We start from the raw sequence: 144,179 nt of genomic DNA, 5'->3' as shown, positions 1-144,179 counted from the left end.
ACATGACAAACAACAAGCGACTCTGGCTTTAGAGTGTCGTCAACGTGAAATCGCCTTGGAAACTTCACACTTCACTCAACGCCAGCAAGCTACTGCCAATCTTCCCGTCAGTTTTAATATATCACATGCAAGTAAGTTAATGCCATCCTTTGTAGAAGCAGAAGTTGATGTGTTTTTTACCACCTTTGAAACCCTTGCTAATCAACTCAGTTGGCCTGTCGACCAATGGGCCACACTTCTCAGAGTCCATCTTACAGGTAGAGCTGCAGTCACACTCAGTACTTTGGCGTCTGAGAATGACTACTACACTCTGAAACAAGCAGTGTTGGACGCCTACCTCCTCTCTACTGAAAGTTATAGAAGGAAATTCCGTGACCACCTGAAGGCAAGTACCACTACCTTCCTCGAGTTTGCTAACACGAAACGGAGGTATTTCATGAAATGGCTGGAAGCAGCACATGTCTCTACTTTTACAGAACTCGTCAACCTGATGCTTGTTGAAGAATTCTTGAGACGTGTGCCGCCTCCTGTCCGCCTCTACTTAGCAGATAAAGAAGAAACCGACTACCTGAAGTGTGCTAAGTCGGCTGACACTTACAGCCTCATCCACCGGCTGACACCTGAACCATCCTCCAGTAAGAAGTCGTGGTACAGTTACGAGAAGGTGAGCCCCGATCAAGCTGGTTCACAACTGTACTGCAAGTATTGTAGACTCTATGGACATACCATAGACAAGTGTGGTAAGTCTCAATACAAGGGAACCACTGACCAACAACGACCCAAACCAACTCCTCCTAAGTCCGGTAAGCCTGTGATGAATGTTGGTGTTGATGTTAATGATCTTTCTCTTTTCAGTAACCACCTGTATACTGGAACTGTCTCTGCCAACGGTTCAAATCCGGAGGGACGTTTCAAATTGAAGATCTTGAGGGACACAGCGGCTCTACAATCGATCATCTTGAAGTCGGCTGTGCCCAACATAGTCTACACCGGGGAAACAGTCTTCATCACTGACCTCACTGCTACTACTCCATACCCTCTCGCCAGAGTCCACCTGGATTGTCCCTACGTGAACGGGGAAGTCCAAGTCGCCGTCAGGGAAAAGCCTTTTCCCATGCCTGGAGTGCAACTTCTCCTAGGCAACGACTTGGCAGAAGACCTGCAACCGACCAACCTGATCGTCATGGACAAACCCCAGGTGTGTAACTCTGTGCCAAGTAACCCTATTCTTGAGTATGTTCCAGCAGAGGTTCAAGAGAGTGAAGTTTCTCCTCCGGTTCTCGTGACCACCCGTGCACAAGCCGCACGTCCACAGCCAGCTGACTCTACTGCTACCGCTGTCCCTCAAGACCCTCAGAAACTACCCCCGCATCTGACCAAGTTGGAGTTCCGTAAGTTGCAGAGGGAAGATCTTACTTTAACACCATTGTTTTTCCAGGCTGAGACTCAACCCGACAGTATTCCTGGGTTCTTCCTAGAGAACGACTTGCTCTACCGCAGATATAGACCCAGTAAACTGAAGGAGGAGGACGATTGGGCCAACACCGAACAACTTGTGATTCCCACCAGCCTGCGGCCCACTATTCTACACCTGGCCCACGGAGCATTCTCCCACTACGGCTTCAACAAGACTTACCATGGGATTCGTCAAGACTACTACTGGCCAGGTATGGTAAACAACGTCAAACAGTACGTAAAACAGTGTCATACATGTCAGATGGCAGGCAAACCGAACGTCTCCATTCCCAGAGCACCACTGATTCCCATACAGGTGCCTGCGGAACCTTTCCACAGACTCATAATAGACTGTGTTGGTCCTTTACCTCGGACCAGTTCAGGTAACGCCTACATCCTAACCATCCTGTGTCCTACCACCAGATTTCCCATAGCAGTTCCAGTGAAGAACATCACGGCTGCTACGGTTATCAAACATCTACTGAAGATCTTCACTCAATACGGATTTCCCAGGGAGATTCAAAGTGACTGTGGCACCAACTTCACCAGTGATCTCTTCAAAAGGACACTGGAGGAGTTCAACATCAAACAGGTATTGTCCAGCCCCTATCATCCTGCTTCACAGGGTTCTCTTGAACGTAGTCATCAGACCATCAAAGCACTCTTGAAAAAGTTTTGTAGTGAAACCTCAAAGGATTGGGATAAGCAGATTGACCTAATAATGTGTATTTTCAGAAGTCTCCCCAATGAGTCCCTAGGAGTATCTCCTTATGAGATGCTCTACGGCCGTAAGTGCCGTACTCCCCTTAAGGCTTTCAAAGACTCTCTCAGAGATGCCACCTTCAGTGAGCATCAGAATGTGCCCCAGTTTCTTCAAAACCTTCAACACATTCTAGAGAGAGTCCACCGCTTTGCTCATGATAATCTATTGAAAGCCCAGGTGAGAATGAAGACTCATTACGACCAGACCAGCAAAGTAAGAAAATTCAAGCCGGGAGACTTCGTCCTTGCTTATTTCCCTATCCCAGGTTCACCTTTACAAAACAGATTTTCAGGACCCTACTGCGTCAAAGAGTGCAGGAATAATAATAATTATGTGATAGAGACTCCAGATAGGCGGCGGAAGACCCAGCTGTGCCACGTCAACCTCCTGAAGCAATATAATGGTACTCCTCCCACTGTCTTGATTAATTGTTCTACCTTCACAGAACCCTACATCCACAGTGAGACCATCCCGGCTTCTTCTCCCGAAAGCACTGACAAGGAGTCAGCGCTTTCTAATTCCGAAATCCTTAATGATCTTCCCAAATGCTTTCAGGATAATAATCGTGCTCCTTTGCCCTCTTCTAATTCCACTCTCACCTCGTCAGATAAGCCCTTCATCCTCCATGTCGACGCCAATGGTACCGACGATGGTGGTGTCGTGATGCAGCAACGAGGCGAGAAGAATACACCTGTCAGCGACTACTGCTACAAGGAACGACGGAATAATTGGCAAGGAGCTACTCTTCCTCATCCTGAAGCTTCAGCACTTCACTCCACCCCTGAAAAGTGCTCGGTCCACCATCAACACGGACCACACCACCCTACACCTCCTGCAGCACGCCCACTTCTCATCTCAACGTCTTCTACTATGGGCTTGCTACCTGCAGAAATTCAACCTGGAGATCCGCTATACCAAGAGTCTGACAACATCTTAGCCCATGATCTCTCCAGAGTTTATGAAGTAGAAGCGACTCCATCCATTACTCCACCACATAACGACGTACTTCTTCCAGAACCGCAGGCTTCGGGGGAGAGTTGTGACGATAATCTCCTTCAAGAGATTGAGCCTGCTCTTCCCTCCACAATTACGTCTTCACAATTATATAAAAAGACTATGGAAGAAATGTCCAACAACGACGACAACACCAGCAAGGCTTGCCAGAGTGAGCAGAAACGTATGCAGCCAGCCACCTGTTCGAACTCCAACCACCAAACTACCCGTTGATCGCTACGGCTCCGCTGATTGGTCGCCGGTCTGGCTGCACCTGCCTCGCCCCCCCCCAATACTACCTGATGTCTGGGGTCGCCCCAACATCAGTCCTCAGAATGTTCAGTGCTTTCGTAGCCAGCACTCCTCCCAGCTAGACGTTAGCGTGTACTGAGAGAGGTGGTGGCTTTAAGCCAATATTCCAGCACCTCCCACTTACCTTTTGTATTGCACTTCTTGTTATTTTGCCTTAACGTAACTTTTCATTGTGTCATTTAAGTATTCTTATTATTTTGATTGATTGATTTTATTATAAGAATTTGTTTGTGCATTATTTTCATGTTTTGATTTATTTAACGTAATTAAAATTTCATTGTTAAAGTTTTACTTGTGTTTTGTGTGTCTTCTCCTTACCTTACCACAGACGAAGTTCCAGTTTTTCTATTTTTTTTTATAACTATGTGACGAGGCCATACCCCTAGCCTTAAACAGCCGAACACCAACGCGTTACCGTCACAATATATATATTATTTATATATATATATTATTTATATATATATATATTATTTATATATATATTATTTATATATATATATATATTATTTATATATATATATATTATTTATATATAAATATATTATTTATATATAAATATATTATTTATATATAAATATATTATTTATATATAAATATATTATTTATATATAAATATATTATTTATATATAAATATATATATATATAATATATATACTATTACACTACATTCTTATGTATTACACTAATATATATATATATATATATATATATATATATATATATATATATATATATTATATAAATTATTTATATATATATTATATATATAATTATATAGGTCATATGTTTTTGTATTTTTGCTGATTTGTTAGTAAATAATAAAAGAAATATAAATTATTTGATTTTTTTACCCTTAAATTGGTTTTAATATTTAAATTGAAAACACTAATATAATATAAAAAATTTATTATTTAAAATATTTAAAATATTTAAATATATTTAAAAATAAATATTTTTTATTTTCAAGAAATTTAACTTTAAACACAAAGATGTGAAAATGGTTCAGATAAGGCTCAAACCTTTCACAAGAGATTCATATTGGTGTATGAATGGATTATGAATGACTCATGTTAGGAGTGTAAGTTGCCACAACATCTCAAATTAGTGTTAGATACATATGTCTTGGTTATAAGTTTTGGAAACCTATTTAAGTCCACACACAATATCGTATCTGATACGATAAAACAAACGTTTCCAATACTTTCAAATTCTTTCCAGATATGTTGTGGCAACCTAAAATTGTTTGCTGGGTAGCCTCTACATACCTCTCTTGAGCCTCTCAAGAGAGGTATGAGGTATTCATTTTCAATCAACTATTTGTTTCTCGTTTAAATACTGTGTAAGATATTGAAAAGGGGAGGAGTTCTGTTTTTATTGCATATATCGACGTTCCAGCCGGAATAGAGATGTTTTCGTGTACATCTTCCATCGGTAATATAAAGGGAAAATCAAGAACATTTTAGTTAATTCTAATGAAAACACACTGTTTTTTATCATTTGTATTGGAAACAACATTGTCATATGTCATTTCTTGGATCTAAATAATACGAAACCTCGCTCTATGATTTGAAGGTAAAATCCTCAAATATGATTAAATAGTTAATTTTTTCACGTTTTTCATGTAGTTTGATATTACGTAAATATATTCATTTTTACCAATATTTCGATACTATTTCATCTAGTATCACGATATGTGATTTGGCCTTCATATCTCCGAATGTCGCATAATATTGCATTTTAAGCAAGTTTTCTTGCATTTTGTTTCGTACGAAAAATCATCGAATTTAGCAATATTTTGACGTTGATCATCTCCTTTTCCTTTATGTGATTTAAACAAAATATCACCGAATTAGGCAATATTTTGCAGTTTTTCCACGTTTTTGTGAATTTTCAGTTTATAGGTATTAATTCATTATATATACGATAAAAATGATATAAACACATAATTGATTAGATAATAACCTTAAATACTTCATTTTCAATCATCTATTTGTTTCTCGTTAAAATAGTGAGTAAGATATTGAAAAGGGGAGAAGTTCGGTTTTTATTGCATATATCGACGTTTCAGCCGGATTAGAGCGGTTTTACGTGTACATCTTCCATCGGTAATATAAACAGAAAATCAAGAACATTTTAGTTAATTCTATTGAAAACACATTGTTTTTGATCATTTGTATTGGAAACAACATTGTCATATGTCTTTTCTTGGATTTAAAAAATACGAAACATCGCTCTATGATTTGAAGGTAATATCCTCAAATATGGTAAAATAGTTACTTTTTTCACGTTAATCATGTAGTTTGATATTACGTAAATATATTAATTTTTACCAATAATTCGATACTATTTCATGTAGTATCACGATATGTGATTTGACCTTCAAATCTCAGAATTTCGCATAATATTGCATTTTAAGCAAGTTTTCTTGCATTTTGTTTCGTACGAAAAATCATCGAATTTAGCAATATTTTGACGTTTATCATCCCCTTTTCCTTTATGTGATTTAAACAAAACATCATCGAATAAGGCAATATTTTGCCGTTTTTCCACGTTTTTGTGAATTTTCAGTTTATAGGTATTAATTCATTATATATACGGTAAAAATGATGCAAACACATAATTGATTATATAATAACCTTAAATACATCATTTTCAATCACCTATTTGTTTCTCGTTAAAATACTGAGTAAGATATTGAAAAGGGGAGAAGTTCGGTTTTTATTGCATATATCGACGTTTCAGCAGGATTAGAGCGGTTTTACGTGTACATCTTTCATCGGTAATATAAACGGAAAATCAAGAACATTTTAGTTAATTCTAATGAAAACACATTGTTTTTTATCATTCGTATTGGAAACACATTTTTTTTTATCATTCGTATTGGAAACAACATTGTCATATGTCTTTTTTTGGATCTAAATAATACGAAACCTCGCTCAATGATTTGAAGTTAAAATCCTCAAATATGGTAAAATAGTGAATTTTCATGTTAATCATGTAGTTTGATATTACGTAAATATATTAATTTTTACCAATATTTCGATACTAATTCATGTAGTTTCACGGTATGTGATTTGGCCTTCAAATCTCAGAATATCGCATAATATTGCATTTTAAGCAAGTTTTCTTGCATTTTCTTTCGTACGAAAAATCATCGAATTTAGCAATATTTTGATGTTTATCGTCAACTTTTCCTTTATGTGATTTAAACAAAATATCATCGAATTAGGCAATATTTTTCCGTTTTCCAAGTTTTTGTGAATTTTCAGTTTATAGGTATTAATTCATTATATATACGATAAAAAAGATGCAAACACATAATTGATTAGATAATAACCTTAAATACTTCATTTTCCACCATCTATTTGTTTCTCGTTAAAATTCTGAATAAGATATTGAAAAGGGAAGAAGTTCGGTTTTTATTGCATATATCGACGTTTCACCCGGATTAGAGCGGTTTTTCGTGTACATCTTCCATCGGTAATATACAGGGAAAATCAAGAACGTTTTAGTTAATTGTAATGAAAACACATTGTTTTTTATCATTTGTATTGGAAACACATTTTTTTTTATCATTCGTATTGGAAACAATATTGTCATATGTCTTTTCTTGGATCTAAATAATACGAAACCTCGCTCTATGATTTGAAGTTAAAATCCTCAAATATGGTAAAATAGTCACTTTTTCACGTTAATCATGTCGTTTGATATTACCTAAATATATTCATTTTTACCAATACTTCGATACTATTTCATGTAGTATCACGATATGTGATTTGGCGTTCAAATCTCAGAATTTCGCATAATATTGCATTTTAAGAAAGTTTTCTTGCATTTTGTTTCGTACGAAAAATCATCGAATTTAGCAATATTTTGACGTTTATCATCCCCTTTTCCTCTATGTGATTTAAACAAAATATCATCGAATTAGGCAATATTTTGCCGTTTTTCCACGTTTTTGTGAATTTTCAGTTTATAGGTATTAATTCATTATATATACGATAAAAATGATGCAAACACATAATTGATTATATAATAACCTTAAATACTTCATTTTCAATCAACTATTTGTTTCTCGTTTAAATACTGAGTAAGATATTGAAAAGGGGAGAAGTTCGGTTTTTATTGTATATATCGACGTTTCAGCCGGATTAGAGCGGTTTTACGTGTACATCTTCTATCGGTAATTTAAACGGAAAATCAAGAACATTTTAGTTAATTTTAATGAAAACACATTGTTTTTTATCATTTGTATTGGAAACAACATTGTCATGTCTTTTCTTGGATCCAAATAATACGAAACCTCGCTCTATGATTTGAGGTTAAAATCCTCAAATATGGTAAAATAGTGACTTTTTCACGTTAATCATGTAGTTTGATATTACGTAAATATATTCATTTTTACCAATATTTCGATCCTATTTCATGTAGTATCACGATATGTGATTTGGCCTTCATATCTCAGAATGTCGCATTTTATCATCTCCTTTTCCTTTATGTGATTTAAACAAAATATCATAGAATTAGGCAATATTTTGCCGTTTTTCCACGTTTTTGTAAATTTTCAGTCTATGGGTATTAATTCAGTATATATACGATAAAAATGATACAAACACATAATTGATTAGATAATAACCTTAAATACTTCATTTTCAATCATCTATTTGCTTCTTGTTAAAATACTGAGTAAGATATTGAAAAGGGGAGAAGTTCGGTTTTATTGCATATATCGACGTTTCAGCCGGATTAGAGCGGTTTTACGTGTACATCTTCCATCGCTAATATAAACGGAAAATCAAGAACATTTTAGTTAATTCTAATGAAAACACATTGTTTTTTATCATTCGTATTGGAAACAACATTGTCATATGTCTTTTCTTGGATCTAAATAATACGAAACCTCGCTCTATGATTTGAAGTTAAAATCCTCAAATATGGTAAAATAGTGACTTTTTCACGTTAATCATGTAGTTTGATATTACGTAAATATATTCATTTTTACCAATATTTCGATCCTATTTCATGTAGTATCACGATATGTGATTTGGCCTTCATATCTCAGAATGTCGTATAATATTGCATTTTAAGCAAGTTTTCTTGCATTTTGTTTCGTACGAAAAATCATCGAATTTAGCAATATTTTGACGTTTATCATCCTTTTTTTTCCTTTATGTGATTTAAACAAAACATCCTCGAATTAGGCAATATTTAGCGGTTTTTCACGTTTTTGTGAATTTTCAGTTTTTTGTTATTAATTCATTAAATATTCGATAAAAATGATGCAAACACATAATTGATTAGATAATAACCTTAAATACTTCATTTTCAATCATGTATTTGTTTCTAGTTAAAATACTGAGTAAGATATTGAAAAAGGGAGAAGTTCTGTTTTTATTGCATATATCGACGTTTCAGCCGGAATAGAGCGGTTTTACGTGTACATTTCCATCGGTAATATAAACGGAAAATCAATAACATTTTAGGTAATTCATGTGGAAACACATTGTTTTTTATCATCCGTATTGGAAACACATTGTTTTTTATCATTCGTATTGGAAACAACATTGTCATATGTCTTTTCTTGGATCTAAATAATACGAAACCTCGCTCTATGATTTGAAGTTAAAATCCTCAAATATGGTAAAATAGTGACTTTTTCACGTTAATCATGTAGTTTGATATTACTTAAATATATTCATTTTTACCAATACTTCGATACTATTTTATGTAGTATCACGATATGTGATTTGGCGTTCAAATCTCTGAATTTCGAATAATATTGCATTTTAAGCAAGTTTTCTTGCATTTTGTTTCGTACGAAAAATCATCGAATTTAGCAATATTTTGACGTTTATCATCCCCTTTTCCTCTATGTGATTTAAACAAAATATCATCGAATTAGGCAATATTTTGCCGTTTTTCCACGTTTTTGTGAATTTTCGGTTTATTGGTATTAATTCATTATATATACGATAAAAATGATGCAAACACATAATTGATTAGATAATAACCTTAAATACTTCATTTTCAATCATCTATTTGTTTCTCGTTAAAATACTGAGTAAGATATTGAAAAGGGGAGAAGTTCGGTTTTTATTGCATATATCGACGTTTCAGCCGGATTAGAGCGGTTTTACGTGTACATCTTTCATCGGTAATATAAACAGAAAATCAAGAACATTTTAGTTAATTCTATTGAAAACACATTGTTTTTTATCATTTGTATTGGAAACAACATTGTCATATGTCTTTTCTTGGATTTAAAAAATACGAAACATCGCTCTATGATTTGAAGGTAATATCCTCGAATATGGTAAAATAGTTACTTTTTTCACGTTAATCATGTAGTTTGATATTACGTAAATATATTCATTTTTACCAATATTTCGATACTATTTCATGTAGTATCACGATATGTGATTTGACCTTCAAATCTCAGAATTTCGCATAATATTGCATTTTAAGCAAGTTTTCTTGCATTTTGTTTCGTACGAAAAATCAACGAATTTTGCAATATTTTAACGTTTATCATCCCCTTTTCCTTTATGTGATTTAAACAAAACATCATCGAATAAGGCAATATTTTGCCGTTTTTCCACGTTTTTGTGAATTTTCAGTTTATAGGTATTAATTCATTATATATACGGTAAAAATGATGCAAACACATAATTGATTAGATAATAACCTTAAATACATCATTTTCAATCATCTATTTGTTTCTCGTTAAAATACTGAGTAAGATATTGAAAAGGGGAGAAGTTCGGTTTTTATTGCATATATCGACGTTTCAGCCGGATTAGAGCGGTTTTACGTGTACATCTTTCATCGGTAATATAAACAGAAAATCAAGAACATTTTAGTTAATTCTATTGAAAACACATTGTTTTTTATCATTTGTATTGGAAACAACATTGTCATATGCCTTTTCTTGGATCTAAATAATACGAAACCTCGCTCAATGATTTGAAGTTAAAATCCTCATATATGGAAAAATAGTGAATTTTCACGTTAATCATGTAGTTTTATATTACGTAAATATATTCATTTTTACCAATATTTCGATACTATTTCATGTAGTATCACGATATGTGATTTGACCTTCAAATCTCAGAATTTCGCATAATATTGCATTTTAAGCAAGTTTTCTTGCATTTTGTTTCGTACGAAAAATCATCGAATTTAGCAATATTTTGACGTTTATCGTCCCCTTTTCCTTCATTAGATTTAAACAAAACATCATCGAATAAGGCAATATTTTGCCGTTTTTCCACGTTTTTGTGAATTTTCAGTTTATAGGTATTAATTCATTATATATACGATAAAAAAGATGCAAACACATAATTGATTAGATAATAACCTTAAATACTTCATTTTCAATCATCTATTTGTTTCTTGTTAAAATTCTGAATAAGATATTGAAAAGGGGAGAAGTTCGGTTTTTATACTTCGATACTATTTCATGTAGTATCACGATATGTGATTTGGCGTTCAAATCTCAGAATTTCGCATAATATTGCATTTTAAGCAAGTTTTCTTGCATTTTGTTTCGTACGAAAAATCATCGAATTTAGCAATATTTTGACGTTTATCATCCCCTTTTCCTTTATGTGATTTAAACAAAACATCATCGAATAAGGCAATATTTTTACGTGAACATCTTCCATCGGTAATATAAACGGAAAATCAAGAACATTTTAGTTAATTCTAATGAAAACACATTGTTTTTTATCATTCGTATTGGAAACAACATTGTCATATGTCTTTTCTTGGACCCAAATAATACGAAACCTCGCTCTATGATTTGAGGTTAAAATCCTCAAATATGGTAAAATAGTGACTTTTTCACGTTAATCATGTAGTTTGATATTACGTAAATATATTCATTTTTACCAATATTTCGATCCTATTTCATGTAGTATCACGATATGTGATTTGGCCTTCATATCTCAGAATGTCGCATTTTATCATCTCCTTTTCCTTTATGTGATTTAAACAAAATATCATCGAATTAGGCAATATTTTGCCGTTTTTCCACGTTTTTGTGAATTTTTAGTCTATGGGTATTAATTCATTATATATACGATAAAAATGATACAAACACATAATTGATTAGATAATAACCTTAAATACTTCATTTTCAATCATCTATTTGCTTCTTGTTAAAATACTGAGTAAGATATTGAAAAGGGGAGAAGTTCGGTTTTTATTGCATATATCGACGTTTCAGCCGGATTAGAGCGGTTTTACGTGTACATCTTCCATCGGTAATTTAAACGGAAAATCAAGAACATTTTAGTTAATTCTAATGAAAACACATTGTTTTTTATCATTTGTATTGGAAACAACATTGTCATATGTCTTTTCTTGGATCTAAATAATACGAAACCTCGCTCTATGATTTGAAGTTAAAATCCTCAAATATGGTTATATAGTGACTTTTTTAACGTTTATCATGTAGTTTGATATTACGTAAATATATTCATTTTTACCAATGTTTCGATACTATTTCATATAGTATCACGATATGTGATTTAGCCTTCAAATCTCAGAATTTCGCATAATATTGCATTTTAAGCAAGTTTTCTTGCATTTTGTTTCGTACGAAAAATCATCGAATTTAGCAATAGTTTGACGTTTATCGCCTCCTTTTCCTTTATGTGATTTAAACAAAATATCATCGAATTAGGCAATATTTTGCCGTTTTTCCACGTTTTTGTGAATTTTCAGTTTATAGGTATTAATTCATTATATATACGATAAAAATGATGCAAAATAATAATTGATTAGATAATAACCTTAAATACTTCATTTTCAATCATCTATTTGTTTCTCGTTAAAATTCTGAATAAGATATTGAAAAGGGAAGAAGTTCGGTTTTTATTGCATATATCGACGTTTCAGCCGTATTAGAGCGGTTTTACGTGTACATCTTCCATCGCTAATATAAACGGAAAATCAAGAACATTTTAGGTAATTCTAATGAAAACACATTGTTTTTTATCATTCGTATTGGAAACAACATTGTCATATGTCTTTTCTTGGATCTAAATAATACGAAACCTCGCTCTATGATTTGAAGTTAAAATCCTCAAATATGGTAAAATAGTGACTTTTTCACGTTAATCATGTAGTTTGATATTACGTAAATATATTCATTTTTACCAATATTTCGATCCTATTTCATGTAGTATCACGATATGATTTGGCCTTCATATCTCAGAATGTCGCATAATATTGCATTTTAAGCAAGTTTTCTTGCATTTTGTTTCGTACGAAAAATCATCGAATTTAGCAATATTTTGACGTTCATCATCCCCTTTTCCTTTATGTGATTTAAACAAAACATCCTGGAATTAGGCAATATTTAGCGGTTTTTCACGTTTTTGTGAATTTTCAGTTTTTTGTTATTAATTCATTAAATATTAGATAAAAATGATGCAAACCCATAATTGATTAGATAATAACCTTAAATACTTCATTTTCAATCATGTATTTGTTTCTCGTTAAAATACTGAGTAAGATATTGAAAAAGGGAGAAGTTCTGTTTTTATTGCATATATCGACGTTTCAGCCGGAATAGAGCGGTTTTACGTGTACATTTCCATCGGTAATTTAAACGGAAAATCAAGAACATTTTAGTTAATTCTAATGAAAACACATTGTTTTTTATCATTCGTATTGGAAACAACATTGTCATATGTCTTTTCTTGGATCTAAATAATACGAAACCTCGCTCTATGATTTGAAGTTAAAATCCTCAAATATGGTAAAATAGTGACTTTTTCACGTTAATCATGTAGTTTGATATTACGTAAATATATTCATTTTTACCAATATTTCGATCCTATTTCATGTAGTATCACGATATGATTAGGCCTTCATATCTCAGAATGTCGCATAATATTGCATTTTAAGCAAGTTTTCTTGCATTTTGTTTCGTACAAAAAATCATCGAATTTAGCAATATTTTGACGTTCATCATCCCCTTTTCCTTTATGTGATTTAAACAAAACATCCTTCGAATTAGGCAATATTTAGCGGTTTTTCACGTTTTTGTGAATTTTCAGTTATTTGTTATTAATTCATTAAATATTAGATAAAAATGATGCAAACACATAATTGATTAGATAATAACCTTAAATACTTCATTTTCAATCATGTATTTGTTTCTCGTTAAAATACTGAGTAAGATATTGAAAAGGGGAGAAGTTCTGTTTATTGCATATATCGACGTTTCAGCCGGAATAGAGCGGTTTTACGTGTACATTTCCATCGGTAATATAAACGGAAAATCAATAACATTTTAGTTAATTCATGTGGAAACACATTGTTTTTATCATCCGTATTGGAAATCACATTGTTTTTTATCATTCGTATTGGAAACAACATTGTCATATGTCTTTTCTTGGATCTAAATAATACGAAACCTCGCTCTATGATTTGAAGTTAAAATCCTCAAATATGGTAAAATAGTGACTTTTTCACGTTAATCATGTAGTTTGATATTACGTTAATATATTCATTTTTACCAATACTTCGATACTATTTCATGTAGTATCACGATATGTGTTTTGGCGTTCAAATCTCAGAATTTCGCATAATATATCATTTTAAGCAAGTTTTCTTGCATTTTGTTTCGTACGAAAAATCATCGAATTTAGCAATATTTTGACGTTTATCATCCCCTTTTCCTCTATGTGATTTAAACAAAATATCATCGAATTAGGCAATATTTTGCCGTTTTTCCACGTTTTTGTGAATTTTCAGTTTATAGGTATTAATTCATTATATATACGATAAAAATGATGCAAACATATAATTGATTATATAATAACCTTAAATACTTCATTTTCAATCAACAATTTGTTTCTCGTTTAAATATTGAGTAAGATATTGAAAAGGGGAGGAGTTCTGTTTTTATTGCATATATCGACGTTCTAGCAGGAATAGAGATGTTTTCGTGTACATCTTCCATCGGTAATATAAACGGAAAATCAAGGAACATTTTAGTTAATTCTAATGAAAACACATTGTTTTTATCATTTGTATTGGAAACAACATTGTCATATGTCATTTCTTGGATCTAAATAATACGAAACCTTGCTCTATGATTTGAAGTTAAAATCCTCAAATATGATTAAATAGTTAATTTTTTTCACGTTATTCATGTAGTTTGATATTACGTAATATATATTCATTTTTACTAATATTTCGATACTATTTCATCTAGTATCACGATATGTGATTTGGCCTTCATATCTCAGAATTTCGCATAATATTGCATTTTAAGCAAGTTTTCTTGCATTTTGTTTCGTATGAAAAATCATCGAATTAGCAATATTTTGACGTGTATCATCTCCTTTTCCTCTATGTGATTTAAACAAAATATCATCGAATTAGGCAATATTTTGCCGTTTTTCCACGTTTTTGTGAATTTTCAGTTATAGGTATTAATTCATTATATATACGATAAAAATGATGCAAACACATAATTGATTAGATAATAACCTTAAATACTTCATTTTCAATCATCTATTTGTTTCTCGTTAAATTACTGAAGTAAGATATTGAAAAGAGGGAGAAGTTCGGTTTTTATTGCATATATCGACGTTTCTAGCCGGAATTAGAGCTGTTTTACGTGTACATCTTCCATCGGTAATATAAACGGAAAATCAAGAACATTTTAGTTAATTCTAATGAAAACACATTGTTTTTTATCATTCGTTTTGGAAACAACATTGTCATATGTCTTTTCTTGGATCTAAATAATACGAAACCTCGCTCTATGATTTGAAGTTAAAATCCTCAAATATGGTAAAATAGTGACTTTTTTCACGTTAATCATGTAGTTTGATATTACGTAAATATATTCATTTTTACCAATATCTCGATCCTATTTCATGTAGTATCACGATATGATTTGGCCTTCATATCTCAGAATGTCGCATAATATTGCATTTTAAGCAAGTTTTCTTGCATTTTGTTTCGTACGAAAAATCATCGAATTTAGCAATATTTTGACGTTTATCATCCCCTTTTCCTTTATGTGATTTAAACAAAACATCCTTGAATTAGGCAATATTTAGCGGTTTTTCACGTTTTTGTGAATTTTCAGTTATTTGTTATTAATTCATTAAATATTCGATAAAATGATGCAAACACATAATTGATTAGATAATAACCTTAAATACTTCATTTTCAATCATCTATTTGTTTCTCGTTAAAATACTGAGTAAGATATTGAAAAGGGGAGAAGTTCTGTTTTTATTGCATATATCGACGTTTCAGCAGAATTAGAGCGGTTTTACGTGTACATCTTCCATCGGTAATATAAACGGAAAATCAATAACATTTTAGTTAATTCATATGGAAAACACATTGTTTTTTATCATCCGTATTGGAAACACATTGTTTTTTATCATTCGTATTGGAAACAACATTGTCATATGTCTTTTCTTGGATCTAAATAATACGAAACCTCGCTCTATGATTTGAAGTTAAAATCCTCAAATATGGTAAAATAGTTACTTTTTCACGTTAATCATGTAGTTTGATATTACGTAAATATATTCATTTTTACCAATACTTCGATACTATTTCATGTAGTATCACGATATGTGATTTGGCGTTCAATTCTCAGAATTATCGCATAATATATGCATTATAAGCAAGTTTTCTTGCATTTTGTTTCGTACGAAAAATCATCGAATTTAGCAATATTTTGACGTTTATCATCCCCTTTTCCTCTATGTGATTTAAACAAAATATCATCGAATTAGGCAATATTTTGCTGTTTTTCCACGTTTTAGTGTATTTTCAGTTTATAGGTATTAATTCAATATATATACGAAAAAAATGATACAAACACATAATTGATTATATAATAACCTTAAATACTTCATTTTCAATCAACTATTTCTTTCTCGTTTAAATACTGAGTAAGATATTGAAAAGGGGAGGAGTTCTGTTTTTATTGCATATATCGACGTTCCAGCCGGAATAGAGATGTTTTCGTGTACATCTTCCATCGGTAATATAAACGGAAAATCAGGAATATTTTAGTTAATTCTAATGAAAACACATTGTTTTTATCATATGTATTGGAAACAACATTGTCATATGTCTTTTCTTGGATCTAAATAATACGAAACATCGCTCTATTTTTTGAAGTTAAAATCCTCAAATATGGTAAAATAGTTTCTTTTTTCACGTTAATCATGTAGTTTGATATTACGTATATATATTAATTTTTATCAATATTTCGATACTATTTCATGTAGTATCACGATATGTGATTTGGCCTTCAAATCTCAGAATTTCGCATAATATTGCCTTTTAAGCAAGTTTTCTTGCATTTTGTTTCGTACGAAAAATCCTCGAATCAATATTTTGACGTGTATCATCCCCTTTTCCTCTATGTGATTTAAACAAAATATCATCGAATTAGGCAATATTTTGCCGTTTTTCCACGTTTTTGTGAATTTTCAGTTTATAGGTATTAATTCATTATATATACGATAAAAATGATGCAAACACATAATTGATTATATAATAACCTTAAATACTTCATTTTCAATCAACTATTTGTTTCTCGTTTAAATACTGAGTAAGATATTGAAAAGGGGAGGAGTTCTGTTTTTATTGCAAATATCGACGTTCTAGCCGGAATAGAGATGTTTTCGTGTACATCTTCCATCGGTAATATAAACGAAAAATCAAGAACTTTTTAGTTAATTCTAATGAAAACACATTGTTTTTTATCATTTGTATTGGAAACAACATTGTCATATGTCATTTCTTGGATCTAAATAATACGAAACCTTGCTCTATGATTTGAAGTTAAAATCCTCAAATATGATTAAATAGTTAATTTTTTCACGTTTTTCATGTAGTTTGATATTACGTAAATATATTCATTTTTACCAATATTTCGATACTATTTCATCTAGTATCACGATATGTGATTTGGCCTTCATATCTCCGAATTTCGCATAATATTGCATTTTAAGCAAGTTTTCTTGCATTTTGTTTCGTATGAAAAATCATCGAATTTTGCAATATTTTGACGTTTATCATCTCCTTTTCCTTTATGTGATTTAAACAAAATATCATCGAATTAGGCAATATTTTGCCGTTTTTCCACGTTTTTGTGAATTTTCAGTTATAGGTATTAATTCATTATATATACGATAAAAATGATGCAAACACATAATTGATTAGATAATAACCTTAAATACTTCATTTTCAATCATCTATTTGTTTCTCGTTAAAATACTGAGTAAGATATTGAAAAGGGGAGAAGTTCGGTTTTTATTGCATAAATCGACGTTTCAGCCGGATTAGAGCGGTTTTACGTGTACATCTTCCATCGGTAATATAAACGGAAAATCAAGAACATTTTAGTTAATTCTAATTAAAACACATTGTTTTTTATCATTCGTATTGGAAACACATTGTTTTTTATCATTCGTATTGGAAACAACATTGTCATATGTCTTTTCTTGGATCTAAATAATACGAAACCTCGCTCAATGATTTGAAGTTAAAATCCTCAAATATGGTAAAATAGTGAATTTTCAAGTTAATCATGTAGTTTGATATTACGTAAATATATTTATTTTTACCAATATTTCGATACTAATTCATGTAGTTTCACGGTATGTGATTTGGCCTTCAATTCTCAGAATATCGCATAATATTGCATTTTAAGCAAGTTTTCTTGCATTTTGTTTCGTACGAAAAATCATCGAATTTAGCAATATTTTGACGTTTATCGTCTACTTTTCCTTTATGTGATTTAAACAAAATATCATCGAATTAGGCAATATTTTGCCGTTTTTCCACGTTTTTGTGAATTTTCAGTTTATAGGTATTAATTCATTATATATACGATAAAAAAGATGCAAACACATAATTGATTAGATAATAACCTTAAATACTTTTCAAAATATCCCAAACATCCCAAATTCGACCCTTCAGCCATATTTTGGAGCCAAATTCTGCCTCTCTGCACGTATTCGCAGTTTGAAATTACGATTTATATATATATATATATATTTTTTTTTTGAGATATATACAAGAGTTGTTACATTCTATTACAGCCACTAGTACGCGTAGCGTTTCGTGCAGGTTCCTGGAATACGATCCCCCGCCGCGAAGAATCGTTTTTTCATCCAAGTACACATTTTACTGTTGCGTTAAACAAAGGCTACAGTTAAGGAATTGCGCCCAGTAAATCCTCCCCGGCCAGGATACGAACCAATGACATAGCGCTAGCGGAACGCCAGGCGAGTGTCTTACCACTACACCACGGAGACTGTAAATCCAAAATCCATATACAAAAAATATGCTAATTACTGAGAGCGGCGATGGATCACATTTTGCCCAAACCCTCCCTGCAGTTTTCAAAATATCCCAAACATCTCAAATTCGACCCTTAGGAGTTATTTTTGAGCCAAATTCTGGCTCTCTGCACGTATTCGCAGTTTGAAATTACGACTTTTTATACTGAAAATATGCAAATTACTGAAAGCAGCGAAGGGTCATATTTTGCCCAGACCCTCCTTGAAGTTTTCAAAATATCCCCAACATCCCAAATTCGACCCTTGAGCCATATTTTTGAGCCAAATTCTGGCTCTCTGCACATATTCGCAGGTTGAAATTACGACATTTTATATCGAAAATATGCAAATTACTGAGAGCAGCGATGGGTTATATTTTGCCCCCCCCCCCCCCTGCAGTTTTCAAAATATTCCAAACATCCCCAATTCGACGCTTGAGACATATTTTGGAGCCAAAATCGGGTTCTCTGCACGTATTTGCAGTTTGAAATATTTTCATTTTATACCGACAATATCCAATTACTGAGAGCGGCGATGGGTCACATTTTGCCAAAACCCCCCTGCAGTTTCAAAATATCCCAAACTTCCCAAATTCGACCCTCAAGCTATATTTTGGAGCCAAATTCTGGCTGTCTGCACGTATTCGCAGTTTGAAATTACGACTTTTTATTCCGAAAAAATGCCATTTACTGAGAGCGACGATGGATCACATTTTACCCAAACCCTCCCTGCACTTTTCAAAATATCCAAATTACTGAGAGCGGCTGATTACTGAGGCTTATGAGAGTGATGCAGAGGCTGAAGAGTGTGTTGCAGAGGCTTAAGAGAGGGATGCAGAGGCTCAAGAGAGTGATGCAGAGAAACGTTGCATCAGCATCAGCATCAGTGATGCTGATGGAACGTTGACTTTCGACGAGTTACATTCGATAATCAATTACTTATGTCGTAGTGGTTACGATTGTAGTGATGATTGTAGTGGTTACGATTGTAGTGATGGAGAAGATGAAGTTTGCTTGAGTGGAGACGAAACTGATGAAACGTTGACTTTCGACGAGTTACATTGGATATTCAATTACTTAAGCCGTAGTAGTTACGATACCGATTGTAGTGATGGAGAAGATGAAGTTTGATTGGGTTGGGACGAAACTGATGAAACGTTGACTTTCAAGGACTTATAACTCTCTGATAGGACACTTTCCATCAATCCTGCACACATACGCAACTCACAGTTATAACATGAAACAGTGCAAAACACTTAGCACTGTTACAATCTCTTCCCCTCCAAACTCTCCCATTTAACCTCATGATCGCTGTCACCTTCTCCAACACTGCCACCAAAGCTACCTTCTCCAACCCCCGGGGTCAAATCCTATCACCAATTCCAAGTTTACTATATTACCAGATGTTAGATATTGCATTATAATAATGGCCGGCGGAACTGCATATATATATATATATATATATATATATATATATATATATATATATATATATATATATATATATATATATATATATATATATATATATATATATATATATATATATATATATATATATGTATATATATATATATATATATATATATATATATATATATATATATATATATATATATATATATATATATATATATATATATATATATATATATATATATATATATATATATATATATATATATATATATATCTTATATATGTTTTACAAGAGTTACTAGCAAAACACCAACTTTAGTATCCACAAAATAAACGTATCCGTAATGATGAAAATGTTCTTGATGTTTCTCGTGTTCACTTCTGGAATTTTTTTAATTTCTTCATTTGATAATTATGTTTATGACGAGGGAAAAAGATTTGGACCTGTCATTTTATCATTCATATTGGAAACAACATTGTCATATGTCTTTTCTTGGATCTAAATAATACGAAACCTCGCTCAATGATTTGAAGTTAAAATCCTTAAATATGGTAAAATAGTGAATTTTCACTTTAATCATGTAGTTTGATATTACGTAAATATATTCATTTTTACCAATATTTCGATACTAATTCATGTAGTTTCACGGTATGTGATTTGGCCTTCAAATCTCAGAATATCGCATAATATTGCATTATAAGCAAGTTTTCTTGCATTTTGTTTCGTACGAAAAATCATCGAATTTAGCAATATTTTGACGTTTATCGTCTACTTTTCCTTTATGTGATTTAAACAAAATATCATCGAATTAGGCAATATTTTGCCATTTTTCCACGTTTTTGTGAATTTTCAGTTTATAGGTATTAATTCATTATATATACGATAAAAATGATGCAAAATAATAATTGATTAGATAATAACCTTAAATACTTCATTTTCAATCATCTATTTGTTTCTCGTTAAAATTCTGAATAATATATTGAAAAGGGGAGATGTTCGGTTTTTATTGCATATATCGACGTTTCAGCCGGATTAGAGCGGTTTTACGTGTACATCTTCCATCGGTAATATAAACGGAAAATCAAGAACATTTTAGTTAATTCTAATGAAAACACATTGTTTTTTATCATTCGAATTGGAAACAACATTGTCATATGTCTTTTCTTGGATCCAAATAATACGAAACCTCGCTCTATGATTTGAAGTTAAAATCCTCAAATATGGTAAAATAGTGACTTTTTCACGTTAATCATGTAGTTTGATATTACGTAAATATATTCATTTTTACCAATATTTCGATCCTATTTCATGTAGTATCACGATATGTGATTTGGCCTTCATATCTCAGAATGTCGCATAATATTGCATTTTAAGCAAGTTTTCTTGCATTTTGTTTCGTACGAAACATCATCGAATATAGCAATATTTTGACGTTTATCATCCCCTTTTCCTTTATGTGATTTAAACAAAACATCCTAGAATTAGGCAATATTTAGCGGTTTTTCACGTTTTTGTGAATTTTCAGTTATTTGTTATTAATTCATTAAATATTCGATAAAAATGATGCAAACACATAATTGATTAGATAATAACCTTAAATACTTCGTTTTCAATCATCTATTTGTTTCTCGTTAAAATACTGAGTAAGATATTGAAAAGGGGAGAAGTTCTGTTTTTATTGCATATATCGACGTTTCAGCCGGAATAGAGCGGATTTACGTGTACATTTCCATCGGTAATATAAACGGAAAATCAATAACATTTTAGTTAATTCATATGGAAACACATTGTTTTTTATCATCCGTATTGGAAACACATTGTTTTTTATCATTCGTATTGGAAACAACATTGTCATATGTCTTTTCTTGGATCTAAATAATACGAAACCTCGCTCTATGATTTGAAGTTAAAATCCTCAAATATGGTTAAATAGTGACTTTTTCACGTTAATCATGTAGTTTGATATTACGTTAATATATTCATTTTTACCAATACTTCGATACTATTTCATGTAGTATCACGATATGTGATTTGGCGTTCAATTCTCAGAATTTCGCATAATAAATCATTTTAAGCAAGTTTTCTTGCATTTTGTTTCGTACGAAAAATCATCGAACTTAGCAATATTTTGACGTTTATCATCCCCTTTTCCTCTATGTAATTTAAACAAAATATCATCGAATTAGGCAATATTTTGCCGTTTTTCCACGTTTTTGTGAATTTTCAGTTTATAGGTATTAATTCATTATATATACGATAAAAATTATACAAACACATAATTGATTATATAATAACCTTAAATACATCATTTTCAATCAACTATTTCTTTCTCGTTTAAATACTGAGTAAGATATTGAAAAGGGGAGGAGTTCTGTTTTTATTGCATATATCGACGTTCCAGCCGGAATATAGATGTTTTCGTGTACATCTTCCATCGGTAATATAAACGGAAAATCAGGAATATTTTAGTTAATTCCAATGAAAACACGTTGTTTTTATCATTTGTATTGGAAACAACATTGTCATATGTCTTTTCTTGGATCTAAATAATACGAAACATCGCTCTATTTTTTGAAGTTAAAATCCTCAAATATGGTAAAATAGTTTCTTTTTTCACGTTAATCATGCAGTTTGATATTACGTATATATATTAATTTTATCAATATTTCGATACTATTTCATGTGGTATCACGATATGTGATTTGGCCTTCAAATCTCAGAATTTCGCATAATATTGCATTTTAAGCAAGTTTTCTTGCATTTTGTTTCGTACGAAAATTCCTGGAATCAATATTTTGACGTGTATTATCCCCTTTTCCTCTATGTGATTTAAACAAAATATCATCGAATTAGGCAATATTTTGCCGTTTTTCCACGTTTTTGTGAATTTTCAGTTTATAGGTATTAATTCATTATATATACGATAAAAATGATGCAAACACATAATTGATTATATAATAACCTTAAATACTTCATTTTCAATCAACTATTTGTTTGTCGTTTAAATACTGAGTAATATATTGAAAAGGGGAGGAGTTCTGTTTTTATTGCATATATCGACGTTTCAGCCGGAAGAGAGCGGTTTTACGTGTACATTTCCATCGGTAATATAAACGGAAAATCAATAACATTTTAGTTAATTTATATGGAAACATATTGTTTTTTATCATCCGTATTGGAAACACATTGTTTTTTATGATTCGTATTGGAAACAACATTGTCATATGTCTTTTCTTGGATCTAAATAATACGAAACCTCGCTCTATGATTTGAAGTTAAAATCCTCAAATATGATTAAATAGTTAATTTTTTCACGTTTTTCATGTAGTTTGATATTACGTAAATATATTCATTTTTACCAATATTTCGATCCTATTTCATGTAGTATCACGATATGTGATTTGGCATTCATATCTCAGAATGTCGCATAATATTGCATTTTAAGCAAGTTTTCTTGCATTTTGTTTCGTACGAAAAATCATCGAATTTAGCAATATTTTGACGTTTATCATCCCCTTTTCCTTTATGTGATTTAAACAAAACATCCTTGAATTAGGCAATATTTAGCGGTTTTTTACATTTTTGTGAATTTTCAGTTATTTGTTATTAATTCATTAAATATTCGATAAAAATGATGCAAACACATAATTGATTAGATAATAATCTTAAATACTTCATTTTCAATCATCTATTTGTTTCTCGTTAAAATACTGAGTAAGATATTGAAAAGGGGAGAAGTTCTGTTTTTATTGCATATATCGACGTTTCAGCCGGAAGAGAGCGGTTTTACGTGTACATTTCCATCGGTAATATAAACGGAAAATCAATAACATTTTAGTTAATTTATATGGAAACATATTGTTTTTTATCATCCGTATTGGAAACACATTGTTTTTTATGATTCGTATTGGAAACAACATTGTCATATGTCTTTTCTTGGATCTAAATAATACGAAACCTCGCTCTATGATTTGAAGTTAAAATCCTCAAATATGGTAAAATAGTGACTTTTTCACGTTAATCATGTAGTTTGATATTACGTTAATATATTCATTTTTACCAATATTTCGATACTATTTCATGTAGTATCACGATATATGATTTGGCCTTCATATCTCCAAATTTCGCATAATATTGCATTTTAGGCAAGTTTTCTTGCATTTTGTTTCGTATGAAAATCATCGAATTTAGCAATATTTTGACGTTTATCATCTCCTTTTCCTTTATGTGATTTAAACAAAATATCATCGAATTAGGCAATATTTTGCCGTTTTTCCACGTTTTTGTGAATTTTCAGTTATAGGTATTAATTCTTTATATATACGATAAAAATGATGCAAACACATAATTGATTAGAAAATAACCTTAAATACTTCATTTTCAATCATCTATTTGTTTCTCGTTAAAATACTGAGTAAGATATTGAAAAGGGGAGAAGTTTGGTTTTTATTGCATATATCAACGTTTCAGCCGGATTAGAGCGGTTTTACGTGTACTTCTTCCATCGGTAATATAAACAGAAAATCAAGAACATTTTAGTTAATTCTATTGAAAACACATTGTTTTTTATCATTTGTATTGGAAACAACATTGTCATATGTCTTTTCTTGGATTTAAAAAATACGAAACATCGCTCTATGATTTGAAGGTAATATCCTCAAATATGGTAAAATAGTTACTTTTTTCACGTTAATCATGTAGTTCGATATTACGTAAATATATTAATTTTTACCAATATTTCGATACTATTTCATGTAGTATCACGATATGTGATTTGACCTTCAAATCTCAGAATTTCGAATAATATTGCATTTTAAGCAAGTTTTCTTGCATTTTGTTTCGTACGAAAAATCATCGAATTTAGCAATATTTTGACGTTTATCATCCCCTTTTCCTTTATGTGATTTAAACAAAACATCATCGAATAAGACAATATTTTGCCGTTTTTCCACGTTTTTGTGAATTTTCAGTTTATAGGTATTAATTCATTATATATACGGTAAAAATTATGCAAACACTTAATTGATTAGATAATAACCTTAAATACATCATTTTCAATCATCTATTTGTTTCTCGTTAAAATACTGAGTAAGATATTGAAAAGGGGAGAAGTTCGATTTTTATTGCATAAATCGACGTTTCAGCCGGATTAGAGCGGTTTTACGTGTACATCTTCCATCGGTAATATAAACGGAAAATCAAGAACATTTTAGTTAATTCTAATGAAAACACATTGTTTTTATCATTTGTATTGGAAACAACATATTCATATGTCTTTTCTTGGATCTAAATAATACGAAACATCGCTCTATTTTTTGAAGTTAAAATCGTCAAATATGGTAAAATAGTTTCTTTTTTCACGTTAATCATGTAGTTTGATATTACGTATATATATTAATTTTTATCAATATTTCGATACTATTTCATGTAGTATCACGATATGTGATTTGGCCTTCAAATCTCAGAATTTCGCATAATATTGCATTTTAAGCAAGTTTTCTTGCATTTTGTTTCGTACGAAAAATCCTCGAATCAATATTTTGACGTGTATCATCCCCTTTTCCTCTATGTGATTTAAACAAAATATCATCGAATTAGGCAATATTTTGCCGTTTTTCCACGTTTTTGTGAATTTTCAGTTTATAGGTATTAATTCATTATATATACGATAAAAATGATGCAAAATAATAATTGATTAGATAATAACCTTAAATACTTCATTTTCAATCATCTATTTGTTTCTCGTTAAAATTCTGAATAAGATATTGAAAAGGGGAGAAGTTCGGTTTTTATTGCATATATCGACGTTTCAGCCGGATTAGAGCGGTTTTACGTGTACATCTTCCATCGGTAATTTAAACGGAAAATCAAGAACATTTTAGTTAATTCTAATGAAAACACATTGTTTTTTATCATTTGTATTGGAAACAACATTGTCATATGTCTTTTCTTGGATCTAAATAATACGAAACCTCGCTCTATGATTTGAAGTTAAAATCCTCACATATGGTAAAATAGTGACTTTTTCACATTAATCATGTAGTTTGATATTACATAAATATATTCATTTTTACCAATATTTCGATCCTATTTCATGTAGTATCACGATATGTGATTTGGCCTTCATATCTCAGAATGTCGCATAATATTGCATTTTAAGCAAGTTTTCTTGCATTTTGTTTCGTACGAAAAATCATCGAATTTAGCAATATTTTGACGTTTATCATCCCCTTTTCCTTTATGTGATTTAAACAAAACATCCTCGAATTAGGCAATATTTACCGGTTTTTCACGTTTTTGTGAATTTTCAGTTATTTGTTATTAATTCATTAAATATTCGATAAGAATGATGCAAATACATAATTGATTAGATAATAACTTTAAATACTTCATTTTCAATCATCTATTTGTTTCTCGTTAAAATACTGAGTAAGATATTGAAAAGGGGAGAAGTTCTGTTTTTATTGCATATATCGACGTTTCAGCCGGAATAGAGCGGTTTTACGTGTACATTTCCATCGGTAATATAAACGGAAAATCAATAACATTTTAGTTAATTCATATGGAAACATATTGTTTTTTATCATCCGTATTGGAAACACATTGTTTTTTATCATTCGTATTGGAAACAACATTGTCACATGTCTTTTCTTGGATCTAAATAATACGAAACCTCGCTCTATGATTTGAAGTTAAAATCCTCAAATATGGTAAAATAGTCACTTTTTCACGTTAATCATGTAATTTGATATTACGTAAATATATTCATTTTTACCAATACTTCGATACTATTTCATGTAGTATCACGATATGTGATTTGGCGTTCAAATCTCAGAATTTCGCATAATATTGCATTTTAAGCAAGTTTTCTTGCATTTTGTTTCGTACGAAAAATCATCGAATTTAGCAATATTTTGACGTTTATCATCCCCTTTTCCTCTATGTGATTTAAACAAAATATCATCGAATTAGGCAATATTTTGCCGTTTTTCCACGTTTTTGTGAATTTTCAGTTTATAGGTATTAATTCATTATATATACGATAAAAATGATGCAAACACATAATTGATTATATAATAACCTTAAATACTTCATTTTCAATCAACTATTTGTTTCTCGTTAAATACTGAGTAAGATATTGAAAAGGGGAGAAGTTCGGTTTTTATTGCATATATCGACGTTTCAGCCGGATTAGAGCGGTATTACATGTACATCTTCCATCGGTAATTTAAACGGAAAATCAAGAACATTTTAGTTAATTTTAATGAAAACACATTGTTTTTTATCATTTGTATTGGAAACAACATTGTCATATGTCTTTTCTTGGATCTAAATAATACGAAACCTCGCTCTATGATTTGAAGTTAAAATCCTCAAATATGGTTATATAGTGATTTTTTTCACGTTTTTCATGTAGTTTGATATTACGTAAATATATTAATTTTTACCAATATTTCGATACTATTTCATGTAGTATCACGATATGTGATTTGGCCTTCAAATCTCAGAATTTCGCATAATATTGCATTTTAAACAAGTTTTCTTGCATTTTGTTTTGTACGAAAAATCATCGAATTTAGCAATATTTTGACGTTTATCGTCTCCTTTTCCTCTATGTGATTTAAACAAAATATCATCGAATTAGGCAATATTTTGCCGTTTTTCCCCGTTTTTGTGAATTTTCAGTTTATAGGTATTAATTCATTATATATACGATAAAAATGATGCAAACACATAATTGATTAGATAATAACCTTAAATACTTCATTTTCAATCATCTATTTGTTTCTCCTTAAAATACTGAGTAAGATATTGAAAAGGGGAGAAGTTCGGTTTTTATTGCATATATCGACGTTTCAGCCGGATTAGAGCGGTTTTACGTGTACATCTTCCATCGGTAATATAAACGGAAAATCAAGAACATTTTAGTTAATTCTAATGAAATACATTGTTTTTTATCATTCGTATTGGAAACAACATTGTCATATGTCTTTTCTTGGATCCAAATAATACGAAACCTCGCTCTATGATTTGAGGTTAAAATCCTCAAATATGGTAAAATAGTGACTTTTTCACGTTAATCATGTAGTTTGATATTACGTAAATATATTCATTTTTACCAATATTTCGATCCTATTTCATGTAGTATCACGATATGTGATTTGGCCTTCATATCTCAGAATGTCGCATTTTATCATCTTCTTTTCCTTTATGTGATTTAAACAAAATATCATCGAATTAGGCAATATTTTGCCGTTTTTCCACGTTTTTGTGAATTTTCAGTCTATGGGTATTAATTCATTATATATACGATAAAAATGATACAAACACATAATTGATTAGATAATAACCTTAAATACTTCATTTTCAATCATCTATTTGCTTCTTGTTAAAATACTGAGTAAGATATTGAAAAGGGGAGAAGTTCGGATTTTATTGCATATATCGACATTTCAGCCGGATTAGAGCGGTTTTACGTGTACATCTTCCATCGGTAATTTAAACGGAAAATCAAGAACATTTTAGTTAATTCTAATGAAAACACATTGTTTTTTATCATTTGTATTGGAAACAACATTGTCATATGTCTTTTCTTGGATCTAAATAATACGAAACCTCGCTCTATGATTTGAAGTTAAAATCCTCAAATATGGTAAAATAGTGACTTTTTCACGTTAATCATGTAGTTTGATATTACATAAATATATTCATTGTTACCAATATTTCGATCCTATTTCATGTATTATCACGATATGTGATTTGGCCTTCATATCTCAGAATGTCGCATAATATTGCATTTTAAGCAAGTTTTCTTGCATTTTGTTTCGTACGAAAAATCATCGAATTTAGCAATATTTTGACGTTTATCATCCCCTTTTCCTTTATGTGATTTAAACAAAACATCCTCGAATTAGGCAATATTTACCGGTTTTTCACGTTTTTGTGAATTTTCAGTTATTTGTTATTAATTCATTAAATATTCGATAAGAATGATGCAAATACATAATTGATTAGATAATAACTTTAAATACTTCATTTTCAATCATCTATTTGTTTCTCGTTAAAATACTGAGTAAGATATTGAAAAGGGGAGAAGTTCTGTTTTTATTGCATATATCGACGTTTCAGCCGGAATAGAGCGGTTTTACGTGTACATTTCCATCGGTAATATAAACGGAAAATCAATAACATTTTAGTTAATTCATATGGAAACATATTGTTTTTTATCATCCGTATTGGAAACACATTGTTTTTTATCATTCGTATTGGAAACAACATTGTCACATGTCTTTTCTTGGATCTAAATAATACGAAACCTCGCTCTATGATTTGAAGTTAAAATCCTCAAATATGGTAAAATAGTCACTTTTTCACGTTAATCATGTAATTTGATATTACGTAAATATATTCATTTTTACCAATACTTCGATACTATTTCATGTAGTATCACGATATGTGATTTGGCGTTCAAATCTCAGAATTTCGCATAATATTGCATTTTAAGCAAGTTTTCTTGCATTTTGTTTCGTATGAAAAATCATCGAATTTAGCAATATTTTGACGTTTATCATCCCCTTTTCCTCTATGTGATTTAAACAAAATATCATCGAATTAGGCAATATTTTGCCGTTTTTCCACGTTTTTGTGAATTTTCAGTTTATAGGTATTAATTCATTATATATACGATAAAAATGATGCAAACACATAATTGATTATATAATAACCTTAAATACTTCATTTTCAATCAACTATTTGTTTCTCGTTAAATACTGAGTAAGATATTGAAAAGGGGAGAAGTTCGGTTTTTATTGCATATATCGACGTTTCAGCCGGATTAGAGCGGTTTTACATGTACATCTTCCATCGGTAATTTAAACGGAAAATCAAGAATATTTTAGTTAATTTTAATGAAAACACATTGTTTTTTATCATTTGTATTGGAAACAACATTGTCATATGTCTTTTCTTGGATCTAAATAATACGAAACCTCGCTCTATGATTTGAAGTTAAAATCCTCAAATATGGTTATATAGTGATTTTTTTCACGTTTTTCATGTAGTTTGATATTACGTAAATATATTCATTTTTACCAATATTTCGATACTATTTCATGTAGTATCACGATATGTGATTTGGCCTTCAAATCTCAGAATTTCGCATAATATTGCATTTTAAACAAGTTTTCTTGCATTTTGTTTTGTACGAAAAATCATCGAATTTAGCAATATTTTGACGTTTATCGTCTCCTTTTCCTCTATGTGATTTAAACAAAATATCATCGAATTAGGCAATATTTTGCCGTTTTTCCCCGTTTTTGTGAATTTTCAGTTTATAGGTATTAATTCATTATATATACGATAAAAATGATGCAAACACATAATTGATAAGATAATAACCTTAAATACTTCATTTTCAATCATCTATTTTTTTCTCGTTAAAATACTGAGTAAGATATTGAAAAGGGGAGAAGTTCGGTTTTTATTGAATATATCGACGTTTCAGCCGGATTAGAGCGGTTTTACGTGTACATCTTCCATCGGTAATATAAACGGAAAATCAAGAACATTTTAGTTAATTCTAATGAAAACACATTGTTTGTTACCATTCGTATTGGAAACACATTGCTTTTTATCATTCGTATTGGAAACAACATTGTCATATGTCTTTTCTTGGATCCAAATAATACGAAACCTCGCTCAATGATTTGAAGTTAAAATCCTTAAATATGGTAAAATAGTGAATTTTCACGTTAATCATGTAGTTTGATATTACGTAAATATATTCATTTTTACCAATATTTCGATACTAATTCATGTAGTTTCACGGTATGTGATTTGGCCTTCAAATCTCAGAATATCGCATAATATTGCATTATAAGCAAGTTTTCTTGCATTTTGTTTCGTACGAAAAATCATCGAATTTAGCAGTATTTTGACGTTTATCGTCTACTTTTCCTTTATGTGATTTAAATAAAATATCATCGAATTAGGCAATATTTTGCCGTTTTTCCACGTTTTTGTGAATTTTCAGTTTATAGGTATTAATTCATTATATATACGATAAAAATGATGCAAAATATTAATTGATTAGATAATAACCTTAAATACTTCATTTTCAATCATCTATTTGTTTCTCGTTAAAATTCTTAATAAGATATTGAAAAGGGGAGAAGTTCGGTTTTTATTGCATATATCGACGTTTCAGCCGGATTAGAGCGGTTTTACGTGTACATCTTCCATCGGTAATATAAACGGAAAATCAAGAACATTTTAGTTAATTCTAATGAAAACACATTGTTTTTTATCATTCGTATTGGAAACAACATTGTCATATGTCTTTTCTTGGATCCAAATAATACGAAACCTCGCTCTATGATTTGAGGTTAAAATCCTCAAATATGGTAAAATAGTGACTTTTTCACGTTAATCATGTAGTTTGATATTACGTAAATATATTCATTTTTACCAATATTTCGATCCTATTTCATGTAGTATCACGATATGTGATTTGGCCTTCATATCTCAGAATGTCGCATTTTATCATCTCCTTTTCCTTTATGTGATTTAAACAAAATATCATCGAATTAGGCAATATTTTGCCGTTTTTCCACGTTTTTGTGAATTTTCAGTCTATGGGTATTAATTCATAATATATACGATAAAAATGATACAAACACATAATTGATTAGATAATAACCTTAAATACTTCATTTTCAATCATCTATTTGCTTCTTGTTAAAATACTGAGTAAGATATTGAAAAGGGGAGAAGTTCGGATTTTATTGCATATATCGACGTTTCAGCCGGATTAGAGCGGTTTTACGTGTACATCTTCCATCGGTAATTTAAACGGAAAATCAAGAACATTTTAGTTAATTCTAATGAAAACACATTGTTTTTTATCATTTGTATTGGAAACAACATTGTCATATGTCTTTTCTTGGATCTAAATAATACGAAACCTCGCTCTATGATTTGAAGTTAAAATCCTCAAATATGGTAAAATAGTGACTTTTTCACGTTAATCATGTAGTTTGATATTACGTAAATATATTCATTTTCATCAATATTTCGATCCTATTTCATGTAGTATCACGATATGTGATTTGACCTTCAAATCTCAGAATTTCGCATAATATTGCATTTTAAGCAAGTTTTCTTGCATTTTGTTTCGTACGAAAAATCTTCGAATTTAGCAATATTTTAACGTTTATCATCCCCTTTTCCTTTATGTGATTTAAACAAAACATCATCGAATAAGGCAATATTTTGCCGTTTTTCCACGTTTTTGTGAATTTTCAGTTTATAGGTATTAATTCATTATATATACGGTAAAATTGATGCAAACACATAATTGATTAGATAATAACCTTAAATACATCATTTTCAATCATCTATTTGTTTCTCGTTAAAATACTGAGTAAGATATTGAAAAGGGGAGAAGTTCGGTTTTTATTGCATATATCGACGTTTCAGCCGGATTAGAGCGGTTTTACGTGTACATCTTCCATCGGTAATATAAACGGAAAATCAAGAACATTTTAGTTAATTCTAATGAAAACACATTGTTTTTTATCATTCGTATTGGAAACACATTGTTTTTTATCATTCGTATTGGAAACACATTGTTTTTTATCATTCGTATTGGAAACAACATTGTCATATGTGTTTTTTTGGATCTAAATAATAAGAAACCTCGCTCAATGATTTGAAGTTAAAATCCTCAAATATGGAAAAATAGTGAATTTTCACGTTAATCATGTAGTTTGATATTACGTAAATATATTCATTTTTACCAATATTTCGATACTAATTCATGTAGTTTCACGGTATGTGATTTGGCCTTCAAATCTCAGAATATCGCATAATATTGCATTTTAAGCAAGTTTTCTTGCATTTTGTTTCGTACGAAAAGTAATCGAATTTAGCAATATTTTGACGTTTATCGTCTACTTTTCCTTAATGTGATTTATACAAAATATCATCGAATTAGGCAATATTTTGCCGTTTTTAAACGTTTTTGTGATTTTTCAGTTTATAGGTATTAATTCATTATATATACGATAAAAATGATGCAAAATAATAATTGATTAGATAATATCCTTAAATACTTCATTTTCAATCATCTATTTGTTTCTCGTTAAAATTCTGAATAAGATATTGAAAAGGGGAGAAGTTCGGTTTTTATTGCATATATCGACGTTTCAGCCGGATTAGAGCGGTTTTACGTTTACATCTTCCATCGGTAATTTAAACGGAAAATCAAGAACATTTTAGTTAATTCTAATGAAAACACATTGTTTTTTATCATTCGTTTCGGAAACAACATTGTCATAGGTCTTTTCTTGGATCTAAATAATACGAAACCTCGCTCTATGATTTGAAGTTAAAATCCTCAAATATGGTAAAATAGTGACTTTTTCACATTAATCATGTAGTTTGATATTACGTAAATATATTCATTTTTACCAATATTTCGATCCTATTTCATGTAGTATCACGATATGTGATTTGGCCTTCATATCTCAGAATGTCGCATAATATTGCACTTTAAGCAAGTTTTCTTGCATTTTGTTTCGTACGAAAAATCATCGAATTTAGCAATATTTTGACGTTTATCATCCCCTTTTCCTTTATGTGATTTAAACAAAACAACCTTCAATTAGGCAATATTTAGCGGTTTTTCACGTTTTTGTGAATTTTCAGTAATTTGTTATTAATTCATTAAATATTCGATAAAAATGATGCAAACACATAATTGATTAGATAATAACCTTAAATACTTCATTTTCAATCATCTATTTGTTTCTCGTTAAAATACTGAGTAAGATATTGAAAAGGGGAGAAGTTCTGTTTTTATTGCATATATCGACGTTTCAGCCGGAATAGAGCGGTTTTACGTGTACATTTCCATCGGTAATATAAACGGAAAATCAATAACATTTTAGTTAATTCATATGGAAACACATTGTTTTTTATCATCCGTATTGGAAACAACATTGTCATATGTCTTTTCTTGGATCTAAATAATACGAAACCTCGCTCTATGATTTGAAGTTAAAATCCTCAAATATGGTAAAATAGTGACTTTTTCACGTTAATCATGTAGTTTGATATTACGTTAATATATTCATTTTTACCAATACTTCGATACTATTTCATGTAGTATCACGATATGTGTTTTGGCGTTCAAATCTCAGAACTTCGCATAATATATCATTTTAAGCAAGTTTTCTTGCATTTTGTTTCGTACGAAAAATCATCGAATTTAGCAATATTTTGACGTTTATCATCCCCTTTTCCTCTATGTGATTTAAATAAAATATCATCGAATTAGGCAATATTTTGCCGTTTTTCCACGTTTTTGTGAATTTTCAGTTTATAGGTATTAATTCAATATATATACGATAAAAATGATACAAACACATAATTGATTATATAATAACCTTAAATACTTCATTTTCAATCAACTATTTCTTTCTCGTTTAAATACTGAGTAAGATATTGAAAAGGGGAGGAGTTCTGTTTTTATTGCATATATCGACGTTCCAGCCGGAATAGAGATGTTTTCGTGTACATCTTCCATCGGTAATATAAACGGAAAATCAGGAATATTTTAGTTAATTCTAATGAAAACACATTGTTTTTATCATTTGTATTGGAAACAACATTGTCATATGTCTTTTCTTGGATCTAAATAATACGAAACATCGCTCTATTTTTTGAAGATAAAATCCTCAAATATGGTAAAATAGTTTTTTTTTTTCACGTTAATCATGTAGTTTGACATTACGTATATATATTAATTTTTATTAATATTTCGATACTATTTCATGTAGTATCACGATATGTGATTTGGCCTTCAAATCTCAGAATTTCGCATAATATTGCATTTTAAGCAAGTTTGCTTGCATTTTGTTTCGTACGAAAAATCCTCGAATCAATATTTTGACGTGTATCATCCCCTTTTCCTCTATGTGATTTAAACAAAATATCATCGAATTAGGCAATATTTTGCCGTTTTTCCACGTTTTTGTGAATTTTCAGTTTATAGGTATTAATTCATTATATATCCGATAAAAATGATGCAAACACATAATTGATTATATAATAACCTTAAATACTTAATTTTCAATCAACTATTTGTTTCTCGTTTAAATACTGAGTAAGATATTGAAAAGAGGAGGAGTTCTGTTTTTATTGCATATATCGACGTTCTAGCCGGAATAGAGATGTTTTCGTGTACATCTTCCATCGGTAATATAAACGGAAAATCAAGAACATTTTAGTTAATTCTAATGAAAACACATTGTTTTTTATCATTTGTATTGGAAACAACATTGTCATATGTCATTTCTTGGATCTAAATAATACGAAACCTTGCTCTATGATTTGAAGTTAAAATCCTCAAATATGATTAAATAGTTAATTTTTTCACGTTTTTCATGTAGTTTGATATTACGTAAATATATTCATTTTTACCAATATTTCGATACTATTTCATCTTGTATCACGATATGTGATTTGGCCTTCATATCTCCGAATTTCGCATAATATTGCATTTTAAGCAAGTTTTCTTGAATTTTGTTTCGTATGAAAAATCATCGAATTTTGCAATATTTTGACGTTTATCATCTCCTTTTCCTTTATGTGATTTAAACAAAATATCATCGAATTAGGCAATATTTTGCCGTTTTTCCACGTTTTTGTGAATTTTCAGTTATAGGTATTAATTCATTATATATACGATAAAATTTATGCAAACACATAATTGATTAGATAATAACCTTAAATACTTCATTTTCAATCATCTATTTGTTTCTCGTTAAAATACTGAGTAAGATATTGAAAAGGGGAGAAGTTCGGTTTTTATTGCATAAATCGACGTTTCAGCCGAATTAGAGCGGTTTTACGTGTACATCTTCCATCGGTAATATAAACGGAAAATCAAGAACATTTTAGTTAATTCTAATTAAAACACATTGTTTTTTATCATTCGTATTGGAAACACATTGTTTTTTATCATTCGTATTGGAAACAACATTGTCATATGTCTTTTCTTGGATCTAAATAATACGAAACCTCGCTCAATGATTTGAAGTTAAAATCCTCAAATATGGTAAAATAGTGAATTTTCACGTTAATCATGTAGTTTGATATTACGTAAATATATTTATTTTTACCAATATTTCGATACTAATTCATGTAGTTTCACGGTATGTGATTTGGCCTTCAATTCTCAGAATATCGCATAATATTGCATTATAAGCAAGTTTTCTTGCATTTTGTTTCGTACGAAAAATCATCGAATTTAGCAATATTTTGACGTTTATCGTCTACTTTTCCTTTATGTGATTTAAACAAAATATCATAGAATTAGGCAATATTTTGCCGTTTTTCCACGTTTTTGTGAATTTTCAGTTAATAGGTATTAATTCATTTCATATACGATAAAAAAGATGCAAACACATAATTGATTAGATAATAACCTTAAATATTTCATTTTCAATCATCTATTTGTTTCTTGTTAAAATTCTGAATAAGATATTGAAAAGGGGAGAAGTTCGGTTTTTATACTTCGATACTATTTCATGTAGTATCACGATATGTGATTTGGCGTTCAAATCTGAGAATTTCGCATAATATTGCATTTTAAGCAAGTTTTCTTGCATTTTGTTTCGTACGAAAAATCATCGAATTTTGCAATATTTTGACGTTTATCATCCCCTTTTCCTTTATGTGATTTAAACAAAACATCATCGAATAAGGCAATATTTTTACGTGTACATCTTCCATCGGTAATATAAACGGAAAATCAAGAACATTTTAGTTAATTCTAATGAAAACACATTGTTTTTTATCATTCGTATTGGAAACACATTGTTTTTTATCATTCGTATTGGAAACAACATTGTCATATGTCTTTTCTTGGATCTAAATAATACGAAACCTCGCTCAATGATTTGAAGTTAAAATCCTTAAATATGGTAAAATAGTGAATTTTCACGTTAATCATGTAGTTTGATATTACGTAAATATATTCATTTTTACCAATATTTCGATACTAATTCATGTAGTTTCACGGTATGTGATTTGGCCTTCAAATCTCAGAATATTGCATAATATTGCATTATAAGCAAGTTTTCTTGCATTTTGTTTCGTACGAAAAATCATCGAATTTAGCAATATTTTGACGTTTATCGTCTACTTTTCCTTTATGTGATTTAAACAAAATATCATCGAATTAGGCAATATTTTGCCGTTTTTCCACGTTTTTGTGAATTTTCAGTTTATAGGTATTAATTCATTATATATACGATAAAAATGATGCAAAATAATAATTGATTAGATAATAACTTTAAATACTTCATTTTCAATCATCTATTTGTTTCTCGTTGAAATTCTGAATAAGATATTGAAAAGGGGAGAAGTTCGGTTTTATTGCATATATCGACGTTTCAGCCGGATTAGAGCGGTTTTACGTGTACATCTTCCATCGGTAATATAAACGGAAAATCAAGAACATTTTAGTTAATTCTAATGAAAACACATTGTTTTTTATCATTCGTATTGGAAACAACATTTTCATATGTCTTTTCTTGGATCCAAATAATACGAAACCTCGCTCTATGATTTGAAGTTAAAATCCTCAAATATGGTAAAATAGTGACTTTTTCACGTTAAGCATGTAGTTTGATATTACGTAAATATATTCATTTTTACCAATATTTCGATCCTATTTCATGTAGTATCACGATATGTGATTTGGCCGTCATATCTCAGAATGTCGCATAATATTGCATTTTAAGCAAGTTTTCTTGCATTTTGTTTCGTACGAAAAATCATCGAATTTAGCAATATTTTGACGTTTATCATCCCCTTTTCCTTTATGTGATTTAAACAAAACATCCTTGAATTAGGCAATATTTAGCGGTTTTTCACGTTTTTGTGAATTTTCAGTTATTTGTTATTAATTCATTAAATATTCGATAAAAATGATGCAAACACATAATTGATTAGATAATAACCTTAAATACTTCATTTTCAATCATCTATTTGTTTCTCGTTAAAATACTGAGTAAGATATTGAAAAGGGGAGAAGTTCTGTTTTTATTGCATATATCGACGTTTCAGCCGGAATAGGGCGGTTTTACGTGTACATTTCCATCGGTAATATAAACGGAAAATCAATAACATATTAGTTAATTCATATGGAAACACATTGTTTTTTATCATCCGTATTGGAAACACATTGTTTTTTATCATTCGTATTGGAAACACATTGTTTTTTATCATTCGTATTGGAAACAACATTGTCATATGTCTTTTCTTGGATCTAAATAATACGAAACATCGCTCTATTTTTTGAAGTTAAAATCCTCAAATATGGTAAAATAGTTTATTTTTTCACGTTAATCATGTAGTTTGATATTACGTATATATATTAATTTTTATCAATATTTCGATACTATTTCATGTAGTATCACGATATGTGATTTGGCCTTCAAATCTCAGAATTTCGCATAATATTGCATTTTAAGCAAGTTTTCTTGCATTTTGTTTCGTACGAAAAATCCTCGAATCAATATTTTGACGTGTATCATCCCCTTTTCCTCTATGTGATTTAAACAAAATATCATCGAATTAGGCAATATTTTGCCGTTTTTCCACGTTTTTGTGAATTTTCAGTCTATGGGTATTAATTCATTATATATACGATAAAAATGATACAAACACATAATTGATTAGATAATAACCTTAAATACTTCATTTTCAATCATCTATTTGCTTCTTGTTAAAATACTGAGTAAGATATTGAAAAAGGGAGAAGTTCGGATTTTATTGCATATATCGACGTTTCAGCCGGATTAGAGCGGTTTTACGTGTACATCTTCCATCGGTAATTTAAACGGAAAATCAAGAACATTTTAGTTAATTCTAATGAAAACACATTGTTTTTTATCATTTGTATTGGAAACAACATTGTCATATGTCTTTTCTTGGATCTAAATAATACGAAACCTCGCTCTATGATTTGAAGTTAAAATCCTCAAATATGGTAAAATAGTGACTTTTTCACGTTAATCATGTAGTTTGATATTACGTAAATATATTCATTTTTATCAATATTTCGATCCTATTTCATGTAGTATCACGATATGTGATTTGACCTTCAAATCTCAGAATTTCGCATAATATTGCATTTTAAGCAAGTTTTCTTGCATTTTGTTTCGTACGAAAAATCATCGAATTTAGCAATATTTTAACGTTTATCATCCCCTTTTCCTTTATGTGATTTAAACAAAACATCATCGAAAAAGGCAATATTTTGCCGTTTTTCCACGTTTTTGTGAATTTTCAGTTTATAGGTATTAATTCATTATATATACGGTAAAAATGATGCAAACACATAATTGATTAGATAATAACTTTAAATACATCATTTTCAATCATCTATTTGTTTCTCGTTAAAATACTGAGTAAGATATTGAAAAGGGGAGAAGTTCGGTTTTTATTGCATATATCGACGTTTCAGCCGGATTAGAGCGGTTTTACGTGTACATCTTCCATCGGTAATATAAACGGAAAATCAAGAACATTTTAGTTAATTCTAATGAAAACACATTGTTTTTTATCATTCGTATTGGAAACACATTGTTTTTTATCATTCGTATTGGAAACAACATTGTCATATGTATTTTTTTGGATCTAAATAATACGAAACCTCGCTCAATGATTTGAAGTTAAAATCCTCAAATATGGAAAAATAGTGAATTTTCACGTTAATCATGTAGTTTGATATTACGTAAATATATTCATTTTTACCAATATTTCGATACTAATTCATGTAGTTTCACGGTATGTGATTTGGCCTTCAAATCTCAGAATATCGCATAATATTGCATTTTAAGCAAGTTTTCTTGCATTTTGTTTCGTACGAAAAGTAATCGAATTTAGCAATATTTTGACGTTTATCGTCTACTTTTCCTTAATGTGATTTATACAAAATATCATCGAATTAGGCAATATTTTGCCGTTTTTAAACGTTTTTGTGATTTTTCAGTTTATAGGTATTAATTCATTATATATACGATAAAAATGATGCAAAATAATAATTGATTAGATAATAACCTTAAATACTTCATTTTCAATCATCTATTTGTTTCTCGTTAAAATTCTGAATAAGATATTGAAAAGGGGAGAAGTTCGGTTTTTATTGCATATATCGACGTTTCAGCCGGATTAGAGCGGTTTTACGTGTACATCTTCCATCGGTAATATAAACGGAAAATCAAGAACATTTTAGTTAATTCTAATGAAAACACATTGTTTTTTATCATTCGTTTTGGAAACAACATTGTCATAGGTCTTTTCTTGGATCTAAATAATACGAAACCTCGCTCTATGATTTGAAGTTAAAATCCTCAAATATGGTAAAATAGTGACTTTTTCACGTTAATCATGTAGTTTGATATTACGTAAATATATTCATTTTTACCAATATTTCGATCCTATTTCATGTAGTATCACGATATGTGATTTGGCCTTCATATCTCAGAATGTCGCATAATATTGCACTTTAAGCAAGTTTTCTTGCATTTTGTTTCGTACGAAAAATCATCGAATTTAGCAATATTTTGACGTTTATCATCCCCTTTTCCTTTATGTGATTTAAACAAAACATCCTTGAATTAGGCAATATTTAGCGGTTTTTCACGTTTTTGTGAATTTTCAGTAATTTGTTATTAATTCATTAAATATTCGATAAAAATGATGCAAACACATAATTGATTAGATAATAACCTTAAATACTTCATTTTCAATCATCTATTTGTTTCTCGTTAAAATACTGAGTAAGATATTGAAAAGGGGAGAAGTTCTGTTTTGATTGCATATATCGACGTTTCAGCCGGAAGAGAGCGGTTTTACGTGTACATTTCCATCGGTAATATAAACGGAAAATCAATAACATTTTAGTTAATTCATATGGAAACACATTGTTTTTTATCATCCGTATTGGAAACAACATTGTCATATGTCTTTTCTTGGATCTAAATAATACGAAACCTCGCTCTATGATTTGAAGTTAAAATCCTCAAATATGGTAAAATAGTGACTTTTTCACGTTAATCATGTAGTTTGATATTACGTTAATATATTCATTTTTACCAATACTTCGATACTATTTCATGTAGTATCACGATATGTGATTTGGCCTTCAAATCTCAGAATTTCGCATAATATTGCATTTTAAGCAAGTTTGCTTGCATTTTGTTTCGTACGAAAAATCCTCGAATCAATATTTTGACGTGTATCATCCCCTTTTCCTCTATGTGATTTAAACAAAATATCATCGAATTAGGCATATTTTGCCGTTTTTCCACGTTTTTGTGAATTTTCAGTTTATAGGTATTAATTCATTATATATACGATAAAAATGATGCAAACACATAATTGATTATATAATAACCTTAAATACTTCATTTTCAATCAACTATTTGTTTCTCGTTTAAATACTGAGTAAGATATTGAAAAGAGGAGGAGTTCTGTTTTTATTGTATATATCGACGTTCTAGCCGGAATAGAGATGTTTTCGTGTACATCTTCCATCGGTAATATAAACGGAAAATCAAGAACATTTTAGTTAATTCTAATGAAAACACATTGTTTTTTATCATTTGTATTGGAAACAACATTGTCATATGTGATTTCTTGGATCTAAATAATACGAAACCTTGCTCTATGATTTGAAGTTAAAATCCTCAAATATGATTAAATAGTTAATTTTTTCTCGTTTTTCATGTAGTTTGATATTACGTAAATATATTCATTTTTACCAATATTTCGATACTATTTCATCTTGTATCACGAAATGTGATTTGGCCTTCATATCTCCGAATTTCGCATAATATTGCATTTTAAGCAAGTTTTCTTGCATTTTGTTTCGTATGAAAAATCATCGAATTTTGCAATATTTTGACGTTTATCATCTCCTTTTCCTTTATGTGATTTAAACAAAATATCATCGAATTAGGCAATATTTTGCCGTTTTTCCACGTTTTTGTGAATTTTCAGTTTATAGGTATTAATTCAATATATATACGATAAAAATGATACAAACACATAATTGATTATATAATAACCTTAAATACTTCATTTTCAATCAACTATTTCTTTCTCGTTTAAATACTGAGTAAGATATTGAAAAGGGGAGGAGTTCTGTTTTTATTGCATATATCGACGTTCCAGCCGGAATAGAGATGTTTTCGTGTACATCTTCCATCGGTAATATAAACGGAAAATCAGGAATATTTTAGTTAATTCTAATGAAAACACATTGTTTTTATCATTTGTATTGGAAACAACATTGTCATATGTCTTTTCTTGGATCTAAATAATACGAAACATCGCTCTATTTTTTGAAGTTAAAATCCTCAAATATGGTAAAATAGTTTTTTTTTTCACGTTAATCATGTAGTTTGATATTACGTATATATATTAATTTTTATTAATATTTCGATACTATTTCATGTAGTATCACGATATGTGATTTGGCCTTCAAATCTCAGAATTTCGCATAATATTGCATTTTAAGCAAGTTTGCTTGCATTTTGTTTCGTACGAAAAATCCTCGAATCAATATTTTGACGTGTATCATCCCCTTTTCCTCTATGTGATTTAAACAAAATATCATCAAATTAGGCAATATTTTGCCGTTTTTCCACGTTTTTGTGAATTTTCAGTTTATAGGTATTAATTCATTATATATACGATAAAAATGATGCAAACACATAATTGATTATATAATAACCTTAAATACTTCATTTTCAATCAACTATTTGTTTCTCGTTTAAATACTGAGTAAGATATTGAAAAGAGGAGGAGTTCTGTTTTTATTGTATATATCGACGTTCTAGCCGGAATAGAGATGTTTTCGTGTACATCTTCCATCGGTAATATAAACGGAAAATCAAGAACATTTTAGTTAATTCTAATGAAAACACATTGTTTTTTATCATTTGTATTGGAAACAACATTGTCATATGTCATTTCTTGGATCTAAATAATACGAAACCTTGCTCTATGATTTGAAGTTAAAATCCTCAAATATGATTAAATAGTTAATTTTTTCTCGTTTTTCATGTAGTTTGATATTACGTAAATATATTCATTTTTACCAATATTTCGATACTATTTCATCTTGTATCACGAAATGTGATTTGGCCTTCATATCTCCGAATTTCGCATAATATTGCATTTTAAGCAAGTTTTCTTGCATTTTGTTTCGTATGAAAAATCATCGAATTTTGCAATATTTTGACGTTTATCATCTCCTTTTCCTTTATGTGATTTAAACAAAATATCATCGAATTAGGCAATATTTTGCCGTTTTTCCACGATTTTGTGAATTTTCAGTTTATAGGTATTAATTCAATATATATACGATAAAAATGATACAAACACATAATTGATTATATAATAACCTTAAATACTTCATTTTCAATCAACTATTTCTTTCTCGTTTAAATACTGAGTAAGATATTGAAAAGGGGAGGAGTTCTGTTTTTATTGCATATATCGACGTTCCAGCCGGAATAGAGATGTTTTCGTGTACATCTTCCATCGGTAATATAAACGGAAAATCAGGAATATTTTAGTTAATTCTAATGAAAACACATTGTTTTTATCATTTGTATTGGAAACAACATTGTCATATGTCTTTTCTTGGATCTAAATAATACGAAACATCGCTCTATTTTTTGAAGTTAAAATCCTCAAATATGGTAAAATAGTTTTTTTTTCACGTTAATCATGTAGTTTGATATTACGTATATATATTAATTTTTATTAATATTTCGATACTATTTCATGTAGTATCACGATATGTGATTTGGCCTTCAAATCTCAGAATTTCGCATAATATTGCATTTTAAGCAAGTTTGCTTGCATTTTGTTTCGTACGAAAAATCCTCGAATCAATATTTTGACGTGTATCATCCCCTTTTCCTCTATGTGATTTAAACAAAATATCATCAAATTAGGCAATATTTTGCCGTTTTTCCACGTTTTTGTGAATTTTCAGTTTATAGGTATTAATTCATTATATATACGATAAAAATGATGCAAACACATAATTGATTATATAATAACCTTAAATACTTCATTTTCAATCAACTATTTGTTTCTCGTTTAAATACTGAGTAAGATATTGAAAAGAGGAGGAGTTCTGTTTTTATTGCATATATCGACGTTCTAGCCGGAATAGAGATGTTTTCGTGTACATCTTCCATCGGTAATATAAACGGAAAATCAGGAATATTTTAGTTAATTCTAATGAAAACACATTGTTTTTATCATTTGTATTGGAAACAACATTGTCATATGTCTTTTCTTGGATCTAAATAATACGAAACATCGCTCTATTTTTTGAAGTTAAAATCCTCAAATATGGTAAAATAGTTTTTTTTTTCACGTTAATCATGTAGTTTGATATTACGTATATATATTAGTTTTTATTAATATTTCGATACTATTTCATGTAGTATCACGATATGTGATTTGGCCTTCAAATCTCAGAATTTCGCATAATATTGCATTTTAAGCAAGTTTGCTTGCATTTTGTTTCGTACGAAAAATCCTCGAATCAATATTTTGACGTGTATCATCCCCTTTTCCTCTATGTGATTTAAACAAAATATCATCAAATTAGGCAATATTTTGCCGTTTTTCCACGTTTTTGTGAATTTTCAGTTTATAGGTATTAATTCATTATATATACGATAAAAATGATGCAAACACATAATTGATTATATAATAACCTTAAATACTTCATTTTCAATCAACTATTTGTTTCTCGTTTAAATACTGAGTAAGATATTGAAAAGAGGAGGAGTTCTGTTTTTATTGCATATATCGACGTTCTAGCCGGAATAGAGATGTTTTCGTGTACATCTTCCATCGGTAATATAAACGGAAAATCAAGAACATTTTAGTTAATTTTAATGAAAACACATTGTTTTTTATCATTTGTATTGGAAACAACATTGTCATATGTCATTTCTTGGATCTAAATAATACGAAACCTTGCTCTATGATTTGAAGTTAAAATCCTCAAATATGATTAAATAGTTAATTTTTTCACGTTTTTCATGTAGTTTGATATTACGTAAATATATTCATTTTTACCAATATTTCGATACTATTTCATCTAGTATCACGATATGTGATTTGGCGTTCAAATCTGAGAATTTCGCATAATATTGCATTTTAAGCAAGTTTTCTTGCATTTTGTTTCGTACGAAAAATCATCGAATTTAGCAATATTTTGACGTTTATCATCCCCTTTTCCTTTATGTGATTTAAACAAAACATCATCGAATAAGGCAATATTTTTACGTGTACATCTTCCATCGGTAATGTAAACGGAAAATCAAGAACATTTTAGTTAATTCTAATGAAAACACATTGTTTTTTATCATTCGTATTGGAAACACATTGTTTTTTATCATTCGTATTGGAAACAACATTGTCATATGTCTTTTCTTGGATCTAAATAATACGAAACCTCGCTCAATGATTTGAAGTTAAAATCCTTAAATATGGAAAAATAGTGAATTTTCACGTTAATCATGTAGTTTGATATTACGTAAATATATTCATTTTTACCAATATTTCGATACTAATTCATGTAGTTTCACGGTATGTGATTTGGCCTTCAAATCTCAGAATATCGCATAATATTGCATTTTAAGCAAGTTTTCTTGCATTTTGTTTCGTACGAAAAGTCATCGAATTTAGCAATATTTTGACGTTTATCGTCTACTTTTCCTTTATGTGATATAAACAAAATATCATCGAATTAGGCAATATTTTGCCGTTTTTCCACGTTTTTGTGAATTTTCAGTTTATAGGTATTAATTCATTATATATACGATAAAAATGATGCAAAATAATAATTGATTAGATAATAACCTTAAATACTTCATTTTCAATCATCTATTTGTTTCTCGTTAAAATTCTGAATAAGATATTGAAAAGGGGAGAAGTTCGGTTTTTATTGCATATATCGACGTTTCAGCCGGATTAGAGCGGTTTTACGTGTACATCTTCCATCGGTAATATAAACGGAAAATCAAGAACATTTTAGTTAATTCTAATGAAAACACATTGTTTTTTATCATTCGTTTTGGAAATAACATTTTCATATGTCTTTTCTTGGATCTAAATAATACGAAACCTCGCTCTATGATTTGAAGTTAAAATCCTCAAATATGGTAAAATAGTGACTTTTTCACGTTAATCATGTAGTTTGATATTACGTAAATATATTCATTTTTACCAATATTTCGATCCTATTTCATGTAGTATCACGATATGTGATTTGGCCTTCATATCTCAGAATGTCGCATAATATTGCATTTCAAGCAAGTTTTCTTGCATTGTGTTTCGTACGAAAAATCATCGAATTTAGCCATATTTTGACGTTTATCATCCCCTTTTCCTTTATGTGATTTAAACAAAACATCCTTGAATTAGGCAATATTTAGCGGTTTTTCACGTTTGTGTGAATTTTCAGTTATTTGTTATTAATTCATTAAATATTCGATAAAAATGATACAAACACATAATTGATTATATAATAACCTTAAATACTTCATTTTCAATCAACTATTTCTTTCTCGTTTAAATACTGAGTAAGATATTGAAAAGGGGAGGAGTTCTGTTTTTATTGCATATATCGACGTTCCAGCCGGAATAGAGATGTTTTCGTGTACATCTTCCCTCGGTAATATAAACGGAAAATCAGGAATATTTTAGTTAATTCTAATGAAAACACATTGTTTTTATCATTTGTATTCGAAACAACATTGTCATATGTCTTTTCTTGGATCTAAATAATACGAAACATCGCTCTATTTTTTGAAGTTAAAATCCTCAAATATGGTAAAATAGTTTTTTTTTCACGTTAATCATGTAGTTTGATATTACGTATATATATTCATTTTTATCAATATTTCGATACTATTTCATGTAGTATCACGATATGTGATTTGGCCTTCAAATCTCAGAATTTCGCATAATATTGCATTTTAAGCAAGTTTTCTTGCATTTTGTTTCGTACGAAAAATCCTCGAATCAATATTTTGACGTGTATCATCCCCTTTTCCTCTATGTGATTTAAACAAAATATCATCGAATTAGGCAATATTTTGCCGTTTTTCCACGTTTTTGTGAATTTTCAGTTTATAGGTATTAATTCATTATATATACGATAAAAATGATGCAAACACATAATTGATTATATAATAACCTTAAATACTTCATTTTCAATCAACTATTTATTTCTCGTTTAAATACTGAGTAAGATATTGAAAAGGGGAGGAGTTCTGTTTTTATTGCATATATCGACGTTCTAGCCGGAATAGAGATGTTTTCGTGTACATCTTCCATCGGTAATATAAACGGAAAATCAAGAACATTTTAGTTAATTCTATTGAAAACACATTGTTTTTTATCATTTGTATTGGAAACAACATTGTCATATGTCTTTTCTTGGATTTAAAAAATACGAAACATCGCTCTATGATTTGAAGGTAATATCCTCAAATATGGTAAAATAGTTACTTTTTTCACGTTAATCATGTAGTTCGATATTACGTAAATATATTCATTTTTACCAATATTTCGATACTATTTCATGTAGTATCACGATATGTGATTTGACCTTCAAATCTCAGAATTTCGAATAATATTGCATTTTAAGCAAGTTTTCTTGCATTTTGTTTCGTACGAAAAATCATCGAATTTAGCAATATTTGGACGTTTATCATCCCCTTTTCCTTTATGTGATTTAAACAAAACATCATCGAATAAGACAATATTTTGCCGTTTTTCCACGTTTTTGTGAATTTTCAGTTTATAGGTATGAATTCATTATATATACGGTAAAAATGATGCAAACACATAATTGATTAGATAATAACCTTAAATACATCATTTTCAATCATCTATTTGTTTCTCGTTAAAATACTGAGTAAGATATTGAAAAGGGGAGAAGTTCGGTTTTTATTGTATAAATCGACGTTTCAGCCGGATTAGAGCGGTTTTACGTGTACATCTTCCATCGGTAATATAAACGGAAAATCAAGAACATTTTAGTTAATTCTAATTAAAACACATTGTTTTTTATCATTCGTATTGGAAACACATTGTTTTTTATTATTCGTATTGGAAACAACATTGTCATATGTCTTCTCTTGGATCTAAATAATACGAAACCTCGCTCAATGATTTGAAGTTAAAATCCTCAAATATGGTAAAATAGTGAATTTTCACGTTAATCATGTAGTTTGATATTACGTAAATATATTTATTTTTACCAATATTTCGATACTAATTCATGTAGTTTCACAGTATGTGATTTGGCCTTCAATTCTCAGAATATCGCATAATATTGCATTTTAAGCAAGTTTTCTTCCATTTTGTTTCGTACGAAAAATCATCGAATTTAGCAATATTTTGACTTTTATCGTCTACTTTTCCTTTATGTGACTTAAACAAAATATCATAGAATTAGGCAATATTTTGCCGTTTTTCCACGTTTTTGTGAATTTTCAGTTTATAGGTATTAATTCATTATATATACGATAAAAAAGATGCAAACACATAATTGATTAGATAATAACCTTAAATACTTCATTTTCAATCATCTATTTGTTTCTTGTTAAAATTCTGAATAAGATATTGAAAAGGGGAGAAGTTCGGTTTTTATTGCATATATCGACGTTTCAGCCGGATTAGAGCGGTTTTTCGTGTACATCTTCCATCGGTAATATACACAGAAAATCAATAACATTTTTGTTAATTCTAATGAAAACACATTGTTTTTTATCATTTGTTTTGGAAACAACATTGACATATGTCTTTTCTCGGATCTAAATAATACGAAACCTCGCTCTATGATTTGAAGTTAAAATCCTCAAATATGGTTAAATAGTTAATTTTTTCACGTTTTTCATGTAGTTTAATATTACGTAAATATATTCATTTTTACCAATATTTCGATACTATTTCATGTAGTATCACGATATATGATTTGGCCTTCAAATTTCAGAATTTCGCATAATATTGCATTTTAAGCAAGTTTTCTTACATTTTGTTTCGCACGAAAATCATCGAATTTAGCAATATTTTGACGTTTATCATCTCCTTTTCCTTTATGTGATTTAAACAAAATATCACCGAATTAGGCAATAATTTGCCGTTTTTCCACGTTTTTGTGAATTTTCAGTGTATGGGTATTAATTCATTATATATACGATAAAAATGATGCAAAAACATAAGTGATTAGATAATAACCTTAAATACTTCATTTTCAATCATCTATTTGTTTCTTGTTAAAATACTGTGTAAGATATTGAAAAGGGGAGAAGTTCGGTTTTTATTGCATATATCGACGTTTCTGCCGGATTAGAGCGGTTTTACGTGTACATCTTCCATCGGTAATTTAAACGGAAAATCAAGAACATTTTAGTTAATTCTAATGAAAACACATTGTTTTTTTATCATTTGTATTGGAAACAACATTGTCATATGTCTTTTCTTGGATCTAAATAATACGAAACCTCGCTCTATGATTTGAAGTTAAAATCCTCAAATATGGTTATATAGTGACTTTTTTCAAGTTTTTCATGTAGTTTGATATTACGTAAATATATTCATTTTTACCAATATTTCGATACTATTTCATGTAGTATCACGATATGTGATTTGGCGTTCAAATCTCAGAATTTCGCATAATATTGCATTTTAAGCAAGTTTTCTTGCATTTTGTTTCGTACGAAAAATCATCGAATTTAGCAATATTTTGCCGTTTATCATCCCCTTTTCCTTTATGTGATTTAAACAAAACATCATCGAATAAGGCAATATTTTGCCGTTTTTCCACGTTTTTGTGAATTTTCAGTTTATAGGTATTAATTCATTATATATACGGTAAAAATTATGCAAACACATAATTGATTAGATAATAACCTTAAATACATCATTTTCAATCATCTATTTGTTTCTCGTTAAAATACTGAGTAAGATATTGAAAAGGGGAGAAGTTCGGTTTTCATTGCATATATCGACGTTTCAGCCGGATTAGAGCGGTTTTACGTGTACATCTTCCATTGGTAATATAAACGGAAAATCAAGAACATTTTAGTTAATTCTAATGAAAACACATTGTTTTTTATCATTCGTATTGGAAACAACATTGTCATATGTCTTTTCTTGGATCCAAATAATACGAAACCTCGCTCTATGATTTGAAGTTAAAATCCTCAAATATGGTAAAATAGTGACTTTTTCACGTTAATCATGTAGTTTGATATTACGTAAATATGTTCATTTTTACCAATATTTCGATCCTATTTCATGTAGTATCACGATATGTGATTTTGCCTTCATATCTCAGAATGTCGCATAATATTGCATTTTAAGCAAGTTTTCTTGCATTTTGTTTCGTACGAAAAATCATCGAATTTAGCAATATTTTGACGTTTATCATCCCCTTTTCCTTTATGTGATTTAAACAAAACATCCTTGAATTAGGCAATATTTAGCGGTTTTTCACGTTTTTGTGAATTTTCAGTTATTTGTTATTAATTCATTAAATATTCGGTAAAAATGATGCAAACACATAATTGATTAGATAATAACCTTAAATACTTCTTTTTCAATCATCTATTTGTTTCTCGTTAAAATACTGAGTAAGATATTGAAAAGGGGAGAAGTTTTGTTTTTATTGCATATATCGACGTTTCAGCCGGAATAGAGTGGTTTTACGTGTACATTTCCATCGGTAATATAAACGGAAAATCAATAACATTTTAGTTAATTCATATGGAAACACATTGTTTTTTATCATCCGTATTGGAAACACATTGTTTTTTATCATTCGTATTGGAAACACATTGTTTTTTATCATTCGTATTGGAAACAACATTGTCATATGTCTTTTCTTGGATCTAAATTATACGAAACCTCGCTCTATGATTTGAAGTTAAAATCCTCAAATACGGTTAAATAGTTACTTTTTTCACGTTTTTCATGAAGTTTGATATTACGTAAATATATTCATTTTTACCAATATTTCGATACTATTTCATGTAGTATCACGATATGTGATTTGGCGTTCAAATCTCAGAATTTCGCATAATATTGCATTTTAAGCAAGTTTTCTTGCATTTTGTTTCGTACGAAAAATCCTCGAATCAATATTTTGACGTGTATCATCCCCTTTTCCTCTATGTGATTTAAACAAAATATCATCGAATTAGGCAATATTTTGCCGTTTTTCCACGTTTTTGTGAATTTTCAGTTTATAGGTATTAATTCATTATATATACGATAAAAATGATGCAAACACATAATTGATTATATAATAACCTTAAATACTTCATTTTCAATCAACTATTTATTTCTCGTTTAAATACTGAGTAAGATATTGAAAAGGGGAGGAGTTCTGTTTTTATTGCATATATCGACGTTCTAGCCGGAATAGAGATGTTTTCGTGTACATCTTCCATCGGTAATATAAACGGAAAATCAAGAACATTTTAGTTAATTCTATTGAAAACACATTGTTTTTTATCATTTGTATTGGAAACAACATTGTCATATGTCTTTTCTTGGATTTAAAAAATACGAAACATCGCTCTATGATTTGAAGGTAATATCCTCAAATATGGTAAAATAGTTACTTTTTTCACGTTAATCATGTAGTTCGATATTACGTAAATATATTCATTTTTACCAATATTTCGATACTATTTCATGTAGTATCACGATATGTGATTTGACCTTCAAATCTCAGAATTTCGAATAATATTGCATTTTAAGCAAGTTTTCTTGCATTTTGTTTCGTACGAAAAATCATCGAATTTAGCAATATTTTGACGTTTATCATCCCCTTTTCCTTTATGTGATTTAAACAAAACATCATCGAATAAGACAATATTTTGCCGTTTTTCCACGTTTTTGTGAATTTTCAGTTTATAGGTATTAATTCATTATATATACGGTAAAAATGATGCAAACACATAATTGATTAGATAATAACCTTAAATACATCATTTTCAATCATCTATTTGTTTTTCGTTAAAATACTGAGTAAGATATTGAAAAGGGGAGAAGTTCGGTTTTTATTGCATAAATCGACGTTTCAGCCGGATTAGAGCGGTTTTACGTGTACATCTTCCATCGGTAATATAAACGGAAAATCAAGAACATTTTAGTTAATTCTAATTAAAACACATTGTTTTTTATCATTCGTATTGGAAACACATTGTTTTTTATTATTCGTATTGGAAACAACATTGTCATATGTCTTCTCTTGGATCTAAATAATACGAAACCTCGCTCAATGATTTGAAGTTAAAATCCTCAAATATGGTAAAATAGTGAATTTTCACGTTAATCATGTAGTTTGATATTACGTAAATATATTTATTTTTACCAATATTTCGATACTAATTCATGTAGTTTCACGGTATGTGATTTGGCCTTCAATTCTCAGAATATCGCATAAAATTGCATTTTAAGCAAGTTTTCTTGCATTTTGTTTCGTACGAAAAATCATCGAATTTAGCAATATTTTGACGTTTATCGTCTACTTTTCCTTTATGTGATTTAAACAAAATATCATAGAATTAGGCAATATTTTGCCGTTTTTCCACGTTTTTGTGAATTTTCAGTTTATAGGTATTAATTCATTATATATACGATAAAAAAGATGCAAACACATAATTGATTAGATAATAACCTTAAATACTTCATTTTCAATCATCTATTTGTTTCTTGTTAAAATTCTGAATAAGATATTGAAAAGGGGAGAAGTTCGGTTTTTATTGCATATATCGACGTTTCAGCCGGATTAGAGCGGTTTTACGTGTACATCTTCCATCGGTAATTTAAACGGAAAATCAAGAACATTTTAGTTAATTCTAATGAAAACACATTGTTTTTTTTATCATTTGTATTGGAAACAACATTGTCATATGTCTTTTCTTGGATCTAAATAATACGAAACCTCGCTCTATGATTTGAAGTTAAAATCCTCAAATAGGGTTATATAGTGACTTTTTTCACGTTTTTCATGTAGTTTGATATTACGTAAATATATTCATTTTTACCAATATTTCGATACTATTTCATGTAGTATCACGATATGTGATTTGGCGTTCAAATCTCAGAATTTCGCATAATATTGCATTTTAAGCAAGTTTTCTTGCATTTTGTTTCGAACGAAAAATCATCGAATTTAGCAATATTTTGCCGTTTATCATCCCCTTTTCCTTTATGTGATTTAAACAAAACATCATCGAATAAGGCAATATTTTGCCGTTTTTCCACGTTTTTGTGAATTTTCAGTTTATAGGTATTAATTCATTATATATACGGTAAAAATTATGCAAACACATAATTGATTAGATAATAACCTTAAATACATCATTTTCAATCATCTATTTGTTTCTCGTTAAAATACTGAGTAAGATATTGAAAAGGGGAGAAGTTCGGTTTTCATCGCATATATCGACGTTTCAGCCGGATTAGAGCGGTTTTACGTGTACATCTTCCATCGGTAATATAAACGGAAAATCAAGAACATTTTAGTTAATTCTAATGAAAACACATTGTTTTTTATCATTCGTATTGGAAACACATTGTTTTTTATCATTCGTATTGGAAACAACATTGTCATATGTCTTTTCTTGGATCTAAATAATACGAAACCTCGCACAAAGATTTGAAGTTAAAATCCTTAAATATGGTAAAATAGTGAATTTTCACGTTAATCATGTAGTTTGATATTACGTATATATATTCATTTTTACCAATATTTCGATACTAATTCATGTAGTTTCACGGTATGTGATTTGGCCTTCAAATCTCAGAATATCGCATAATATTGCATTATAAGCAAGTTTTCGTGCATTTTGTTTCGTACGAAAAATCCTCGAATCAATATTTTGACGTGTATCATCCCCTTTTCCTCTATGTGATTTAAACAAAATATCATCGAATTAGGCAATATTTTGCCGTTTTTCCACGTTTTTGTGAATTTTCAGTTTATAGGTATTAATTCATTATATATACGATAAAAATGATGCAAACACATAATTGATTATATAATAACCTTAAATACTTCATTTTCAATCAACTATTTATTTCTCGTTTAAATACTGAGTAAGATATTGAAAAGGGGAGGAGTTCTGTTTTTATTGCATATATCGACGTTCTAGCCTGAATAGAGATGTTTTCGTGTACATCTTCCATCGGTAATATAAACGGAAAATCAAGAACATTTTAGTTAATTCTATTGAAAACACATTGTTTTTTATCATTTGTATTGGAAACAACATTGTCATATGTCTTTTCTTGGATTTAAAAAATACGAAACATCGCTCTATGATTTGAAGGTAATATCCTCAAATATGGTAAAATAGTTACTTTTTTCACGTTAATCATGTAGTTCGATATTACGTAAATATATTCATTTTTACCAATATTTCGATACTATTTCATGTAGTATCACGATATGTGATTTGACCTTCAAATCTCAGAATTTCGAATAATATTGCATTTTAAGCAAGTTTTCTTGCATTTTGTTTCGTACGAAAAATCATCGAATTGAGCAATATTTTGACGTTTATCATCCCCTTTTCCTTTATGTGATTTAAACAAAACATCATCGAATAAGACAATATTTTGCCGTTTTTCCACGTTTTTGTGAATTTTCAGTTTATAGGTATTAATTCATTATATATGGTAAAAATGATGCAAACACATAATTGATTAGATAATAACCTTAAATACATCATTTTCAATCATCTATTTGTTTTTCGTTAAAATACTGAGTAAGATATTGAAAAGGGGAGAAGTTCGGTTTTTATTGCATAAATCGACGTTTCAGCCGGATTAGAGCGGTTTTACGTGTACATCTTCCATCGGTAATATAAACGGAAAATCAAGAACATTTTAGTTAATTCTAATTTAAACACATTGTTTTTTATCATTCGTATTGGAAACACATTGTTTTTTATTATTCGTATTGGAAACAACATTGTCATATGTCTTCTCTTGGATCTAAATAATACGAAACCTCGCTCAATGATTTGAAGTTAAAATCCTCAAATATGGTAAAATAGTGAATTTTCACGTTAATCATGTAGTTTGATATTACGTAAATATATTTATTTTTACCAATATTTCGATACTAATTCATGTAGTTTCACGGTATGTGATTTGGCCTTCAATTCTCAGAATATCGCATAATATTGCATTTTAAGCAAGTTTTCTTGCATTTTGTTTCGTACGAAAAATCATCGAATTTAGCAATATTTTGACGTTTATCGTCTACTTTTCCTTTATGTGATTTAAACAAAATATCATAGAATTAGGCAATATTTTGCCGTTTTTCCACGTTTTTGTGAATTTTCAGTTTATAGGTATTAATTCATTATATATACGATAAAAAAGATGCAAACACATAATTGATTAGATAATAACCTTAAATACTTCATTTTCAATCATCTATTTGTTTCTTGTTAAAATTCTGAATAAGATATTGAAAAGGGGAGAAGTTCGGTTTTTATTGCATATATCGACGTTTCAGCCGGATTAGAGCGGTTTTTCGTGTACATCTTCCATCGGTAATATACACAGAAAATCAATAACATTTTTGTTAATTCTAATGAAAACACATTGTTTTTTATCATTTGTTTTGGAAACAACATTGTCATATGTCTTTTCTCGGATCTAAATAATACGAAACCTCGCTCTATGGTTTGAAGTTAAAATCCTCAAATATGGTTAAATAGTTAATTTTTTCACGTTTTTCATGTAGTTTAATATTACGTAAATATATTCATTTTTACCAATATTTCGATACTATTTCATGTAGTATCACGATATATGATTTGGCCTTCAAATTTCAGAATTTCGCATAATATTGCATTTTAAGCAAGTTTTCTTACATTTTGTTTCGCACGAAAATCATCGAATTTAGCAATATTTTGACGTTTATCATCTCCTTTTCCTTTATGTGATTTAAACAAAATATCATCGAATTAGGCAATAATTTGCCGTTTTTCCACGTTTTTGTGAATTTTCAGTGTATGGGTATTAATTCATTATATATACGATAAAAATGATGCAAAAACATAAGTGATTAGATAATAACCTTAAATACTTCATTTTCAATCATCTATTTGTTTCTTGTTAAAATACTGTGTAAGATATTGAAAAGGGGAGAAGTTCGGTTTTTATTGCATATATCGACGTTTCAGCCGGATTAGAGCGGTTTTACGTGTACATCTTCCATCGGTAATTTAAACGGAAAATCAAGAACATTTTAGTTAATTCTAATGAAAACACATTGTTTTTTTTATCATTTGTATTGGAAACAACATTGTCATATGTCTTTTCTTGGATCTAAATAATACGAAACCTCGCTCTATGATTTGAAGTTAAAATCCTCAAATATGGTTATATAGTGACTTTTTTCACGTTTTTCATGTAGTTTGATATTACGTAAATATATTCATTTTTACCAATATTTCGATACTATTTCATGTAGTATCACGATATGTGATTTGGCGTTCAAATCTCAGAATTTCGCATAATATTGCATTTTAAGCAAGTTTTCTTGCATTTTGTTTCGTACGAAAAATCATCGAATTTAGCAATATTTTGCCGTTTATCATCCCCTTTTCCTTTATGTGATTTAAACAAAACATCATCGAATAAGGCAATATTTTGCCGTTTTTCCACGTTTTTGTGAATTTTCAGTTTATAGGTATTAATTCATTATATATACGGTAAAAATTATGCAAACACATAATTGATTAGATAATAACCTTAAATACATCATTTTCAATCATCTATTTGTTTCTCGTTAAAATACTGAGTAAGATATTGAAAAGGGGAGAAGTTCGGTTTTCATTGCATATATCGACGTTTCAGCCGGATTAGAGCGGTTTTACGTGTACATCTTCCATCGGTAATATAAACGGAAAATCAAGAACATTTTAGTTAATTCTAATGAAAACACATTGTTTTTTATCATTCGTATTGGAAACACATTGTTTTTTATCATTCGTATTGGAAACAACATTGTCATATGTCTTTTCTTGGATCTAAATAATACGAAACCTCGCACAAAGATTTGAAGTTAAAATCCTTAAATATGGTAAAATAGTGAATTTTCACGTTAATCATGTAGTTTGATATTACGTAAATATATTCATTTTTACCAATATTTCGATACTAATTCATGTAGTTTCACGGTATGTGATTTGGCCTTCAAATCTCAGAATATCGCATAATATTGCATTATAAGCAAGTTTTCGTGCATTTTGTTTCGTACGAAAAATCATCGAATTTAGCAATATTTTGACGTTTATCGTCTACTTTTCCTTTATGTGATTTAAACAAAATATCATCGAATTAGGCAATATTTTGCCGTTTTTCCACGTTTTTGTGAATTTTCAGTTTATAGGTATTAATTCATTATATATACGATAAAAATGATGCAAAATAATAATTGATTAGATAATAACCTTAAATACTTCATTTTCAATCATCTATTTGTTTCTCGTTAAAATTCTGAATAAGATATTGAAAAGGGGAGAAGTTCGGTTTTTATTGCATATATCGACGTTTCAGCCGGATTAGAGCGGTTTTACGTGTACATCTTCCATCGGTAATATAAACGGAAAATCAAGAACATTTTAGTTAATTCTAATGAAAACACATTGTTTTTTATCATTCGTATTGGAAACAACATTGTCATATGTCTTTTCTTGGATCCAAATAATACGAAACCTCGCTCTATGATTTGAAGTTAAAATCCTCAAATATGGTAAAATAGTGACTTTTTCACGTTAATCATGTAGTTTGATATTACGTAAATATATTCATTTTTACCAATATTTCGATCCTATTTCATGTAGTATCACGATATGTGATTTTGCCTTCATATCTCAGAATGTCGCATAATATTGCATTTTAAGCAAGTTTTCTTGCATTTTGTTTCGTACGAAAAATCATCGAATTTAGCAATATTTTGACGTTTATCATCCCCTTTTCCTTTATGTGATTTAAACAAAACATCCTTGAATTAGGCAATATTTAGCGGTTTTTCACGTTTTTGTGAATTTTCAGTTATTTGTTATTAATTCATTAAATATTCGATAAAAATGATGCAAACACATAATTGATTAGATAATAACCTTAAATACTTCATTTTCAATCATCTATTTGTTTCTCGTTAAAATACTGAGTAAGATATTGAAAAGGGGAGAAGTTCTGTTTTTATTGCATATATCGACGTTTCAGCGGGAATAGAGTGGTTTTACGTGTACATTTCCATCGGTAATATTAACGGAAAATCAATAACATTTTAGTTAATTCATATGGAAACACATTGTTTTTTATCATCCGTATTGGAAACACATTGTTTTTTATCATTCGTATTGGAAACACATTGTTTTTTATCATTCGTATTGGAAACAACATTGTCATATGTCTTTTCTTGGATCTAAATAATACGAAACCTCGCTCTATGATTTGAAGTTAAAATCCTCAAATATGGTTATATAGTGACTTTTTTCACGTTTTTCATGTAGTTTGATATTACGTAAATATATTCATTTTTACCAATATTTCGATACTATTTCATGTAGTATCACGATATGTGATTTGGCGTTCAAATCTCAGAATTTCGCATAATATTGCATTTTAAGCAAGTTTTCTTGCATTTTGTTTCGTACGAAAAATCATCGAATTTAGCAATATTTTGCCGTTTATCATCCCCTTTTCCTTTATGTGATTTAAACAAAACATCATCGAATAAGGCAATATTTTGCCGTTTTTCCACGTTTTTGTGAATTTTCAGTTTATAGGTATTAATTCATTATATATACGGTAAAAATTATGCAAACACATAATTGATTAGATAATAACCTTAAATACATCATTTTCAATCATCTATTTGTTTCTCGTTAAAATACTGAGTAAGATATTGAAAAGGGGAGAAGTTCGGTTTTCATTGCATATATCGACGTTTCAGCCGGATTAGAGCGGTTTTACGTGTACATCTTCCATCGGTAATATAAACGGAAAATCAAGAACATTTTAGTTAATTCTAATGAAAACACATTGTTTTTTATCATTCGTATTGGAAACACATTGTTTTTTATCATTCGTATTGGAAACAACATTGTCATATGTCTTTTCTTGGATCTAAATAATACGAAACCTCGCACAAAGATTTGAAGTTAAAATCCTTAAATATGGTAAAATAGTGAATTTTCACGTTAATCATGTAGTTTGATATTACGTAAATATATTCATTTTTACCAATATTTCGATACTAATTCATGTAGTTTCACGGTATGTGATTTGGCCTTCAAATCTCAGAATATCGCATAATATTGCATTATAAGCAAGTTTTCGTGCATTTTGTTTCGTACGAAAAATCATCGAATTTAGCAATATTTTGACGTTTATCGTCTACTTTTCCTTTATGTGATTTAAACAAAATATCATCGAATTAGGCAATATTTTGCCGTTTTTCCACGTTTTTGTGAATTTTCAGTTTATAGGTATTAATTCATTATATATACGATAAAAATGATGCAAAATAATAATTGATTAGATAATAACCTTAAATACTTCATTTTCAATCATCTATTTGTTTCTCGTTAAAATTCTGAATAAGATATTGAAAAGGGGAGAAGTTCGGTTTTTATTGCATATATCGACGTTTCAGCCGGATTAGAGCGGTTTTACGTGTACATCTTCCATCGGTAATATAAACGGAAAATCAAGAACATTTTAGTTAATTCTAATGAAAACACATTGTTTTTTATCATTCGTATTGGAAACAACATTGTCATATGTCTTTTCTTGGATCCAAATAATACGAAACCTCGCTCTATGATTTGAAGTTAAAATCCTCAAATATGGTAAAATAGTGACTTTTTCACGTTAATCATGTAGTTTGATATTACGTAAATATATTCATTTTTACCAATATTTCGATCCTATTTCATGTAGTATCACGATATGTGATTTTGCCTTCATATCTCAGAATGTCGCATAATATTGCATTTTAAGCAAGTTTTCTTGCATTTTGTTTCGTACGAAAAATCATCGAATTTAGCAATATTTTGACGTTTATCATCCCCTTTTCCTTTATGTGATTTAAACAAAACATCCTTGAATTAGGCAATATTTAGCGGTTTTTCACGTTTTTGTGAATTTTCAGTTATTTGTTATTAATTCATTAAATATTCGATAAAAATGATGCAAACACATAATTGATTAGATAATAACCTTAAATACTTCATTTTCAATCATCTATTTGTTTCTCGTTAAAATACTGAGTAAGATATTGAAAAGGGGAGAAGTTCTGTTTTTATTGCATATATCGACGTTTCAGCGGGAATAGAGTGGTTTTACGTGTACATTTCCATCGGTAATATTAACGGAAAATCAATAACATTTTAGTTAATTCATATGGAAACACATTGTTTTTTATCATCCGTATTGGAAACACATTGTTTTTTATCATTCGTATTGGAAACACATTGTTTTTTATCATTCGTATTGGAAACAACATTGTCATATGTCTTTTCTTGGATCTAAATAATACGAAACCTCGCTCTATGATTTGAAGTTAAAATCCTCAAATATGGTAAAATAGTGACTTTTTCACGTTAATCATGTAGTTTGATATTACGTTAATATATTCATTTTTACCAATACTTCGATACTATTTCATGTAGTATCACGATATGTGATTTGGCGTTCAAATCTCAGAATTTCGCATAATATATCATTTTAAGCAAGTTTTCTTGCATTTTGTTTCGTACGAAAAATCATCGAATTTAGCAATATTTTGACGTTTATCATCCCCTTTTCCTCTATGTGATTTAAACAAAATATCATCGAATTAGGCAATATTTTCCCCTTTTTCCACGTTTTCGTGAATTTTCAGTCTATGGGTATTAATTCATTATATATACGATAAAAATTATGCAAACACATAATTGATTAGATAATACCCTTAAATACTTAATTTTCAATCATCTATTTGTTTCTCTTTAAAATACTGAGTAAGATATTGAAAAGGGGAGAAGTTCTGTTTTTATTGCATATATCGACGTTTCAGCCGGAATAGAGGGGTTTTAAGTGTACATCTTCCATCGGTAATATAAACGGAAAATCAAGAACATTTTAGTTAATTCTAATGAAAACTCATTGTTTTTTATCATTTGTATTGGAAACAACATTGTCATATGTCTTTTCTTGGATCTAAATAATACGAAACCACGCTCTATGATTTGAAGTTAAAATCCTCAAATACGGTTAAATAATTACTTTTTTCACGTTTTGCATGTAGTTTGATATTACGTAAATATAATCATTTTTACCAATATTTCGATACTATTTCATGTAGTATCACGATATGTGATTTGGCCTTCAAATTTCAGAATTTCGCATAATATTGCATTTTAAGCAAGTTTTCTTGAATTTTGTTTCGTACGAAAAATCATCGAATTTAGCAATATTTTGACGTTTATCATCCCCTTTCCCTCTATGTGATTTAAACAAAATATCATCGAATTAGGCAATATTTTGCCGTTTTTCTACGTTTTTGTGAATTTTCGGTTTATGGGTATTAATTCATTATATATACGATAAAAATGATGCAAACACATAATTGATTAGATAATAACCTTAAATACTTCATTTTCAATCAACTATTTGTTTCTCGTTTAAATACTGAGTAAGATATTGAAAAGGGGAGAAGTTCTGTTTTTATTGCATATATCGACGTTTCAGCCGGAAATTGTCGTACCTAGTAGCCAGAACGCACTTCTCAGCCTACTATGCAAGGCCAAATTTCCCTATTAAGCCAAGTTTTCATGAATTATTTGTTTCTCGACTACCTAACCTACCTAACCTAACCTAACTTTTTCGGCTACCTAACCTAACCTAACCTATAAAGATAGGTTAGGTTAGGTTAGGTAGAGTTGGTTAGGTTCAGTCATATATCTACGTTAATTTTAACTCCAATAAAAAAAAATGACCTCATTCATAATGAAATGGGTAGCTTCATCATTTCATAAGAAAAAACTTAGAAAAAATATATTAATTCAGGAAAACTTGGCTTATTAGGCAAATCTGGCCTTGAATAGTGGGATGAGAAGTGAGTTCTGGCTACTAGGTACGACATATATATATATATATATATATATGTATATATATATATATATATATATATATATATATATATATATATATATATATATATATATATATATATTTATATATATATATATATATATATATATATATATATATATATATATATATATATATATATATATATATACATATATATATATATATATATATATATATATATATATATATATATATATATATATATATATATATATATATATATATATATATTGGAATAGGAGTTCTCCAAAACTCATTTTCGTACTTTTAAGGTGAAGAAAAGACAAGAACATATCGATGCCAACACAGAAGACAATGTCCAACATAACAGGCCAATTACACTGGATTAATCTTTGTGTTTAGATAGGAGATCCCTCGTATTGGCCAATAAGCCTTCTGCAGCCCCTATGTTTATCCCTTATGTATCCCCCCATGTTTTTCACCTTCATTGTATTATCACCTGACCTAATGCGGGTATAAAATCAACTAGTATTGTAAGATCTGTTCACTTGAGAATGAACCATGGAGGTTCGAAAGGTCGTGCAAATTATACAAATAAGTGTAATACATTCTATAGTAAATCACTTCTTTTCTTCACCTTAAAAGTACGAAAATGAGTTTTGGAGAACTCCTATTCCAATTAAGCCCTGATGCTAAGAAAATAGTTAGAGGGATAGAAGCCCTAAACCAGAAAATAATAAATACAGAATATGCGGTCATATTCAATGAAACATGTTTGAAAGAAAACCTGCTGCCAGTATACACCAATATATATATATATATATATATATATATATATATATATATATATATATATATATATATATATATATATATATATATATATATATATATGTCGTACCTAGTAGCCAGAACGCACTTCTCAGCCTACTATAAAAATCCCGATTTGCCTAATAAACCAAGTTTTCCTGAATAAATATATTTTTTCAAATTTTTTTCTTATGAAATGATAAAGCTACCCATTTCATTATGTATGAGGTCAATTTTTTTTTATTGGAGTTAAAATTAACGTAGATATATGACCGAACCTAACCAACCCTACCTAACCTAACGTAACCTATCTCTATCGGTTAGGTTAGGTTAGGTAGCAGAAAAAGTTAGGTTAGGTTAGGTTACGTAGGTTAGGTAGTCGAAAAAACAATAATTCATGAAAACTTGGCTTATTAGGCAAATTGGGCCATGCATAGTTGGCTGAAAAGTGCGTTCTGGCTATTAGGTACGACATATATATATATATATATATATATATATATATATATATATATATATATATATATATATATATATATATATATATATATATATATATATATATATATATATATATATATATATATATATATATATATATATATATATATATATATATATATATATATATATATATATATATATATATATAAATATATATATATATATATATATATATATATATATATATATATATATATATATATATATATATATATATATATATATATATATATATATATATATGTCGTACCTAGTAGCCAGAACGTACTTCTCAGCCTACTATGCAAGGCCCGATTTGCCTAATAAGCCAAGTTTTCCTGAATTAATATTATTTCTCAAATTTTTTTCTTATGAAATGATAAAGCTACCAATTTCATTATGTATGAGGTAATTTTTTTTTTATTGGAGTTAAAATTAACGTAGATATATGAGCAAACCTTACCAACCCTACCTAACCTAACCTAACCAATCTTTATAGCTTAGGTTGGGTTAGGTAGCCGAAAAAGTTAGGTTAGGTTAGGTTAGGTAGGTTAGGTAGTCGAAAAAACATTTGTTCATGAAAACTTGGCTTATTAGGCAAATCGGGCATTGCATAGTAGGCTGAGAAGTGCATTCTGGCTACTAGGTACGACATATATATATATATATATATATATATATATATATATATATATATATATATATATATATATATATATATATATATATATATATATATATATATATATATGTCGTACCTAATAGCCAGAACGCACTTCTCAGCCTACTATTCAAGGCCCGATTTGCCTAATAAGCCAAGTTTTCATGAATTAATATTTTTTCGTCTACCTAACCTACCTAACCTAACCTAACCTAGCTTTTTTTGGCTACCTAACCTAACCTTACCTATAAATATAGGTTAGGTTAGGTTAGGTAGGGTTGGTTAGGTTCGGTCATATATCTACGTTAATTTTAACTCCAATAAAAAAAAATTGACCTCATACATAGAGAAAAGGGTTGCTTTATCATTTCATAAGAAAAAAATCATAGTAAATATATTAATTCAGGAAAACTTGGCTTATTAGGCAAATCGGGCCTTGAATAGTAGGCTGAGAAGTGAGTTCTGGCTACTAGGTACGACATATATACATATATATATATATATATATATATATATATATATATATATATATATATATATATATATATATACATATATATATATATATATATATATATATATATATATATATATATATATATATATATATATATATATATATATATATATATATCGATATATCGACATTTGCATATATCGACGTTTCAGCCGGATTAGAGCGGTTTTACGTGTACATCTTCCATCATTAATATAAACGGAAAATCAGGAACATTTTAGTTAATTCTAGTGAAAACACATTGGTTTTTATCATTTGTATTGGAAACAACATTGTTATATGTCTTTTCTTGGATCTAAATAATACGAAACCTCGCTCTATGATTTAAAGTTAAAATCCTCAAATATGGTAAAATAGTGACTTTTTTCACGTTTTTCATGTAGTTTGATAATACGTAAATATATTCATTTTTACCAATATTTCGATACTATTTCATGTAGTATCACGATATGTTATTTGGCCTTCAAATCTCAGAATTTCGCATAATATTGCATTTTAGGCAAGTTTTCTTGCATTTTGTTTCGTACGAAAAATCATCGAATTTAGCAATATTTTGACGTTTATCATCCCCTTTTCCTTTATGTGATTTAAACAAAATATCATCGAATTAGGCAATATTTTGCCGTTTTTCCACGTTTTTGTGAATTTTCAGTTTATTGTTATTAATTCATTAAATATACGATAAAAATTATGCAATCACATAATTAATTAGAAATTAACCTTAAATACTTCATTTTCAATCAACCATTTGTTTGTCTTTAATATACTGAGTAGGATATTGAAAAGGGGAGAAGTTCGGTTTTTATTGCATATATCGACGTTTCAGCCGGATTAGAGCGGTTTTACGTGTACATCTTCCATCGATAATATAAACGGAAAATCAGGAACATTTTAGTTAATTCTAATGAAAACACATTGGTTTTTGTCATTTGTATTGGAAACAACATTGTCATAAGTCTTTTCTTGGATCTAAATAATACGAAACCTCGCTCTATGATTTGAAGTTAAAATCCTCAAATACGGTTAAATAGTTACTTTTTTCACGTTTTTCATGTAGTTTGATAATACGTAAATATATTCATTTTTACCAATATTTCGATACTATTTCATGTAGTATCACGATATGTGATTTGGCCTTCAAATGTCAGAATTTCGCATAATATTGCATTTTAAGCAAGTTTTCTTGCATTTTGTTTCGTACAAAAAATCATCGAATTTAGCAATATTTTGACGTTTAACATATCCTTTCCCTTTATGTGATTTAAACAAAATATCATCGAATTAGGCAATATTTTGCCGTTTTTCCTCGTTTTTGTGAATTTTCAGTTTATTGTTATTAATTCATTATTCGGGTCCAATGATCTCATCCTCCAATTGATTATCGAATGTAACTCGTCGAAAGTCAACGTTTCATCAATTTCTTCCCATCTAAAACAATCTTCTGTTTCGTCTGCACTCAAGCAAACTTCATCTCCATCACTACAATCGGTATCGTAAGCTCTACGACATAAGTAATTGATTATCGAATGTAACTCGTCGAAAGTCAACGTTTCGTCCCCACTTGAACAAGCTTCCGTTTCATCCCCACTTGAACAAGCTTCCGTTTCATCCCCACTTGAACAAGCTTCAGTTTCATCCCCACTTGAACAAGCTTCGGTTTCATCCCCAAAAGAACAAGCTTCGGTTTCATCCCCACTTGAACAAGCTTTAGTTTCATCCCTACTTGAACAAGCTTCGGTTTCATCCCCACTTGAACAAGCTTCGGTTTCATCCCCACTTGAACAAGCTTCGGTTTCATCCCCACTTGAACAAGCTTCGGTTTCATCCCCACTTGAACAAGCTTCAGTTTCTTCCCCACTCGAGGAATCTCTTACCTTCACATTGCATTCATCATCTAGCGGGTGGTGAGGAAGCCAACGGCTGATGATCAAGAAACCTGCCACAGCTCCGCCCATTATCAACAACGCACGAATTTTTAAGAATCTTTCAGTCATCTTCACCGCCATCTTACCATCTTCACTTACGACAGAGCCTACGACGGGTCCACTAACGGGTCCAATGATGGAGCCAATGATGGGTTCATTAACGAGTCCAATGATGGAGCCAATGATGGGTCCATTAACAGGTCCAATGATGGAGCCAATGATGGGTCCATTTACGGGTCCAACGATTGAGCCAATGACGGGTCCATTTACGGGTCCAACGATTGAGCCAATGACAGGTCCAAATCTTTTTCCCTCGTCATAAACATGATTTTCAAATGAAGAAAATAAAAAAATTCCAGAAGTGACCGCGAGAAACATCAAGAACATTTTCATCATTACGGATACATTCATTTTGTGGATACTAAAGTTGGTGTTTTGCTAGTAACTCTAGTAATTCCTATAAGATATATATTTATATATATTGAGTTCCGCCGGCCATTATTATAAGGCAATATCTAACATCTGGTAATATAGTAAACTTGGAATTGGTGATAGGATTTGACCCCGGGTGTTGGAGAAGGTAGCTTTGGTGGCAGTGTTGGAGAAGGTGACAGCGATCATGAGGTGAACTTGGAGAGTTTGGAAGGGGAGAGATTGTAACAGTGCTAAGTGTTTTGCACTATTTCATGTTATAATTGTGAGTTGCGTATGTGTGCGGGATTGATGGAGAGTGTCCTATCAGAGAGTTATAAGTCCTTGAAAGTCAACGATTCATCAGTTTCGTCCCCTCCCAATCAAACTTCATCTTCTCCATCACTACAATCGGTATCGTAACTACTACGGCATAAGTAATTGAATATTGTTATGATCTCAGCCTGCAGGAGAAACGAGTCTCCCTCCTTGAGAGTTATTCAGCAAGCCTGACCTAACTAGAAGGTCTAGCAAATATTGAGGTGATAACCCATATGAAAAATGGCTGGTTGGATATGTAAAACAATTTAAGATTATGGGCAGTAAGTAAGGAAATAGATAAATGACTGGCTAGGAGATGTGGACATTTTGCTGGAGGCGTGAGGCTCGCTTCCGGAGGACCTTGACCTCACTTGAGTGCCAGACATCGCAGGGGGAAGCCGCGCTCCGTTTGAGCTCCCGCCAGAAGGGAACCCCTAGTGATATATCTCTAAGAGAAGAGAAGTGTGCAGACGTACCAGCTGTGGAATCGAGCTGGGAACGTTGTGGTCTCAAGTCCGGGTCGACGAGCAGATATTAAATCGCCCAGAAGCATTATTGTGGGCCGTGGGAGCGCCCTGACCAAGCCTCGTCAGAGGAAGAAGCGCCCTCGACCAGACGTTCTGTGGTAAGCACGATATACGCCAGTTCATAGTGATTGCATTGTAGTTGGTCGTGTGCCCAGCGACAGTAGCGATGTTTATTTATAGGTTAGACATGTTTTAATAAGGCAGAAAGCCTGAAATAAGAGAGTGGAGAGGGAGGAACACGGAGCGACGTCCGTCCTCTCTGAGCGCTGGCGGACGACTGAGGGAGCCTGGCTCCGGATGGAGGAAGACCCTCCCAGCGAGTGAGGACGCCGCCAGGCGAGGTGGAGTATGGACCCGCCCAAAACGGGGGAGTCCACTCTCACTGTATGTAGAGGACAGATAGAGGTTTGAGGCAAGCATATTGTGTGGTTATTTTTGTTTATGTGTTAAAGGGGAACATTTTATTGGAACGTCGATGGGTTGCAGGTTTGTCTTTGGGGAAGAAGTTGCTGAGAACTTCGAAGCCAGCAGATGATGTAGCTGATGAGACTCCAAGGTAGTGGAGCAGAGGACCTCGAGCTGTGAGGAGAAGCAGCAGTGAAGAGGAGTGTCACGCGCTTCTGTAGAGGTGGTGTAGCAGCCAAGAGAGCTGTGGAAGAACCTAACAGAAGGGTGAAGCACCGTAGTTGCACAAGGAAACTTCATGATAGCAGCCTGGAGGAGCTGCAGAGGATCCTGGTAGTGAAGCCTGGAAGAACCTAAGGATATTAGGGTTGTGAACTTCCAGAGGTGGAAGGGGAAGTTCTGGTGGATTACTAGTAGGGAGTTGATAGTGTTTGGTTGTCATTAGCGTGCAAGACGCAGTGAGAGGTGAGTGACTGTTGGCATTCTTATGTCAAGGAGTTTTTTATACTGAAGTATCAATGAACATTTATACTGGTATATGTTATTGCATTCAAATGCTGATTTTCTATATATACATTATCTTGCTGATAGTGCAACAGTGTATGTAGGCTTGACCAACTTGAGGAGGTTAATGGTATCAGGTGGCGAACCAGGAGATAGGATACCCCTTTGATAAGCTGAAAATAGAGTTCTGATGGTGTTGGAGTGCAACCTGATTGTGATATTATAGAGTATAGGATTCATTATTATTATATGTGTGTATGTATCGTGTATGTGCTTTGTTCAGTAAATGTGTCACAATTTGCTGGTGTTTGCCCTTGTCCTAGTGAGGCTTCCCAGGAGGTAGTAAAGAAGGAGAGAGAGAGAGGAAGAACCATGAACCACTGCTGTGGACAGGGTAAGAGGTAATACTAGTAAGTCATAGGGGGATTGAGGAGATCATATCTCATAAGGAGAGAGTGGGGAGTCACAGCGGCTCGAGTGGGTGTGTGCACGTGACAACGAGGCTAAGTGTTGGAGCCGCATCCCCTAAACGTGTGACGTTGAGCCCCTCTCCAAGAGCCAGAAGCGCCAAGGGTGATCTCCTAGTATAAGCACTCTGCCGAGTTGTGGGTTGGGTTGTCCATAGAGAAGGATCAATGACGACAACACCAACCAACCCACAGTCTATAATAAATTGGGGGCCTGTCCGGGAGAGTGAACTGACACACCCACACCCTGTCCAAGAGTGGATTTGTACACCCTTGCTGAGATAAACTGTGTGACCGCAGGTGTATACTCTCTCTCTTGGGAAGACTCACAGGACAAAGATGGATAAGGTGCAAGCGTTTGTGGAGTCAGGCAAGCCTGAGGACTTGGAAGGTTGCACGAGGGATCAATTGAAACAAATAGCAGAAAAATGTGGCATCAGGTTGAAAGCATCTAAAGTAGCTGGGATGAAGGATGAGATCCTGAGGCAGTTGAGAGCCAGAAGTGAAGCGGCAGAACAAGGAGCCCAGGAAGGAGCTGAAAGTAGAAAGGAGGATGATGGGCAGGATGACGTGAGATCCCAGGGATCGAGTAGGAGCAGCAAGAGTAGCCGCAGTAGTAGGAGTAGCCGGAATAGGAGCTTGGAGAGATTCCAGTTAGAGCTCCAGATGCAGCGTGAGGACAAGGAGAGACAGTTCCAGCTGGAAAAGATGAGATTGGAACTCCAGATGAAAAATGAAGCCGAGAAGGAGAAAGAGAAAACCAGACTGGAAATAGAAAAAGAGAAAGCAAGGCTAGAGGTGGAAAAAGAAAAAGAGAGAACAAAACAAATGCAGATAGAAGCGAATAGAACCTTGGCTGAACAAAGGATTGAACATGGGTTGCCAGAGAGCACCACCCAGGTATCACACCCACCAGATGTTAGGGTTAGGGAGAAGGACATTCCCTTGTTTGTTCCCGAAGAGGCAGAGAGCTTTTTCGAGCACTTTGAAAAAGTAGCCAGCATCAAGGAGTGGCCACAGGAGGAATGGGCCCAGCTGGTCCAGTTAAGATTGACCGGTGCAGCCAGGGAGGCATACACCCAATTGTCACTGGAAGAGTGCCAGGATTACGCCACAGTAAAGAGCAGCATATTGCGCTCGTTTCAGTTAACCCCAGAAGCTTATAGGAAGCGCTTCAGAGAAATGATCAAAGTTGGAGCATGTACGTTTGCTGAGACAGCAAGAGATCTGGAAAGACGATTCCAGAAGTGGATTGAGGCTGCTGGAGTTGGATCTTATGCTGACCTGAAGCAACTGATGGTCATGGAGAAGTTCTTGGAGATGATGCATCCCGAAACAAAGTTCAAGATCCAAGAAGCAGGGATAAAGGAGGTGAAAGATGCCGCAGATAGGGCGGATATGATTACTGAAGCGTACAAGAGCTTAAGGGAGAACAGAGTGAGAAGCGAGGCGAGACGCAGCAATAGCAGACCCAGTGGAGTCTGGGGAGGAAGAAGTTTTGGGGGGCAGACAAGCAGACCAGCTAGTTTTAAGCCCCAGGAAGGAAAGTTGCCGAGTCCGCCTGCTGGAGGTAAGCAGGAAAATAAAAGTGTGCAGAGGAGACAAGAGTCCAATGAAGCTCCACAGAGTATGAGTAGTACATCTGGCCCGAGGAACTCCAATACGAGTGGGCAGAGTCAGAGCTACTCGGGGGCGTATAGGAGAGATTTCTCCCAAATGAGATGCTACAAGTGCAACAGATCAGGTCACATGATGCGAGATTGTCGGCAGGGCAAGAGAGTCGTGACCCTGACGACATGTGATCCCCGGAAGAAGTACATTGATGTACAACAAGACAAACCACAGAAGGTAGATTTGATGAATGAGCGGTATAGGCCGTTCATTAGTAAAGGTTGGGTCGGCATAGAAGGTCAACCCGAGGTGGAGGTTAGTATCCTCAGGGATACTGGAGCCAATCAGAGCTTGATTCTGAGAGGCCTAATAAGAAATGATCGACTGTTAGCTGGCAGTAGGAGGATAAAGGTTCATGGGTTGTTGTCTAAGAGTGACATGCCCGTATGTGCTGTCCAGTTGAAGTCAGATTATTTGTCGGCGGAAGTGATGTTGGGAGTGTGCCCCAACATACCTGTTCCAGGAGTCCAAGTGATCCTGGGGAACGACTTGTGTGGGTCCAAGGTGCTGCCAGAGCTGATAGTAAAAGCTGTGCCGGAGGTGAACCAGAAGGACCGCGGCACAAGTGGAACGCCGGACAAGACAGATCTAGCCAGCATCCTTGAAGATGAGGCAGAGGACAGTCAAGTCATCGTATACCCGGCCTGTGTAGTGACAGAGTCGGACGTAGCCGCCGAGGAAGACATTGGAGATGATATGGCAGTGTCGACTCCACCAAGGGAGGAGGTCAACATGGACATGTCTGGGCTGTTCGACGAAGATCGAGCTCAGAAGAATGAGGATTCGAGGAGACAGGAAGTGAAAATGACCCTACCTGAAAAGTTCAGCGTGAACCGAGCGGACCTGATTAGGGCTCAGAAAGAGGAGTTTATAGATCTAATCAGGGAGGCAAAAGGGGGAAATTCATGTCCGGAGTCCCCCGTGTATTACTACTTGGACGATGATGTACTAATGAGGAAATGGCGACCGGACAAAGCCGGCGCAGATAAGGTATGGTTGGAGAAGCACCAAGTGTTAGTGCCGAAGGAGTTTAGGGCGGCTGTGTTAGAACTAGCCCACTCCGTAGATATGGCAGGGCACTTGGGGGTGAAGAAGACCTTAAATAAGGTGCAGGAGCACTTCTACTGGCCGAACGTATGGAAGGAGGTAAAGAAATATTGTAGGACATGTTTGGCGTGCCAACGTGCAGGTAAGCCGGCTCCGGCTATACCAAAGGCACCCTTAAAGCCCATACCGGCATTTGGCGAGCCTTTTGAGAGAGTCTTGATAGACTGTGTAGGTCCGTTGCCGAGGACCAGAAAAGGCCACGAGTACTTACTGACCATAATGTGCACGGCCACCCGTTTCCCTGAAGCAATCTCCCTGAGAAGAGTGACGTCGAGAGCCGTTCTGGATAGACTACAGAACTACATTGCGTGGGTAGGAATGCCCAAGGTTATCCAGACGGACCAGGGGAGTGTCTTCCAGTCGAAGTTGTTTAGGGAAACTGTGAAAGGATGGAGAGTAGAACAAGTGCGCTCGTCACCGTATCACCCTCAGTCGCAGGGAGCATTGGAGCGTTTCCATGGAACGCTAAAGAGCTTGTTGAGGATATACTGCGCTGAGGAAGGGAGTAGTTGGGACGAGGCATTACCATCCGTGTTGTTCGCCATCAGGGATGCGGTAGTAGAATCACTCGGATTCACCCCATTTCAACTGGTGTACGGACACTCCGTGAGGAGCCCAGTGGGCGCGCTGAAGGAGCAGCTCACCGTGGATAGGCCTAAGGTGGATGTGGGAAAATATGTGAAGACCTTTAGAGAGCGACTCTCTAGGGCCAGAGATTTGGCCAAGGAAAATTTGAGGACATCCCAGGCAGAGATGGTAAGGTACCACGACAGGAAGGCGAAGGGCAGGAAATTTCAAGAAGGAGATCAGGTGTTAGTCTTGCTACCGGTAAAAGGAAGTATATACGAGTCGAGATTTTGTGGACCATATACCATCCAGAAGGCATTAGGGGATGTGAATTATGTAATCCACATGCCAGATCGTCCGAGGAAGTCACAGGTTTGCCACGTGAACATGATAAAGAGGTACTATGACAGAGATAAGCCTCTAGGCGATGAAGAACCGATGGAAACCCCATTGCAGGCGACGGTGCTGTGTGGAGGAGACGGCAAAGGAATAGAAGAGGAGAACTGTAAGTTAGAGAGGGCCGATGGCGCGAAGATATCAAATACAGAAAGCCTGGCCAAGATAGGTGAGCGTCTGGGTCATTTGGAGGATGACCAACGCCAGGAGCTAGTGGAGATCCTACGGAGGAATAAGTCGTTATTCACGGACGTGCCTAGAAGACACCGCGGAACGGTGCACGAAGTGAATGTGGGGAGTGCTGAGCCCATCAAGCAGCACCCTTACAGAGTTAACCCGGAGAAAGCAGCGGCAATGAGAGCAGAAGTAAAGTATCTGCTAGATAACGACTTGGCAGAGGTTAGCGACAGTGACTGGAGTTCGCCGTGCCTCCTCGTGAAGAAGAGTGACGGCACGTACCGGTTCTGTACCGATTATAGGAAAGTGAATGCACTCACGGTCGCTGACTCGTTTCCAATACCGCGCATTGACGATTGCATAGATCGGATTGGGAGTGCACGGTATGTCTCGAAGATAGACCTGTTGAAGGGATACTACCAGATTCCCCTGTCTGAGGAGGCCAAGAGGATCTCAGCGTTCGTGACTCCCGACGGCTTGTACCAATATAAAGTGGTGCCGTTCGGAATGAAGAATAGTGGTAGTTGTTTTCAACGAGTAATGAATCAGGTATTACAAGGCGCGACCGGATGTGCAGTGTACATCGATGATATTGTGGTGTTCGCTGATTCCTGGAAGGATCACGTGGATCGACTTTTAGATTTGTTCGATCGTTTGGAGAAGGCCAACATGACGATCAACTTGGCAAAAAGCGAGTTCGGGAGAGCCCGCCTGGAGTACCTTGGATATATAGTAGGGCAAGGCGAGGTTGCTCCGGTAAGAACAAAGGTGGAGGCCATTGACAACTTCCCGGTGCCCAGGAGTAAGAAAGAATTGTTGAGATACCTCGGTATGATTGGATATTACCGGAAGTTCTGTGAAAATTTCTCCACCATAGCCGCTCCTATGACGAGTTTGCTATCAAAGAGCAAGAAGTGGGAGTGGAATAGAACAGCACAAGAAGCGTTTGAGAAGACCAAAAGACTGTTGACTGGGGCACCTGTACTAGTGTCGCCAGATTTTGAAGCGCCATTTACGTTATTTGTAGATGCCAGTGATATAGGGGCCGGAGCTGTACTGACGCAGCAGAATGATGGAATTTACCGCCCCGTGTCCTTCTTCTCGAAGAAGTTCGTTAAGCACCAGAGGTCGTACAGTACAGTCGAGAAAGAGACTTTGGCCCTGGTGATGGCATTGAAACATTTTGAAGTGTATGTGAGTGGGGGAGGACACCCAGTAACGGTGTATACAGACCATAATCCCCTAGTTTTCCTGAAGAAAATGAAGCATGCAAACCAGAGATTAACCAGATGGTTTTTATCGCTCCAAGAGTATGACCTGGTGATAACGCACATAAGAGGGCGAGACAATGTAGTGGCTGATGCGTTATCTCGAGCCTAGCCACTAGAATAACTCTCAAAAATAAGGGGAGGGGAGTGTTATGATCTCAGCCTGCAGGAGAAACGAGTCTCCCTCCTTGAGAGTTATTCAGCAAGCCTGACCTAACTAGAAGGTCTAGCAAATATTGAGGTGATAACCCATATGAAAAATGGCTGGTTGGATATGTAAAACAATTTAAGATTATGGGCAGTAAGTAAGGAAATAGATAAATGACTGGCTAGGAGATGTGGACATTTTGCTGGAGGCGTGAGGCTCGCTTCCGGAGGACCTTGACCTCACTTGAGTGCCAGACATCGCAGGGGGAAGCCGCGCTCCGTTTGAGCTCCCGCCAGAAGGGAACCCCTAGTGATATATCTCTAAGAGAAGAGAAGTGTGCAGACGTACCAGCTGTGGAATCGAGCTGGGAACGTTGTGGTCTCAAGTCCGGGTCGACGAGCAGATATTAAATCGCCCAGAAGCATTATTGTGGGCCGTGGGAGCGCCCTGACCAAGCCTCGTCAGAGGAAGAAGCGCCCTCGACCAGACGTTCTGTGGTAAGCACGATATACGCCAGTTCATAGTGATTGCATTGTAGTTGGTCGTGTGCCCAGCGACAGTAGCGATGTTTATTTATAGGTTAGACATGTTTTAATAAGGCAGAAAGCCTGAAATAAGAGAGTGGAGAGGGAGGAACACGGAGCGACGTCCGTCCTCTCTGAGCGCTGGCGGACGACTGAGGGAGCCTGGCTCCGGATGGAGGAAGACCCTCCCAGCGAGTGAGGACGCCGCCAGGCGAGGTGGAGTATGGACCCGCCCAAAACGGGGGAGTCCACTCTCACTGTATGTAGAGGACAGATAGAGGTTTGAGGCAAGCATATTGTGTGGTTATTTTTGTTTATGTGTTAAAGGGGAACATTTTATTGGAACGTCGATGGGTTGCAGGTTTGTCTTTGGGGAAGAAGTTGCTGAGAACTTCGAAGCCAGCAGATGATGTAGCTGATGAGACTCCAAGGTAGTGGAGCAGAGGACCTCGAGCTGTGAGGAGAAGCAGCAGTGAAGAGGAGTGTCACGCGCTTCTGTAGAGGTGGTGTAGCAGCCAAGAGAGCTGTGGAAGAACCTAACAGAAGGGTGAAGCACCGTAGTTGCACAAGGAAACTTCATGATAGCAGCCTGGAGGAGCTGCAGAGGATCCTGGTAGTGAAGCCTGGAAGAACCTAAGGATATTAGGGTTGTGAACTTCCAGAGGTGGAAGGGGAAGTTCTGGTGGATTACTAGTAGGGAGTTGATAGTGTTTGGTTGTCATTAGCGTGCAAGACGCAGTGAGAGGTGAGTGACTGTTGGCATTCTTATGTCAAGGAGTTTTTTATACTGAAGTATCAATGAACATTTATACTGGTATATGTTATTGCATTCAAATGCTGATTTTCTATATATACATTATCTTGCTGATAGTGCAACAGTGTATGTAGGCTTGACCAACTTGAGGAGGTTAATGGTATCAGGTGGCGAACCAGGAGATAGGATACCCCTTTGATAAGCTGAAAATAGAGTTCTGATGGTGTTGGAGTGCAACCTGATTGTGATATTATAGAGTATAGGATTCATTATTATTATATGTGTGTATGTATCGTGTATGTGCTTTGTTCAGTAAATGTGTCACAATTTGCTGGTGTTTGCCCTTGTCCTAGTGAGGCTTCCCAGGAGGTAGTAAAGAAGGAGAGAGAGAGAGGAAGAACCATGAACCACTGCTGTGGACAGGGTAAGAGGTAATACTAGTAAGTCATAGGGGGATTGAGGAGATCATATCTCATAAGGAGAGAGTGGGGAGTCACAGCGGCTCGAGTGGGTGTGTGCACGTGACAACGAGGCTAAGTGTTGGAGCCGCATCCCCTAAACGTGTGACGTTGAGCCCCTCTCCAAGAGCCAGAAGCGCCAAGGGTGATCTCCTAGTATAAGCACTCTGCCGAGTTGTGGGTTGGGTTGTCCATAGAGAAGGATCAATGACGACAACACCAACCAACCCACAGTCTATAATAATATCCAATGTAACTCGTCGAAAGTCAACGTTTCATCAGTTTCGTCTCCACTCAAGCAAACTTCATCTTCTCCATCACTACAATCGTAACCACTACAGTCATCACTACAATCGTAACCACTACGACATAAGTAATTGATTATCGAATGTAACTCGTCGAAAGTCAACGTTTCATCAGTTTCCTCCCCACTCGAACAAGCTTCCGTTTCGTCTGCACTCAAGCAAACTTCATCTCCATCACTACAATCGGTATCGTAACCTCTACGACATAAGTAATTGATTATCGAATGTAACTCGTCGAAAGTCAACGTGTCGTCCCCACTTGAACAAGCTTCCGTTTCATCCCCACTTGAACAAGCTTCCGTTTCATCCCCACTTGAACAAGCTTCCGTTTCATCCCCACTTGAACAAGCTTCGGTTTCATCCCCACTAGAACAAGCTTCGGTTTCATCCCCACTTGAACAAGCTTCGGTTTCATCCCCACTTGAACAAGCTTCGGTTTCATCCCCACTTGAACAAGCTTCGGTTTCATCCCCACCTGAACAAGATTCAGTTTCTTCCCCACTCGAGGAATCTCTTACCTTCACATTGCATTCATCATCTAGTGGGTGGTGAGGAAGCCATCGGCTGATAATCAAGAAACCTGCCACAGCTCCGCCCATTATCAACAACGCACGATTTTTTAAGAATCTTTCAGTCATCTTCTCCGCCATCTTACCATCTTCACTAACGACAGAGCCAACGATGGGTCCATTAACGGGTCCAATGATGGAGCCAATGATGGGTTCATTAACAAGTCCAATGATGGAGCTAATGATGGGTCAATTATCGGGTCCAATGACGGAGCCAATGATGGGTCCATTAACGGGTCCAATGATGGAGCCAATGACGGGTCCATTAACGGGTCCAATGATGGAGCCAATGATGGGTCCATTTACGGGTCCAACGATTGAGCCAATGACGGGTCCATTTACGGGTCCGACGATTGAGCCAATGACAGGTCCAAATCTTTTTCCCTCGTCATAAACATGATTTTCAAATGAAGAAAATAAAAAAATTCCAGAAGTGTCCGCGAGAAACATCAAGAACATTTTCATCATTACGGATACGTTCATTTTGTGGATACTAAAGTTGGTGTTTTGCTAGTAACTCTAGTAATACCTATATAAGATATATATATATATATATATATATATATATATATATATATATATATATATATATATATATATATATATATATATATATATATATATATATATATATATATATATATATATATATTTATATACATATAAATATATATATATATATATATATATATATATATATATATATATATATTATATATATATATATATATATGTCGTACCTAGTAGCCAGAAGTCACTTTTTGGCCTACTATTCAAGGCCCGATTTGCCTAATAAGCCAAGTTTTCCTGAATTAATATATTTTCTCTATTTTTTTTCTTATGAAATGATAAATCGACCCCTTTCATTATGTATGAGGTCAATTTTTTTTTATTGGAGTTAAAATTAACGTAGATATATGACCGAACCTAACCAACCCTACCTAACCTAACCTAACCTATCTTTATAGGTTAGGTTTGGTTAGGTAGCCGAAAAAGTTAGGTTAGGTTAGGTTAGGTAGGTTAGGTAGTCGAAAAACAATTAATTCATGAAAACTTGGCTTATTAGGCAAATCGGGCCTTGCATAGTAGGCTGAGAAGTGCGTTCTGGCTACTAGGTACGACATATATATATATATATATATATATATATATATATATATATATATATATATATATATATATATATATATATATATATATATATATATATATATATATATATATATATATATATGTCGTACCTAATAGCCAGAACGCACTTCTCAGCCTACTATGCAAGGCCCGATTTGCCTAATAAGCCAAATTTTCATGAATTAATTGTTTTTCGACTACCTAACCACCTAACCTAACCTAACCTATCTTTTTGAGCTACCTAACCAAACCTTACCTATAAAGATAGGTTAGGTTAGGTTAGGTAGGGTTGGTTAGGTTCGGTCATATATCTACTTTAATTTTAACTCCAATAAAAAAAAAATGACCTCATACATAATAAAATGGGTAGCTCTATCATTTCATAAGAAAAAAATTAGAGAAAATATATTAATTCGTGAAAACTTGGCTTATTAGGCAAATCGGGCCTTGCATAGTAGGCTGAGAAGTGCGTTCTGGCTATTAGGTACGACATATATATATATATATATATATATATATATATAATATATATATATATATATATATATATATATATATATATATATATATATATATATATATATATATATATATATATATATTGAGTTCCGCCGGCCGTTATTATAATGCAATATCTAACATCTGGTAATATAGTAAACTTGGAATTGGTGATAGGATTTGACCCCGGGTGTTGGAGAAGGTAGCTTTGGTGGCAGTGTTGGAGAAGGTGACAGCGATCATGAGGTGAAATGGGAGAGTTTGGAGGGGGAGAGATTGTAACAGTGCTAAGTGTTTTGCACTGTTTCATGTTATAATTGTGAGTTGCGTATGTGTGCGGGATTGATGGAGAGTGTCCTATCAGAGAGTTATAAGTCCTTAAAAGTCAACGTTTCATCAGTTTCGTCCCCACCTAATCAAACTTCATCTTCTCCATCACTACAATCGGTATCGTAACTACTACGGCATAAGTAATTGAATATCCAATGTAACTCGTCGAAAGTAAACGTTTCATCAGTTTCGTCTCCACTCAAGCAAACTTCATCTTCTCGATCACTACAATCGTAACCACTACAATCATCACTTCAATCGTAACCACTACGACATAAGTAATTGATTATCGAATGTAACTCGTCGAAAGTCAACGTTTCATCAGTTTCTTCCCCACTCGAACAAGCTTCCGTTTCGTCCTCCACTCAGGCAAACTTCATCTTCTCCATCACTACAATCGGTATCGTAACCACTCCAATCATCACTACAATCGTAACCACTACGGCATAAGTAATTGAATATCCAATGTAACTCGTCGAAAGTAAACGTTTCATCAGTTTCGTCTCCACTCAAGCAAACTTCATCTTCTCGATCACTACAATCGTAACCACTACAATCATCACTTCAATCGTAACCACTACGACATAAGTAATTGATTATCGAATGTAACTTGTCGAAAGTCAACGTTTCATCAGTTTCTTCCCCACTCGAACAAGCTTCCGTTTCGTCTGCACTCAAGCAAACTTCATCTCCATCACTACAATCGGTATCGTAACCTCTACGACATAAGTAATTGATTATCGAATGTAACTCGTCGAAAGTCAACGTTTCGTCCCCACTTGAACAAGCTTCCGTTTCATCCCCACTTGAACAAGCTTCCGTTTCATCTCCACTTGAACAAGCTTCCGTTTCATCCCCACTTGAACAAGCTTCGGTTTCATCCCCACTAGAACAAGCTTCGTTTCATCCCCACTTGAACAACCTTCAGTTTTCATCCCCACTTGAACAAGCTTCGGTTTCATCCCCACTTGAACAAGCTTCGGTTCCTCCCCACTTGAACAAGCTTCGGTTCATCCCCCACTTGAACAAGCTTCGGTTCATCCCCACTTGAACAAGCTTCGGTTTCATCCCCACTTGAACAAGCTTCAGTTTCTTCCCCACTCGAGGAATCTCTTACCTTCACATTGCATTCATCATCTAGCGGTGTGAGGAAGCCAACAGCTGATGATCAAGAAACCTGCCACAGCTCCGCCCATTATCAACAACGCACGAATTTTTAAGAATCTTCAGTCATCTTCTCCTCCATCTTACCATCTTCACTAACGACAGAGCCAACGACGGGTCCATTAACGGTCAATGATGGAGCCAATGATGGTTTCATTAACGAGTCCAATGATGGAGCCTATGATGGGTCCATTAACGGGTCCAATGACGGAGCCAATGATGGGTCCATTAACGGGTCCAATGATGGAGCCAATGACGGGTCCATTAACGGGTCCAATGATGGAGCCAATGATGGGTCCATTACGGGTCCAACGATTGAGCCAATGACGGGTCCCATTTACGGGTCCAACGATTGAGCCAATGACAGGTCCAAATCTTTGTCCCTTCGTCATAAACATAATTTTCAATGAAGAAAATAAAAAAATCCAGAAGTGTCCGCGAGAAACATCAAGAACATTTTCATCATTACGGATACGTTCATTTTGTGGATACTAAAGTTGGTGTTTTGCTAGTAACTCGAGTAATACCTATATAAGATATATATATCTATATATATATATAATATATATATATATATATATATACTATATATATATATATATATATATATATATATATATATATCTATATATATATATATATATAATATATTATATATATATATATATATATATAATATATCTATATAATTGAGTTACGCCGGCCATTATATAATGCAATATCTTACATCTGGTAATATAGTAAACTTGGAATTGGTGATAGGATTTGACCCCGGGTGTTGGAGAAGGTAGCTTTGGTGGCAGTGTTGGAGAAGGTGACAGCGATCATGAGGTGAAATGGGAGAGTTGGAGGGGGAGAGATTGTAACAGTGCGAAGTGTTTTGCACTGTTTCATGTTATATTGTGAGTTTGCGTATGTGTGCGGGATTGACGGAGAGTGTTCTATCAGAGAGTTATAACTCCTTGAAAGTCAATGTTTTCATCAGTTTCGTCCCCACCCAATCAAACTTCATCTTCTCCATCACTACAATCGGTATCGTAACTACTACTTCATAAGTAATTGAATATCCAATATAACTCGTCGAAAGTCAACGTTTCATCAGTTTCGTCTCCACTCAAGCAAACTTCATCTTCTCCATCACTACAATCGTAACCACTACAATCATCACTACAATCGTAACCACTACGACATAAGTAATTGATTATCGAATGTAACTCGTCGAAAGTCAACGTTTCGTCCCCACTTGAACAAGCTTCCGTTTCATCCCTACTTGAACAAGCTTCCGTTTTCATCCCCACTTGAACAATCTTCAGTTTCATCCCCACTTGAACAAGCTTCGGTTTCATCCCCACTAGAACAAGCTTCGGTTTCATCCCCACTTGAACAAGCTTCAGTTTTCATCCCCACTTGAACAAGCTTCGGTTTCATCCCCACTTGAACAAGCTTCGGTTTCATCCCCAGTTGAACAAGCTTCGGTTTCATCCCCACTTGAACAAGCTTCGGTTTCATCCCCACTTGAACAAGCTTCAGTTTCTTCCCCACTCGAGGAATCTCTTACTTTCACATTGCATTCATCATCTAGTGGGTGGTGAGGAAGCCAACGGCTGATGGTCAAGAAACCTGCCACAGCTCCGCCAATTATCAACAACGCACGAATTTTTAAGAAACTTTCAGTCATCTTCACCGCCTTCTTACCATCTTCACTAACGACAGAGCCAACGACGGGTCCAATGATGGAGCCAATGATGGGTTCATTAACGAGTCCAATGATGGAGCCAATGATGGGTCCATTAACGGGTCCAATGACGGAGCCAATGATGGGTCCATTAACGGGTCCAATGATGGAGCCAATGACGGGTCCATTAACGGGTCCAATGATGGAGCCAATGATGGGTCCATTTACGGGTCAAACGATTGAGCTAATGACGGGTCCATTTACGGGTCTAACGATTGAGCCAATGACAGGTCCAAATCTTTTTCCCTCGTCATAAACATGATTTTCAAATGAAGAAATTAACAAAATTCCAGAAGTGACCACGAGAAACATCAAGAACATTTTCATCATTACGGATACGTTCATTTTGTGGATACTAAAGTTGGTGTTTTGCTAGTAACTCTTGTAAAACCTATATAAGATATATATATATATATATATATATATATATATATATATATGCAGTTCCGCCGGCCATTATTATAATGCAATATCTAACATCTGGTAATATAGTAAACTTGGAATTGGTGATAGGATTTGACCCCGGGTGTTGGAGAAGGTAGCTTTGGTGGCAGTGTTGGAGAAGGTGACAGCGATCATGAGGTTAAATGGGAGAGTTTGGAGGGGGAGAGATTGTAACAGTGCTAAGTGTTTTGCACTGTTTCATGTTATAATTGTGAGTTGCGTATGTGTGCGGTATTGATGGAGAGTGTCCTATCAGAGAGTTATAAGTCCTTGAAAGTCAACGTTTCATCAGTTTCGTCCCCACCCAATCAAACTTCATCTTCTCCATCACTACAATCGGTATCGTAACTACTACGGCATAAGTAATTGAATATCCAATGTAACTCGTCGAAAGTCAACGTTTCATCAGTTTCGTCTCCACTCAAGCAAACTTCATATTCTCCATCACTACAATCGTAACCACTACAATCGTAACCACTACGACATAAGTAATTGATTATCGAATGTAACTCGTCGAAAGTCAACGTTTCATCAGTTTCTTCCCCATTCGAACAAGCTTCCGTTTCGTCTCCACTCAGGCAAACTTCATCTTCTCCATTACTACAATCGGTATCGTAACCACTCCAATCATCACTACAATCGTAACCACTACGGCATAAGTAATTGATTATCGAATGTGTGACAATAATCTCCTTCAAGAGATTGAGCCTGCTCTTCCCTCCACATTTACGTCGATACAACTATATAAAACTACTATGGAAGAAATGTCCAACAACGACAACAGCATCTCCAAGGTTTGCCAGAGCGCAAAACGTATGCAGCCAGGAACACCTGCTCAGACTCAAACCGCCAAACTACCCATCTTGATGCCGGCTCCTCTGATTGGTCGCCGGTCGGGCTGCAACTGCACTCCACCCCCCCATACTACTTGATGTCTGGGGCCGCCACGACCTCAGTCCTCAGAATGTTCCGTGCTTTCACAGTTAACACTTCTCCCTGCTAGACGTAAGCTTTAGCGTACGTATACTGAGAGAGGTGATAGCTTAAAGCCAATATTCCAGCACCTTTCATATACTTGTATATTGCACTTCTTAACGTAACTTTTCATTGTGTCATTTAATTATTCTTATTATTTTGATTGATTGATTTTATTATACGAATTTGTTTGACCATTTTATTCATGTTTTATTTCTTTAACGTAATTAAAATTCCATTGTTAAAATTTACTTGTGTTTTGTGTGTCTTCTCCTTACCTTACCACAGACGAAGTTCCAGATTTTCTATTTTTTTTTAATACTATGTGACGAGGCCATACCCCTAGCTTTGAACAGCCTAACACCAACGCGTTACCGTCACATATTATATGGGGGCCTGTCCGGGAGCTTCACTCAGGTACTGGTGCCAAGTGGTAATTTATGGTAAGCGTATTTAACTTTGTTAACGTAGCTTTACTATTTTTCATATTCAATTTCATTTTTTATAAGGTGCGGTGTATTGTGCATTACGAGAGTAACATATGGTGAAGGTGAGACAACTTTGGATTACGTGGTGACTGTAGGCCGCAGTCATACTCTTAATTGGTCATCTCTCCCTCCGTGTTATTACTCGTGTTTACCATCTTTGTCCCTTGAATATTTCTCATTTTGACAGATCATCATATTGGTACCCTGGTACTGTGGTCTGCCCCGGGTCAAGAATACCCAATCTTCTGCAATCTGACTGTAGGAGGACAAAGAGGGCCATAGTTCCTCTAGCTCGAACTTTAGTTGCTGAATTGGGACCTCAGCAGCAGTTCTCGTCACCAGTTGACACCTCGCACCCCTACACGTCAGTCAGAGATGATGATACATACAACGGTAGGGAATTAGCTTACTTTTCAGAGCACAAAAGTTCGCTAATTCTGTAAGTATCATATTAAATTCAGTAGGAAAAACTTGCTTTATGTCCTATAGAGACTTGGCAAGGTATGCCTACATCCTTGGACTACCAATTTTACTTTTGAGGCATTTAACTGTTTCATTTGTTTTCGAAACTCTGTTTCATTTGTTAGTAGGATTTTCTTGCCCTTATCCTCTTACATGAGTACCGGGTACAAGATTTCCTGCGCCCTTGATTTAATTTAATCATTTAACATCTTTTACTTAACTTTAATTGTTAAAGATCTCACAGGATAGGTATCAGTTGCCACGTTGTCCTGTTTCTGACATTCACTATTGAATATTCGTGTACCTTTATTTGCTAATTTCACCATGTTTCGTCTCCAAGCTTTCCGTGCAAATCCAGCAGGTGAAATAGGGACTTTAACTCCTGCCAAGAAGACTGAATTACAAACTCTTGCACATGAGTATCAACTAGAAGTTCCCTACCAAGCCAACAAAATGACCTACACAACCTGTTGCTGGATTACTATTTAGAGCAAGGTAAGATAGACTCTGAAACTCATGAAACTTACTATACTGCAGAAAAAACTGATTTGGCAACGCTGAAACTCAAACTAGAGCTGGCCAAGATTGAACGTGAGCAGCAAAGAGAAGCAGCTGCCATACGAAGGGAAGAACAAGAACGTGAAATTACTTTGAGGAGAGAAGAACAAGAACGAGAAATCACCCTCAGAGAACGTGAAACTACTTTGAGGAGAGAAGAACAAGAACGCGAAGCTGCCTTGAGGAGAGAAGAACACGAACGTGAGGTCGCATTACTCCGTGAACGTGAACGAGTACAGCTTGAAACCAAACAACGCGAGTTGGAAATACAACGCGAACATGACAGGCAACAAGCGACTCTGGCTCTAGAGTGTCGTCAACGCGAAATCGCCTTGGAAACTTCACACTTCACTCAACGCCAGCAAGCTACTGCCAATCTTCCCGTCAGTTTTAATATATCACATGCAAGTAAGTTAATGCCATCCTTTGTAGAAGCAGAAGTTGATGTGTTCTTTACCACCTTTGAAACCCTTGCTAATCAACTCAGTTGGCCTGTCGACCAATGGGCCACACTTCTCAGAGTCCATCTTACAGGTAGAGCGGCAGTCACACTCAGTACTCTGGCGTCTGAGAATGACTACCAGACTCTGAAACAAGCAGTGTTAGACGCCTACCTACTTTCCACAGAAAGTTATAGAAGGAAATTCCGTGACCACCTGAAGGCAAGTACCACTACCTTCCTCGAGTTTGCTAACACGAAACGGAGGTATTTCATGAAATGGCTGGAAGCAGCACATGTCTTTACTTTTACAGAACTCGTCAACCTGATGCTTGTTGAAGAATTCTTGAGACGTGTGCCGCCTCCTGTCCGCCTCTACTTAGCAGATAAAGAAGAAACCGACTACCTGAAGTGTGCTAAGTCGGCTGACACTTACAGCCTCATCCACCGGCTGACACCCGAACCATCCTCCAGTAAGAAGTCGTGGTACAGTTACGAGAAAGTGAGCCCCGATCAAGCTGGTTCACAACTGTACTGCAAGTATTGTAGACTCTATGGACATACCATAGACAAGTGTGGTAAGTCTCAATACAAGGGAACCACTGACCAACAAAAACCCAAACCAACTCCTCCTATTTCCGGTAAGCCTGTGATGAATGTTGGTGTTAATGTTAATGATCTTTCTCTTTTCAGTAACCACCTGTATACTGGAACTGTCTCTGCCAACGGTTCAAATCCGGAGGGACGTTTCAAATTGAAGATCTTGAGGGACACAGCGGCTCTTCAATCGATCATCTTGAAGTCGGCTGTGCCCAACATCACCTACACCGGAGAAACTGTCTTCATCACTGACCTCACTGCTACCACTCCATACCCTCTCGCCAGAGTCCACCTGGATTGTCCCTACGTGAACGGGGAAGTCCAAGTCGCCGTCAGGGAAAAGCCTTTTCCCATGCCTGGAGTGCAACTTCTCCTAGGCAACGACTTGGCAGAAGACCTGCAACCGACCAACCTGATCGTCATGGACAAACCCCAGGTGTGTAACTCTGTGCCAAGTAACCCTATTCTAGAGTATGTTCCAGCAGAGGTTCAAGAGAGTGATGAAGTTTCTCCTCCGGTACTCGTGACCACCCGTGCACAAGCCGCACGTCCACAGCCAGCTCACTCTACTGCTACCGCTGTCCCTCAAGACCCTCAGAAACTCCCCCCGCATCTGACCAAGTTGGAGTTCCGTAAGTTGCAGAGGGAAGATCTTACTTTAACACCATTGTTTTTCCAGGCTGAGACTCAACCCGACAGTATTCCTGGGTTCTTCCTAGAGAACGACTTGCTCTACCGCAGATATAGACCCGGTAAACTGAAGGAGGAGGACGATTGGGCCAACATCGAACAACTTGTGATTCCTACCAGCCTGCGGCCCACTATTCTACACCTGGCCCACGGAGCACTCTCCCACTACGGCTTCAACAAGACTTACCATGGAATTCGTCAAGACTACTACTGGCCAGGTATGGTAAATAACGTCAAACAGTACGTAAAACAGTGTCATACATGTCAGATGGCAGGCAAACCGAACATCTCCATTCCCAGAGCGCCACTGATTCCCATACAGGTGCCTGCGGAACCTTTCCATAGACTCATAATAGACTGTGTCGGTCCTTTACCTCGGACCAGTTCAGGTAACGCCTACATCCTAACCATCCTGTGTCCTACCACCAGATTTCCCATAGCAGTTCCAGTGAAGAACATCACGGCTGCTACGGTTATAAAACATCTATTGAAGATCTTCACTCAATACGGATTTCCCAGGGAGATTCAGAGCGACTGTGGTACCAACTTCACCAGTGATCTCTTCAAAAGGACACTGGAGGAGTTCAACATCAAACAGGTATTGTCCAGCCCCTATCATCCTGCTTCACAGGGTTCTCTTGAACGTAGTCATCAGACAATCAAAGCACTCTTGAAAAAGTTTTGTAGTGAAACCTCGAAGGATTGGGATAAGCAGATTGACCTTATAATGTGTATTTACAGAAGTCTCCCCAATGAGTCCCTAGGAGTATCTCCTTATGAGATGCTCTACGGCCGTAAGTGCCGTACTCCCCTTAAGGCTTTCAAAGACTCTCTCAGAGATGCCACCTTCAGTGAGCATCAGAATGTGCCCCAGTTTCTTCAAAACCTTCAACACATTCTAGAGAGAGTCCACCGCTTTGCCCATGATAATCTATTGAAAGCCCAGGAGAGAATGAAGACTCATTACGACCAGACCAGCAAAGTAAGAATATTCAAGCCGGGAGACTTCGTCCTTGCATATTTCCCTATCCCAGGTTCACCTTTCCAAAACAGGTTTTCAGGACCCTACCGCGTCAAAGAGTGCAGGAATACCAACAACTACGTAATAGAGACTCCAGATAGGCGGCGGAAGACCCAGCTGTGCCACGTCAACCTCCTGAAGCAATATAATGGTACTCCTCCCACTGTCCTAATTAACTATTCCACCTTCACAGAACCCTACATCCACAGTGAGACCTTCCCAGCTTCTCCTCCCGAAAGCACTGACAAGGAGTCAGCGCTTTCTAATTCCGAAATCCTTAATGATCTTCCCAAATACTTTCAGGATAATCATAGTGCACCTCTCGTCAAGATCTTCAGTGAACATCAAGAGTTGTTCCGAGATGACCCCCAAGAGTGTAATGTTACCCAGCACGACATCCAACTGCTCCCCGACACCCGGCCGATTCGTCAACCCTTCTACCGAATCAGCCCGAGCAAGAAGGAAGTCATGCGTGCTGAGGTGCAGTACCTCTTGGATCATGGACTGGCTACACCTTGTGAGTCCCCCTGGGCCTCACCTTGTATCTTGGTGCCCAAACCCGAAGGTAAGGTGCGGTTATGTACCGACTATCGTAAACTGAACAATGTGACTGTCAAGGATGCTTACCCCTTGCCAAGGATAGATGACATCCTTGATGCCATTGGTAGTGCCCAGTACTTGTCCCAAGTGGACTTGCTTAAGGGGTACTATCAAGTGTGTCTAACGGAGCAAGCTAAAGAGATATCTGCCTTCATCACTCCTTTTGGACTTTTCAGATATGAACGCCTTCCTTTCGGACTATGTAATGCCCCGGCCACCTTTCAGAGAGCTGTCAACCGTGTCATCCAGGGCTTGGATAACACATACGCCTACCTGGACGATATCGTCGTAGCCTCCAACACCTGGAGTGAACATCTGCTCCAGCTGCGACGTCTGTTCTCCAAGCTCCTGACAGCCGGCCTCACCATCAACCTGGGCAAGTCCACTTTCGCGAAAGGTAAAGTGCGTTATCTGGGTCATGTTATTGGGAGTGGCAGCATAGCTCCGTTAGACTCACACACTCAAGCCATCCAACAGTATCCACAGCCTACCACCAGGAAGCAGCTCCTGCGCTTCCTTGGTCTTGCCTCCTACTACCGTAGGTTTGTGAGGAATTTCAGTACAGTCGCCACACCTCTAATTCTATTAACCAGTCCCAAGCAACGGTATAATTGGACCATGCAGCAAACCGTTGCTTTCCAACAACTCAAATTCCTCCTCTGTTCTAACCCCATTCTCGCCTCTCCAGATATCACCAAGCCTTTCGTCCTTCATGTCGACGCCAGTGGTACCGGCGTTGGTGGTGTCCTGATGCAACAACGAGGCGAGGAGGTTCTACCTGTCAGCTACTACAGCTACAAACTGAAACCACACCAGAGGAACTACAGCACTATTGAAAAGGAGCTACTATCCATCGTCCTGAACCTCCAACACTTCGCTCCGTACCTACAAGGCGCCAGGTCTACCACCATCTTCTCAGACCACAACCCTCTCCGCTTCCTACATCAAGCCCAATTCACCAACCAGCGTCTTCTACGATGGGCTCTGTATTTACAAGATTTCAACCTGGAGATCCGCTATATCAAGGGTTCTGACAACACCATAGCCGATGCCCTCTCCAGAGTTTATGAAGTAGAAGCGACTCCATCCATTACTCCACCACATAACGACGTACTTCTTCCAGAACCGCAGGCTTCGGGGGAGAGTTGTGACAATAATCTCCTTCAAGAGATTGAACCTGCTCTTCCCTCCACAATTACGTCGATACAACTATATAAAACTACTATGGAAGAAATGTCCAACAACGACAACAACATCTCCAAGGTTTGCCAGAGCGCAAAACGTATGCAGCCAGGAACACCTGCTCAGACTCAAACCGCCAAACTACCCGTATTGATGCCGGCTCCTCTGATTGGTCGCCGGTCGGGCTGCAACTGCACTTCACCCCCCCATACTACTTGATGTCTGGGGCCGCCACGACCTCAGTCCTCAGAATGTTCCGTGCTTTCACAGTTAACACTTCTCCCTGCTAGACGTAAGCTTTAGCGTACGTATACTGAGAGAGGTGATAGCTTAAAGCCAATATTCCAGCACCTTTCATATACTTGTATATTGCACTTCTTAACGTAACTTTTCATTGTGTCATTTAATTATTCTTATTATTTTGATTGATTGATTTTATTATACGAATTTGTTTGACCATTTTATTCATGTTTTATTTCTTTAACGTAATTAAAATTTCATTGTTAAAATTTACTTGGGTTTTGTGTGTCTTCTCCTTACCTTACCACAGACGAAGTTCCAGATTTTCTATTTTTTTTTAATACTATGTGACGAGGCCATACCCCTAGCTTTGAACAGCCGAACACCAACGCGTTACCGTCACAAATGTAACTCGTCGAAAGTCAACGTTTCATCAATTTCTTCCCCACTCGAACAAGCTTCCGTTTCGTCTGCACTCAAGCAAACTTCATCTCCATCACCACAATCGGTATCGTAACCTCTACGACATAAGTAATTAATTATCGAAAGAAACGCGTCGAAAGTCAACGTTTCGTCCCAACTTGAACAAGCTTCCGTTTCATCCCCACTTGAACAAGCTTCCGTTTCATCCCCACTTGAACAAGCTTCCGTTTCATCCCCACTTGAACAAGCTTCGGTTTCATCCCCACTAGAACAAGCTTCGGTTTCATCCCCACTTGAACTAGCTTCAGTTTCATCCCCACTTGAACAAGCTTCCGTTTCATCCCCACTTGAACAAGCTTCAGTTTCATCCCCACTTGAACAAGCTTCGGTTTCATCCCCACTTGAACAAGCTTCGGTTTCATCCCCACTTGAACAAGCTTCAGTTTCTTCCCCACTCGAAGAATCTCTTACCTTCACATTGCATTGATTATCTAGCGGGTGGTGAGGAAGCCAACGGCTGATGATCAAGAAACCTGCCACAGCTCCGCCCATTATCAACAACGCACGAATTTTTAAGAATCTTTCAGTCATCTTCACCGCCATCTTACCATCTTCACTAACGACAGAGCCAACGACGGGTCCATTAACGGGTCCAATGATGGAGCCAATGATGGGTTCATTAACGGGTCCAATGATGGGTCCATTAACGGGTCCAATGACGGAGCCAATGATGGGTCCATTAACGGGTCCAATGATGGAGATAATGACGGGTCTATTAACGGGTCCAATGATGGAGCCAATGATGGGTCCATTTACGGGTCCAACGATTGAGCCAATGACGGGTCCATTTACGGGTCCAACTATTGAGCCAATGACAGGTCCAAATCTTTTTCCCTCGTCATAAACATGATTTTCAAATGAAGAAAATAAAAAAATTCCAGAAGTGACCGCGGCAAACATCAAGAACATTTTCATCATTACGGATACGTTCATTTTGTGGATACTAAAGTTGGTGTTTTGCTAGTAACTCGAGTAATACCTATATAAGATATATATATATATATATATATATTGAGTTCCGCCGGCCATTATTTTAATGCAATATCTAACATCTGGTAATATAGTAAACTTGGAATTGGTGATAGGATTTGACCCCGGGTGTTGGAGAAGGTAGCTTTGGTGGCAGTGTTGGAGAAGGTGACAGCGATCATGAGGTGAAATGGGAGAGTTTGGAGGGGGAGAGATTGTAACAGTGCTAAGTGTTTTGCACTGTTTCATGTTATAATTGTGAGTTGCGTATGTGTGCGGGATTGACGGAGAGTGTCCTATCAGAGAGTTATAACTCCTTGAAAGTCAACGTTTCATCAGTTTCGTCCCCACCCAATCAAACTTCATCTTCTCCATCACTACAATCGGTATCGTAACTACTACGGCATAAGTAATTGAATATCCAATGTAACTCGTCGAAAGTCAACGTTTCATCAGTTTCGTCTCCACTCAAGCAAACTTCATCTTCTCCATCACTACAATCGTAACCACTACAATCATCACTACAATCGTAACCACTACGACATAAGTAATTGGTTATCGAATGTAACTCGTCGAAAGTCAACGTTTCATTAGTTTCTTCCCCATTCGAACAAGCTTCCGTTTCGTCTCCACTCAGGCAAACTTTATCTTCTCCATCACTACAATCGGTATCGTAACCACTCCAATCATCACTACAATCGTAACCACGTCGGCATAAGTAATTGATTATCGAATGTAACTTGTCGAAAGTCAACGTTTCATCAGTTTCTTCCCCACTCGAACAAGCTTCCGTTTCGTCTGCACTCAAGCAAACTTCATCTCCATCACTACAATCGGTATCGTAACCTCTACGACATAAGTAATTGATTATCGAATGTAACTCGTTGAAAGTCAACGTTTCGTCCCCCCCTTGAACAAGCTTCCGTTTCATCCCCACTTGAACAAGCTTCCGTTTCATCCCCACTTGAACAAGCTTCAGTTTCATCCCCACTTGAACAAGCTTCGGTTTCATCCCCACTAGAACAAGCTTCGGTTTCATCCCCACTTGAACAAGCTTCAGTTTCATCCCCACTTGAACAAGCTTCGGTTTCATCCCCACTTGAACAAGCTTCAGTTTCATCCCCACTTGAACAAGCTTCGGTTTCATCCCCACTTGAACAAGCTTCAGTTTCATCCCCACTTGAACAAGCTTCGGTTTCATCCCCACTTGAACAAGCTTCGGTTTCCTCCCCACTTGAACAAGCTTCGGTTTCATCCCCACTTGAACAAGCTTCGGTTTCATCCCCACTAGAACAAGCTTCAGTTTCTTCCCCACTCGAGGAATCTCTTACCTTCACATTGCATTCATCATCTAGCGGGTGGTGAGGAAGCCAACGGCTGATGATCAAGAAACCTGCTACAGCTCCGCCCATTATCAACAACGCACGAATTTTTAAGAATCTTTCAGTCATCTTCACCGCCATCTTACCATCTTCACTAACGACAGAGCCAACGACGGGTCCATTAACGGGTCCAATGATGGAGCCAATGATGGGTTCATTAACGGGTCCAATGACGGAGCCAATGATGGGTCCATTAACGGGTCCAATGATGGAGCCAATGACGGGTCCATTAACGGGTCCAATGATGGGTCCATTTACGGGTCCAACGATTGAGCCAATGACAGGTCCAGATCTTTTTCCCTCGTCATAAACATAATTTTCAAATGAAGAAATTAAGAAAATTCCAGAAGTGAACACGAGAAACATCAAGGACATTTTCATCATTACGGATACGTTCATTTTTTGGATACTAAAGTTGGTGTTTTGCTAGTAACTCTTGTAAAACCTGTATAAGATATATATATATATATATATATATATATATATATATATATATATATATATATATATATATATATATATATATATATATATATATATATATATATATATATATATATATATATATACATATATATATATATATATATATATATATATATATATATATATATATATATATATATATATATATATATATATATATATATATATATATATATATATATATATATATATATATGCAGTTCCGCCGGCCATTATTATAATGCAATATCTAACATCTGGTAATATAGTAAACTTGGAATTGGTGATAGGATTTGACCCCGGGTGTTGGAGAAGGTAGTTTTGGTGGCAGTGTTGGAGAAGGTGACAGCGATCATGAGGTTAAATGGGAGAGTATGGAGGGGGAGAGATTGTAACAGTGCTAAGTGTTTTGCACTGTTTAATGTTATAATTTTGAGTTGCGTATGTGTGCGGGATTGATGGAGAGTGTCCTATCAGAGAGTTATAAGTCCTTGAAAGTCAACGTTTCATCAGTTTCGTCCCCACCGAATCAAACTTCATCTTCTCCATCACTACAATCGGTATCGTAACTACTACGGCATAAGTAATTGAATATCCAATGAAACTCGTCGAAAGTCAACGTTTCATCAGTTTCGTCTCCACTCAAGCAAACTTCATCTTCTCCATCACTACAATCGTAACCACTACAATCATCACTACAATCGTAACCACTACTACATAAGTAATTGATTATCGAATGTAACTCGTCGAAAGTCAACGTTTCATCAGTTTCTTCCCCATTCGAACAAGCTTCCGTTTCGTCTCCACTCAGGCAAACTTCATCTTCTCCATCACTACAATCGGTATCGTAACCACTCCAATCATCACTACAATCGTAACCACTACGGCATAAGTAATTGATTATCGAATGTAACTCGTCGAAAGTCAACGTTTCGTCCCCACTTGAACAAGTTTCCGTTTCATCCCCACTTGAACAAGCTTCCGTTTCATCCCCACTTGAACAAGCTTCAGTTTCATCCCCACTTGAACAAGCTTCGGATTCATCCCCACTAGAACAAGCTTCGGTTTCATCCCCACTTGAACAATAATAGGTTTCATCCCCACTTGAACAAGCTTCGGTTTCATCCCCACTTGAACAAGCTTCGGTTTCATCCCCACTTGAACAAACTTCGGTTTCATCCCCACTAGAACAGGCTTCTGTTTCATCCCCACTTGAACATACTTCAGTTTCATCCCCACTTGAACAAGCTTCGGTTTCATCCACACTTGAACAAGCTTCGGTTTCATCCCCACTTGAACAAGCTTCAGTTTCATCCCCCACTTGAACAAGCTTCGGTTTCATCCCCACTTGAACAAGCTTCAGTTTCTTCCCCACTCGAGGAATCTCTTACCTTCACATTGCATTCATCATGTAGCGGGTGGCGAGGAAGCCAACGGCTGATGATCAAGAAACCTGCCACAGCTCCGCCCATTATCAACAACGCACGATTTTTTAAGAATCTTTCAGTCATCTTCTCCGCCATCTTACCATCTTCACTAACGACAGAGCCAACGATGGGTCCATTAACGGGTCCAATGATGGAGCCAATGATGGGTCCATTAACGGGTCCAATGACGGAGCCAATGATGGGTCCATTAACGGGTCCAATGATGGAGCCAATGACGGGTCCATTAACGGGTCCAATGATGGAGCCAATGATGGGTCCATTTACGGGTCCAACGATTGAGCCAATGACGGGTCCATTTACGGGTCCAACGATTGAGCCAATGACAGGTCCAAATCTTTTTCCCTCGTCATAAACATGATTTTCAAATGAAGAAAATAAAAAAATTCCAGAAGTGACCGCGACAAACATCAAGAACATTTTCATCATTACGGATACGTTCATTTTGTGGATACTAAAGTTGGTGTTTTGCTAGTAACTCGAGTAATACCTATATAAGATATATATATATATATATATATATTGAGTTCCGCCGGCCATTATTATAATGCAATATCTAACATCTGGTAATATAGTAAACTTGGAATTGGTGATAGGATTTGACCCCGGGTGTTGGAGAAGGTAGCTTTGGTGGCAGTGTTGGAGAAGGTGACAGCGATCATGAGGTGAAATGGGAGAGTTTGGAGGGGGAGAGATTGTAACAGTGCTAAGTGTTTTGCACTGTTTCATGTTATAATTGTGAGTTGCGTATGTGTGCGGGATTGACGGAGAGTGTCATATCAGAGAGTTATAACTCCTTGAAAGTCAACGTTTCATCAGTTTCGTCCCCACCCAATCAAACTTCATCTTCTCCATCACTACAATCGGTATCGTAACTACTACGGCATAAGTAATTGAATATCCAATGTAACTCGTCGAAAGTCAACGTTTCATCAGTTTCGTCTCCACTCAAGCAAACTTCATCTTCTCCTTCACTACAATCGTAACCACTACAATCATCACTACAATCGTAACCACTACGACATAAGTAATTGATTATCGAATGTAACTCGTCGAAAGTCAACGTTTCATCAGTTTCTTCCCCATTCGAACAAGCTTCCGTTTCGTCTCCACTCAGGCAAACTTTATCTTCTCCATCACTACAATCGGTATCGTAACCACTCCAATCATCACTACAATCGTAACCACTACGGCATAAGTAATTGATTATCGAATGTAACTCGTCGAAAGTCAACGTTTCGTCCCCACTTGAACAAGCTTCCGTTTCATCCCCACTTGAACAAGCTTCCGTTTCATCCCCACTTGAACAAGCTTCAGTTTCATCCCCACTTGAACAAGCTTCGGTTTCATCCCCACTAGAACAAGCTTCGGTTTCATCCCCACTTGAACAAGCTTCAGTTTCATCCCCACTTGAACATTCTTCGGTTTCATCCCCACTTGAACAAGCTTCGGTTTCCTCCCCACTTGAACAAGCTTCGGTTTCATCCCCACTTGAACAAGCTTCGGTTTCATCCCCACTTGAACAAGCTTCAGTTTCTTCCCCACTCGAGGAATCTCTTACCTTCACATTGCATTCATCATCTAGCGGGTGGTGAGGAAGCCAACGGCTGATGATCAAGAAACCTGCTACAGCTCCGCCCATGATCCAAGAAAAGACATATGACAATGTTGTTTCCAATACAAATGATAAAAAACAATGTGTTTTCATTAGAATTAACTAAAATGTTCTTGATTTTCCGTTTAAATTACCGATGGAAGATGTACACGTAAAACCGCTCTAATCCGGCTGAAACGTCGATATATGCAATAAAAACCGAACTTCTCCCCTTTTCAATATCTTACACAGTATTTTAACAAGAAACAAATAGATGATTGAAAATGAAGTATTTAAGGTTTTTATCTAATATACTTATTTTTTTGCATCATTTTTATCGTATATATAATGAATTAATACCCATAGACTGAAAATTCACAAAAACGTGGAAAAACGGCAAATTATTGCCTAATTCGATGATATTTTGTTTAAATCACATAAAGGAAAAGGAGATGATAAACGTCAAAATATTGCTAAATTCGATGATTTTTCGTGCGAAACAAAATGTAAGAAAACTTGCTTAAAATGCAATATTATGCGAAATTCTGAGATTTGAAGGCCAAATCATATATCGTGATACTACATGAAATAGTATCGAAATATTGGTAAAAATGAATATATTTACGTAATATCAAACTACATGAAAAACGTGAAAAAATTAACTATTTAACCATATTTGAGGATTTTAACTTCAAATCATAGAGCGAGGTTTCGTATTATTTAGATCCGAGAAAAGACATATGACAATGTTGTTTCCAAAACAAATGATAAAAAACAATGTGTTTTCAATAGAATTGACTAAAATGTTATTGATTTTCTGTGTATATTACCGATGGAAGATGTACACGAAAAACCGCTCTAATCCGGCTGAAACGTCGATATATGCAATAAAATCCGAACTTCTCCCCTTTTCAATATCTTATTCAGAATTTTAACAAGAAACAAATAGATGATTGAAAATGAAGTATTTAAGGATATTATCTAATCAATTATGTGTTTGCATCTTTTTTATCGTATATATAATGAATAAAAAATTATATATAATTATATACCTATAAACTAAAAATTCACAAAAACGTGGAAAAACGGCAAAATATTGCCTAATTCGATGATATTTTGTTTAAATCACATAAAGGAAAAGTAGACGATAAACGTCAAAATATTGCTAAATTCGATGATTTTTCGTACGAAACAAAATGCAAGAAAACTTGCTTAAAATGCAATATTATGCGATATTCTGAGATTTGAAGGCCAAATCACATACCGTGAAACTACATGAATTAGTATCGAAATATTGGTAAAAATGAATATACTTACGTAATATGAAACTACATGATTAACGTGAAAATTCACTATTTTACCATATTTGAGGATTTTAACTTCAAATCATTGAGCGAGGTTTCGTATTATTTAGATCCAAGAAAAGACATATGACAATGTTGTTTCCAATACGAATGATAAAAAACAATGTGTTTCCAATACGAATGATAAAAAACAATGTGTTTTAATTAGAATTAACTAAAATGTTCTTGATTTTCCGTTTATATTACCGATGGAAGATGTACACGTAAAACCGCTCTAATCCGGCTGAAACGTCGATTTATGCAATAAAAACCGAACTTCTCCCCTTTTCAATATCTTACTCAGTATTTTAACGAGAAACAAATAGATGATTGAAAATGATGTATTTAAGGTTATTATCTAATCAATTATGTGTTTTGCATCATTTTTACCGTATATATAATGAATTAATACCTATAAACTGAAAACTCACAAAAACGTGGAAAAACGGCAAAATATTGTCTAATTCGATGATGTTTTGTTTAAATCACATAAAGGAAAAGGGGATGATAAACGTCAAAATATTGCTAAATTCGATGATTTTTCGTACGAAACAAAATGCAAGAAAACTTCCTTAAAATGCAATATTATTCGAAATTCTGAGATTTGAAGGTCAAATCACATATCGTGATACTACATGAAATAGTATCGAAATATTGGTAAAAATGAATATATTTACGTAATATCGAACTACATGATTAACGTGAAAAAAGTAACTATTTTACCATATTTGAGGATATTACCTTCAAATCATAGAGCGATGTTTCGTATTTTTTAAATCCAAGAAAAGACATATGACAATGTTGTTTCCAATACAAATGATAAAAAACAATGTGTTTTCAATAGAATTAACTAAAATGTTCTTGATTTTCTGTTTATATTACCGATGGAAGAAGTACACGTAAAACCGCTCTAATCCGGCTGAAACGTCGATATATGCAATAAAAATCGAACTTCTCCCCTTTTCAATATCTTACTCAGTATTTTAACGAGAAACAAATAGATGATTGAAAATGAAGTATTTAAGGTTATTATCTAATCAATTATGTGTTTGCATCATTTTTATCGTATATATAAAGAATTAATACCTATAACTGAAAATTCACAAAAACCTGGAAAAACAGCAAAATATTGCCTAATTCGATGATATTTTGTTTAAATCACATAAAGGAAAAGGAGATGATAAACGTCAAAATATTGCTAAATTCGATGATTTTTCATACGAAACAAAATGCAAGAAAACTTGCTTAAAATGCAATATTATGCGAAATTCGGAGATATGAAGGCCAAATCACATATCGTGATACTAAATGAAATAGGATCGAAATATTGGTAAAAATGAATATATTTACGTAATATCAAACTACATGATTAACGTGAAAAAAGAAACTATTTTACCATATTTGAGGATTTTAACTTCAAAAAATAGAGCGATGTTTCGTATTATTTAGATCCAAGAAAAGACATATGACAATGTTGTTTCCAATACAAATGACAAAAACAACGTGTTTTCATTAGAATTAACTAAAATATTCCTGATTTTCCGTTTATATTACCGATGGAAGATGTACACGAAAACATCTCTATTCCGGCTGGAACGTCGATATATGCAATAAAAACAGAACTCCTCCCCTTTTCAATATCTTACTCAGTATTTAAACGAGAAAGAAATAGTTGATTGAAAATGAAGTATTTAAGGTTATTATATAATCAATTATGTGTTTGTATCATTTTTATCGTATATATAATGAATTAATACCTATAAACTGAAAATTCACAAAAACGTGGAAAAAACGGCAAAATATTGCCTAATTCGATGATATTTTGTTTAAATCACATAGAGGAAAAGGGGATGATAAACGTCAAAATATTGCTAAATTCGATGATTTTTCGTACGAAACAAAATGCAAGAAAACTTGCTTAAAATGATATATTATGCGAAATTCTGAGATTTGAACGCCAAATCACATATCGTGATACTACATGAAATAGTATCGAAGTATTGGTAAAAATGAATATATTAACGTAATATCAAACTACATGATTAACGTGAAAAAGTCACTATTTTACCATATTTGAGGATTTTAACTTCAAATCATAGAGCGAGGTTTCGTATTATTTAGATCCAAGAAAAGACATATGACAATGTTGTTTCCAATACGAATGATAAAAAACAATGTGTTTCCAATACGAATGATAAAAAACAATGTGTTTCCAATACGGATGATAAAAAACAATGTGATTCCATATGAATTAACTAAAATGTTATTGATTTTCCGTTTATATTACCGATGGAAATGTACACGTAAAACCGCTCTATTCCGGCTGAAACGTCGATATATGCAATAAAAACAGAACTTCTTCCCTTTTCAATATCTTACTCAGTATTTTAACGAGAAACAAATAGATGATTGAAAATGAAGTATTTAAGGTTATTATCTAATCAATTATGTGTTTGCATCATTTTTATCGAATATTTAATGAATTAATAACAAATAACTGAAAATTCACAAAAACGTGAAAAACCGCTAAATATTGCCTAATTTAAGGATGTTTTGTTTAAATCACATAAAGGAAAAGGGGATGATAAACGTCAAAATATTGCTAAATTCGATGATTTTTCGTACGAAACAAAATGCAAGAAAACTTGCTTAAAATGCAATATTATGCGACATTCTGAGATATGAAGGCCAAATCACATATCGTGATACTACATGAAATACGATCGTAATATTGGTAAAAATGAATATATTTACGTAATATCAAACTACATGATTAACGTGAAAAAGTCACTATTTTACCAATATATGAGGATTTTAACTTCAAATCATAGAGCGAGGTTTCGTATTATTTGGATCCAAGAAAAGACATATGACAATGTTGTTTCCAATACGAATGATAAAAAACAATGTGTTTTCATTAGAATTAACTAAAATGTTCTTGATTTTCCGTTTATATTACCGATGGAAGATGTACACGTAAAACCGCTCTAATCCGGCTGAAACGTCGATATATGCAATAAAAACCGAACTTCTCCCCTTTTCAATATCTTATTCAGAATTTTAACGAGAAACAAATAGATGATTGAAAATGAAGTATTTAAGGTTATTATCTAATCAATTATTATTTTGCATCATTTTTATCGTATATATAATGAATTAATACCTATAAACTGAAAATTCACAAAAAACGTGGAAAAACGGCAAAATATTGCCTAATTCGATGATATTTTGTTTAAATCACATAAAGGAAAAGTAGACGATAAACGTCAAAATATTACTAAATTCGATGATTTTTCGTACGAAAGAAAATGCAAGAAAACTTGCTTATAATGCAATATTATGCGATATTCTGAGATTTGAAGGTCAAATCACATACCGTGAAACTACATGAATTAGTATCGAAATATTGGTTAAAATGAATATATTTACGTAATATCAAACTACATGATTAACGTGAAAATTCACTATTTTACCATATTTAGGGATTTTAACGAATTAATATAGGTATTAATTCATTATATATACGGTAAAAATGATGCAAACACATAATTGATTAGATTATTGACCTTTAATTGACCTTAAATACATCATTTTCAATCATCTATTTGTTTCTCGTTAAAATTAACATTTTAGTTAATTCATATGGAAACATATTGTTTTTTATCATCCGTATTGGAAACACATTGTTTTTTATCATTCGTATTGGAAACAACATTGTCATATGTCTTTTCTTGGATCTAAATAATACGAAACATCGCTCTATTTTTTGAAGTTAAAATCCTCAAATATGGTAAAATAGTTTCTTTTTTCACGTTAATCATGTAGTTTGATATTACGTATATATATTAATTTTTATCAATATTTCGATACTATTTCATGTAGTATCACGATATGTGATTTCGCCTTCAAATCTCAGAATTTCGCATAATATTGCATTTTAAGCAAGTTTTCTTGCATTTTGTTTCGTACGAAAAATCATCGAATCAATATTTTGACGTGTATCATCCCCTTTTCCTCTATGTGATTTAAACAAAATATCATCGAATTAGGCAATATTTTGCCGTTTTTCCACGTTTTTGTGAATTTTCAGTTTATAGCTATTAATTCATTATATATACGATAAAAATGATGCAAACACATAATTGATTATATAATAACCTTAAATACTTCATTTTCAATCAACTATTTGTTTCGCGTTTAAATACTGAGTAAGATATTGAAAAAGGGAGGAGTTCTGTTTTTATTGCATATATCGACGTTCCAGCCGGAATAGAGATGTTTTCGTAGAAACATCTTCCATCGGTAATATAAACGGAAAATCAAGAACATTTTAGTTAATTCTAATGAAAACACATTGTTTTTTATCATTTGTATTGGAAACAACATTGTCATATGTCATTTCTTGGATATAAATAATACGAAACCTCGCTCTATGATTTGAAGTTAAAATCCTCAAATATGATTAAATAGTTAATTTTTTCACGTTTTTCATGTAGTTTGATATTACGTAAATATATTCATTTTTACCAATATTTCGATACTATTTCATTTAGTATCACGATATGTGATTTGGCCTTCATATCTCCGAATTTCGCATAATATTGCATTTTAAGCAAGTTTTCTTGCATTTTGTTTCGAATGAAAAATCATCGAATTTAGCAATATTTTGACGTTTATCATCTCCTTTTCCTTTATGTGATTTAAACAAAATATCATCGAATTAGGCAATATTTTGCTGTTTTTCCAGGTTTTTGTGAATTTTCAGTTATAGGTATTAATTCTTTATATATACGATAAAAATGATGCAAACACATAATTGATTAGATAGTAACCTTAAATACTTCATTTTCAATCATCTATTTGTTTCTCGTTAAAATACTGAGTAAGATATTGAAAAGGGGAGAAGTTCGATTTTTATTGCATATATCGACGTTTCAGCCGGATTAGAGCGGTTTTACGTGTACTTCTTCCATCGGTAATATAAACAGAAAATCAAGAACATTTTAGTTAATTCTATTGAAAACACATTGTTTTTTATCATTTGTATTGGAAACAACATTGTCATATGTCTTTTCTTGGATTTAAAAAATACGAAACATCGCTCTATGATTTGAAGGTAATATCCTCAAATATGGTAAAATAGTTACTTTTTTCACGTTAATCATGTAGTTCGATATTACGTAAATATATTCATTTTTACCAATATTTCGATACTATTTCATGTAGTATCCCGATATGTGATTTGACCTTCAAATCTCAGAATTTCGAATAATATTGCATTTTAAGGAAGTTTTCTTGCATTTTGTTTCGTACGAAAAATCATCGAATTTAGCAATATTTTGACGTTTATCATCCCCTTTTCCTTGATGTGATTTAAACAAAACATCATCGAATTAGACAATATTTTGCCGTTTTTCCACGTTTTTGTGAGTTTTCAGTTTATAGGTATTAATTCATTATATATACGATAAAAAAGATGCAAACACATAATTGATTAGATAATAACCTTAAATACTTTTAAAAATATCCCAAACATCCCAAATTCGACCCTTCAGCCATATTTTGGAGCCAAATTCTGGCTCTCTGCACGTATTCGCAGTTTGAAATTACGATTTTTATATATATATATATATATATTTTTTTTTTTTGAGATATATACAAGAGTTGTTACATTCTATTACAGCCACTAGTACGCGTAGCGTTTCGTGCAGGTTCCTGGAATACGATCCCCCGCCGCGAAGAATCGTTTTTTCATCCAAGTACACATTTTACTGTTGCGTTAAACAAAGGCTATAGTTAAGGAATTGCGCCCAGTAAATCCTCCCCGGCCAGGATACGAACCAATGACATAGCGGTAGCGGAACGCCAGGCGAGTGTCTTACCACTACACCACGGAGACTGTAAATCCAAAATCCATATACAAAAAATATGCTAATTACTGAGAGCGGCGATGGATCACATTTTGCCCAAACCCTCCCTGCAGTTTTCAAAATATCCCAAACATCTCAAATTCGACCCTTAGGAGTTATTTTTGAGCCAAATTCTGGCTCTCTGCACGTATTCGCAGTTTGAAATTACGACTTTTTATACTGAAAATATGCAAATTACTGAAAGCAGCGAAGGGTCATATTTTGCCCAGACCCTCCTTGAAGTTTTCAAAATATCCCCAACATCCCAAATTCGACCCTTGAGCCATATTTTTGAGCCAAATTCTGGCTCTCTGCACATATTCGCAGGTTGAAATTACGACATTTTATATCGAAAATATGCAAATTACTGAGAGCAGCGATGGGTCATATTTTGCCCCCCCCCCCCCCTGCAGTTTTCAAAATATTCCAAACATCCCCAATTCGACGCTTGAGACATATTTTGGAGCCAAAATCGGGTTCTCTGCACGTATTTGCAGTTTGAAATATTTTCATTTTATACCGACAATATCCAATTACTGAGAGCGGCGATGGGTCACATTTTGCCAAAACCCCCTGCAGTTTCAAAATATCCCAAACTTCCCAAATTCGACCCTTAAGCTATATTTTGGAGCCAAATTCTGGCTGTCTGCACGTATTCGCAGTTTGAAATTACGACTTTTTATTCCGAAAAAATGCCATTTACTGAGAGCGACGATGGATCACATTTTGCCCAAACCCTCCCTGCACTTTTCAAAATATCCAAATTACTGAGAGCGGCTGATTACTGAGGCTTATGAGAGTGATGAAGAGGCTGAAGAGTGTGTTGCAGAGGCTTAAGAGAGGGATGCAGAGGCTCAAGAGAGTGATGCAGAGAAACGTTGCATCAGCATCAGCATCAGTGATGCTGATGGAACGTTGACTTTCGACGAGTTACATTCGATAATCAATTACTTATGTCGTAGTGGTTACGATTGTAGTGATGATTGTAGTGGTTACGATTGTAGTGATGGAGAAGATGAAGTTTGCTTGAGTGGAGACGAAACTGATGAAACGTTGACTTTCGACGAGTTACATTGGATATTCAATTACTTATGCCGTAGTAGTTACGATACCGATTGTAGTGATGGAGAAGATGAAGTTTGATTGGGTGGGGACGAAACTGATGAAACGTTGACTTTCAAGGACTTATAACTCTCTGATAGGACACTCTCCATCAATCCTGCACACATACGCAACTCACAATTATAACATGAAACAGTGCAAAACACTTAGCACTGTTACAATCTCTTCCCCTCCAAACTCTCCCATTTAACCTCATGATCGCTGTCACCTTCTCCAACACTGCCACCAAAGCTACCTTCTCCAACACCCGGGGTCAAATCCTATCACCAATTCCAAGTTTACTATATTACCAGATGTTAGATATTGCATTATAATAATGGCCGGCGGAACTGCATATATATATATATATATATATATATATATATATATATATATATATATATATATATATATATATATATATATATATATATATATATATATATATATCTTATATAGGTTTTACAAGAGTTACTAGCAAAACACCAACTTTAGTATCCACAAAATGAACGTATCCGTAATGATGAAAATGTTCTTGATGTTTCTCGTGTTCACTTCTGGAATTTTTTTAATTTCTTCATTTGAAAATTATGTTTATGACGATGGAAAAAGATTTGGACCTGTCATTTTATCATTCGTATTGGAAACAACATTGTCATATGTCTTTTCTTGGATCTAAATAATACGAAACCTCGCTCAATGATTTGAAGTTAAAATCCTTAAATATGGTAAAATAGTGAATTTTCACGTTAATCATGTAGTTTGATATTACGTAAATATATTCATTTTTACCAATATTTCGATACTAATTCATGTAGTTTCACGGTATGTGATTTGGCCTTCAAATCTCAGAATATCGCATAATATTGCATTATAAGCAAGTTTTCTTGCATTTTGTTTCGTACGAAAAATCATCGAACTTAGCAATATTTTGACGTTTATCATCCCCTTTTCCTCTATGTAATTTAAACAAAATATCATCGAATTAGGCAATATTTTGCCGTTTTTCCACGTTTTTGTGAATTTTCAGTTTATAGGTATTAATTCATTATATATACGATAAAAATGATACAAACACATAATTGATTATATAATAACCTTAAATACTTCATTTTCAATCAACTATTTCTTTCTCGTTTAAATACTGAGTAAGATATTGAAAAGGGGAGGAGTTCTGTTTTTATTGCATATATCGACGTTCCAGCCGGAATAGAGATGTTTTCGTGTACATCTTCCATCGGTAATATAAACGGAAAATCAGGAATATTTTAGTTAATTCTAATGAAAACACGTTGTTTTTATCATTTGTATTGGAAACAACATTGTCATATGTGTTTTCTTGGATCTAAATAATACGAAACATCGCTCTATTTTTTGAAGTTAAAATCCTCAAATATGGTAAAATAGTTTCTTTTTTCACGTTAATCATGTAGTTTGATATTACGTATATATATTAATTTTTATCAATATTTCGATACTATTTCATGTAGTATCACGATATGTGATTTGGCCTTCAAATCTCAGAATTTCGCATAATATTGCATTTTAAGCAAGTTTTCTTGCATGTTGTTTCGTACGAAAATTCCTGGAATCAATATTTTGACGTGTATCATCCCCTTTTCCTCTATGTGATTTAAACAAAATATCATCGAATTAGGCAATATTTTGCCGTTTTTCCACGTTTTTGTGAATTTTCAGTTTATAGGTATTAATTCATTATATATACGATAAAAATGATGCAAACACATAATTGATTATATAATAACCTTAAATACTTCATTTTCAATCAACTATTTGTTTCTCGTTTAAATACTGAGTAAGATATTGAAAAGGGGAGGAGTTCTGTTTTTATTGCATATATCGACGTTCCAGCCGGAATAGAGATGTTTTCGTGTACATCTTCCATCGGTAATATAAACGGAAAATCAAGAACATTTTAGTTAATTCTAATGAAAACACATTGCTTTTTATCATTTGTATTGGAAACAACATTGTCATATGTCATTTCTTGGATCTAAATAATACGAAACCTCGCTCTATGATTTGAAGTAAAAATCCTCAAATATGATTAAATAGTTAATTTTTTCACGTTTTTCTTGTAGTTTGATATTACGTAAATATATTCATTTTTACCAATATTTCGATACTATTTCATCTAGTATCACGATATGTGATTTGGCCTTCATATCTCCAAATTTCGCATAATATTGCATTTTAGGCAAGTTTTCTTGCATTTTGTTTCGTATGAAAAATCATCGAATTTAACAATATTTTGACGTTTATCATCTCCTTTTCCTTTATGTGATTTAAACAAAATATCATCGAATTAGGCAATATTTTGCCGTTTTTCCACGTTTTTGTGAATTTTCAGTTATAGGTATTAATTCTTTATATATACGATAAAAATGATGCAAACACATAATTGATTAGATAATAACCTTAAATACTTCATTTCCAGTTATCTATTTGTTTCTCGTTAAAATACTGAATAAGATATTGAAAAGGGGAGAAGTTTGGTTTTTATTGCATATATCGACGTTTCAGCCGGATTAGAGCGGTTTTACGTGTACTTCTTCCATCGGTAATATAAACAGAAAATCAAGAACATTTTAGTTAATTCTAATGAAAACACATTGTTTTTTATCATTCGTATTGGAAACAACATTGTCATATGTCTTTTCTTGGATCCAAATAATACGAAACCTCGCTCTATGTTTTGAACTTAAAATCCTCAAATATGGTAAAATAGTGACTTTTTCACGTTAATCATGTAGTTTGGTATTACGTAAATATATTCATTTTTACTAATATTTCGATCCTATTTCATTTAGTATCACGATATGTGATTTGGCCTTCATATCTCAGAATGTCGCATAATATTGCATTTTAAGCAAGTTTTCTTGCATTTTGTTTCGTACGAAAAATCATCGAATTTAGCAATATTTTGATGTTTATCATCCCCTTTTCCTTTATGTGATTTAAACAAAACATCCTTGAATTAGGCAATATTTAGCGGTTTTTCACATTTTTGTGAATTTTCAGTTATTTGTTATTAATTCATTAAATATTCGATAAAAATGATGCAAACACATAATTGATTAGATAATAATTTTAAATACTTCATTTTCAATCATCTATTTGTTTCTCGTTAAAATACTGAGTAAGATACTGAAAAGGGGAGAGGTTCTGTTTCTATTGCATATATCGACGTTTCAGCCGGAATAGAGCGGTTTTACGTGTACATTTCCATCGGTAATATAAACGGAAAATCAATAACATTTTAGTTAATTCATATGGAAACATATTGTTTTTTATCATCCGTATTGGAAACACATTGTTTTTTATCATTCGTATTGGAAACAACATTGTCATATGTCTTTTCTTGGATCTAAATAATACGAAACCTCGCTCTATGATTTGAAGTTAAAATCCTCAAATATGGTAAAATAGTGACTTTTTCACGTTAATCATGTAGTTTGATATTACGTTAATATATTCATTTTTACCAATACTTCGATACTATTTCATGTAGTATCACGATATGTGATTTGGCCTTCATATCTCCGAATTTCGCATAATATTGCATTTTAGGCAAGTTTTCTTGCATTTTGTTTCGTATGAAAATCATCGAATTTAGCAATATTTTGACGTTCATCATCTCCTTTTCCTTTATGTGATTTAAACAAAATATCATCGAATTAGGCAATATTTTGCCGTTTTTCCACGTTTTTGCGAATTTTCAGTTATAGGTATTAATTCTTTATATATACGATAAAAATTATGCAAACACATAATTGATTAGATAATAACCTTAAATACTTCATTTTCAATCATCTATTTGTTTCTCGTTAAAATACTGAGTAAGATATTGAAAAGGGGAGAAGTTTGGTTTTTATTGCATATATCAACGTTTCAGCCGGATTAGAGCGGTTTTACGTGTACTTCTTCCATCGGTAATATAAACAGAAAATCAAGAACATTTTAGTTAATTCTATTGAAAACACATTGTTTTTTATCATTTGTATTGGAAACAACATTGTCATATGTCTTTTCTTGGATTTAAAAAATACGAAACATCGCTCTATGATTTGAAGGTAATATCCTCAAATATGGTAAAATAGTTACTTTTTTCACGTTAATCATGTAGTTCGATATTACGTAAATATATTCATTTTTACCAATATTTCGATACTATTTCATGTAGTATCACGATATGTGATTTGACCTTCAAATCTCAGAATTTCGAATAATATTGCATTTTAAGCAAGTTTTCTTGCATTTTGTTTCGTACGAAAAATCATCGAATTTAGCAATATTTTGACGTTTATCATCCCCTTTTCCTTTATGTGATTTAAACAAAACATCATCGAATAAGACAATATTTTGCCGTTTTTCCACGTTTTTGTGATTTTTCAGTTTATAGGTATTAATTCATTATATATACGGTAAAAATGATGCAAACACATAATTGATTAGATAATAACCTTAAATACATCATTTTCAATCATCTATTTGTTTCTCGTTAAAATACTGAGTAAGATATTGAAAAGGGGAGAAGTTCGGTTTTTAATGCATAAATCGACGTTTCAGCCGGATTAGAGCGGTTTTACGTGTACATCTTCCATCGGTAATATAAACGGAAAATCAAGAACATTTTAGTTAATTCTAATTAAAACACATTGTTTTTTATCATTCGTATTGGAAACACATTGTTTTTTATCATTCGTATTGGAAACAACATTGTCATATGTCTTTTCTTGGATCTAAATAATACGAAACCTCGCTCAATGATTTGAAGTTAAAATCCTCAAATATGGTAAAATAGTGAATTTTCACGTTAATCATGTAGTTTGATATTACGTAAATATATTCATTTTTACCAATATTTCGATACTAATTCATGTAGTTTCACGGTATGTGATTTGGCCTTCATATCTCAGAATATCGCATAATATTGCATTTTAAGCAAGTTTTCTTGCATTTTGTTTCGTACGAAAAATTATCGAATTTAGCAATATTTTGACGTTTATCGTCTACTTTTCCTTTATGTGATTTAAACAAAATATCATCGAATTAGGCAATATTTAGCCGTTTTTCCACGTTTTTGTGAATTTTTAGTTTATAGGTATATAATTATATATAATTTTTTATTCATTATATATACGATAAAAAAGATGCAAACACATAATTGATTAGATAATAACCTTAAATACTTCATTTTCAATCATCTATTTGTTTCTTGTTAAAATTCTGAATAAGATATTGAAAAGGGGAGAAGTTCGGTTTTTATTGCATATATCGACGTTTCAGCCCAATTAGAGCGGTTTTTCGTGTACATCTTCCATCGGTAATATACACGGAAAATCAATAACATTTTAGTCAATTCTATTGAAAACACATTGTTTTTTATCATTTGTTTTGGAAACAACATTGTCATATGTCTTTTCTCGGATCTAAATAATACGAAACCTCGCTCTGTGATTTGAAGTTAAAATCCTCAAATATGGTTAAATAGTTAATTTTTTCACGTTTTTCATGTAGTTTGATATTACGTAAATATATTAATTTTTACCAATATTTCGATACTATTTCATCTAGTATCACGATATGTGATTTGGCCTTCAAATCTCAGAATTTCGCATAACATTGCATCTAAAGCAAGTTTTCTTACATTTTGTTTAGCACGAAAAATCATCGAATTTAGCAATATTTTGACGTTTATCATCTCCTTTTCCTTTATGTGATTTAAACAAAATATCATCGAATTAGGCAATATTTTGCCGTTTTTCCACGTTTTTGTGAATTTTCATTTTATAGGTATTAATTCATTATATATACGATAAAATTGATGCAAAATAATAATTGATTAGATAATAACCTTAAATACTTCATTTTCAATCATCTATTTGTTTCTCGTTAAAATTCTGAATAAGATATTGAAAAGGGGAGAAGTTCGGTTTTTATTGCATATATCGACGTTTCAGCCGGATTAGAGCGGTTTTACGTGTACATTTCCATCGGTAATATAAACGGAAAATCAATAACATTTTAGTTAATTCATATGGAAACACATTGTTTTTTATCATCCGTATTGGAAACACATTGTGTTTTATCATTCGTATTGGAAACAACATTGTCATATGTCTTTTCTTGGACCTAAATAATACGAAACCTCGCTCTATGATTTGAAGGTAAAATCCTCAAATATGGTAAAATAGTGACTTTTTCACGTTAATCATGTAGTTTGATATTACGTAAATTACGTACATTTTTACCAATATTTCGATACTATTTTATGTAGTATCACGATATGTGATTTGGCCTTCAAATCTCAGAATTTCGCATAATATTGCATTTTAAGCAAGTTTTCTTGCATTTTGTTTCGTACGAAAAATCATCGAATTTAGCAATATTTTGACGTTTATCATCCCCCTTTTCCTTTATGTGATTTAAAAAAAACATCCTCGAATTAGGCAATATTTAGCGGTTTTTCACGTTTTTGGGAATTTTCAGTTATTTGTTATTAATTCATTAAATATACGATAAAAATGATGCAAACACATAATTGATTAGATAATAACCTTAAATACTTCATTTTCAATCATCTATTTGTTTCTCGTTAAAATACTGAGTAAGATATTGAAAAGGGGAGAAGTTCTGTTTTTATTGCATATATCTACGTTTCAACCGGAATAGAGCGGTTTTACGTGTACATTTCCATCGGTAATATAAACGGAAAATCAATAACATTTTAGTTAATTCTTATTGAAACACATTGTTTTTTATCATCCGTATTGGAAACACATTGTTTTTTATCATTCGTATTGGAAACAACATTGTCATATGTCTTTTCTTGGATCTAAATAATACGAAACCTCGCTCTATGATTTGAAGTTAAAATCCTCAAATATGGTAAAATAGTGACTTTTTCACGTTAATCATGTAGTTTGATATTACGTTAATATATTCATTTTTACCAATACTTCGATACTATTTCATGTAGTATCACGATATGTGTTTTGGCGTTCAAATCTCAGAATTTCGCATAATATATCATTTTAAGCAAGTTTTCTTGCATTTTGTTTCGTACGAAAAATCATCGAATTTAGCAATATTTTGACGTTTATCATCCCCTTTTCCTCTATGTGATTTAAACAAAATATCATCGAATTAGGCAATATTTTGCCGTTTTTCCACGTTTTTGTGAATTTTCAGTTTATAGGTATTAATTCAATATATATACGATAAAAATGATACAAACACATAATTGATTATATAATAACCTTAAATATTTCATTTTCAATCAACTATTTCTTTCTCGTTTAAATACTGAGTAAGATATTGAAAAGGGGAGGAGTTCTGTTTTTATTGCATATATCGACGTTCCAGCCGGAATAGAGATGTTTTCGTGTACATCTTCCATCGGTAATATAAACGGAAAATCAGGAATATTTTAGTTAATTCTAATGAAAACACATTGTTTTTATCATTTGTATTGGAAACAACATATTCATATGTCTTTTCTTGGATCTAAATAATACGAAACATCGCTCTATTTTTTGAAGTTAAAATCCTCAAATATGGTAAAATAGTTTCTTTTTTCACGTTAATCATGTAGTTTGATATTACGTATATATATTAATTTTTATCAATATTTCGATACTATTTCATGTAGTATCACGATATGTGATTTGGCCTTCAAATCTCAGAATTTCGCATAATATTGCATTTTAAGCAAGTTTTCTTGCATTTTGTTTCGTACGAAAAATCCTCGAATCAATATTTTGACGTTTATCATCCCCTTTTCCTCTATGTGATTTAAACAAAATATCATCGAATTAGGCAATATTTTGCAGTTTTTCCACGTTTTTGTGAATTTTCAGTTTATAGGTATTAATTCATTATATATACGATAAAAATGATGCAAACACATAATTGATTATATAATATTCTTAAATACTTCATTTTCAATCAACTATTTGTTTCTCGTTTAAATACTGAGTAAGATATTGAAAAGGGGAGGAGTTCTGTTTTTATTGCATATATCGACGTTCTAGCCGGAATAGAGATGTTTTCGTGTACATCTTCCATCGGTAATATAAACGGAAAATCAAGAACATTTTAGTTAATTCTAATGAAAACACATTGTTTTTTATCATTTGTATTGGAAACAACATTGTCATATGTCATTTCTTGGATCTAAATAATACGAAACCTTGCTCTATGATTTGAAGTTAAAATCCTCAAATATGATTAAATAGTTAATTTTTTCACGTTTTTCATGTAGTTTGATATTACGTAAATATATTCATTTTACCAATATTTCGATACTATTTCATCTAGTATCACGATATGTGATTTGGCCATCATATCTCCGAATTTCGCATAATATTGCATTTTAAGCAAGTTTTCTTGCATTTTGTTTCGTATGAAAAATCATCGAATTTAGCAATATTTTGACGTTTATCATCTCCTTTTCCTTTATGTGATTTAAACAAAATATCATCGAATTAGGCAATATTTTGCCGTTTTTCCACGTTTTTGTGAATTTTCAGTTATAGGTATTAATTCATTATATATACGATAAAAATGATGTAAACACATAATTGATTAGATAATAACCTTAAATACTTCATTTTCAATCATCTATTTGTTTCTCGTTAAAATACTGAGTAAGATATTGAAAAGGGGAGAAGTTCGGTTTTTATTGCATATATCGACGTTTCAGCCGGATTAGAGCGGTTTTACGTGTACTTCTTCCATCGGTAATATAAACAGAAAATCAAGAACATTTTAGTTAATTCTATTGAAAACACATTGTTTTTAATCATTTGTATTGGAAACAACATTGTCATATGTCTTTTCTTGGATTTAAAAAATACGAAACATCGCTCTATGATTTGAAGGTAATATCCTCATATATGGTAAAATAGTTACTTTTTTCACGTTAATCATGTAGTTCGATATTACGTAAATATATTCATTTTTACCAATATTTCGATACTATTTCATGTAGTATCACGATATGTGATTTGACCTTCAAATCTCAGAATTTCGAATAATATTGCATTTTAAGCAAGTTTTCTTGCATTTTGTTTCGTACGAAAAATCATCGAATTTAGCAATATTTTGACGTTTATCATCCCGTTTTCCTTTATGTGATTTAAACAAAACATCATCGTATACGACAATATTTTGCCGTTTTTCCACGTTTTTGTGAATTTTCAGTTTATAGGTATTAATTCATTATATATACGATAAAAAAGATGCAAACACATAATTGATTAGATAATAACCTTAAATACTTCATTTTCAATCATCTATTTGTTTCTCGTTAAAATTCTGAATAAGATATTGAAAAGGGGAGAAGTTCGGTTTTTATTGCATATTTCGACGTTTCAGTCGGATTAGAGCGGTTTTACGTGAACATCTTCAATCGGTAATATAAACGGAAAATCAAGAACATTTTAGTTAATTCTAATGAAAACACATTGTTTTTTATCATTCGTATTGGAAACAACATTGTCATATGTCTTTTCTTGGATCTAAATAATACGAAACCTCGCTCTATGATTTGAAGTTAAAATCCTCAAATATGGTAAAATAGTGACTTTTTCACGTTAATCATGTAGTTTGATATTACATAAATGTATTCATTTTTACCAATATTTCGATCCTATTTCATGTAGTATCACGATATGTGATTTGGCCTTCATATCTCAGAATGTCGCATAATATTGCATTTTAAGCAAGTTTTCTTGCATTTTGTTTCGTACGAAAAATCATCGAATTTAGCAATATTTTGACGTTTATCATCCCCTTTTCCTTTATGTGATTTAAACAAAGCATCCTCGAATTAGGCAATATTTAGCGGTTTTTCACGTTGTTGTGAATTTTCAGTTATTTGTTATTAATTCATTAAATAATCGATAAAAATGATGCAAATACATAATTGATTAGATAATAACTTTAAATACTTCATTTTCAATCATCTATTTGTTTCTCGTTAAAATACTGAGTAAGATATTGAAAAGGGGAGAAGTTCTGTTTTTATTGCATATATCGACGTTTCAGCCGGAATAGAGCGGTTTTACGTGTACATTTCCATCGGTAATATAAACGGAAAATCAATAACATTTTAGTTAATTCATATGGAAACATATTGTTTTTTATCATCCGTATTGGAAACACATTGTTTTTTATCATTCGTATTGGAAACAACATTGTCATATGTCTTTTCTTGGATCTAAATAATACGAAACCTCGCTCTATGATTTGAAGTTAAAATCTTCAAATATGGTAAAATAGTCACTTTTTCACGTTAATCATGTAATTTGATATTACGTAAATATATTTATTTTTACCAATACTTCGATACTATTTCATGTAGTATCACGATATGTGATTTGGCGTTCAAATCTCAGAATTTCGCATAATATTGCATTTTAAGCAATTTTTCTTGCATTTTGTTTCGTACGAAAAATCATGGAATTTAGCAATATTTTGACGTTTATCATCCCCTTTTCCTCTATGTGATTTAAACAAAATATCATCGAATTAGGCAATATTTTGCCGTTTTTCCACGTTTTTGTGAATTTTCAGTTTATAGGTATTAATTCATTATATATACGATAAAAATGATGCAAACACATAATTGATTATATAATAACCTTAAATACTTCATTTTCAATCAACTATTTGTTTCTCGTTAAATACTGAGTAAGATATTGAAAAGGGGAGAAGTTCGGTTTTTATTGCATATATCGACGTTTCAGCCGGATTAGAGCGGTTTTACATGTACATCTTCCATCGGTAATTTAAACGGAAAATCAAGAACATTTTAGTTAATTTTAATGAAAACACATTGTTTTTTATCATTTGTATTGGAAACAACATTGTCATATGTCTTTTCTTGGATCTAAATAATACGAAACCTCGCTCTATGATTTGAAGTTAAAATCCTCATATATGGAAAAATAGTGAATTTTCACGTTAATCATGTAGTTTTATATTACGTAAATATATTCATTTTTACCAATATTTCGATACTATTTCATGTAGTATCACGATATGTGATTTGACCTTCAAATCTCAGAATTTCGCATAATATTGCATTTTAAGCAAGTTTTCTTGCATTTTGTTTCGTACGAAAAATCATCGAATTTAGCAATATTTTGACGTTTATCATCCCCTTTTCCTTAATGTGATTTAAACAAAACATCATCGAATAATGCAATATTTTGCCGTTTTTCCACGTTTTTGTGAATTTTCAGTTTATAGGTATTAATTCATTATATAAACGATAAAAATGATGCAAACACATAATTGATTATATAATAACCTTAAATACTTCATTTTCAATCAACTATTTGTTTCTCGTTAAATACTGAGTAAGATATTGAAAAGGGGAGAAGTTCGGTTTTTATTGCATATATCGACGTTTCAGCCGGATTAGAGCGGTTTTACATGTACATCTTCCATCGGTAATTTAAACGGAAAATCAAGAACATTTTAGTTAATTTTAATGAAAACACATTGTTTTTTATCATTTGTATTGGAAACAACATTGTCATATGTCTTTTCTTGGATCTAAATAATACGAAACCTCGCTCTATGATTTGAAGTTAAAATCCTCATATATGGAAAAATAGTGAATTTTCACGTTAATCATGTAGTTTTATATTACGTAAATATATTCATTTTTACCAATATTTCGATACTATTTCATGTAGTATCACGATATGTGATTTGACCTTCAAATCTCAGAATTTCGCATAATATTGCATTTTAAGCAAGTTTTCTTGCATTTTGTTTCGTACGAAAAATCATCGAATTTAGCAATATTTTGACGTTTATCATCCCCTTTTCCTTAATGTGATTTAAACAAAACATCATCGAATAATGCAATATTTTGCCGTTTTTCCACGTTTTTGTGAATTTTCAGTTTATAGGTATTAATTCATTATATATACGATAAAAAAGATGCAAACACATAATTGATTAGATAATAACCTTAAACACTTCATTTTCAATCATCTATTTGTTTCTTGTTAAAATTCTGAATAAGATATTGAAAAGGGGAGAAGTTCGGTTTTTATACTTCGATACTATTTCATGTAGTATCACGATATGTGATTTGGCGTTCAAATCTCAGAATTTCGCATAATATTGCATTTTAAGCAAGTTTTCTTGCATTTTGTTTCGTACGAAAAATCATCGAATTTAGCAATATTTTGACGTTTATCATCCCCTTTTCCTTTATGTGATTTAAACAAAACATCATCGAATAAGGCAATATTTTTACGTGTACATCTTCCATCGGTAATATAAACGGAAAATCAAGAACATTTTAGTTAATTCTAATGAAAACACATTGTTTTTTATCATTCGTATTGGAAACACATTGTTTTTTTATCATTCGTATTGGAAACAACATTGTCATATGTCTTTTCTTGGATCTAAATAATACGAAACCTCGCTCAATGATTTGAAGTTAAAGTCCTTAAATATGGTAAAATAGTGAATTTTCACGTTAATCATGTAGTTTGATATTACGTAAATATATTCATTTTTACCAATATTTCGATACCAATTCATGTAGTTTCACGGTATGTGATTTGGCCTTCAAATCTCAGAATATCGCATAATATTGCATTATAAGCAAGTTTTCTTGCATTTTGTTTCGTACGAAAAATCATCGAATTTAGCAATATTTTGACGTTTATCGTCTACTTTTCCTTTATGTGATTTAAACAAAATATCATCGAATTAGGCAATATTTTGCCGTTTTTCCACGTTTTTGTGAATTTTCTGTTTATAGGTATATAATTATATATAATTTTTTATTCATTATATATACGATAAAAAAGATGCAAACACATAATTGATTAGATAATAACCTTAAATACTTCATTTTCAATCATCTATTTGTTTCTTGTTAAAATTCTGAATAAGATATTGAAAAGGGGAGAAGTTCGGTTTTTATTGCATATATCGATGTTTCAGCCGGATAAGAGCGGTTTTTCGTGTACATCTTCCATCGGTAATATACACAGAAAATCAATAACATTTTAGTTAATTCTAATGAAAACACATTGTTTTTTATCATTTGTTTTGGAAACAACATTGTCATATGTCTTTTCTCGGATCTAAATAATACGAAACCTCGCTCTATGATTTGAAGTTAAAATCCTCAAATATGGTTAAATAGTTAATTTTTTCACGTTTTTCATGTAGTTTGATATTACGTAAATATATTCATTTTTACCAATATTTCGATACTATTTCATGTAGTATCACGATATATGATTTGGCCTTCAAATCTCAGAATTTCGCATAATATTGCATTTTAAGCAAGTTTTCTTACATTTTGTTTCGCACGAAAAATCATCGAATTTAGCAATATTTTGACGTTTATCATCTCCTTTTCCTTTATGTGATTTAAACAAAATATCATCGAATTAGGCAATAATTTGCCGTTTTTCCACGTTTTTGTGAATTTTCAGTCTATGGGTATTAATTCATTATATATACGATAAAAATGATGCAAAAACATAAGTGATTAGATAATAACCTTAAATACTTCATTTTCAATCATCTATTTGTTTCTTGTTAAAATACTGTGTAAGATATTGAAAAGGGGAGAAGTTCGGTTTTTATTGCATATATCGACGTTTCAGCCGGATTAGAGCGGTTTTACGTGTACATCTTCCATCGGTAATTTAAACGGAAAATCAAGAACATTTTAGTTAATTCTAATGAAAACACATTGTTTTTTATCATTTGTATTGGAAACAACATTGTCATACGTCTTTTCTTGGATCATGGGCGGAGCTGTAGCAGGTTTCTTGATCATCAGCCGTTGGCTTCCTCACCACCCGCTAGATGATGAATGCAATGTGAAGGTAAGAGATTCCTCGAGTGGGGAAGAAACTGAAGCTTGTTCAAGTGGGGAGGAAACCGAAGCTTGTTCAAGTGGGGATGAAACCGAGGATTGTTCAAGTGGGGATGAAACTGAAGCTTGTTGAAGTGGGGATGAAACCGAAGCTTGTTCTAGTGGGGATGAAACCGAAGCTTGTTCAAGTGGGGATGAAACGTTGACTTTCGACGAGTTACATTCGATAATCAATTACTTATGTCGTAAAGGTTACGATTCCGATTGTAGTGATGGAGATGAAGTTTGCTTGAGTGCAGACGAAACGGAAGCTTGTTCGAGTGGGGAAGAAACTGACGAAACGTTGACTTTCGACAAGTTACATTCTATAATCAATTACTTATGTCGTAGTGGTTACGATTGTAGTGATGATTGTAGTGGTTACGATTGTAGTGATGGAGAAGATGAAGATTGCTTGAGTGGAGACGAAACTGATGAAACGTTGACTTTCAAGGAGTTATAACTCTCTGATATGACACTCTCCGTCAATCCCGCACACATACGCAACTCACAATTATAACATGAAACAGTGCAAAACACTTAGCACTGTTACAATCTCTCCCCCTCCAAACTCTCCCATTTCACCTCATGATCGCTGTCACCTTCTCCAACACTGCCACCAAAGCTACCTTCTCCAACACCCGGGGTCAAATCCTATCACCAATTCCAAGTTTACTATATTACCAGATGTTAGATATTGCATTATAATAATGGCCGGCGGAACTCAATATATATATATATATATATATATCTTATATATGTATTACTAGAGTTACTAGCAAAACACCAACTTTAGTATCCACAAAATGAACGTATCCGTAACGATGAAAATGTTCTTGATGTTTGTCGCGGTCACTTCTGGAATTTTTTTATTTTCTTCATTTGAAAATCATGTTTATGACGAGGGAAAAAGATTTGGACCTGTCATTGGCTCAATCGTTGGACCCGTAAATGGACCCGTCATTGGCTCAATCGTTGGACCCGTAAATGGACCCATCATTGGCTCCGTCATTGGACCCGTTAATGGACCCATCATTGGCTCCATCATTGGACTCGTTAATGAACCCATCATTGGCTCCATCGTTGGACCCGTTAATGGACCCGTCGTTGGCTCTGTCGTTAGTGAAGATGGTAAGAAGGCGGTGAAGATGACTGAAAGATTCTTAAAAATTCGTGCGTTGTTGTTAATGGGCGGAGCTGTGGCAGGTTTCTTGACCATCAGCCGTTGGCTTCCTCACCACCCGCTAGATGATGAATGCAATGTGAAAGTAAGAGATTCCTCGAGTGGGGAAGAAACTGAAGCTTGTTCAAGTGGGGATGAAACTGAAGCTTGTTCAAGTGGGGATGAAACCGAAGCTTGTTCAAGTGGGGATGAAACCGAAGCTTGTTCAAGTGGGGATGAAACTGAAGCTTGTTCAAGTGGGGATGAAACCGAAGCTTGTTCTAGTGGGGATGAAACCGAAGCTTGTTCAAGTGGGGATGAAACTGAAGCTTGTTCAAGTGGGGATGAAACGGAAGCTTGTTCAAGTGGGGATGAAACGGAAGCTTGTTCAAGTGGGGACGAAACGTTGACTTTCGACGAGTTACATTCGATAATCAATTACTTATGTCGTAGTGGTTACGATTGTAGTGATGATTGTAGTGGTTACGATTGTAGTGATGGAGAAGATGAAGTTTGCTTGAGTGAAGACGAAACTGATGAAACGTTGACTTTCGACGAGTTACATTGGATATTCAATTACTTATGCTGTAGTAGTTACGATACCGATTGTAGTGATGGAGAAGATGAAGTTTGATTGGGTGGGGACGAAACTGATGAAACGTTGACTTTCAAGGACTTATAACTCTCTGATAGGACACTCTCCGTCAATCCCGCACACATACGCAACTCACAATTATAACATGAAACAGTGCAAAACACTTAGCACTGTTACAATCTCTCCCCCCTCCAAACTCTCCCATTTCACCTCATGATCGCTGTCACCTTCTCCAACACTGCCACCAAAGCTACCTTCTCCAACACCCGGGGTCAAATCCTATCACCAATTCCAAGTTTACTATATTACCAGATGTAAGATATTGCATTTTAATAATGACCGGCGGAACTCAATATATATATATATATATATCTTATATAGGTATTACTCGAGTTACTAGCAAAACACCAACTTTAGTATCCACAAAATGAACGTATCCGTAATGATGAAAATGTTCTTGATGTTTGTCGCGGTCACTTCTGGAATTTTTTTATTTTCTTCATTTGAAAATCATGTTTATTACGAGGGAAAAAGATTTGGACCTGTCATTGGCTCAATCGTTGGACCCGTAAATGGACCCGTCATTGGCTCAATCGTTGGACCCGTAAATGGACCCATCATTGGCTCCATCATTGGACCCGTTAATGGACCAGTCATTGTCTCCATCATTGGACCCGTTAATGGACCCATCATTGGCTCCTTCATTGGACCCGTTAATGGACCCATCATTGGCTCCATCATTGGACTCGTTAATGAACCCATCATTGGCTCCATCATTGGACCCGTTAATGGACCCGTCGTTGGCTCTGTCGTTAGTGAAGATGGTAAGATGGCGGAGAAGATGACTGAAAGATTCTTAAAAAATCGTGCGTTGTTGATAATGGGCGGAGCTGTGGCAGGTTTCTTGATCATCAGCCGTTGGCTTCCTCGCCACCCGCTACATGATGAATGCAATGTGAAGGTAAGAGATTCCTCGAGTGGGGAAGAAACTGAAGCTTGTTCAAGTGGGGATGAAACCGAAGCTTGTTCAAGTGGGGAGGAAACCGAAGCTTGTTCAAGTGGGGATGAAACCGAAGACTGTTCAAGTGGGGATGAAACTGAAGCTTGTTCAAGTGGGGATGAAACCGAAGCTTGTTCTAGTGGGGATGAAACTGAAGCTTGTTCAAGTGGGGATGAAACGGAAGCTTGTTCAAGTGGGGATGAAACGGAAGCTTGTTCAAGTGGGGATGAAACGGAAGCTTGTTCAAGTGGGGACGAAACGTTGACTTTCGACGAGTTACATTCGATAATCAATTACTTATGTCGTAGAGGTTACGATACCGATTGTAGTGATGGAGATGAAGTTTGCTTGAGTGCAGACGAAACGGAAGCTTGTTCGAGTGGGGAAGAAACTGATGAAACGTTGACTTTCGACAAGTTACATTCGATAATCAATTACTTATGCCGTAGTGGTTACGATTGTAGTGATGATTGGAGTGGTTACGATACCGATTGTAGTGATGGAGAAGATGAAGTTTGCCTGAGTGGAGACGAAACGGAAGCTTGTTCGAATGGGGAAGAAACTAATGAAACGTTGACTTTCGACGAGTTACATTCGATAATCAATTACTTATGTCGTAGTGGTTACGATTGTAGTCATGATTGTAGTGGTTACGATTGTAGTGATGGAGAAGTTGCAGTTTGCTTGAGTGGAGACGAAACTGATGAAACGTTGGCTTTCGACGAGTTACATTGGATATTCAATTACTTATGCCGTAGTAGTTACGATACCGATTGTAGTGATGGAGAAGATGAAGTTTGATTGGGTGGGGACGAAACTGATGAAACGTTGACTTTCAAGGAGTTATAACTCTATGATATGACACTCTCCGTCAATCCCGCACACATTCGCAACTCACAATTATAACATGAAACAGTGCAAAACACTTAGCACTGTTACAATCTCTCCCCCTCCAAACTCTCCCATTTCACCTCATGATCGCTGTCACCTTCTCCAACCTTGCCACCAAAGCTACGTTCTCCAACACCAGGGGTCAAATCCTATCACCAATTCCAAGTTTACTATATTACCAGATGTTAGATATTGCATTATAATAATGGCCGGCGGAACTCAATATATATATATATATATATATATATATATATATATATATATATATATATATATATATATATATATATATATATATATATATATATATATATATATATATATATATATACATATATATATATATATATATATATATATATATATATATATCTATATATATATATATCTTATATAGGTATTACTAGAGTTACTAGCAAAACACCAACTTTAGTATTCACAAAATGAACGTATCCGTAATGATGAAAATGTTCTTGATGTTTCTCGCGGTCACTTCTGGAATTTTTTTATTTTCTTCATTTCAAAATCATGTTTATGACGAGGGAAAAAGATTTGGACCTGTCATTGGCTCAATCGTTGGACCCGTAAATGGACCCGTCATTGGCTCAATCGTTGGACCCGTAAATGGACCCATCATTGGCTCCGTCATTGGACCCGTTAATGGACCCATCATTGGCTCCATCATTGGACTCGTTAATGAACCCATCATTGGCTCCATCATTGGACCCGTTAATGGACCCGTCGTTGGCTCTGTCGTTAGTGAAGATGGTAAGAAGGCGGTGAAGATGACTGAAAGATTCTTAAAAATTCGTGCGTTGTTGATAATGGGCGGAGCTGTGGCAGGTTTCTTGATCATCAGCCGTTGGCTTCCTGACCACCCGCTAGATGATGAATGCAATGTGAAAGTAAGAGATTCCTCGAGTGGGGAAGAAACTGAAGCTTGTTCAAGTGGGGATGAAACCGAAGCTTGTTCAAGTGGGGATGAAACTGAAGCTTGTTCAAGTGGGGATGAAACCGAAGCTTGTTCAAGTGGGGATGAAACCGAAGCTTCTTCAAGTTGGGATGAAACTGAAGCTTGTTCAAGTGGGGATGAAACCGAAGCTTGTTCTAGTGGGGATGAAACCGAAGCTTGTTCAAGTGGGGATGAAACTGAAGCTTGTTCAAGTGGGGATGAAACGGAAGCTCGATCCTTTTTCATGTAGTATCACGATATGTAATTTGGCCTTCATATCTCAGAATGTCGCATTTTATCATCTCCTTTTCCTTTATGTGATTTAAACAAAATATCATCGAATTAGGCAATATTTTGCCGTTTTTCCACGTTTTTGTGAATTTTCAGTCTATGGGTATTAATTCATTATATATCCGATAAAAATGATACAAACACATAATTGATTAGATAATAACCTTAAATACTTCATTTTCAATCATCTATTTGCTTCTTGTTAAAATACTGAGTAAGATATTGAAAAGGGGAGAAGTTCGGTTTTTATAGCATATATCGACGTTTCAGCCGGATTAGAGCGGTTTTACGTGTACGTCTTCCATCGGTAATTTAAACGGAAAATCAAGAACATTTTAGTTAATTCTAATGAAAACACATTGTTTTTTATCATTTGTATTGGAAACAACATTGTCATATGTCTTTTCTTGGATCTAAATAATACGAAACCTCGCTCTATGATTTGAAGTTAAAATCCTCAAATATGGTAAAATAGTGACTTTTTCACGTTAATCATGTAGTTTGATATTACGTAAATATATTCATTTTTACCAATATTTCGATCCTATTTCATGTAGTATCACGATATGTGATTTGACCTTCAAATCTCAGAATTTCGCATAATATTGCATTTTAAGCAAGTTTTCTTGCATTTTGTTTCGTACGAAAAATCATCGAATTTAGCAATATTTTGACGTTTATCATCCCCTTTTCCTCTATTTGATTTAAACAAAATATCATCGAATTAGGCAATATTTTGCCGTTTTTCCTCGTTTTTGTGAATTTTCAGTTTATTGGTATTAATTCATAATATATACGATAAAAATGATGCAAACACATAATTGATTAGATAATAACCTTAAATACTTCATTTTCAATCATCTATTTGTTTCTCGTTAAAATACTGAGTAAGATATTGAAAAGGGGAGAAGTTCGGTTTTTATTGCATATATCGACGTTTCAGCCGGATTAGAGCGGTTTTAGGTGTACATCTTCCATCGGTAATATAAACAGAAAATCAAGAACATTTTAGTTAATTCTATTGAAAACACATTGTTTTTTATCATTTGAATTGGAAACAACATTGTCATATGTCTTTTCTTGGATCTAAATAATACGAAACATCGCTCTATTTTTTGAAGTTAAAATCCTCAAATATGGTAAAATAGTTTCTTTTTTCACGTTAATCATATAGTTTGATATTACGTATATATATTAATTTTTATCAATATTTCGATACTATTTCATGTAGTATCACGATATGTGATTTGGCCTTCAAATCTCAGAATTTCGCATAATATTGCATTTTAAGCAAGTTTTCTTGCATTTTTTTCGTACGAAAAATCCTCGAATCAATATTTTGACGTGTATCATCCCCTTTTCCTCTATGTGATTTAAACAAAATATCATCGAATTAGGCAATATTTTGCCGTTTTTCAACGTTTTTGTGAATTTTCAGTTTATAGGTATTAATTCATTATATATACGATAAAAATGATGCAAACACATAATTGATTATATAATAACCTTAAATACTTCATTTTCAATCAACTATTTGTTTCTCGTTTAAATACTGAGTAAGATATTGAAAAGGGGAGGAGTTCTGTTTTTATTGCATATATCGACGTTCTAGCCGGAATAGAGATGTTTTCGTGTACATCTTCCATCGGTTATATAAACGGAAAATCAAGAACATTTTAGTTAATTCTAATGAAAACACATTGTTTTTTATCATTTGTATTGGAAACAACATTGTCATATGTCATTTCTTGGATCTAAATAATACGAAACCTTGCTCTATGATTTGAAGTTAAAATCCTCAAATTTGATTAAATAGTTAATTTTTTCACGTTTTTCATGTAGTTTGATATTACGTAAATATATTCATTTTTACCAATATTTCGATACTATTTCATCTAGTATCACGATATGTGATTTGGCCTTCATATCCCCGAATTTCGCATAATATTGCATTTTAAGCAAGTTTTCTTGCATTTTGTTTCGTATGAAAAATCATCGAATTTTGCAATATTTTGACGTTTATCATCTCCTTTTCCTTTATGTGATTTAAACAAAATATCATCGAATTAGGCAATATTTTGCCGTTTTTCCACGTTTTTGTGAATTTTCAGTTATAGGTATTAATTCATTATATATACGATAAAAATGATGCAAACACATAATTGATTAGATAATAACCTTAAATACTTCATTTTCAATCATCTTTTTGTTTCTCGTTAAAATACTGAGTAAGATATTGAAAAGGGGAGAAGTTCGGTTTTTATTGCATATATCGACGTTTCAGCCGGATTAGAGCGGTTTTACGTGTACTTCTTCCATCGGTAATATAAACAGAAAATCAAGAACATTTTAGTTAATTCTATTGAAAACACATTGTTTTTTATCATTTGTATTGGAAACAACATTGTCATATGTCTTTTCTTGGATTTAAAAAATACGAAACATCGCTCTATGATTTGAAGGTAATATCCTCAAATATGGTAAAATAGTTACTTTTTTCACGTTAATCATGTAGTTCGATATTACGTAAATATATTCATTTTTACCAATATTTCGATACTATTTCATGTAGTATCACGATTTGTGATTTGACCTTCAAATCTCAGAATTTCGAATAATATTGCATTTTAAGCAAGTTTTCTTGCATTTTGTTTCGTACGAAAAATCATCGAATTTAGCAATATTTTGACGTTTATCATCCCCTTTTCCTTTATGTGATTTAAACAAAACATCATCGAATAAGACAATATTTTGCCGTTTTTCCACGTTTTTGTGAATTTTCAGTTTATAGGTATTAATTCATTATATATACGGTAAAAATGATGCAAACACATAATTGATTAGATAATAATCTTAAATACATCATTTTCAATCATCTATTTGTTTCTCGTTAAAATACTGAGTAAGATATTGAAAAGGGGAGAAGTTCGGTTTTTATTGCATAAATCGACGTTTCAGCCGGATTAGAGCGGTTTTACGTGTACATCTTCCATCGGTAATATAAACGGAAAATCAAGAACATTTTAGTTAATTCTAATTAAAACACATTGTTTTTTTATCATTCGTATTGGAAACACATTGTTTTTTATCATTCGTATTGGAAACAACATTGTCATATGTCTTTTCTTGGATGTAAATAATACGAAACCTCGCTCAATGATTTGAAGTTAAAATCCTCAAATATGGTAAAATAGTTAATTTTCACGTTAATCATGTAGTTTGATATTACGTAAATATATTTATTTTTATCAATATTTCGATTCTAATTCATGTAGTTTCACGGTATGTGATTTGGCCTTCAATTCTCAGAATATCGCATAATATTGCATTTTAAGCAAGTTTTCTTGCATTTTGTTTCGTACGAAAAATCATCGAATTTAGCAATATTTTGACGTTTATCATCCCCTTTTCCTCTACGTGATTTAAACAAAATATCATAGAATTAGGCAATATTTTGCCGTTTTTCCACGTTTTTGTGAATTTTCAGTTTATAGGTATTAATTCATTATATATACGATAAAAAAGATGCAAACACATAATTGATTAGATAATAACCTTAAATACTTAATTTTCAATCATCTATTTGTTTCTTGTTAAAATTCTGAATAAGATATTGAAAAGGGGAGAAGTTCGGTTTTTATTGCATATATCGACGTTTCAGCCGGATTAGAGCGGTTTTTCGTGTACATCTTCCATCGGTAATATACACAGAAAATCAATAACATTTTTGTTAATTCTAATGAAAACACATTGTTTTTTATCATTTGTTTTGGAAACAACATTGTCATATGTCTTTTCTCGGATCTAAATAATACGAAACCTCGCTCTATGATTTGAAGTTAAAATCCTCAAATATGGTTAAATAGTTAATTTTTTCACGTTTTTCATGTAGTTTAATATTACGTAAATATATTCATTTTTACCAATATTTAGATACTATTTCATGTAGTATCACGATATATGATTTGGCCTTCAAATTTCAGAATTTCGCATAATATTGCATTTTAAGCAAGTTTTCTTACATTTTGTTTCGCACGAAAATCATCGCATTTAGCAATATTTTGACGTTTATTATCTCCTTTTCCTTTATGTGATTTAAACAAAATATCATCGAATTAGGCAATAATTTGCCGTTTTTCCACGTTTTTGTGAATTTTCAGTGTATGGGTATTAATTCATTATATATACGATAAAAATGATGCAAAAACATAAGTGATTAGATAATAACCTTAAATACTTCATTTTCAATCATCTATTTGTTTCTTGTTAAAATACTGTGTAAGATGTTGAAAAGGGAGAAGTTCGGTTTTTATTGCATATATCGACGTTTCAGCCGGATTAGAGCGGTTTTACGTGTACATCTTCCATCGGTAATTTAAACGGAAAATCAAGAACATTTTAGTTAATTCTAATGAAAACACATTGTTTTTTTATCATTTGTATTGGAAACAACATTGTCATATGTCTTTTCTTGGATCTAAATAATACGAAACCTCGCTCTATGATTTGAAGTTAAAATCCTCAAATATGGTTATATAGTGACTTTTTTCACGTTTTTCATGTAGTTTGATATTACGTAAATATATTCATTTTTACCAATATTTCGATACTATTTCATATAGTATCACGATATGTGATTTGGCGTTCAAATCTCAGAATTTCGCATAATATTGCATTTTAAGCAAGTTTTCTTGCATTTTGTTTCGTACGAAAAATCATCGAATTTAGCAATATTTTGCCGTTTATCATCCCCTTTTCCTTTATGTGATTTAAACAAAACATCATCGAATAAGGCAATATTTTGCCGTTTTTCCACGTTTTTGTGAATTTTCAGTTATAGGTATTAATTCATTATATATACGGTAAAAATTATGCAAACACATAATTGAATAGATAATAACCTTAAATACATCATTTTCAATCATCTATTTGTTTCTCGTTAAAATACTGAGTAAGATATTGAAAAGGGGAGAAGTTCGGTTTTTATTGCATATATCGACGTTTCAGCCGGATTAGAGCGGTTTTACGTGTACATCTTCCATCGGTAATATAAACGGAAAATCAAGAACATTTTACTTAATTCTAATGAAAACACATTGTTTTTATCATTCGTATTGGAAACACATTGTTTTTTATCATTCGTATTGGAAACAACATTGTCATATGCCTTTTATTGGATCTAAATAATACGATATCTCGCTCAATGATTTGAAGTTAAAATCCTCATATATGGAAAAATAGTGAATTTTCACGTTAATCATGTAGTTTTATATTACGTAAGTATATTCATTTTTACCAATATTTCGATACTATTTCATGTAGTATCACGATATGTGATTTGACCTTCAAATCTCAGAATTTCGCATAATATTGCATTTTAAGCAAGTTTTCTTGCATTTTGTTTCGTACGAAAAATCATCGAATTTAGCAATATTTTGACGTTTATCATCCCCTTTTCCTTCATGTGATTTAAACAAAACATCATCGAATAAGGCAATATTTTGCCGTTTTTCCACGTTTTTGTGAATTTTCAGTTTATAGGTATTAATTCATTATATATACGATAAAAAAGATGCAAACACATAATTGATTAGATAATAACCTTAAATACTTAATTTTCAATCATCTATTTGTTTCTTGTTAAAATTCTGAATAAGATATTGAAAAGGGGAGAAATTCGGTTTTTATACTTCGATACTATTTCATGTAGTATCACGATATGTGATTTGGCGTTCAAATCTCAGAATTTCGCATAATATTGCATTTTAAGCAAGTTTTCTTGCATTTTGTTTCGTACGAAAAATCATTGAATTTAGCAATATTTTGACGTTTATCATCCCCTTTTCCTTTATGTGATTTAAACAAAACATCATCGAATAAGGCAATATTTTTACGTGTACATCTTCCATCCTTAATATAAAAGGAAAATCAAGAACATTTTAGTTAATTCTAATGAAAACACATTGTTTTTTATCATTCGTATTGGAAACACATTGTTTTTTATCATTCGTATTGGAAACAACATTGTCATATGTCTTTTCTTGGATCTAAATAATACGAAACCTCGCACAATGATTTGAAGTTAAAATCCTTAAATATGGTAAAATAGTGAATTTTCACGTTAATCATGTAGTTTGATATTACGTAAATATATTCATTTTTACCAATATTTCGATACTAATTCATGTAGTTTCACGGTATGTGATTTGACCTTCAAATCTCAGAATATCGCATAATATTGCATTATAAGCAAGTTTTCTTCCATTTTGATTCGTACGAAAAATCATCGAATTTAGCAATATTTTGACGTTTATCGTCTACTTTTCCTTTATGTGATTTAAACAAAATATCATCGAATTAGGCAATATTTTGCCGTTTTTCCACGTTTTTGTGAATTTTCAGTTTATAGGTATTAATTCATTATATATACGATAAAAAAGATGCAAACACATAATTGATTAGATAATAACCTTAAATACTTCATTTTCAATCATCTATTTGTTTCTCGTTAAAATTCTGAATAAGATATTGAAAAGGGGAGAAGTTCGGTTTTTATTGCATATATCGACGTTTCAGCCGGATTAGAGCGGTTTTACGTGTACATCTTCCATCGGTAATATAAACGGAAAATCAAGAACATTTTAGTTAATTCTAATGAAAACACATTGTTTTTTATCATTCGTATTGGAAACAACATTGTCATATGTCTTTTCTTGGATCCAAATAATACGAAACCTCGCTCTATGATTTGAAGTTAAAATCCTCAAATATGGTAAAATAGTGACTTTTTCACGTTAATCATGTAGTTTGATATTACGTAAATATATTCATTTTTACCAATATTTCGATCCTATTTCATGTAGTATCACGATATGTGATTTGGCCTTCATATCTCAGAATGTCGCATAATATTGCATTTTAAGCAAGTTTTCTTGCATTTTGTTTCGTACGAAAAATCATCGAATTTAGCAATATTTTGACGTTTATCATCCCCTTTTCCTTAATGTGATTTAAACAAAACATCCTTGAATTAGGCAATATTTAGCGGTTTTTCACGTTTTTGTGAATTTTCATTTAATTGTTATTAATTCATTAAATATTCGATAAAAATTATGCAAACACATAATTGATTAGATAATAACCTTAAATACTTCATTTTCAATCATCTATTTGTTTCTCGTTAAAATACTGAGTAAGATATTGAAAAGGGGAGAAGTTCTGTTTTTATTGCATATATCGACGTTTCAGCCGGAATAGAGTGGTTTTACGTGTACATTTCCATCGGTAATATAAACGGTAAATCAATAACATTTTAGTTAATTCATATGGAAACACATTGTTTTTTATCATCCGTATTGGAAACACATTGTTTTTTATCATTCGTATTGGAAACACATTGTTTTTTATCATTCGTATTGGAAACAACATTGTCATATGTCTTTTCTTGGATCTAAATAATACGAAACCTCGCTCTATGATTTGAAGTTAAAATCCTCAAATATGGTAAAATAGTGACTTTTTCACGTTAATCATGTAGTTTGATATTACGTTAATATATTCATTTTTACCAATACTTCGATACTATTTCATGTAGTATCACGATATGTGATTTGGCGTTCAAATCTCAGAATTTCGCATAATATATCATTTTAAGCAAGTTTTCTTGCATTTTGTTTCGAACGGAAAATCATCGAATTTAGCAATATTTTGACGTTTATCATCCCCTTTTCCTCTACGTGATTTAAACAAAATATCATCGAATTAGGCAATATTTTCACTTACGACAGAGCCTACGACGGGTCCATTAACGGGTCCAATGATGGAGCCAATGATGGGTTCATTAACGAGTCCAATGATGGAGCCAATGATGGGTCCATTAACGGGTCCAATGACGGAGCCAATGATGGGTCCATTAACGGGTCCAATGATGGAGCCAATGACGGGTCCATTAACGGGTCCAATGATGGAGCCAATGATGGGTCCATTTACGGGTCCAACGATTGAGCCAATGACGGGTCCATTTACGGGTCCAACGATTGAGCCAATGACAGGTCCAAATCTTTTTCCCTCGTCATGAACATGATTTTCAAATGAAGAAAATAAAAAAATTCCAGAAGTGTCCGCGAGAAACATCAAAAACATTTTCATCATTACGGATACGTTCATTTTGTGGATACTAAAGTTGGTGTTTTGCTAGTAACTCGAGTAATACCTATATAAGATATATATATATATATATATTGAGTTCCGCCGGCCATTATTATAATGCAATATCTTACATCTGGTAATATAGTAAACTTGGAATTGGTGATAGGATTTGACCCCGGGTGTTGGAGAAGGTAGCTTTGGTGGCAGTGTTGGAGAAGGTGACAGCGATCATGAGGTGAAATGGGAGAGTTTAGAGGGGGAGAGATTGTAACAGTGCGAAGTGTTTTGCACTGTTTCATGTTATAATTGTGAGTTGCGTATGTGTGCGGGATTGACGGAGAGTGTTCTATCAGAGAGTTATAACTCCTTGAAAGTCAATGTTTCATCAGTTTCGTCCCCACCCAATCAAACTTCATCTTCTCCATCACTACAATTGGTATCGTAACTACTACTTCATAAGTAATTGAATATCCAATATAACTCGTCGAAAGTCAACGTTTCATCAGTTTCGTCTCCACTCAAGCAAACTTCATCTTCTCCATCACTACAATCGTAACCACTACCTTCATCACTACAATCGTAACCACTACGACATAAGTAATTGATTATCGAATGTAACTCGTCGAAAGTCAACGTTTCGTCCCCACTTGAACAAGCTTCCGTTTCATCCCCACTTGAACAAGCTTCCGTTTCATCCCCACTTGAACAATCTTCAGTTTCATCCCCACTTGAACAAGCTTCGGTTTCATCCCCACTAGAACAAGCTTCGGTTTCATCCCCACTTGAACAAGCTTCAGTTTCATCCCCACTTGAACAAGCTTCGGTTTCATCCCCACTTGAACAAGCTTCGGTTTCATCCCCAGTTGAACAAGCTTCGGTTTCATCCCCACTTGAACAAGCTTCGGTTTCATCCCCACTTGAACAAGCTTCAGTTTCTTCCCCACTCGAGGAATCTCATACTTTCACATTGCATTCATCATCTAGTGGGTGGTGAGGAAGCCAACGGCTGATGATCAAGAAACCTGCCACAGCTCCGCCAATTATCAACAACGCACGAATTTTTAAGAATCTTTCAGTCATCTTCACCGACTTCTTACCATCTTCACTAACGACAGAGCCAACGACGGGTCCAATGATGGAGCCAATGATGGGTTCATTAACGAGTCCAATGATGGAGCCAATGATGGGTCCATTAACGGGTCCGATGACGGAGCCAATGATGGGTCCATTAACGGGTCCAATGATGGAGCCAATGACGGGTCCATTAACGGGTCCAATGATGGAGCCAATGATGGGTCCATTTACGGGTCCAACGATTGAGCTAATGACGGGTCCATTTACGGGTCCAACGATTGAGCCAATGACAGGTCCAAATCTTTTTCCCTCGTCATAAACATGATTTTCAAATGAAGAAATTAACAAAATTCCAGAAGTGACCACGAGAAACATCAAGAACATTTTCATCATTACGGATACGTTCATTTTGTGGATACTAAAGTTGGTGTTTTGCTAGTAACTCTTGTAATACCTATATAAGATATATATATATATATATATATATATATATATATATATATATATATATATATATATATATATATATATATATATATATATATATATATATATATATATATATATATATATATATATATATATATATATATGCAGTTCCGCCGGCCATTATTATAATGCAATATCTAACATCTGGTAATATAGTAAACTTGGAATTGGTGATAGGATTTGACCCCAGGTGTTGGAGAAGGTAGCTTTGGTGGCAGTGTTGGAGAAGGTGACAGCGATCATGAGGTTAAATGGGAGAGTTTGGAGGGGGAGAGATTGTAACAGTGCTAAGTGTTTTGCACTGTTTCATGTTATAATTGTGAGTTGCGTATGTGTGCGGTATTGATGGAGAGTGTCCTATCAGAGAGTTATAAGTCCTTGAAAGTCAACGTTTCATCAGTTTCGTCCCCACCCAATCAAACTTCATCTTCTCCATCACTACAATCGTAACCACTACAATCGTAACCACTACGACATAAGTAATTGATTATCGAATGTAACTCGTCGAAAGTCAACGTTTCATCAGTTTCTTCCCCATTCGAACAAGCTTCCGTTTCGTCTCCACTCAGGCAAACTTCATCTTCTCCATCACTACAATCGGTATCGTAACCACTCCAATCATCACTACAATCGTAACCACTACGGCATAAGTAATTGATTATCGAATGTGTGACAATAATCTCCTTCAAGAGATTGAGCCTGCTCTTCCCTCCACAATTACGTCGATACAACTATATAAAACTACTATGGAAGAAATGTCCAACAACGACAACAACATCTCCAAGGTTTGCCAGAGCGCAAAACGTATGCAGCCAGGAACACCTGCTCAGACTCAAACCGCCAAACTACCCGCCTTGATGTTGGCTCCTCTGATTGGTCGCCGGTCGGGCTGCAACTGCACTCCACCCCCCCATACTACTTGATGTCTGGGGCCGCCACGACCTCAGTCCTCAGAATGTTCCGTGCTTTCACAGTTAACACTTCTCCCTTTTCATTGTGTCATTTAATTATTCTTATTATTTTCATTGATTGATTTTATTATACGAATTTGTTTGACCATTTTATTCATGTTTTATTTCTTTAACGTAATTAAAATTTCATTGGTAAAATTTACTTGTGTTTTGTGTGTCTTCTCCTTACCTTACCACAGACGAAGTTCCAGATTTTCTATTTTTTTTTAATACTATGTGACGAGGCCATACCCCTAGCTTTGAACAGCCTAACACCAACGCGTTACCGTCACATATTATATGGGGGCCTGTCCGGGAGCTTCACTCAGGTACTGGTGCCAAGTGGTAATTTATGGTAAGCGTATTTAACTTTGTTAACGTAGCTTTACTATTTTTCATATTCAATTTCATTTTTTATAAGGTGCGGTGTATTGTGCATTACGAGAGTAACATATGGTGAAGGTGAGACAACTTTGGATTACGTGGTGACTGTAGGCCGCAGTCATACTCTTAATTGGTCATCTCTCCCTCCGTGTTATTACTCGTGTTTACCATCTTTGTCCCTTGAATATTTCTCATTTTGACAGATCATCATATTGGTACCCTGGTACTGTGGTCTGCCCCGGGTCAAGAATACCCAATCTTCTGCAATCTGACTGTAGGAGGACAAAGAGGGCCATAGTTCCTCTAGCTCGAACTTTAGTTGCTGAATTGGGACCTCAGCAGCAGTTCTCGTCACCAGTTGACACCTCGCACCCCTACACGTCAGTCAGAGATGATGATACATACAACGGTAGGGAATTAGCTTACTTTTCAGAGCACAAAAGTTCGCTAATTCTGTAAGTATCATATTAAATTCAGTAGGAAAAACTTGCTTTATGTCCTATAGAGACTTGGCAAGGTATGCCTACATCCTTGGACTACCAATTTTACTTTTGAGGCATTTAACTGTTTCATTTGTTTTCGAAACTCTGTTTCATTTGTTAGTAGGATTTTCTTGCCCTTATCCTCTTACATGAGTACCGGGTACAAGATTTCCTGCGCCCTTGATTTAATTTAATCATTTAACATCTTTTACTTAACTTTAATTGTTAAAGATCTCACAGGATAGGTATCAGTTGCCACGTTGTCCTGTTTCTGACATTCACTATTGAATATTCGTGTACCTTTATTTGCTAATTTCACCATGTTTCGTCTCCAAGCTTTCCGTGCAAATCCAGCAGGTGAAATAGGGACTTTAACTCGTGCCAAGAAGACTGAATTACAAACTCTTGCACATGAGTATCAACTAGAAGTTCCCTACCAAGCCAACAAAAATGACCTACACAACCTGTTGCTGGATTACTATTTAGAGCAAGGTAAGATAGACTCTGAAACTCATGAAACTTACTATATTGCAGAAAAAACTGATTTGGCAACGCTGAAACTCAAACTAGAGCTGGCCAAGATTGAACGTGAGCAGCAAAGAGAAGCAGCTGCCATACGAAAGGAAGAACAAGAACGTGAAACTACTTTGAGGAGAGAAGAACAAGAACGAGAAATCACCCTCAGAGAACGTGAAACTACTTTGAGGAGAGAAGAACAAGAACGCGAAGCTGCCTTGAGGAGAGAAGAACACGAACGTGAGGTCGCATTACTCCGTGAACGTGAACGAGTACAGCTTGAAACCAAACAACGCGAGTTGGAAATACAACGCGAACATGACAAGCAACAAGCGACTCTGGCTCTAGAGTGTCGTCAACGCGAAATCGCCTTGGAAACTTCACACTTCACTCAACGCCAGCAAGCTACTGCCAATCTTCCCGTCAGTTTTAATATATCACATGCAAGTAAGTTAATGCCATCCTTTGTAGAAGCAGAAGTTGATGTGTTCTTTACCACCTTTGAAACCCTTGCTAATCAACTCAGTTGGCCTGTCGACCAATGGGCCACACTTCTCAGAGTCCATCTTACAGGTAGAGCGGCAGTCACACTCAGTACTCTGGCGTCTGAGAATGACTACCAGACTCTGAAACAAGCAGTGTTAGACGCCTACCTACTTTCCACAGAAAGTTATAGAAGGAAATTCCGTGACCACCTGAAGGCAAGTACCACTACCTTCCTCGAGTTTGCTAACACGAAACGGAGGTATTTCATGAAATGGCTGGAAGCAGCACATGTCTTTACTTTTACAGAACTCGTCAACCTGATGCTTGTTGAAGAATTCTTGAGACGTGTGCCGCCTCCTGTCCGCCTCTACTTAGCAGATAAAGAAGAAACCGACTACCTGAAGTGTGCTAAGTCGGCTGACACTTACAGCCTCATCCACCGGCTGACACCCGAACCATCCTCCAGTAAGAAGTCGTGGTACAGTTACGAGAAAGTGAGCCCCGATCAAGCTGGTTCACAACTGTACTGCAAGTATAGTAGACTCTATGGACATACCATAGACAAGTGTGGTAAGTCTCAATACAAGGGAACCACTGACCAACAAAAACCCAAACCAACTCCTCCTAAGTCCGGTAAGCCTGTGATGAATGTTGGTGTTAATGTTAATGATCTTTCTCTTTTCAGTAACCACCTGTATACTGGAACTGTCTTTGCCAACGGTTCAAATCCGGAGGGACGTTTCAAATTGAAGATCTTGAGGGACACAGCGGCTCTTCAATCGATCATCTTGAAGTCGGCTGTGCCCAACATCACCTACACCGGAGAAACTGTCTTCATCACTGACCTCACTGCTACCACTCCATACCCTCTCGCCAGAGTCCACCTGGATTGTCCCTACGTGAACGGGGAAGTCCAAGTCGCCGTCAGGGAAAAGCCTTTTCCCATGCCTGGAGTGCAACTTCTCCTAGGCAACGACTTGGTAGAAGACCTGCAACCGACCAACCTGATCGTCATGGACAAACCCCAGGTGTGTAACTCTGTGCCAAGTAACCCTATTCTAGAGTATGTTCCAGCAGAGGTTCAAGAGAGTGATGAAGTTTCTCCTCCGGTTCTCGTGACCACCCGTGCACAAGCCGCACGTCCACAGCCAGCTGACTCTACTGCTACCGCTGTCCCTCAAGACCCTCAGAAACTCCCCCCGCATCTGACCAAGTTGGAGTTCCGTAAGTTGCAGAGGGAAGATCTTACTTTAACACCATTGTTTTTCCAGGCTGAGACTCAACCCGACAGTATTCTTGGGTTCTTCCTAGAGAACGACTTGCTCTACCGCAGATATAGACCCGGTAAACTGAAGGAGGAGGACGATTGGGCCAACATCGAACAACTTGTGATTCCTACCAGCCTGCGGCCCACTATTCTACACCTGGCCCACGGAGCACTCTCCCACTACGGCTTCAACAAGACTTACCATGGAATTCGTCAAGACTACTACTGGCCAGGTATGGTAAATAACGTCAAACAGTACGTAAAACAGTGTCATACATGTCAGATGGCAGGCAAACCGAACATCTCCATTCCCAGAGCGCCACTGATTCCCATACAGGTGCCTGCGGAACCTTTCCACAGACTCATAATAGACTGTGTCGGTCCTTTACCTCGGACCAGTTCAGGTAACGCCTACATCCTAACCATCCTGTGTCCTACCACCAGATTTCCCATAGCAGTTCCAGTGAAGAACATCACGGCTGCTACGGTTATAAAACATCTATTGAAGATCTTCACTCAATACGGATTTCCCAGGGAGATTCAGAGCGACTGTGGTACCAACTTCACCAGTGATCTCTTCAAAAGGACACTGGAGGAGTTCAACATCAAACAGGTATTGTCCAGCCCCTATCATCCTGCTTCACAGGGTTCTCTTGAACGTAGTCATCAGACAATCAAAGCACTCTTGAAAAAGTTTTGTAGTGAAACCTCGAAGGATTGGGATAAGCAGATTGACCTTATAATGTGTATTTACAGAAGTCTCCCCAATGAGTCCCTAGGAGTATCTCCTTATGAGATGCTCTACGGCCGTAAGTGCCGTACTCCCCTTAAGGCTTTCAAAGACTCTCTCAGAGATGCCACCTTCAGTGAGCATCAGAATGTGCCCCAGTTTCTTCAAAACCTTCAACACATTCTAGAGAGAGTCCACCGCTTTGCCCATGATAATCTATTGAAAGCCCAGGAGAGAATGAAGACTCATTACGACCAGACCAGCAAAGTAAGAAAATTCAAGCCGGGAGACTTCGTCCTTGCATATTTCCCTATCCCAGGTTCACCTTTCCAAAACAGGTTTTCAGGACCCTACCGCGTCAAAGAGTGCAGGAATACCAACAACTACGTAATAGAGACTCCAGATAGGCGGCGGAAGACCCAGCTGTGCCACGTCAACCTCCTGAAGCAATATAATGGTACTCCTCCCACTGTCCTAATTAACTATTCCACCTTCACAGAACCCTACATCCACAGTGAGACCTTCCCAGCTTCTCCTCCCGAAAGCACTGACAAGGAGTCAGCGCTTTCTAATTCCGAAATCCTTAATGATCTTCCCAAATACTTTCAGGATAATCATAGTGCACCTCTCGTCAAGATCTTCAGAGAACATCAAGAGTTGTTCCGAGATGACCCCCAAGAGTGTAATGTTACCCAGCACGACATCCAACTGCTCCCCGACACCCGGCCGATTCGTCAACCCTTCTACCGAATCAGCCCGAGCAAGAAGGAAGTCATGCGTGCTGAGGTGCAGTACCTCTTGGATCATGGACTGGCTACACCTTGTGAGTCCCCCTGGGCCTCACCTTGTATCTTGGTGCCCAAACCCGAAGGTAAGGTGCGGTTATGTACCGACTATCGTAAACTGAACAATGTGACTGTCAAGGATGCTTACCCCTTGCCAAGGATAGATGACATCCTTGATGCCATTGGTAGTGCCCAGTACTTGTCCCAAGTGGACTTGCTTAAGGGGTACTATCAAGTGTGTCTAACGGAGCGAGCTAAAGAGATATCTGCCTTCATCACTCCTTTTGAACTTTTCAGATATGAACGCCTTCTTTTCGGACTATGTAATGCCCCGGCCACCTTTCAGAGAGCTGTCAACCGTGTCATCCAGGGCTTGGATAACACATACGCCTACCTGGACGATATCGTCGTAGCCTCCAACACCTGGAGTGAACATCTGCTCCAGCTGCGACGTCTGTTCTCCAAGCTCCTGACAGCCGGCCTCACCATCAACCTGGGCAAGTCCACTTTCGCGAAAGGTAAAGTGCGTTATCTGGGTCATGTTATTGGGAGTGGCAGCATAGCTCCGTTAGACTCACACACTCAAGCCATCCAACAGTATCCACAGCCTACCACCAGGAAGCAGCTCCTGCGCTTCCTTGGTCTTGCCTCCTACTACCGTAGGTTTGTGAGGAATTTCAGTACAGTCGCCACACCTCTAATTCTATTAACCAGTCCCAAGCAACGGTATAATTGGACCATGCAGCAAACCGTTGCTTTCGAACAACTCAAATTCCTCCTCTGTTCTAACCCCATTCTCGCCTCTCCAGATATCACCAAGCCTTTCGTCCTTCATGTCGACGCCAGTGGTACCGGCGTTGGTGGTGTCCTGATGCAACAACGAGGCGAGGAGGTTCTACCTGTCAGCTACTACAGCTACAAACTGAAACCACACCAGAGGAACTACAGCACTATTGAAAAGGAGCTACTGCCCATCGTCCTGAACCTCCAACACTTCGCTCCGTACCTACAAGGCGCCAGGTCTACCATTATCTTCTCAGACCACAACCCTCTCCGCTTCCTACATCAAGCCCAATTCACCAACCAGCGTCTTCTACGATGGGCTCTGTATTTACAAGATTTCAACCTGGAGATCCGCTATATCAAGGGTTCTGACAACACCATAGCCGATGCCCTCTCCAGAGTTTATGAAGTAGAAGCGACTCCATCCATTACTCCACCACATAACGACGTACTTCTTCCAGAACCGCAGGCTTCGGGGGAGAGTTGTGACAATAATCTCCTTCAAGAGATTGAGCCTGCTCTTCCCTCCACAATTACGTCGATACAACTATATAAAACTACTATGGAAGAAATGTCCAACAACGACAACAACATCTCCAAGGTTTACCAGAGCGCAAAACGTATGCAGCCAGGAACACCTGCTCAGACTCAAACCACCAAACTACCCGTCTTGATGCCGGCTCCTCTGATTGGTCGCCGGTCGGGCTGCAACTGCACTCCACCCCCCCATACTACTTGATGTCTGGGGCCGCCACGACCTCAGTCCTCAGAATGTTCCGTGCTTTCACAGTTAACACTTCTCCCTGCTAGACGTAAGCTTTAGCGTACGTATACTGAGAGAGGTGATAGCTTAAAGCCAATATTCCAGCACCTTTCATATACTTGTATATTGCACTTCTTAACGTAACTTTTCATTGTGTCATTTAATTATTCTTATTATTTTGATTGATTGATTTTATTATACGAATTTGTTTGACCATTTTATTCATGTTTTATTTCTTTAACGTAATTAAAATTTCATTGTTAAAATTTACTTGTGTTTTGTGTGTCTTCTCCTTACCTTACCACAGACGAAGTTCCAGATTTTCTATTTTTTTTTAATACTATGTGACGAGGCCATACCCCTAGCTTTGAACAGCCGAACACCAACGCGTTACCGTCACAAATGTAACTCGTCGAAAGTCAACGTTTCATCAATTTCTTCCCCACTCGAACAAGCTTCCGTTTCGTCTGCACTCAAGCAAACTTCATCTCCATCACTACAATCGGTATCGTAACCTCTACGACATAAGTAATTAATTATCGAATGTAACTCGTCGAAAGTCAACGTTTCGTCCCCACTTGAACAAGCTTCCGTTTCATCCCCACTTGAACAAGCTTCCGTTTCATCCCCACTTGAACAAGCTTCCGTTTCATCCCCACTTGAACAAGCTTCGGTTTCATCCCCACTAGAACAAGCTTCGGTTTCATCCCCACTTGAACTAGCTTCAGTTTCATCCCCACTTGAACAAGCTTCCGTTTCATCCCCACTTGAACAAGCTTCAGTTTCATTCCCACTTGAACAAGCTTCGGTTTCATCCCCACTTGAACAAGCTTCGGTTTCATCCCCACTTGAACAAGCTTCAGTTTCTTCCCCACTCGAGGAATCTCTTACCTTCACATTGCATTGATCATCTAGCGGGTGGTGAGGAAGCCAACGGCTGATGATCAAGAAACCTGCCACAGCTCCGCCCATTATCAACAACGCACGAATTTTTAAGAATCTTTCAGTCATCTTCACCGCCATCTTACCATCTTCACTAACGACAGAGCCAACGACAGGTCCATTAACGGGTCCAATGATGGAGCCAATGATGGGTTCATTAACGGGTCCAATGATGGGTCCATTAACGGGTCCAATGACGGAGCCAATGATGGGTCCATTAACGGGTCCAATGATGGAGCCAATGACGGGTCCATTAACGGGTCCAATGATGGAGCCAATGATGGGTCCATTTACGGGTCCAACGATTGAGCTAATGACGGGTCCATTTACGGGTCCAACGATTGAGCCAATGACAGGTCCAAATCTTTTTCCCTCGTCATAAACATAATTTCCAAATGAAGAAATTAAGAAAATTCCAGAAGTGAACACGAGAAACATCATGGACATTTTCATCATTACGGATACGTTCATTTTTTGGATACTAAAGTTGGTGTTTTGCTAGTAACTCTTGTAAAACCTGTATAAGATATATATATATATATATATATATATATATATATATATATATATATATATATATATATATATATATATATATATATATATAAATATATATATATATATATATATATATATATATATATATATATATATATATATATATATATATATATATATATATATATATATATATATATATATATATATATATATATATATATATATATATATATATATATATATATATATATATATATATATATGCAGTTCCGCCGGCCATTATTATAATGCAATATCTAACATCTGGTAATATAGTAAACTTGGAATTGGTGATAGGATTTGACCCCGGGTGTTGGAGAATGTAGTTTTGGTGGCAGTGTTGGAGAAGGTGACAGCGATCATGAGGTTAAATGGGAGAGTATGGAGGGGGAGAGATTGTAACAGTGCTAAATGTTTTGCACTGTTTCATGTTATAATTGTGAGTTGCGTATGTGTGCGGGATTGATGGAGAGTGTCCTATCAGAGAGTTATAAGTCCTTGAAAGTCAACGTTTCATCAGTTTCGTCCCCACCCAATCAAACTTCATCTTCTCCATCACTACAATCGGTATCGTAACTACTACGGCATAAGTAATTGAATATCCAATGTAACTCGTCGAAAGTCAACGTTTCATCAGTTTCGTCTCCACTCAAGCAAACTTCATCTTCTCCATCACTACAATCGTAACCACTACAATCATCACTACAATCGTAACCACTACGACATAAGTAATTGATTATCGAATGTAACTCGTCGAAAGTCAACGTTTCATCAGTTTCTTCCCCATTCGAACAAGCTTCCGTTTCGTCTCCACTCAGGCAAACTTCATCTTCTCCATCACTACAATCGGTATCGTAACCACTCCAATCATCACTACAATCGTAACCACTACGGCATAAGTAATTGATTATCGAATGTAACTCGTCGAAAGTCAACGTTTCATCAATTTCTTCACCACTCGAACAAGCTTCCGTTTCGTCTGCACTCAAGCAAACTTCATCTCCATCACTACAATCGGTATCGTAACCTCTACGACATAAGTAATTGATTATCGAATGTAACTCGTCGAAAGTCAACGTTTCGTCCCCATTTGAACAAGCTTCCGTTTCATCCCCACTTGAACAAGCTTCCGTTTCATCCCCACTTGAACAAGCTTCAGTTTCATCCCCACTTGAACAAGCTTCGGTTTCATCCCCACTAGAACAAGCTTCTGTTTCATCCCCACTTGAACATACTTCAGTTTCATCCCCACTTGAACAAGCTTCGGTTTCATCCACACTTGAACAAGCTTCGGTTTCATCCCCACTTGAACAAGCTTCAGTTTCATCCCCACTTGAACAAGCTTCGGTTTCATCCCCACTTGAACAAGCTTCAGTTTCTTCCCCACTCGAGGAATCTCTTACCTTCACATTGCATTCATCTTGTAGCGGGTGGCGAGGAAGCCAACGGCTGATGATCAAGAAACCTGCCACAGCTCCGCCCATTATCAACAACGCACGAATTTTTAAGAATCTTTCAGTCATCTTCTCCGCCATCTTACCATCTTCACTAACGACAGAGCCAACGACGGGTCCATTAACGGGTCCAATGATCGAGCCAATGATGGGTCCATTAACGGGTCCAATGACGGAGCCAATGATGGGTCCATTAACGGGTCCAATGATGGAGCCAATGACGGGTCCATTAACGGGTCCAATGATGGAGCCAATGATGGGTCCATTTACGGGTCCAACGATTGAGCCAATGACGGGTCCATTTACGGGTCCAACGATTGAGCCAATGACAGGTCCAAATCTTTTTCCCTCGTCATAAATATGATTTTCAAATGAAGAAAATAAAAAAATTCCAGAAGTGACCGCGACAAACATCAAGAACATTTTCATCATTACGGATACGTTCATTTTGTGGATACTAAAGTTGGTGTTTTGCTAGTAACTCGAGTAATACCTATATAAGATATATATATATATATATATATTGAGTTCCGCCGGCCATTATTAAAATGCAATATCTTACATCTGGTAATATAGTAAACTTGGAATTGGTGATAGGATTTGACCCCGGGTGTTGGAGAAGGTAGCTTTGGCGGCAGTGTTGGAGAAGGTGACAGCGATCATGAGGTGAAATGGGAGAGTTTGGAGGGGGGAGAGATTGTAACAGTGCGAAGTGTTTTGCACTGTTTCATGTTATAATTGTGAGTTGCGTATGTGTGCGGGATTGACGGAGAGTGTCCTATCAGAGA

Source organism: Procambarus clarkii, chromosome 69 (assembly GCF_040958095.1).
Source record: "Procambarus clarkii isolate CNS0578487 chromosome 69, FALCON_Pclarkii_2.0, whole genome shotgun sequence".
Lineage (NCBI taxonomy): Eukaryota > Metazoa > Arthropoda > Malacostraca > Decapoda > Cambaridae > Procambarus > Procambarus clarkii.
The sequence above is the reverse complement of the archived record's forward strand: the minus strand, read 5'-3'. Positions refer to the sequence as shown.